This window comes from Populus alba, chromosome 15 (assembly GCF_005239225.2).
Source record: "Populus alba chromosome 15, ASM523922v2, whole genome shotgun sequence".
In the NCBI taxonomy this organism is placed as follows: domain Eukaryota; kingdom Viridiplantae; phylum Streptophyta; class Magnoliopsida; order Malpighiales; family Salicaceae; genus Populus; species Populus alba.
Window position 1 is genome coordinate 11,631,448 of NC_133298.1, and position 144,179 is coordinate 11,775,626.

The 144,179-nt window shown below is 33.5% G+C and overlaps 3 protein-coding genes, 2 non-coding genes and 2 pseudogenes across 5 annotated transcripts; 4 read left to right on the forward strand and 3 right to left on the reverse strand.

Annotated features, from left to right (window-relative positions):
* The first annotated feature begins 15,525 nt into the window (after window positions 1-15,525).
* LOC118032773 (uncharacterized) lies at window positions 15,526-16,606 on the forward strand. The gene has a single exon (XM_035037558.2). The coding sequence runs from the start codon at window positions 15,795-15,797 to the stop codon at window positions 16,422-16,424; it is 630 nt and encodes a 209-aa protein (XP_034893449.1). The 5' UTR covers window positions 15,526-15,794; the 3' UTR covers window positions 16,425-16,606.
* Window positions 16,607-54,624: 38,018 nt separating this feature from the next.
* Window positions 54,625-73,317, reverse strand: LOC140954613 (uncharacterized; annotated as a pseudogene).
* A 27,381-nt stretch (window positions 73,318-100,698) lies between these two features.
* On the reverse strand, window positions 100,699-102,928 carry LOC118032761 (uncharacterized). The gene is made up of 5 exons (XM_035037544.1): window positions 102,294-102,928; window positions 101,832-102,122; window positions 101,485-101,714; window positions 100,949-101,035; window positions 100,699-100,826 (listed from the first exon to the last, which is right to left on the reverse strand). Exons 1-5 carry the CDS (start codon window positions 102,926-102,928, stop codon window positions 100,699-100,701), a joined length of 1,371 nt encoding a protein of 456 aa, XP_034893435.1.
* A 741-nt stretch (window positions 102,929-103,669) lies between these two features.
* On the forward strand, window positions 103,670-103,756 carry LOC118032784 (small nucleolar RNA Z195/SNORD33/SNORD32 family). The gene has a single exon (XR_004684714.1). It is a non-coding gene; the product is annotated as a small nucleolar RNA Z195/SNORD33/SNORD32 family (small nucleolar RNA).
* An 84-nt stretch (window positions 103,757-103,840) lies between these two features.
* LOC118032785 (small nucleolar RNA Z196/R39/R59 family) lies at window positions 103,841-103,928 on the forward strand. Its single transcript, XR_004684715.1, has one exon. It is a non-coding gene; the product is annotated as a small nucleolar RNA Z196/R39/R59 family (small nucleolar RNA).
* Window positions 103,929-123,215: 19,287 nt separating this feature from the next.
* Window positions 123,216-125,275, forward strand: LOC118032771 (ethylene-responsive transcription factor ERF073). Its single transcript, XM_035037554.2, has 3 exons — window positions 123,216-123,511; window positions 123,706-123,898; window positions 124,038-125,275. Exon 3 carries the CDS (start codon window positions 124,224-124,226, stop codon window positions 125,190-125,192), a length of 969 nt encoding a protein of 322 aa, XP_034893445.1. The 5' UTR covers window positions 123,216-123,511; window positions 123,706-123,898; window positions 124,038-124,223; the 3' UTR covers window positions 125,193-125,275.
* Window positions 125,276-131,662: 6,387 nt separating this feature from the next.
* Window positions 131,663-138,206, reverse strand: LOC140954614 (uncharacterized; annotated as a pseudogene).
* Window positions 138,207-144,179: the final 5,973 nt, after the last annotated feature.

A 144,179-nucleotide genomic window follows, 5' to 3' on the forward strand; every position in this document is an offset into this window, starting at 1 on the left:
GTTTTGCGAGACAGAAAAACTTATTTAAAAATTGTTGTTGCATTTCATCCCAAGCACGAATAGATCCTAGTTTCAAATTTTATAGCCATGTTTTAGCTTTATCTTTTAATGAAAAAGAAAAAAGCTTTAATCTAATGGTGTTTATGCTATAATTTGAGTCATTATAAGTGTTACAGACCTCCTCAAATTCCCTTAAATGCAAGTATGAATTTTCTAGGTTTAAGCCATAAAAAGAAGGTAAGAGTTGAATAATGTCTGACTTAAAATTAAAATGAGATGCATCAGGAGGGAAAACTATGCATGAGGGTGCACTTGTTCTTGTGGGATTCATGTGATCTCTAAGTGCTCTCACACGGTTATTCTCATTATTCTCATTATGAAGCGATTGGTTATCTTCTTCGGCCATATTTTCTGAAAATGATGAGGATACCCTAAAAATTCTATCATTTAATATATGTGACCAAACTCTCATGCACGTGTAAGAAGAGAATAAAAGGAAGAAAAGAAAAGAGAAGAAAAAAAAATAAAACAAAGGAAACAAAAGTTAGATAAAATGAAAAGTGAAAAGAGAAAATAAAATAAATATTATAATTTATACAAGAATTTGCCTCCCCAGCAACAACGCCAAAAACTTGACACGACCAAAAGATTGATGTCTTCTCCCAAGTGTAGGAGTGTCGAAGTAATAAATAACCCGGCAAGACCGGAGTCAAACCACAGGGAGGTTAACTATATAAATTATAAATAACAACACAATAACAATAATAAACAACAACAACAACAACAACAACAACAACAATAATAATAGTAATACTAATACTAATAATAAAAATAATAATATTAATACTAATAATAACAATAATAGTAATAGTAGTAGTAATGATATTAATAATAGTAGTAGTAGTAATAAAAGAGGACTTTGAGATATAAAATTAATGTGAGGATTAAACAATAATAAAAATAATGTCAAGGTTAGAGGATCCACTAATGGTACTTCAAACAAGTATAGTATAAACTCTTATTGCTCAACTGGAAACCACACACAAAGGAGGTTCCAATCAGATTATAATTGTTAACATGATTACATTAATTATCTTATTCGAGTAATGTCAATACCTATAAATATTATCAGGTATTTATGGTGATAACTTATGTTAACAACAAATCAAGTTCCTTTCATAGCACAGATGTAGGTTATACCATACGGTTGGGCTATGAAAGTGTCAAGCATTTGTTGTACCAAGGATTGTTCAACACAAATCTAGATTAACCATTTAACAAGCAATGTATTAAGAGTGATCAAAATAATAAATATAAAACATGTTAGTATCAAGCATTAAAGTCCATGTTGAGTTTATACTATACTTATTCTTACACCATTAGTTTAACCTTTTCACCTTGACATAATAGATTTAGCTAAACATAATGAAAGAAAGAAACATAAATAAACAAGATAAGAACATAATTATATAAATAAAGGAAAGGAAATCAAAAGCATAAACAAGAGATTAATATAACATAAAATAAAACTTAAACATTACAAAATACAAAGAAAGAGAGCAAGAGCATGATCTTGATCTGAGCACCAAGATGTCTAAATGTATGGCAAATGCCTCCTTTTATAGGTTAAAATTTGGAACTATTGATTTGATGAATAATTGTTGAGTGGGTGGTCATATATTTACTTGGTAACAATCCTTATCTTCTTGCCTAATCAAAATGTCATTGCTAACGTCAAAATTGGAACCACCTTTACTCATGAAAGTTCTAGGAAATTGTCTCAGCTCTTCAGGCAAAAAAAATTAAGGTCATTTGAACTTCTAGAACTCGAGATATGGGTTGATTACTTAACAGTGTCCAGGCTGCAGAACAGATTTAGACTTCACCGTTGTTGCTATAATTTGGACTTGAAAATGGTCTTTTTAAATCTTGGACTCCATATGAAAGTTGTAGGCCTATGTCTTACTAAATCTATCTAAAACATTAAGGTCATTTGGACATCTAGAACTCGAGATATGACCCAATTACCGAACAGTGTTCCAGTTTGGACTGTACCAACATCTCTTTTCTAAGCTTCACCCTCTCTTTATCTTCACAATTTCAATAGTTGAATTCATCAATCAATCCTTTGATTTATGTGATAGGCCTACATTTAAGATGAACATTTACTATATATTAAGGTATCTTATAGTATCAGACTTGTTATTATAAAACATGTTTTAGTTAAGGAGTTATTGATACTTCAAGTGCAAAATGATGATATAAAACCTTGATAAACATACACTTTTAAGTACTAATCAGAGGGCAAGTATGAAAGTCATTGTGGGAAAACAAAGTGGTAAATTTAATGTTTAAACTCATACTAATCGATCCAAGAGAATCTTTTAAACCTAGGTTAATATTCTAAATTCATAACCCGTGAAATTAAAAAACTTGGGTTCAATTAAATTTTTTATTTGTCAACCAGTTCAATGCTAAATGATAAAATTTAAAACAAATCTTGAATTAAAAAACTAACAAAAAAAAAATGAGCATCAAATATGAGAGGAGAAAAAAAATGAAGGGGTGAAATTGAAAAGGAATAAAAACTTCTAAAATTATCTTGAATAAAAAGCAAAATCAAAAGAATAAGAACCAAATCTAATAGACAATAAATTAGAGGATGTAATTGAAAACAAAAGAAAATTTGAGAAATGAATTAAAACAAAATAAATAGGTATCATGAAATTAAAGACAAAATCAAAAGAAAATGAACTTGAACTTGAACTTGAAAGGCTAATATAAAAATATAGAGGTCCAATCACAAATTTATAGGAGGAGATAGAGAAAGAAATGGAAAAAAAAAATTTTAAAAAGAAGAAGAAGAAAAAGAAGAATGAGGCTAGGTCATGCGCCTAACCTATAGAGAAAGGGCTTGCATGTGGGCCTACAAATCCAGACCCCTGCACACAACCTTTAATTTTTATTTAAATGAATGGGCTGGACAACATGTCATTAGCCCTAATACTTTGAATTGTCTACAAGTCTCTAGATTTCGGCTACTGATGTGACTAGAATAACGGGGTTAGTTTTTTTATCCGAAAACTCATTTTTAACCAAAAACATTTAGGAAACACCCTAGAAACCTTGCATCAAAACATAAATCAAAACAATCTCAAATGTGTTTTTTATGCGTTTTCAAGGGGGAAAAAACACATAATATTAACTACACTCATCATATGGAACCATTTGACACAAATATAGACCGTTTTGGTGGCCAAAACCTTCATCAATAACAACTTTCTTTCTCTAAAAATCTAGTGACCCCGTCTCTCTTCTCCACTGAAAAAGGACTTAAAAATTAGGAAAATAAAATTTGGTACTGAAATATATATATTTTAAATTATAAGGACCGGTTACCTGATAACTTAAAAAGATGGTGTGTGAAAATAAACTTTTTAAATAAATTGCAGAGATACCACCTATTTTACCTATAATTTCAACTTTAGTTTCCTCTCTTTAAATTCAATTGTCGCCCCCAAAAAAGATACAATTAAATTCTAATTTTGGCTCAAAATGACTCAATTGTAAAAAATATATAGTTTGAGGATTAAATTAATTTTTTTAAAAAAAATATACTATTTCAATCTACAATTATTTGTGAGATGATATATAATAAAAATATTTACATTGAAAATACTATACCTTTTAGCTTTATACTTAATAAATTGTAATCGTATGGATGTATTTCTTTAACCATAGAGAAAGTGAGATTTTTCATATTTATCTGATGACTCACTTTAACCATCGCAAAAACATGGGGCGGTGGTGTGTGTTCATTTCTCGAGACAGGACATAAGTTTTTTAATAAATTCATCCGCTTCATAGGTTCTGTGTCTGGCTATGGTGGCGGAAATAACACGTGGCTGCATCTACGGTAGACTTGGAGCTTTGCATGAACAAGAGCCGCAGTGATTGACTTTAGCTGGCTTCTCGAGGTTAGTGAATAGCCAGACTTCACTGTCGGCGCCGCTTTGAAATGCAGTCGTATAATTGGCAAAGCTCGGCTTCTAGATTCGGCTCACAACACGAAAGTAGTTGTAGCGTTTACACGTGACTTAGTTGGGCTTAACTTTTTTTTTTTTTAATTGACATCGATTTATAGTTTAATAAAACTGCAGGTTTTTTTTTCGTGAAATATGTAAAATGTTATCATTGAAGATATTTTTCAATTTTTAGATGGAAAAATATTTTATATATGAATTTTTTTTTAATAATAATGAGATGATTATGATAATGATAAAAAAAAAAAAAAAAAGAGTAGTGGTTGATGAGGAAATAGTGGTAGTGATGATTTGATATAGGTGATGAAAAAGATGGTGATGAGATAATGATGATAATAATGATCATTACGATGGAGAAGATGATGAAAGAGAATGTTGTAGTGAAAAAGAGATTGTGTAATTGTGAAGAGATAAAGTTGATGATAAAGAAGATATTAAAACAAGAAATGGTAATGAAAAAGAAAATAATTATGGAGATGGTAGTGATGATAAGTAGTAGATAATAGATAAAATAATTGAATAACATTTTAAAAGTCTATTTCTTTTTATATTTTAAATGTATTTTTGAAAAAAAAATTAATTTTTTTTAATTTTTTTCTTTGCTTCAAATTAATTATTTTTTGGTGTTTTAATATTATTTTAATGTATTAATGTAAAAAAATATATTTTAAAAAATAAAATATATATATATATATATTATTTTAATATATTTTTAAATAAAAAATATTTTTAAAAACAACTATTATCATAACATTAAACTAGCTCTAAATAAATTATTATTCATAAAATACTTTTATAAGATTTTATGTGTAAATTCTTTTTACAGTAAATAAATAAAATTTAAAAATTGACTATAAAGTATTTTATAAAAAATAAACATAAAAAATTAAAACAAAATTAAAACAAACATAAAAATATATTTTTTATAAAATATCTCATAAAAAGAAGCGACCTTTTAATAGAATTTGAAAAAAGAGATGATGAGAGACAAGTTAGGTTAGGACTTGGCCACTTGGGACAGGCAATTCTTTCTTTTTCTCGAAGAAGGGACCGCGAAAATGTTGTTAACGTAAACGTGGGGCCCTCGTTCGAGCAAATCTAAAGTAGGGCCCATTAAAGAAAGGATGAAACGTTATTCCAATAATTGAAACCCGAAAGATACCTGCATCCAAGTTGTCTTGTAGTCAACCTAAGATTTTTTTTTTTTTTTTTTTTTTTTTGTCTAAGCCAATTTCACATCTTTATTTGCTAAATGCTTACTCGTCATTTTTCAGCCTTAGCTCGATTAGTATTTCTTACGTCGTAGAGGCTGAAACAAAATAGTAATTTCATTTTTTTAATAAATGTAGCAGTTGGATATTGATGGTCTATATAACATCTAATAAAAAAGGAATTTATTTGATTTAATTTTGATGTATGAAAAATGATTTTTTTATCAAAGAAATGAGCAAAATAGAGAGAATGAGAGTTTTTTTAAAATCTCGGTATAATATAGAAGAAGAAAAATTGTTGATTTCATCTATTTTTATCATGATAAATTGATGCAAATGTAGAGCACGGTTTCCAAGCAGAAACTACTCCTTGAATCATTGAGGATAGAGACTTATTTGGCTGTTACAATTCTTATTTATTGATTTCATAATTTTGTTGCTAAGTTGTTAAATTCTTTCCTAATTTATTTTTGTAAGATTTTGTTGATATGTTGGCAATTTTTTTTAGTTTATTTCCTGAATTATAGCATCATATGTAATCTTTTAAAAGTGGTAGTGATAGAAAAAAAAAGGTAGTTACCAATTTTTTCTTGAATGATGAATTTGAGAATTGAGAGATTCCATTGACAGAGAGATTATGTTTTGTATTTCTTTCCCTCTTAGCATTTGACAAGAGGTTGGATTTAGAGGTTTGCATCAATTTTGGTATCAGAGCAATATTACTTTCCTTAAGGAATTCAGTGTCTTATGCTTGTAACCCGCAGTGGTAATTCTTACAATATATCGAATAACCAAAACCCGAACATTGACATACCCAACTACAAGCATAGATCACCCAACTCACATATGTTTTGGAACAAATTAATCATATGATAGATGCAACAGATGAACGTCGAGCTCGAGATGAGTTTGGACCTCACAATAGACGGGTGCATGGGCCTCCTCTGGAAAATGAAATAGATGGCAATGAAGGGGACAAAGAGGATGAAGAATACAAGGAGAGGAACAAGGGATTTGGTGATCGTAGAGCATATTTTGAGCGAAGTGGCCATGAATTTCCCAGGGGATAGAGAGGGCATGACTTCAACCATCACCCTTTTGATGAGCTAACCAAGGGAATGAAGGTAGATGTCCCAAGTATTTTAGGAAGTGGGACTCTAATGCTTTTGAAGATTGGTTGATGGCCATTGAGGATTATTTTGATTGGTTCTCTGTGTTCGAGGATATAAAAGTTTGTTATATCCGTATGAAATTAAAAGGACATGCACGAGCTTGGTGGGGGTAGCATGGAAGAATAATTACGTCGTACTCAATGTGCGCTAGTGTCTAATTAGGAGGAAATGAAGGAGCGGTTGGAGGAGAAATAATTGCCTATTGATTATGAGCAAATGATGTTTGAAGAGATACTACAACTAAGGTAAGGGATGTTGATTGTCGACCAGTATACAGATTGTTTCCATGAATTGACTATTCGTAGCAAGGTGGTGGAAAACAAGTAACAAACCTTAGCTCGTTACTGCATGAGCTTATGTAATGAGCTACAAAAAGAGATGTTGATTACACAACACCTAAAGAGAAAAGGCCAAGCTTACAGGCAACGGACCACAATGTTATAAGTGTAAAGGGTTTAGACACTTTGTTGTAGTGTGTCCAGTGATAGAAATATTTTTGGCATTTGTGTGTGAAAAAGAAATTAGAATGCTTAATGCATTTGAGGGAGTTAAGGAAAAAAACGATGAAGAAAGTGATGGGAAAAGATGTAGAGCACTTGGGAGTTACCGACTTACCTAGCTATGTGATCTACCGAGTTTTGACTGGCATTAAAAAAAAGGTCCAAGGTGATTCTGATTGGAGGTGCACCAATATTTTTCATACTCGTATGGAGCATGGTGGTCGCACATTAAATGTCATAATTGAAAACAAGAGTGGAATGAATGTAATTTCTAGTGATTCAGTAAAGCGTTTAGGTTTGAAAGTTGAAAAACAGCGTACTCCTTATCGAGTAAGTGGGGTTAATAAAGACAACCCCATCTTAGTCAAGCATCGTTGCTTATTGAGGTTTGTGTTAGGAAAAAAAACTACTTGAACGAGGCCTGGTTTGATGTGGTTCCCATAACCATCTTCCATTTGTTATTGGGTCGACCTTGGATTTATAATAGAAAGGTGTTGTACGGTAGGTATGCCAATTCTTACTCCTTTAAATTTAACGACAAGAAATTCGTTACAAGTCCTTTGTGAATTTTTGAATTTGAAGCACAACAAAAAAGTAGAAGCTAATCTAGTGCTAACCATTCAACAGTTCACTCAAGCTCTAAAAGAAGAAAAACTAGTGATGTTGGTAATGAACCAAGAGGCTAAACAAAATGATGGTATTATCCCCAACAAGTTTACAAAGATGCTAGAGAAATTCCAAGAAATTAGGCCTGACGAGATGCTGAAGTAGCTACCACCAATGCGAAAGGTGCAACATGCCATTGATCTAATCTAAGTTTCTTCTCTGTTGAACCTACCCCATTATCGTATGAGCCCTATGAAAAATATGGAACTCGACCAACAAATTCAATAATTGCTTGACAGTGGCTTCATCTAAGAAAGTCTTAGCCTTTTATGTTGTGCTAGTTTTACTTACACCTAAGAAGAATAATACTTGGAGGATGTGTGTCAATAGCCGAGCAATTAATAAAATGGTGAAGTACAAATCTCTTATCCCTTGGCTTGACGACATGCTAGATTTATTAAGTGGCGCATCCATCTTTACAAAAATTGTTCTTCATAGCGGGTATCATCAAATCTGAATCCATCTAGGGGATGAGTGGAAGATGGCATTCAAGCCCAAGTTGTTATTGCCTCTACATATGCTACTAAGGCTGCTGAATGTTTCAAGCCCAATAAGGATCTCTTTTATTTGCATGGATCACATTAATTAAAGTTTGTTCATCTTGCATTGAAGTCTTGAAACTTGCCTTCACCCAAATATCCTGAATAAATTCATTAATTGTCTCTTTATTTTTTTTTTTCCCTTGACCATGTAATTGGTCCAATCGGCACCTCTAATGAATCATTTGATGATGCTTGTTGATTCTCATCGAAACCCTGGTGAATTTCCTAAACTTGGGTTACTTGCTTAAATTGGAAACCTTTTAAATCCTAGGCTCAAACTCAATGAAGAAACTTAATTTCCCAACCAATTTAATATTGAAGGATGAAACTAGAAAAAAAAAAATTATCAATCAATAGAATGGGGATCAAATCTGATAAGAAAAAAAACACTAGAGGATGAGATCGCAAAAAAATTAATTTTAAAAATCATTTCAAATAAAATAAGTAACAATTAAAATAACAAGGATCAAATTTAACATATAAAAAAATTAGAGGATAAAATTAAAGAAAATCAATTTATTAATTATTCCATATAAAACAAATTGTAAAGAAAATAGGGACCAAATATAAAGAAAAAAAATTGAAGGACTTCTTTTAAAATTTGGAGAGTCATACACGTAAACAGAAGAGGAGAGAAAAAAGATTAAAAAAAAAGGTCATCGACACCAAAATAAAGGTTTGATGATCACACATATCGCCAAAGGATAGAGGAGTCTTCAAGGCAATTGGAACGCCACCCTAAAAGTTGGGGTTTTGGTTGTCAAGGCAATATTGCATGCACGTCTAAAAAGTACAACCATAACACATGCATCAAAAACTTTTTCAAATAATATATATTTATTAAATTGCCAAATCTCCCCTTAGTAAACATAATCATAAAAAAAAAAACTATATTACCAAAACAAAAATGCTCCTAAATGTAAGTTAAAGAAACTTTGGTTTTAAGAGTAATTTAGTCATTTGATTGTATTTTAAAAAACAAAAAGATGAAAATGCCATTAGATGTCAGTTTTGAATTTGTTTTTACTTTTAAAGGTAATTTAGTTATTTCACTATGCTTTTGAAATGTTAAAAGATTGATTTATCCCCGGTTAATATGACAATGACTGATAAATCTATGCAAAAAGATTCTTTTACCCTCATTAGCTAGTTATATGGGTTTTTTTTTCCTTTCTAAAAGGATAAAATAATCATTTCACCATTTTAATCTCGCAAACCCCCAGCCTAAACTTTTCAGTATTAATAAAAACTTATTAACCCGGGAATAAAATGAGTTAATTAGAAAATAAATATGGAGATATCGAATAGATTGAAATGAGTTCTTAAAGATTTAAAACTTCGTGTATGTTATTTTAAAAGTAGACCGAGATGGGATGTAAACCTTGGAGAAATTCTATAAGAATAGTGAAGCAAAAATTATGTTAAATAAATTGAATATTCACACTAGAAGGATGATAATAGATTTTGGAAAATTGAAATAAAATGGTTATATGCTAATTTTAAAAATAATAATACAAAAAATGGCCAAAAATACAAAAACACTAATTAAAATTAAATGGAAGTGATCCATGAGGAATGAAAGGTATTATGATATAATTCAATGAAATTAAAAATAACCCAGCTTAAATTCAGTATAAACAGGTGATGAAATCTAAGAAATATTATCCATGAAACATAAAATGGTGTAAAGGAGGGACATAGTGGAAATTAACAAAATCCATATATAAATACAGGTGTGTGTCTGGCCATTACAAAGAAAAACAAAAGGTGAGGGAGATAGTTTTTCATTTATCTTAAGCTTAATCATTTCAAAACCTACGGAAAACTAAAGATTAGAGGGAAAAGTATGAGATTGTGTTAGTATAAACACTTAATCACTTAAAATTAGAAAGATTTAGTGAAGAGAAAGTAAGGATTTAAAGAGAGGAAGTTAGGGTGGTGAAGGGAAAAAAGGACAAAGTTTGGAGAAATCTTGACTAGTTAGCTTTTGAATTGTGTATTTTTGCTTGATAAAATGTTTTAAGCTTATTTGAACAAGTTATTAAGAAGTTTAATTGATTTTTAAATTCTTGGATTTAGTGTTCTTAAGTGAAATTGGAGGTTTCATGAAATGGTTATGGGGTGATGTTGTTAAAATGAAATAGTATTGAAATGGCCTAAAATAAAAATAACTAAAATAAAAAGAGAAAAGGAGGGTGAAAGAAACTTGATTCATCTTGGGATTTATCCTTTAATTTCTTCTTTTTAGGATGTAATAAATTCTCTTAATAAGTTGTTTTAATTTGTTTTGTGTTTTTTCTTGAATGGTTGAGCTACTAGAGTATTTGGTAGAGGTTTATGGTTTATGAAGTTGAATATGAAATTATGTTTTGATGATGAAATGATGATATTTAATATAGGTGATGAATGGAAGCTAGGTTAGTAGAGAGATTCTTTATTTTAGAGAATGAATTTGATGAGGTTAATGGTTGTGATGTTGTGGTTGCACAAATCAATTACCCTAGATTAAATAAACAAGATAGTATAGAGCAAACAAGGGGTTCATCCTATAAGAAAGGTTTAGTTCAGATTTTTATGCTATATGATATTCAACTGAGGAGTTTTGAAGTTATCTATGATATGCTATAGTATACAAAAAGAAACGATCAATGCTATATCAAAGAAAACCAAAATTTATCAAGAAAACAAACCTTGATAACAAGTAAATGTCCACCTACAGAAATCAAAACTGATTATGAAAATGAAACGTCAATTTATACTCTAAATATTTATCTTTTGTTATGTTGATTAGTCAATAGATTTGTTGTATAACTAATCCTAACCATCAAACAACCATAGTGTTCGCCACACTAGTAATTTAATTCAATGGCAGCCTTAAAAACTAGATAAATTGATTAATCTAGACAACATAATTGTTCGTTGTTCATGTTTAATTTGTTCGAATGTTCTTCCTAAGATTAATAACGTAGATCTGCCATAATTATTAAACTTAGTTGTTTCACAAGTTTATATACCACACCTCTGGTTTTGATAGCAAATTTAACAATAGATTTTTCACAATAATAACTTAGAGCTCATTCTAGCAATTAAAATAAACAATCATAGGCAATAAACATAGGAGAACAAACATATTCATTCATAATATATACTAAAAAAAAAAAGGTAAAATAAATCTCACAGTTCTTAAAAATTGAAGGTTTCTATGTTCTTGCAACCAAGAAAAAGAGTTTAGTCTTGCATGTCTATTGAACAACTAATCAAAAAGAAAGAAGAATGCATGATTTTGAGTTTTTTAGAGGAAGGTGCATTTTTTCCCTCTTAGCTGGCTGCCCCCTTTTCCTTTCTCTCTTTCTTTTTATATCCTAGGAAACCCTAATATCTTTTCTACAAAAAGAGTCCTTTCCTAAATAAACAATTTACGTTTATATAGTTCAATAACTATTTTTCTAAAAAAAAAAATAGCCTTGCATAAAATCTTCAAGCTTTGACTTTTGACTTAGAGGAGTTAAATTGCCAAAATAAAGACTTGGATGTTGGTTTGGATGCTTTAAGATGTAATTTGGACTTATTTCTTTACAAAATCTATCTGCTGGCAGAATTTATATGTCATCTTAGAAAAATCATATCTCTCTTATATGAGCTTTGTTTCTACTAAATTTAGGTAGGCTGATGAGTTTTCGAGTCAAGAATCCAACAAAATTAAGTTTGCATAAATGGATTTATGGAGCTCAAAATATTTAAGTCGGAATGACTGAAAGTCAACATTAGCATAATACGAGATTTGACTTTGAATGCTGCGATTTCTATGCTTTTTTTAATTATTTTTCTTGCCATATATGTATATAAAGGTATGGATGTTAACTTTTTAATTCCACTGGAATCACTTCATTTCGACTTCTAAAGCTTAAGCTCTGCACAAAACATCGATCGAAGGTCAAATCCGTCAATTATTTTTAATTTACTTCTTTTTGAATCTTACATCCAAAAATGCCTTCAAAATATATTTATATATAAAAAAAAAATATCAAGGCATTTTATAAATAAAACATAGACAAAATACGAGGTAAATGTGGGTAAAACTATCAAATAATATGGTTGCATTATTAATGAGTTTAAGATTTATGTTAAATGATGACATATGAATGTATTATATGTATATGGTTGCTGAAAATGATAGAAAAATGCAGGGGAAACAAGTAGATGTTAAACTTAGAAATAAAAAACTAGATAGCTTGTCTCTTAGTTTCTCCACTAATATTAGGACCCTAAGATGATAAAATTTAAGATAATTTCAATTATAAAAGTTATAAACATGGATGTTACCTTTTGAACGTAACTTACCTTGCTTAAATTGGAGTGACAAAACACTAGATATGGGATATACACCAAAGAAGGGTCTAAACTGAAATCAGTAGTGTAATTTTTTATGCTATTGTAATTTGTGAATTTTGGCATGTAGATGGCAAAACTAGGTTTAGTCATTTTCATAAAAGTTGTAGACTTATATTTAAACTTTTCAAAGAAAAAAAACCATGTATAAGACCGAGTTCTATAAATTTAGTTATAATTAAAATGCTGAACAATGTTATGAGTTAATTATGTTGAACCATCTGAAATTTTTAAATTGTTAAATCTTGTTTGTTTGGAGTTGTTCCTGGTTAAAAATGTTGAATTATTGAGGGAATGAAAAATGGAAAGTGTGTGTATGTATGGATAAAACTTGAAATTAATAAATTGTACTTGTTAGTATAAGTAAGACCGTGAGCACCAAACAGTAGCAGGGGACGACTAGTAGAGCACAAATTTCAGGTAAATGCTTGGTACCTTAGACAATTATTTTAAAATCTCTTATAAATTCTTGATTGAGGTTCTTGTAAAATGCATATCAAAATTTTTATTATTCATGTTTGTTATATGAATATTGGTTGAACTAGTTCCTTAGTTTGGAACGAGTGCCTTGTGAATGAGCTATTGGTTGGACCAACTTCCTAATGCTAAGACTAGCACCTCGAGAATGGGCGATTTGCACAACCAGTTTTCTAGTTTGGGATTGGTACCCTGCTAGATGGGCAATTATAGAAATTTGGTTAACGAAATTAGAACCCTAGATATTTGCCTATTTAAAAAAAATTGATAATGTGTTGTATAATTTCTTAAATTGTTTAATTAATGATGCTTTTATAAATTAATGTACAGGTTTATCTCAGCATCGTATCTCCTAATTGATGAATTAGTCTTTTTTGTATGTCTACTTAGTGTGTAATAAATTAATAGAGAAATTCCCTTTTGAATTGTATTTACCATTAATTTTGATTTGTATGTATAAATTTATGTAGCACTTTATTTTATTATGTAATAGATTTATGTTATTATCTAAGTTATATGATGCATGAACCCAATTGTTGCAAGTAACTAATTATTTGTTTCTTTAATTAAATTGTATGAACTTTTCTTAGATTTTATTAAATTAAAGTGTGTAAAAGCATTGGTTAAATGATGATTGTTTAAGTCCAGGATGTTGGACTATGGATTGAATATATTATTAATGAGAAACGAAACAACATTGGCGATATCTTAGTACCACTCATATAAAAAAAAAATCCTAGGATTTTCTTATTATTATTTTAGAATCCATGTTAAAGTTATTTTAAAAGTTAGGGTTGTTACATATGTGTTTTGAGAAATTAAGTTAGTAGACTACATGAAGAATAACATAAGTTGTGGCTATAAAAAAATAAAAGATGTTTAGTTTATGACGTGGAATGTACTATGATGAAAATTGTTATAATGGAACTTAGTTATAGTTCCCGAGTTTATAAGAATAGATATTGATGAATTGATCATGTTTTGATAGGGGACACCTAAGCGGCAAGACTATAAAGTGAAGTAGATGCTAGGACATCACTAGGACATCACATATAGTAGGTAAGTGTCCTAAACCTCAATATTTTATTTGAATCGCTTAAAACATTTTATTTGCAATTATCTTTAATGTACAAATCATGAGTGAAGTATAAAACGATAAAAAAAGGTGAAAGAATAGGAAACAAATATGAATTTGATTAGCTGTCTAAGGTGATTTAGGAGCTAATGATATCAATATGATTTATTGATACCAATATCAATGTTGATATTTACTTAAATTTAATTAGTTGTTCCAAGTTATGAAGTTAATGACATCAACGAGTACATTGACATTGGCATTAACAAAGTGGACAAAAAACAATAATGATGAACTTGATTAGCTAAAGATACCAATAAGTTATATTGGTATCGGCATTTCTTAAACTTGATTAATTATTCCCGGTTTGGAAGATTAATGGTACCAATGAGTTACATTATTATTAATATTTTTTGAATTTGATTAGTCGTTCCTAGTTTTGGAGACTAACAGTACCAATAAGTTATATTAATATTGACATTTCTAAAACATGATTTGTCATTCCTGGTTTGGAAAACTAATAATATTAATAGGTTATATTAATATAGATATTTTTTAAATTTAATTAGTTATTTTTAATTTGAGAGACTAATGATGTCAATAAAATTTATTGGTATCGATATTTATATAAAAAATCAAAACGTTGTTGTTTTGATAAACAAAAATATTGAATTTTTTTCATTGACTCAAACTAGGTTATAAATTAAGGGGTGACTTAGTTAACTCATCAAGCTAAAACAATTATATAACATTACGTTTAAGTGTAATATGCTTTGTTTCCTTGGTATCATTTGCCAATGAGGCCAACAACCTTCTTCCATCCAAAAATGGCAAATTAGAATTTGGTCCAAAAACACCAAATATCGAAACTGCTTGAAGAATATCTACCCACTATCTCCACAGGATATGGTCAGCCAAAAACATGAAACCATGGATTGGTAGTCTTGACCTAAAAGAACGTAAAAACTCTAATTAAAGAAAACCTTCAAAAATTCAAAAAAGGCAGCAAAACAAAATCCCAAGTCCACAAGATCCCACGAATCCCACACGCACATGGTCCCCTTGGTGGGCCCGGAACCATCGGACTTGAAAGCCATAGTTTAAATATAGTTAATTGTTAGAAATGCAGAGAAAAAGCAAATCCACAAAATTCCACCACATAAAAGAAGAAAAAAAAAGAGGACAGAGGCCCCATGATGTGAATTTCATTAAAAAATATTTAAAAACATGTATTTTTCAAAAGTTAAATTTTTTATTAAAAATTAATATCTTTTTTTTATATTTTTAATATTTTCATTTTAAAAATAATTTTTTAAAAAATAAAATAATATTATTTTAAAATATTTTAATATAAAAAACACTTTAAAAAACGACGATTGGTAATAAAACCAAACTTCCCCCGTCCTACACGCTGCCCTTTAACTATCTTCTCCTAACAATAATAGTTTTAATCGAATTTCTTTCTTCTACTGCTATATATACCCTTCTCATTTCTCTTAACCTCTCGTCCCGCTCCCCGTATATTCTCTCTCTAGAAACCTTCTTGCCGGCTAAACACTCACGCATTCTCTCTCTTAGACACGTCTCTTCTGTCCTGTTCTCTTCAGATTTTTATTGCAATAACCAAGCTCTACGTTGTCCTACTTGTGACATAATTCTTCCTCTTCTAGATTTTCGATTTCTTTGTCTGCCTTCCTATACATAGTTTAACACCTTATTATGGATCAAGAAAACAGAAAGAAACGAACCCGGGATGAGTTGGGCGTCCTGAGTTCCGATTCTCCCGAGGTTAAACTAGCTCGGGTTGACTCGGAGGCTAACTCGCCTCTTCTGAAACCTGACCGAGATGAACTGGTCGAGGTCCGTGAAGATTTTCTCAGCATCTTTGATGAATCGGATGAGCCAGTCGTTCAGGGGCTGGAGTCGGTTATAAAAAGTTTTGAAGAGGAGATCCACGTAGGGGTTTCGGTTCCGGATATGTCGTCAGATTCTGGTGGTTCGCAAACGGACCTTGGTTACCTCCTAGAGGCCTCGGATGACGAGCTTGGCTTGCCGCCGACGTTTGCTGTTGGCGAGGAGAAAGACGCCGCTGCGGTCGCCGTTTTGTCAGCGGAGGAGGAGGGACCTGGAACTGTTGGTTTTGTTGAGATGCTAGGGTTTGAGGATGAGATACCGAATTATGACTCATTTGAGTTTGGCCTCGTTGGTAACACGGAAGGAAATCATAATTATTGTGATAATAACGGTGATTTTGTGGCGTTAGGTGGGTTGTTTGATTATTCGGACGAGAACTCGGTACCGGCCGATATTTCTGGATTCCTGTGGCAGCCCGAGTTATCGGCTTTGTGAAAATATCTCAAAAGAAAGGAGAATAAAACGTTTCGGGCAACCCGGAGTTTGTAGGGTTAACCGCACGTTTCAGTAGGAAAAAAGTGTGTTCATATTATGAATGATGTTTAGGCTGTAAATTTTGGAAAGAAAGAAGTAATCAAGGAAGAAAAATAGGTGTTGATTATGAATTATGTTTTTCAGATTTTTTGTATTTTTAATATTAATATATTAAAAGTAATTTAAAAAATATTAAATAAAGTAAAGCCGATTGATTGGATCGCGAATCTGATGGCTGCTCGTAACAAATGGTTTCAAACGACACCTGAAAACATTAGCGCCTCGTAAAGAGGGATGCGAAAAACAATGGGTTCATATGGCTGCCCGAATCAATGGACTAACAAATTGAACCGTTGAACTATAATTCTTTTAAGATGCGAAATAGTATTTAATTAATACAAATAAAGTTATAAGTATAATAGTATTTTAACAATAGTACTAATTGAATATCAAAACAAGAATCCAAGTTATAAAGGTTGAATAGTTCAATAAAAAAGCAAGAAGTCCTCCCTAATGTTTTATTAATGAAATCAATGGTTTTTTTTTTTTTTTTAACTTACAAATAAAAAAAATTTATACTTCAACAAAATAAATCTTACTGGAATATTAAGATCAAATTAAACCCCAAATATAAATTAGTTTAAAATTACTTTTAAAATAAGATAATAAAATTCAAGTCTTAATAAATAAAGCTCAATTTGTACAATAACTTCTAGGCCATATCAAAAGGCCTTTTCAAAGTTTGATCGTTATGAAATTTTAACCATGTAAAAAACATGATCTTTAAAATCTTCTAATTTTTTTTTTTTGTATAATTCAATAATTGGATTTAAAGTTATAACCATTAAACATAAATCTATGTAACCAAGCTCTAGTACATGTTAATCGACCCTATATTTGCTTGGATTGCATTGATCAAGGTGATTAGTACTTAAAAATGTATTTTTATTAAGATTTTATATCATTATTTTGCACTTGAAGTATCAATAACTCCTTAACTAAAACATGTTTTATAATAACATGTCTGATACTATAAGATACCTTAATATATGGTAAATGTTCATCTTAAATGTAGGCCTATCACATAAATCAAAGGATTGATTGATGAATTCAACTATTAAAATTGAGAAGATAAAGAGAGGGTGAAACTTAGAAAAGTGATGCTGGTTTAGTCCAAACTGAAACACTACTTGGTAATTGGGTCATATATGGAGCTGTAGATCTCAGATTTAGGTCTGCTTTATATGGATGGAAAGATAAGACATAGACCTAAAACTTTCATGTGAAGTCTAAGATTTAAAAAGGCCGTTTTCAAGTCCAAATTATAGCAACAACGGAGAAGTCCGAATCTATCTTGCAGCTTAGACACTGTTTAGTGTTTAACCAATATCTCAAGTTCTAGAAGTCCAAATGACCTCAATTTTTTTTTTCCAGAAAAGCTGAGACAATTTCCTAGAACTTTCATGAGTAAAGTTGGTTCAAATTTCGATGTTAGCAATGACATTTTGTTTAGACAAGAAGATAAGGATTATCACCAAGTCAAGATGTGGCCACCCACTCAACAATTATTCATCAAATCAATAGTTTCAAATTTTGGTTTATAAAAGGAGGCATTTTCCATACATTTAGGCATCTTGGTGTTCAGATCAAGATCATGCTATTGCTCTCTTTCTTTGTATTTTGTAATGTTCAAGTTTTATGTTATTAATATCTTGTTATACTTTTCATTTCCTTTCCTTTACTTATATAATTATGTTTTTATCTTGTTTATTTATGTTTCTTTCTTTCATTATGTTTAGCTAAATTTATTATGTCAAGATGAAAGGGTTACACTAATGGTGTAAGAATAAGTATAGTATAAACTCAACATGAACTTTAATGCTTGATACTAACATGTTTTATATTTGTTAATAATTTATAATCCGATTAGAACCTTATTTGTGTGTGGTTTCTAGTTGAGTAATAAGAGTTTATACTATACTTGTTTAAAGTACCATTAGTGGATCCTCTAACCTTGACATTTGTTTTTATCATTGTTTAATCCTCACATTAATCTTACATCTCAAAGTCCTCCTCCTACTATTATTATTACTACTAGTATTATTATTAATACTACTACTACTACTACTACTACTACTACTACTACTACTACTACTACTACTATTATTTTATTATTGTTATTGTTGTTGTTATTATTATTGTTGTTGTTGTGTTGTTGTTTATAATTTATATAGTTAACCTCCTTGTGGTTCGACCTCGGTCTTGCTGGGTTATTTATTATTTTGACACTCCTGCACTTGGGAAAAGACATCAATCTTTTGGTTGTGTCAAGTTTTTGGTGGCGTTGCTGGGAGGTAAATTCAATTATAATATTTTTATTTTGTCTTTTCACTTTTTATTTTATCTAACTTTTGTTTTTTTTTGTTTCCTTTTCTTCCTTTTATTCTCTTCCTACACATGCATGAGAGTTTGGTCACATACCTTAAGTGGTAGAATTTGTAAGGTATCCTCATTATTTTCATAAAATATGCTCGAAGAAGATAACCAGTCGCTTCATAATGAGAATAATGAGAATAATCGTGTTAGAACACTTAGAGGCCACATGAATCCCACAAGAACAAGTGCCCCCTTATGCATAGTTTTCCCTCCTGATGCATCTCATTTTAATTTTAAGCTAGACATTATTCAACTTTTACCTTCTTTTTATGGCTTAGATATAGAAAATCCATACTTACATTTGAGAGAATTTGAAGAAGTTTGTAACACTTATAATGACTCAAATTGTAGCATGAACACCATCATATTAAAGCTTTTTCCTTTTTCTTTAAAAGATAAAGCTAGAACATGGCTACAAAATTTGAGACCAGGATCCATTCGTGCTTGGGATGAAATGCAACAATAATTTATAAAGAAGTTTTTTCCGTCTCACTGAATAAACTTTTTCAAAGGACAAATAATCACTTTCACTAAAAAAACCAAAAGAAACATTTTACCAATATTAAGATAGGTATCGAGACTTACTTAATACTTTCCCTTATCATGGTTTTGAAACATGGAGATTGGTTTCATAATTTTATGAAGGGTTAACACCTAAAGATAGGCAAATGGTTGAATTGATGTGTAGTGAAACTTTTGAAGATAAAGACCCTAATGAAGCAATAGAGTACCTAGACTTGCTAGTTGAAAATGCGCAAAATTAAGACACTACGGGCACTTATGAGGCACCAAGTAAAACCCAACCTCATACATTTAGTGGAGATATGTATAACCTTAGGGAAGATCATGACCTCCAAGCCAAGTTTGCATCTTTAGCTAAAAAAGTTGAGGCACTAGAATTGAAAAAGAGTGGTCAATTAAAATCTGGTTAAGACATTGTGTGTCAAATCTGTGAAACAAATGAACATGCAACCAATGACTGTCCAACTTTTCCTTCTTTCAAGAAATACTTCTATGAACAAGCCCATGCTTTAAACAGTTTTCAAAGCCCCAATCATAACCTATACTTGCAAACATACAACCCTGGTTGGAGAAATCACCTAAATTTCAGTTGGAAGAGTGATAACAATAATGCACAAACTTCACAGCCACCATTTCAAGCACACCACAATTACCAAAATTCTCATGGATATGCACCTCATTATGCTCCACCTTCTAGAAGAAATGTTAAGGAAACATTGCATGCATTCATTGAAAAGTAAAAGACAATCAACACTCAACTTGCTTAAAGCATGACAGATTTTAAAGATGCTCTTGCAAAATTCACATATGCTCTCAGTTTTCAAGAGAACAATAAGTTTCCATCTCAACCATAACAAAATCCAAAGGGGCAATACAATGCAAATGCAAGTAGTTCTGGAAGCCAACAAATGGATCAAGTCAAATCAGTCATCACTCATCACAGTGGTAAGGTTATTAAAAAACCCATTCTTGAACCTTGTAAGAAAGATGATGAGTCAATCTCTGAGGGTAAGGAAGGGGTTGAATCTGAACATTGCAAAGAAAAGACTAATTCCTCACCAGCACTTCTATTTCCTCATACCATGACCAAACAAGAAGAAATCAAGGATGAAAAAGGCACCGAAAATGTTGTCGCGGATCATTTGTCAAAATTGACAATAGATTCGACATCCGACATCACACCAATTGATTATTACTTTCTTGATAAATCTTTACTTTCTTTTAGTTCAATGCCTTGGTTTGCTAAAATATTAATTTTCTTACTTTAGGATTTTTGCCAGCTCATTTGGATAACCAAGACAAAAGAAAGTGTTTGAGCGAAGTGCAAAACTTTTATTAGGATGACCCTTACTTATTCAAATATTGTCCTGATCAAGTATTTCAAAGATGCATTCCCGACAATGAGGTAAGTAGTGTCATTAAATTTTGTCACTCTAAGGCATGTGAAAATCATTTCTCATAAAAAAAGACAACTGCAAAAATCTTACAAAGTGAATTTTACTAGCCCACCATGTTCAATGACTCATATGCATTCTACAAAACCTGTGAAAATTATTAAAAGGTGGGATTTATTTCAAAACATAGAGTCTTTAGATAATCTTCTATTGACTCTTAGGTCTCATTATAGTGGAGATGTGCATCGTGCAATTCATGATTTATGGTCCTATTTTCATAAAGAACATGATCATCATAGTCTTGGGAATCTGACTAAAAAAAGATCCTGTTTGCCAATTTTTAAAAAAAATTGGATGGGAAGCCTATCCCCAACCCATAGAGGGTGTTTAAGCCGTTCTTGGAAGTAAAACCAAGGGAAAATGTGAGCCATAATCACAACTACCTGTACATACACATGCTTTTTTAAAAAATAAAAAATAAAAAAAAGGGGGAAGAAAGAGAGAGAGAGTAATAGACCTTCTTCTTCGTCTCGATTTCTACTCAACCTATCATTCTACAAGTATAAGACCGGTCTTGAAATGGTAGGATCCTCAGTTCTTAAAATAAAAAAATATTTATGTTTTTTGTGGATCTAGTCCTGGGAAAGAAAAAGAGTTTATAGAATCCGCAAATCCTCTTAGTCAGATACTAGCTGAGAGAAAGATTCATTTAGTATATGGGGGAGATAGCCTTGAGTTAATGGGGAGTGTGTCAATAGCTGCATTCTTAGGAGACAGTCAAGTTGTGGGTATCATCCCCAAAGCTTTAGTGAATGAGGACATCATTGGAAAAATAATTGGAGAGGAACTATAAGTATCCACAATGTCTGATCGAATGAATACAATGTTTAAACACGCTGATGCCTTCATTGCCTTACCAGGTGGTCTGGGCACATTGGAAGAGATCTTTCATATTTTCTCTTAGGCCCATCTGCACATTCACTATAAACCTATAGGTTTGTTAAATGTTAATGGTTTGTATGATAATTTGTTGTCTTTTCTTGATCAAGCTATGGAACATGAACTTCTAACATGCGACACGACAAATCATAATCTTTGCTGCTACTACTGAATAATTGATTGACTAACTACAATCTTTCATCTCTATAATTGATCCCTCCATGAATCACATAAATTGGTTAACTAAGGAAAGCAACAAAAAACTTAGATTGGATTTGAGCCTTCATTTGTGAACCTTGTGTCTTTTGGTTTTATTAATAGCTTATTATTTTCTTTTGTTATTTCTTATATTTGTTTAAGTGTGTTTCAGGTTTGTTAGTGTTCATTGTTTCAGGTGATGTCTTCTATACTCTATCTTTCTATCTTAGGAGATTGAGGACAATATCTCGTTTTGGTTGGGGGGAGAGGGTACTAGTTGACGTTAAAAAAAACAAAAAAAAAAACTTACTAACTATTTTTGCTATTATTAAAATCATTTGACAAAATTGTTATTACTAGGATGATAGAGTAAGGGATAATTTTATTGACTCTTGAGACGCATCTTAGTAAACATTTTGCAATGGTTATTTGCAATATTCATAACAAGGTCTATCATATACTTCTCTTGGAATATTCAGGTTTATAAACTCTCGCATTATTATCACTTGATTCTACTCATATACTTATTTAACAAGTATCTTTAAACCTTCATTTTCACACACACTTTAACATATGATTGTGGGTTGCACATTGGATTATTATATTATTTATGTTCTTTTGTTAAAGGTAACAACTAAGGGAAATGGATAGTATATAATTTGTAAAAAAATTAAAAAACAAAAATAAACAAAAATAAAAATTGATGATAATAAAAACGTAGATAAGTTTGGTTTCGTTGCCTTCCTAACCTAAGCAATTAAGTCTGAAGGGGTGTTTTAACACATAATACCCTAAAGTCAACTGACTTGGGAGCTATTGATCCAACGCTTGTTACATGGGTTGAGGAGAAAAGCTTAAGAGAATAAAAAATTGCATTATCTATGTATCAGTATCTGCAACTTGAGTTATTAAGCTCGTAGGGATGTCTCAACACCTAATGCTCTAAGACTAACTAGTCTAGGAGTCATTAGCCTAAAGCTCGTTACATGGGTTAAAGATGCATTGTGTTTTAAGTTGTATGTGTATATATATATAAAGAAATAATAATAATAATAATCCCAACCCAAGAAAATTACCCTTAAACATTAGAACATAATATTTTTTTCTTCCAACAAAAGCCCCATCATCTACGTTTTCATACATTGAGCACATAAAAAGAAAGTTTATTAATATCTTGTTTAAGAAATATGAAGCAAAAATATAAATTTAATGAGAGTTTGTTTATTTGGATAGATTAATGGAAGTTGAATGATGAATGCCTTGCTTTGTGGAACTTGCAAATTATTTTTCAAATTTAATGCTTTGATTACTAGGGACTAGTAATAAGCTGGTTGGGGGGGTGTGATTAGTACTTAAAAGTGTATTTTTATCAAAGTTTTATATCATCATTTTGCACTTGAAGTATCAATAACTCTTTTATAATAATAAGTCTGATATTATAAGATACCTTAATTTATGCTAAATATTCATCTTAATTGCAGACCTATCATATAAATGAAAGGATTGATTGATAAGTTTAAGTACTGAAATTGAAAGGACAAAGAGAGGACCAAACTTAGAAAAGAGATGCTGGTTTAGTCCAAACTTGAACTCTATTCAGTAATTGGGTCATATCTGGAGTTGTAGATCTTGGATATAGGTCTGCTTTATATGGATGGAAAGATAAGATGTAGGCCTAAAACTTTCATATGGAATCCAAGATTTAAAAAGGCTGTTTTCAGGTCCAAATTCTAGCAACAACGGAGAAGTCCGAATCTGTTCTGCAGCCCAGACACTATTTAGTGTTCAACTCATATCTCAAGTTCTAGAAGTCCAAATGACCTTAATTTTTTTTTCCTGAAAAGCTGAGACAATTTGCTAGAACTTTCATGAGTGAAGTTGGTTCAAATTCCGACGTTAACAATGATGTTTTGTTCAGACAAGAAGATAAGGGTTGTCACCAAGTTAAGATGTGGCCACCCACTTAACAATTATTCATCAAATCAATAGTTCCAAAATTTGGCCTATAAAAGGAGGTATTTGCCATGCATTTAGGCATCTTGGTGTTCAAATCAATATCATGCTCTTGCACTCTTTCTTTGTATTTTGTAATGTTCAAGTTTTATTTTATGTTATATTAATCTCTTGTTTATGCTTTTCATTTCCTTTCCTTTACTTATATAATTATTTTTTTATCTTGTTTATTTATGTTTCTTTCTTTCATTATGTTTAGCTAAATTTATTGTGTCAAGGTGAAAGGATTACACTAATGGTGTAAGAATAAGTATAGTATAAACTCAACATGGACTTTAATACTTGATACTAACATGTTTTATATTTATTATCTTGCTCACTCATAATACCTTGCTTGTTAAATGGTTAATCTAGATTTGTGTTGAACAACCCTTGGTAGTATAACAAATACTTGGTACTTTCATAGCCCAACTGTATGGTATAACCGACACCTATGCTATGAAAGGAACTTGATTTGTTGTTAACATAAGTTATCACCATGAATACCTGATAATATTTACAGGTATTGGCATTACTCGAATAAGATAATTAATATAACCATGTTAACAATTATAATCTGATTGGAACCTCCTTTGTGTGTGGTTTCCAGTTGAGTAATAAGAGTTTATACTATACTTGTTTGAAGTACCATTAGTGGATCCTATAACTTTTAACATTTGTTTTTATCATTGTTTAATTCTTACATTAATCTTACATCTCAAAGTCCTCTTTACTATTACTATTACTATTACTATTATTACTATTAATAATATTAGTATTACTACTACTACTAGAATTACTACTACTACTACTACTACTACTATTATTCTTATTGTTGTTGTTGTTGTTGTTATTGTTGGTGTTGGTGTTGGTGTTGTTATTGTTGTTGTTATTTATTATTTATATAGTTAATCTCCTTGTGGTTCGACCTCGGTCTTGGCGGGTTATTTATTACTTTGACACTCCTACATTTGGGAGAAGACATCAATCTTCTGGTCGTGTCATTAGCAAATCAATATTCATTCTAATTTTGTGTCACCATCAAACCAACTTTCAATAATGATTTTCTACGACAGACTTCCATATTAGAAATGACTTAAATGCTTGTAATAATTTCTTTGTATGATTGTGTCATATGTGAAACACTCAAATGTGAATATGTGTATTCTTGAGATATATATGGTGACGAGTTATGTGATTTTCGAATACAAATGTGGTGATTTGTGATTATTGGTGTGTTAGGTGGTGTGACCACGATTGAACCTTTGACTAGACAAGGACAACCCACTTGGGGAACAAGTAGGTGGTTTCCATCTTTTTCTTGTATCATGTTAATGTTCTAAAATGATTTACTTACGGATGATATATTATTGCGTTGTGGTGAATGTTAAACCGATTATGAAATGTTGATTGAGTTGATGAATGTTACTATGAAATGTTGATTGAGTTATTGATGAATGTTGAAATGATTATGAAATGTTGATTGAGTTGTTGATTAGCTTTACCTAACATCATCCAAGATGGATGGCTGGGTTGTAATGATGATTAACTTCGGCTAATGGCATCCTAGATGGATGGTCGAGATGAATTAATGATTAGTTTCAGCTAATGACATCCTAAAGGGATGGCTAGGATGAACTGATGATTAATTTCAGCTAATGACATCCATGATGGATAACGGGGTTGTGTTAGATGATTAGCTTAAGCTAATGACATCCTAAAAGGATGGCCAGGATGGATTAATCATTAGCTTCGGCTAATGACATCCTAAATGGATGGCTGGGTTAAATATGACATTTAGCTTTGGCTAATGGCATTCTAAATGGATGATCAAGTTGATTATGATGATTGGCTTTGGCTAATAATATGTGTAAGAGATGACAAGTTTGATTTTATGGTTAGTTTTAGTTAATGACATCCGAGACGGATGAACGAGTTTGGATGTTACGGTTAGCTACGGCTAAAAGTATCTATGGTGAATGACCAGGTTAAAGTGAAATAATTAACCCCACAACTCCTATGAAGAGGTTGGGACGTATAAGTGAGAATAATACACTTAACAAAATAATAAGGAATGTACCTGTTTTAAGTTGATAACAAAAACTAATTATAATGTTCTTATAGTTGTTTATTATCATGTTTAGATTATTTACAATTCTTGTATCCATGTTGTTTTTCTAACAGGGACATCACACAATCAAGCTGCGTAGGAAAGCCCATTGCATGGGTTCATATATTTTGGAAGGTGTTATGTAATAGTACGTTTTAGGTGTTATGTATTTGATAAGAACAAACAAACGAGTTGAATATTTGCCATTCGAAACTTTTGTAAAGATTTGTATCGAAAATTATAATGGAATATGAATAAGGAAAGTATGATTTTGTAAACATGATGTGGTGAATATATGTATGTGTTATTCTCTTTTATGAGAATGTTGTGTTGTGAAATCACATGAGTATTACACTACACTAAGAAATAAATTTTGTTACGATAAACCCTAAATACCGTTGCGAGAATGTGTATTGTCATTTTTAAGGAATGTTGGTTTACATTACCCTATGTGGGTTATGCCTTGCTAATGAATGTAATGCACTTATAAATTTACAGAGAAATATTGCAAAAACCATCAAGAACCTAACGAGTTACAAAAAAACCTACCGATTGTTAGCTATGAAAAGCCGGGTTATTATAGTTGGTATCAAAGCGCCTGGTTAGGATCTTGAGGATTGGTGATAATAAAGTTGTTGTGATCTATTTCAGGATGTTGCGCACTTATTAAGGGGCACGAATCGAGCCACCCTCTATAGAAAGGAAGAGTAGAGGCTAAAATGCCCAAGATTGGCGGGATCAGGATCCATTGGATGATAATGCTTCCCACATTCCAGTAAAAGCATCTGAGTCCTTGTGGGGAAGAACTTCAGAAGCTGAAGAAGAGCAAGTACCAAATCAAATGAAAGAAGTAACCCAAATAAGGGTGGGACAACAAGAAAGAACAGAGGCACTGACACGACCAAAAGCTTGGTGTCTTTTCCCAAGTGCAGGAGTGTCGAAGTAATAAATAACCCGGCAAGACCGGGGTCGAACCACAGAGAGGTTAATTGTATAAATTGTAAATAACAACACAACAATAACAACAATAACAATAATAATAACAATAGTAGTACTAGTACTAGTAATAATAATAATAATAATACTTAGTACATGGCGTTGTTATACCTGAGAATGATCTAAAAGATCGGGTTACAGGTTTCCAGCCTATATACTGAGTTTATGAACAGATAATAATAATAATAACAACAACAACAACAACAACAACAACAACAACAACAATAAAGAGGAGAAGGAAGAAATTAATGAGAACTTTGAGTTGAAAGATTAATGTAAAGATTAAACAACGATAAAAATAAATGTCAAGGTTAGAGGATCCACTAATGGTACTTCAAACAAGTATAGTATAAACTCTTATTACTCAATTGGAAACCACACATAAAAGAGGTTCCAATCAGATTATAAATTGTTAACATGATTACATTAGTTATCTTATTCGAATAAAGCTAATACTTGTAAATGTTGGCAGGCATTCATGATTATAACTTATGTTAACAATAAATCAAGTTCCTTTCATAGCTCAGGTGTCGGTTATACCATACAGTATGGGCTATGAAAGTACCAAGTATTTGTTGTACCAAGTGTTATACAACATAAATCTAGACTAACCATTTAACAAGCAAAGTATTAAAAGTGAACAAGATAACAAATATAAAACATGTTAGTATCCAACGTTAAGGTCCATGTTAAGTTTATATTATACTTATTCTTACACCATTAGTGTACCCTTTTCACCTTGACATAATTAACTTAGCTAAACATAATGAAAGAAAGAAACATAGATGAACAAGATAAGAACATAAATGAGAAAGAAGTTAACTAAGTAAAGGAAATGAAATGAAGTGCATAAACTTGATATTAATGAAAGCAAAACATAAGCAATACAAAGAGAGAAAGCAAGAGCATGATCTTGATCTGGAAACCAAGATGCCTCAATACATGGTAAGTGCCTCCTTTTATAGGCCAAAATTTGGAACTATTGATTTGTTAATTAATTGATGAGTGGGTGGCCACATCTTGACTTGGTGACAATCCTTATCTTCTTGTCTGAACAAGACGTCATTGCTAACATCATAATTTTCCCAGAATCCTCAGGATTGTTCTAGGAAATTGTCTCAGCTTTCCAAAAAAAAAAAGATGAGGTCATTTGGACTTCTAGAACTCAAGATATGGGCTGAACACTAAATAGTGTTTGGGCTGCAGGACAGCTTCGGACTTCTTCGTTGTTCATTCAATTTTGACTTCAAAACGGCCTTTTTAAATCTTGGGCTCCCATGAAAGTTGTAGGCCTTTGTCTTAACTTTCCATCCATATAAAATGAACCTAAATCCGAGATCTAGAGCTCCAGATATGATCCAATTACCGAGCAATGTTCCGGTTTGGACTGCACCGGCATCTCTTTTCTAAGTTTGGCCATCTCTTTGTCCTTTCAATTTCAATACTTAAACTTATCAATCAATCCTTTTATTTATGTAATAGGCCTGCATTTAAGATGAGCATTTACCATAAATTAAGGTATCTTATAGTATCAAACTTGTTATTATAAAACATGCTTTAGTTAAGGAGTTATTGATACTTCAAGTGCAAAATGATGATATAAAACCTTGATAAACATGCACTTTTAAGTACTAATCACACCCCCCAACCAGCTTATTACTAGTCCCTAGTAATCTAAAGCGTTAAAATAGAGAAACAATTTGCAAGTATCACAAAGCAAGGCATTCATCAATCAACTTCTATTAATCTATCCAGATAAACAAACTCTCATTAAATTTATATTACTGCTTCATACTTCTTAAAGAAGATATTAATAAACCTTCTTTTTATGTGCTCAATATATGAAAACATAGATGATGGGGCTTTTGTTGGAAGAAAACAATATTATGTTCAAATGTTTAAGGTGAACTTCCTTGGGTTGGGATTATTATTATTATTATTACTTTTTTTTTTTCTCTTTTTTTTTTCTTTCTTCTTCTCTTTTTTTTTTTAATTTTATTTATATACACATACAACTTAAAACATAATGTATCTTTAACCCATGTAACGAGTTTTAGGCTAATGACTCCCAGACCAGTTGGTCTTAGGGCATTAGGTGTTGAGACACCCCTACGAGCTTAACAACTCGGGTTGCAGATACTGATACGTAGATAGTGCAATGTTTGATTCCCTTAAGCTTTTCTCCTTAACCCATGTAACAAGCTTTGGGCCAATAGCTCCCAAGTCAGTTGACTTTAGGGTATTAGGTGTTAAAACACCCCTTCAGGCTTAATTGCTTAGGTTAGGGAGGCTACAAAACCAAACTTATCTGCGTTTTTATTATCATCAATATTATCATCATTTTTTTTTTTTGCAAATTATATACTAACCCTTACCCTTAGTTGTTACCTTCAACAAAAGAACATAAATAATGTAATAATCCAATGTGCAACCCACAATCATATGTTAAAGTGTGTGTGTGAAAATGAAGGTTTAATAATACTTGTTAAATGAGTATATGAGCAGAATCAAGTGATAACAATGCGAGAGTTTGTAAACCTGAATATTTCAAGAAGTATTATGATAGACCTTGTTATGAATATTGCAAATAACCATTAGAAAATTTTTACTAAGATGCGTCTCAAGAATAATTCCTCTTTACTCTACCATCCTAGTAATAACAGTTTTGCCAAATGGTTTTTTTAAAAACAAAAACAGTTAGTTGGTTAGTTTTTTTTTTAACTACTACCCTCTCCCCCCAACCAAAATGAGACATTGTCCTCAATGTCCTAAGGTAGAAAGATAGAGTATAGAAGACATCACCTGAAACAACGAACAATGATAAACCTGAAACACACTTAAAAAAATATAAGAAGTAACAAAACAAAATAATATGCTATTAATAAAACCAAAAGACACAAGGTTTCACAAATGAAGGCTCAAATCTAATCTAAGCTTTTTACGGCTTTCCTTAGCTGACCAATATAGGCGGCTCATGCAAGGATCAATGACAGGGATGAAAGATTGTAGTTGATCAATCAATTGTTCAGCAGTAGCAGCAGAGATTATGATTTGTCGTGCTGAATATGTTAGAAATTCATGTTCCACAGCGTGATCAAGGAAAGATAGCAACTTATCATAAAAACCATTAACATTTAACAAACCTATAGGTTTATGGTGAATGTGCAGTTGGGCCCAAGATGAAATATGAAAGATCTCTTCTAATGTGCCCAGACCACCTGGTAAGGCAATGAAGGCATCAGCATGGTTAAAAATGGTATTCAGTCGGTCAGACATTGTTGGGACCTGTAGTTCCTCTCTAATTGTTTTTCCAATGATGTCCCCATTTGCTAAAGCTTTGGGGACAACCCCCAAAACTTGACTACCTCCTAAAAATGCAGCCATTGAAACACCTCCCATTAACCCAAGGCTGCCTCCCCCATACACTAAATGAATCTTTCTCTCAGCTAGTACTTGACCAAGATGATTTGCTGATTCTAAAAACTCTTTTTCTTTCCCAGGGTTGGATCCACCGAAAACACAAATATTTCTTATGTGATGACTTGAGGAACCTGCCATTTCTACACACTTCTATATTTGATGAATGTATGGGATGAATAGAAATGAAGGGAAGGAAGAGAAGAATTTATAAATGAAAAAGTGAAAATGCAATCATACCACCTACATGTAGGCCAGCTATAGTCTCACACTCTCTCTCTTTATTTATTTATTTTGACAAAGCATGTATGTACAGGTAGTTGTGATTGTGGCTCACATCTTCCCTTGGTTTTACGTCCAAGAACGGCTTAAACGCCCTCTATGGGTCGGGGATAGGCTTCCCATCCAGTTTTCTTAAAAACTGGCAAACAGGGTTTTTTTAGTCAGATTCCTAAGACTAAGTCGATCGTGTTCTTTATGGAATTGTGGCCATAAATCATGAATTACACGATGCACATCTCCACTAGGATGTGTCTCAAGGGTCAACAAAAAATTATCTAAAGACCCCTTACTCAGGCCATCCTTAATGAATTGTATCTTATCTTCACGGTTTACAGATACCATTCCTAAAGAACGACATGTCGCATTACAAGTTCATCTGGCACATCTGTGACAGACTTTCAGTCGTTTTGCACGACGTTTCTTTGCAAAAGTGCTTTTACCTGTTCCAGGCATGCGTGAAATGAAAGAATTGGAGGACTCACCTGATAATCGGACCTTTGCTTCAATCAGCCAACGAATATCTTCAGGAATTCCATGGTTCATTAACAACCTCAATCTTTCACACCTAGCATGGTAAATTTTTGTAATCGCATTCTGAGGCAGAGCGGGAAAATACTTTTTTAATTTTTCAAGAGTGGTGTCCATTTTCAAAAGAGAATTGGAGACGAGATTCAAAGAAGAGAGAAAAAGCTAAGAATTGTACAAATATATACAGATATCAGTTATTTGGGAAACTGAAAGAACCGACTTAAGTCACGGAGTACCGTTATCCGCCATTTGACCGGGGTGAGAGACTAGCAAAACAAAAGTCACACTAAAAAGCAACAAAAAAATGTGAGAAAAACAAAATAATCAACCTTTATCAATAAGATTATTCAAACCAATGGATTCATTTTCACTAGGAAACTCATCAAAGTAAGCTTTTAAACGATGTTCATTTACCTTCAAAACATTGTCATTCTTTGGATTCTCAATATCAAGGGCCCCATAAGGATACACATGTTTCAAAATAAATGGACCGCTCCATCTTGATCTTAGTTTTTCAGGAAATAAATGGAGTTGAGAATTATAAAGCAAAACTTTTTGACCAGTATCAACTTTTTGACAATTTTCACAAGTTTTGCAGAATGCATGTGTGTCCTTGAACATGGTGGGCCAATAAAATCCATTTTGTAAGATTTTTGCAGTCGTCTCTCTTGATGAGAATTGACTCCCACATGCTTCAGAATGACAAAGTTTAATGTCATTACTTACCTCATTATCGGGAATGCATTTTTGAAATATTTGATCAGGACAATTTTTGAATAAGTAAGGGTCATCTAAGTAAAAGTTCTTCACTTCGTTCAAGAACTTTCCTTTGTCTTCGGTACTCCAGTGAGCTGGCAAATGTCCTGTTGCAAGAAAATTGATATTTTTAGCAAACCAAGGCATTAAACTGAGAGAAAGTAAGGATTCTTTAGGAAAGTAATCATCGATTGGTGGGATGTCAAATGTCAAATCTGTTGTCACTTTTGACACAAGATCAACATCAATATTTTTGGTGCCTTTTTCATCCGTGATTTCTTCCTGAGAATAAATCATTTGCAAATCTTCATATTCATCCAACTCAATTTTACTCAAAGTAGATTCAAGTTGATCATGAACTAATTCTTCAATAAGATCTACTTCTTGTAAATCATTATCATCTCCAGGTTGCTTGCAAATGTTGAAAATATTCATCTCCAATGTCATGTTTCCAAAAGATAACTTCATGAGTCCATTCCTACAATTAATCAATGCATTAGAAGTTGCAAGAAATGGACGTTCTAAAATAATAGGAAATGAATTACATGCTTCAACAGGTTGCGTGTCGAAGACAATAAAATCCACAGGATAAATGAATTTATCGACTTGTACTAACACATCTTCGATTATTCCTCTAGGCACTTTTACAGATCTATCGGCGAGTAAAAGAGTTACAGAAGTTGGTTTTAACTCACCTAGATTGAGACTTTGAAAAACTGAATATGGAAGTAAATTCACACTAGCTCCAAGATCAAGTAAGGCTCTTTCAATTTTATGTTCTTCAATAAAGCAAGAAATTGTAGGACAACCAGGGTCTTTATATTTCAAAGCATTATTGTTCTGAAGAATGGCACTTACTTGTTCGGCTAAAAAGGCTTTCTTTTTCACATTTAGTTTTCTCTTCACAGTGCATAGATCTTTCAAAAATTTAGCATAGGAAGGAACCTGTTTAATAACATCCAACAAAGGTATATTGATCCTTACCTGTTTGAAAGTTTCAAAGATTTCAGAGTTGTGATTGACTTTCCTTTGTTTGGTCATGGCATGAGGAAATGGAAGTGCTGGCGGGGAATCAGCCTTGTCTTTGCAATGTTCAGGTTCAACCCCTTCCTTACCCTCAAAGATAGACTCATCATCTTTCTCACAAGGTTCAAGAATGGGTTTTTCAATAACCTTACCACTACGAAGAGTGATGACTGATTTGACTTGATCCATGTGTTGGCTTCCAGAACCACTTGCATTTGCATTGTATTGCCCCTTTGGATTTTGCTGTGGTTGAGAAGGAAACTTACCTTTCTCTTGGAAACTGAGAGCAGATGTTAATTTTGCAAAAGCATCTTTAAAATCGGTCATGCTTTGAGCAAGTTGAGTGTTGATTGTCTCCTGCTTTTCAATGAATGCATGCAATGTTTCCTCAAAATTTTTTCTAGGAGGTGGAGCATAAGGAGGTGCATATCCATGAGAATTTTGGAAATTATGGTGTGCTTGAAACGGTGGCTGTGAAGTTTGTGCATTGTTGCTATCACTCTTTCAACTAAAATTTGGGTGATTTCTCCAACCAGGGTTATACGTTTGTGAGTATGGGTTATGGTTGGGTCTTTGGAAACTGTTTAAAGCATGGGCTTGTTCATGGAGGCATTCCCTAAAAGAAGGCAAAGTTGGACAATCATTTGTTAAGTGTTCCTTAGTTTCACAGATTTGACACACAATGTCATGAACAGATTTTAATTGACCACTCCTTTTCAATTCAAGTGCTTCGACTTTTCTAGCTAAAGATGCAAACTTGGCTTGGAGGTCATGATCTTCCCTAAGGTTGTGCATACCTCCACTAGATGTATGAGGTTGGGTTTTACTTGGTGCCTCATAAGTACCTGTGGTGTCCCAATTTTGAGCATTTTTCGGCTAGTAAGTCTAGGTACTCCATTGCTTCATTAGGGTCTTTATCTTTGAAAGTTCCATTGCACATCAATTCAACCATTTGCCTATCTATAGGTGTTAAACTTTCATAAAAATGTGAAACCAATCTCCATGTTTCAAAACCATGATGTGGGCAAGTATTAAGCAGATCTCGATACCTATCCCAACATTGGTAAAATGTTTCTCCTGGCTTTTGAGTGAAAGTGATGATTTGTCTTTTGAAAGAGTTTGTTCTGTGAGACGGAAAAAACTTCTTTAAAAATTGTTGTTGCATTTCATCCCAAGCACGAATAGATCCTGGTCTCAAATTTTGTAGCCATGTTTTAGCTTTATCTTTTAATGAAAAAGGAAAAAGCTTTAATCGAATGGTGTTCATGCTACAATTTGAGTCATTATATGTATTACAGACCTCCTCAAATTCCCTTAAATGCAAGTATGGATTTTCTAAGTCTAAGCCATGAAAAGATGGTAAAAGTTGAATAATGCCTGGCTTAAAATTAAAATGAGATGCATCAGGAGGGAAAACTATGCATGAGGGTGCACTTGTTCTTGTGGGATTCATGTGGTCTCTAAGTGTTCTTCTACGGTTATTCTCATTATTCTCATTATGAAGTGATTGATTATCTTCTTCAACCATATTTTCTGAAAATGATGAGGATACCCTACAAAGTCGACCACTTAATGTACGTGACCAAACTCTCATGCACGTGTAAGAAGAGAATAAAAGGAAGAAAAGAAAAGAGAAGAAAAAGAAACAAAAGAAAACAAAAGAAACAAAAGTTAAATAAAATGAAAAGTGAAAAGAGAAAATAAAATAAATATTATAATTTATACAAGAATTTACCTCCCCGGCAACGGCGCCAAAAACTTGACACGACCAAAAGCTTGATGTCTTTTCCCAAGTGCAGGAGTGTCGAAGTAATAAATAACCCGGCAAGACCGGGGTCGAACCACAGAGAGGTTAATTGTATAAATTGTAAATAACAACACAACAATAACAACAATAACAATAATAATAACAATAGTAGTACTAGTAATAGTAATAATAATAATAATAATACTTAGTACAGTGCGTTGTTATACTTGAGAATGATCTAAAAGATCGGGTCACAGGTTTCCAGCCTATATACTGAGTTTGTGAACAGATAACAACAACAACAACAACAACAACAACAACAACAACAATAATAATAATCTGGCTGGGTCACTTGCCTAAGCAAGGGACCCAACTACACACAAAACTCAACTATTGTTTAAGTGACTTATAATTCACTTTAACAGTAACCACAAAAAGCATGCGCAGTAACAATGTAATTTAAATGCAAAGTGAAGAGAATGCATGGAAACTTACCTGGCACTAAAACAGGTGAAGGAGATGGCACTGCAGCTTCTGCACACGGCCAGTGGTTACTGGTTCTGGCGAAAAACAACAATGGCCACGCTGGCTTTGGCCTCTTTTTTCTTGTTTCTTCCTATCTTATTCTCTTCTCTTTCCCTCCTTCTTTGTTATGCTTTCTTTTCCCTTTTTCTCTTTTCACAGTAACGAACATAAACTCCTTCTGTTCTCTGCATTTTATCTCTACTCCCTCTGTTCTCTTTTTGTTTTTCTACTGCTCCCTCTTTTCCTTCTCCTATTGCCTGCCTCTTTGCGGAGATGATGAGGGAGATAGCGATGAAAATGTATTTTGCTGGTTGAGTTCATGCCCCTGCCTCTGTGTTTTTCTGCTTTTGATAGTGTCATTGTCGGCTCTCTCTCGTTACTCTTCCTTCCTTTCTCCTCTTTTCTGTCCTCTTTCTCTTGTTTTTTTTTTCTTTTCCACTATGGTAGTAGAGGGTTTATATAGCCTAATCATAGCTCTTTATTAGGAAAGATTCAATGCACTAATTCTAGGATGCAAATCCCTGCTAATTTGCAATAAAAAAAATGCAAAAAGGAAACTAAAATATTTTGATTCCTATTTTGATTTCAACAATTAGTTTCCAGTGATAAAGGGTGGTATAACTCTTTTCTTTCCTTCCATAACTGGGACTATGAGGCACCAGTTGTTTCCTTTGAACTGAGGCAAAAAAATGTGGTCTGCAGCTATCTAATCAAGCGAGAGAAACATGGAAACTAGCAAGAAATTGCAGATAAAAGGAAAGAAATCAACTGGGAGAGCTGTGCAGAGAAAAGGAAAGAATTGTAGACGGGGAGGCACTGTTTTCACAATGCAAAGGGACAATGTTATGTTAATTATATTTTCATTAAGGGGTTGTGCGGTTTGTGTCAAAACAAAGGGTAGTACGGCATCATCTTGTTTAAAAATGAGAGCAAAACGTGATCAAGTCCCTTATTTTCCTTTTTTGATCTAATCCCCGTTCTTTAATTTCTTCATTTGGCAAAATTTCTTCTAATTTTATCTTCAATTAACTCCCGTATTTTAGCACCTTTTCCATTTTGTCCTTGGTCCAAAAAAGGGGCTTCAAATTGGCCAACAATTTATCTTCAAACTTTAAGCATCTTGCAATTGTGTCCTTGTAAACTCGGGCAAAAATCCTTCTCATGGCAGGATTCCTTACTTTCACACTAAATATTCAAAAGTGAATATCTTAAGCTTCTAATGTTGAAATTAGGCGATTCAAAAGCTAAAATTCATCTATACGTATAAGACTACAACTTTCATGAAGGATCAAAAGTGAGATAAAATCGTTTCGAAGAATAGAATTGCAAACAAACTCTTGTTGGAACCCTTATCATGACAGGATTCTCTACTTTTACACTAGATATTCAAACAAGAATATCTTGAGCTTTTGATATCAAAATCAAGTGATTCAAAAGCCCAAATTCATCTACGTGTTCAGGACTACAAATTTGATGAAGGATTTGAAGTGAGAAAAAGTCATTTTAAAGAATATAATCCGACAGCAATCTGGTTGTTCAAAAAGGGTCTCTTGATCTAATTCAAAAACTGACAATGCTGAGTATCCCGATATGACTGAGAATATGATCTAAGAACAATGACCAATAAAATTGTGATGGAAGCAGAGTCTTTAGTGCAAAACTCAGCTCATAATTCTTCTCACGGTAGAATTCTTTACTTTCATGTTAGATATTCAAATAGGAATATCATGAACTTTTGATATTGAAATCAAGCAATTCAAAACCCCAAATTCATCTATGCATACAAGACTACAAATTTGATGAAGGATCCAAAATGAGATAAAATCATTTTGTAGAACAGAATCTGGCCACAATCTGGTTGGTCAAAAAGATTTCCTGATCTAATTCAGGAAACTGACAATGTCGAGCATCCCAATTTGACTCAGAGTCTGCCATAAGAATAATGAGCCCTAACACCCAATACAGGTGTAGGTCAATTCTTCAACATGTCATGAATGACATATTATAGTTGGGATGGTCAGATATTGTATGAAACCAAGTCAGAAGCAGAGCCTAAGTTGGAACAAAAAATTGTGACAATAGTAGAATCATTTTTTTTAGTGCAAATTCTAAGGGACTTATCCAACCTTAAAGACCAAATAAAGAAGGAACGGATTTAGCATTATGAAGACTCTTTATCAGCCTAAGAAACTTGATGATTTTGGCAGCAAAGGGGAAGGATAAAGCGAGTAGAAAATAGTTCAAATAGGGTTTGAAAAAACATTTCTTTCTTCTCCACTTTTGTCAATTTTCCAGCAAACATGAGCTACAATCCTGCACTTGGCTCAAAAGAGGTATACATCGTCTCCAACATATGGGGTCCAAAAATAAGTAACAACAGATGCCCCTTCTTTACAATACTTATGAAGCAAAAGTCCTTAATGTTTTGCATAGTAAGCTTGTAAAGAAAGAAAAGGTCTTATTGGCTTGCTGAGTGATTTACTCATCGAAGGACTTCATTTTTTTGTGAAGAAAATTGGTTTATTTTCACGGGCGACCTGCCCACACACACTTATTTTGGTCTTATTATGATGGGTGACCTACCTAAGTAAGAAAAAGGAAGAGTGGTCTCATTGTGATGGGTGACCTACATGGGGGAAGAATGACCTCATTGTGATGGGTGACCTACCCAAGTAAAAAAAAATGGAGAATCTTTTCATTCTAATGGGTGACCTACCTAGAAATAAATGATGGTCTCATTGTGATGGGTGACTTACCCTAGTGGAAAAAAGGGAGTGGTTTCATTGTGATGGGTGACCTACCCAAGTAAAAAGAAATGGAGAATAGTCTCATTCTAATAGATGACCTTCCCAGAAAAACTGATGGTCTCATTGTGATGGGTGTGACTTACCCAAGGGGGAAGAATGGTCTTATTATGATGGGTGACCTACCTATTTTAATTTTGTTTAGAAAAACTTAACTCTTTTTCTAAATAATGGTCTCAATATCAGGGGATCTGCCCATCTTAAGATTTTTAGAAATACTCCATGCTTTTTTTTTCAAACAAAATTGTCTCAATATCTTAAGTTTTTTTTTTTTAGAAAAACTCCATATTTTTTTTAAAAAAATTAATCTCAATATCAGGTGACCTGCTCATTTTGAACTTCAAAATAAATCATCTTACCTTGAGGAATGAAGTAGTGTTGGTTCATAATTCCTATCCTTTTTTGTAGTTCCGTTAACCTGAGATTTTGTACCTTAGCAGTTCCCAAACACTTGGAACTAATTTGGTTTTCGTCACAACTTTCCTATTAGGTTAGTGTTATGACAGTATAACATTCATGTTTTTGTTGCTTGTTTTGGAAACATAGGTCCCCATTTTCGTTGTAGATTTTTTCGAGCTCCTGTTTCCATTTATTTGCCCAACCTGTTCTTTTGAACCGGAGTACGCTTCACGCACTATATTTCCTATCCTTTTTGTGCTTGGTGAAGAGATCTCCAGTTCCTTATGAGGCCCTTCTTGCTCCATTGAATATTATTATACTTTTGCTGATGTTTTAATTATCTTTTCCATTTTCAAGCAATTATTTTATTTTAAAAAGAAAACTCAAAGGATATGGTTTTGTTCATGAAAACTGAAAATTTTAATGCAATCATCATATTTTGTTTTAAGCAATTCTCATAAAGGTGTTTCAGAGGTTTTCATGATGATACCCCTTAATGTTGGGCTTTAGTTCATTATGTACCCCTATGTGCACTTCTTGCCTCCAGTGTAGTGTGCAAATATATGTCAAGTTTAGATTTGATTTGGATCCCTCCAATTTGGGAATTGATGGAGTCATCTCCTTAGTCATGTGTTAAAAAAAAAGTTCTTTGAAGTAAAAGATTTAAAATGCTATGAGATCATGCGTTTTATGAAGAAAATGTTCCTTACATAGAGAATTCATGGCCGAACTTTATTTTATTGATTGGAAAATTACAGAATACATCAAGCATGATATTTGTTTACAGAGTCAGAATTCACTGGCTTAACTAGATCTTCTCCATCAGTTCTAGATAACAACAAAGCTCCTCCCGAGAATGCTTTAGTCACCATGTAAGGGCGCTCATAATTTGGCGCCCATTTACTCTGTCTTCTCTTGGTAAAGGCAATATTTTCTTTAGTATAAGATCTCCTTCATGGAATTCTCGAGGTTGGACCTTTTTTTCATATGATCTGGCCATCCTTCTTTAGTATAGTTGATGATGACAGATTGCAGCTATCTTGTTTTCACTAATTAGATTCAGCTATTCATATCGAACTTTGACCCATTCTACCTCTTCTAGCTCATAGTTTATCAATACTCTCAATGAGGGGATTTCCACTTCTAAAGGCACCACCACCTCCATTCCATATGCCAATGTGTACAGGGTGGCTCCTGTTGAGGTTTAGACTGCGGTGTGATACACATGAAGATCTGGGCATTATCAGTTATAATCTTTTCTGGTGAACCATATTGACAGATCAAATCTCTTTCAATAAATCTCTTCACCACTTTTTGTGTCACATGAGCAAATGAACTGGCTTCTACCCATTTTGTAAAGTAGTTGATAGCCATGAGCATAAACCTATGCCCATTGCTAGCTTTTGGGTTGATAGGCCCAATTACATCAATCCCTCACATTGTGAAGGGCTAAGAAGATGTCAAGTTAAACAGAGGAGCTGGATGGGCATTGATTTTGTCGATGCAATCCTTCTCTAATGTCATCCAGAAATAACCGACTCTTTGTATCTTTCTAGCCATCATATGTCCATTAGCATGGGTTGAGCAAATCCCTTCATGGACTTCCCGTAACATGTTTTTTGCCTCAACTTCATCTAAACATCTCAATAAAGTCCCATCGGATGATTTCTTATACAAAATCTCCCCATTAAGATAAAAATCCATTGCCAATCTCCTCAAGTTCTTCTTGTTGATTTTCATGCCCTTATGGGATATGCCTAGTTTTGGATGAAATTCTTGATATCATAGTACCAAAGGTTTTCATCTACTTCTCTTTTGACTGAGCAATAATAAGTTGGGTTATTTTTGATATCAATGTGTACCGACTGTATCTTATTAGCCCAAAGTTTGTTCTGGCCATAGAAGCTAGTGTGGCCAAAGCATTCACAAACTGGTTTCCTTTCCTTTCTAGATGGGTGAACTTTATTTTCTCAAATTCTCTAACTAGTTTAGACATATATTCTTGGTACGACCTTAACTTCTCTTCCTTGGTTTGCCATTCTCCTTTTACTTGGTAGATGATCAACATTGAGTCTCCGTACACATCTATCTTTTTGATGTTCAGCTCTAATGCAACCTCTAAACCGAGAATGCAAGCTTCATACTCAGCTGTGTTGTTGGTGCACCCGAACTGCAACTTAATTGAAACCGGATATTGTTTCTTATCAGGAGAGATTATCATTGCCCCCATTCCATTACCACATACATTTATAACACCATCAAAGTACATAACCCAACAATCTAATTTCCCTTCCTCGACTAAAAGAACATCTTCATCAGGAAAGTCAAAGTTTAATGACTTATAATCTTCCATAACACGGTCGGCCAGGTCATTGGCAATAACACTCCCTTTCACGGCTTTACTTGTCATATATACTATGTCATATTCAGCCAATAGAACTTGCCATCTTGCAATTCGGCTTGATATATAGGGTTTTTCACAAATGTACCTTAACGATCTAATTTGGAAATTAATCACGTAGTATGATACACATATATTGACGTAATCTCTTTACAGCCCATGCTAGTGCGCAACATAGCTTCTCAATCACAGTATACCTAGACTCACATTCCGTGAACTTCTTGCTTAGGTAATGAATGGCCTTTTCCTTCCTTATGGTTTCATCGTGTTGTCCCAGCACATAACCCATTGCTGTTTCAGTTACTATTAAGTACAATATCAATGGCCTTTCTAGTACAAAAGGAACAAGCAAGGGTGGATTCAGTAAGTACTGGTTGATTTTCTCAAAAGCCTCTTCACACTCTTCATTCCAAATTCCTGGATTCTTCTTCCTTAACAAATGAAAGATTGAGTCACAAGTCATGGTTAATTGGGATATAAACTGAGAAATGTAATTCAACCTTCTTAAGAAACCTCTCACATCCTTCTCAGTCTTACGAGGTGGCATTTATTGAATAGTCTTTACTTTATTGGATCCATTTCTATCCCTTTGTTACTCACCATAAATCCCAACAACTTCCCAGATTTCACCTCGAATGAACACTTTGCTGGGTTAAGCCTCAACTTATATTTCCTTAGTCTTCCAAATAATTTCTTCAATATTTGGACATGATTCTCTCCCTTTCTAGATTTATCAATCATGTCATCCACGTATACTTCAATCTCTTTATGCATCATGTCATGAAATAAAGTCACTATGGCCCTTTGGTATGTGGCCCCAACGTTCTTTAAACCAAATGGCATGACTTTGTAGCAAAAGGTTCCCTATGGTGTTACAAAGGTTGTCTTCTCCTTATCCTCTTGCACCATTTTTATCTTATTGTAACCCGAAAACCCATCCATAAAGTAATATGTGGAGCTGCGTGCTGTATTGTCAACTAACACATCTATATTTGGTAGAGGAAAATTATCTTTAGGGCTAGCCCGGTTTAAGTCCTAAAATCAACACAAACTCTGATTTTACGTTCCTTTTTGGGTACCACCACTATGTTTGACACCCATTGTGAATACTTGACTACTTCCAAAAAAACCAGTGTTATATTATTTTTCAATTTTTTGCCTTTACTTTGATTAAGACATCTGAATAAGTTCTTCTCAACTTCTGCTTAATCAGCTTGTATCCTTCCACCAACGGTATCCTATATACTATGATATCATTATCCAAACCAAGCATATCCTTATAGGACCAGGCAAAAACATCTATGTAATCTTGGAGTAGTGTAGTTAACTCTTCTTTTTCTTCAGGGGTAATCAAAGTCCCTATCTTCAGCTCTCTTTTGATTTATTCATTACCCATATTTATGGTTTCGAGTTCCTCTTTAGCGGGCCTCCAAGCTTGTTCTTGCTGTTCTATTAATTTTGTGAATTTATTTTCCTCCCATTCTTCCTCTTCTACAACTACTACGTATTCTTTAAAGTTTGGCCATTCATTCTTAATGTAAAGTGCAGGAGTTGTTGTGGAAGATCCACTTTCAAGGTTCCTGAAAGCGGGAAGTGATGTAAATGCATAGCAAGACATCAAAATGAATTTTGAAAATGCATGATCTCATTAAAAGGAAAAGATTGGTTTAGAAACAAAGATAAATCCAGTTGACATCTTGAGCCTCGATTGTCAATAAAAACAAAAAAAAAATGGAAAAAAGCAAACAACATAGATAATATGATAATCCAACAATCATTGTTGATTACATTTTTAACACCAATGGAGCTTCTTGGGTCTCCCAATTCTAGAACTTCTCTCCTTCAGCTAGCTTCCGAATGAAAGTCTTGACGACAACTTTTACTAGAGTGTAGATGGTTAACATCCCTTCTTGTGGATTCAATCTTCCCAACCATCCCCTAGACTTAATCTTCCTCTAGAGTGTTTATGTTCATTGAAGAAAGCTTCTGAAGAAGGTTTTCATGTCCCTTATCAGGTTGCATCACATACGCGGCTTTTGGGAACAAAATCTTGATTGGAGGGATGGCTAAGTTTTCTTCTTAAAGCTTCCTTCCTTTAATCCTACTGATTCTCTTTTCCCTTCTTGTACCAGCAGCTCGCTTGTAATCCTCTTTCTTAGGTTTATATCCAAGCCCAAACCTTTGTTTCGCAGCTTTCAACTTTATTATATCAATCCATTCAAGTCTTATTTTCTTGACGTCATATGGGAAAGGAATCTTATGCTTTAAAAAGCTTTTACCAGCCATTTTGGTGGCCTCCAAGATTTCTGGTTTCCTTACCACATTGTCCTCGGGCAGCCACTCGGTATTGACAACCTCAAATGCATGTAGGTTTCCATTCCTACAATTTTCAGCTTCAATGAATGGAACCACCACATTTCTTACCATTGATATAGTCTCCTCGACCTTAATAGTAACCAAAACACCATTGGCAATGTACTTCAAACATTGATGACATCATTCTATAAGAAGGGTGGATATCCATCACTTGAAGGGTTACTAGAAAGACTTGTGGACCCATAGCTAGTTTTATCCCTATCACTTGTCTTAGCGAGCCATCGTATGCTCTAACCATCATCACACTTGGCTGCATGTGTGAGGGATTTACCAGCATTTCATCCAGCATATGCCTTGGTAACACATTAAGGGCTGAGCCATTATCGATGAGAACTTTACTGATGAGACAATCTTTGCATTAGACTGTGACATATATGAGCTTGTTATGTCTTGTTCCTTCAACGTCAAGTTCATCTTTCATGAAATACAAGTAATTGGTAGCATGGATGCTCCATACTAGATGCTTCATAGTCTTTTGTTCAATATCTTGGGGTACGTAGGCCTCATTTAGTACTTTTTGCAAAGCATTGTGTTGTGGCTCGAAGCTGAATATTATGACATGATGGAGATCTTTGCAGGGGTCTTCTTTAACTGATCCATTATATAGTACTCACTATGCTTCATCAATTTTAGGAACTCATTTGTTTCTTCCTTAGTCACATGTTTATTTACCTCAATCTTTTTATCGAGGTCCAACACCTCCTTGCCCTTAGCCTTTCTTTGCTTCTCTAGTTTTTCAGGTGTGAAACAATGACCACTCCGAGTTAGTCCACTTATCTCAGTTTGGAACAATGGCAAGGAGTTTCAATATTTGAGGTATACCCATAATCTCCAGGCATCACTCCATAGTCTGCTTTATTTGCATATGAAGGCTTAGTTAATACCAATTTTGAGAGTCCATTAACTGTTGATTATACTCTACACTTCTCCAGATTCTCTATCATCTGTATCTCTTCATTGTCTCTTACGGCCTCAATCCTTAGCTCTCATAGAGTTAGCATTCTCATTACTTTTTGATGAAACTCAATGCATTCATTAATGTGATGCCTTTTTTTTTTTTTTTTTTATGGAATGGAAAAAGTCACTTTCCTTAATACAACATTCAGTCAATTTTTTCAAATGTTAGGACTGTACCAATATAAAGTATAGCTTTGTCATGGTCACTTTTAACACCCTCTCTTTGCTACCAATCTCTATGGTATTCAATACACTACTACCAGTGGCATGTTTGGGTAAAGGGTTTGAATTCACATTAGGCGAATCCTCGAAAGTGACCCATCCATCTTTGATCAGCTGCAACACCTTCTTTTTAAAAGCAAAGCAAGACTTAATGCTATGACCCGCGTGACCAACATGGTATTCACAAGTCACCTCGAGGTTGTACCAGGTAGGGAAAGGTGGTTGCATGGGTGGTACCAGTAGGGGAGCTATCTACCCAATACTCAACAGCTTGGCATACAACTCTTTTAAGGTTGTTGGTAAAGGTGGTAATTGTTCTTCCAGTGGTCGGTTGTCTCTTTTTTGGTAATTACTTTGGGTATTTGCTAGGAATTTTGTTTGATTGGGTTGGTTTGGGATGGAAGGTTTGGCAAAATTGATACTGGTGACTTGGGAGGCAAGTGTTTAATAGTTTTTGCTTCTCCCTTTGTATTTGCCTTCTAGGTTATTCACCTCATTTTCTTTCTTTTTCCCAACAAAACCTCTCTTCTCTATAGGTTCTGTAATTCTCCCACTTTGGATTCCTTGTTCAATCCTCTCAGCAATCCACACAACATCATATAAATGTTGTGCTGAGCTACCTATAAGGTGTTTGTAGTATGGAGCCCTAAATGTATTAGCAAACAGTGTCACCATCTCCGTCTCTATTAGTGGAGGTTGGACATTGATAGCTTGGTCACGCCACCTTTGAGCATAAGCCCTCACGGATTCTTGAGTTTCTTTCTCCATGGTAATCACATTGGTCCTATCAGGAGCAGTCTCAAGATTAAACTTGTATCTTTAAGAAAGCATCTGCCAGGTCCGTCCACTTTTTGATCCTAATGTTGTCCAGCCTTATATAATAGCTAAGGGCAGATTCTGTCAGGCTATTCTGGAATAAGTAAATTAACATTTTATCATCGTGGATAACTTATGTCATCTTGTTATAGTAGGAATGAAGATGGGTCTTTGGGCATTCCATCCTAGTGTACTTAACAAACTCAGGCACCTTGAACTTCTTTGGAATTACAATGTTAGGCACCAAACATACTTCATCAGCCCTAACTAGGTCAAATAAATCATTTCCTTCAACTGCCCTTAACCTCTCTTCTAGCGCAATCCACTTACCACACCTTACATGATCAGAGAATCTAACATCCTGTGGATCCTTGGTTGTTAAATCCATTGTAATATGGATTTGGATGGGCTGAGTGGGATTATAATGCTGCTTATTTAGTGTATTTTCCCCCGCGTTCTGAGGTGCAATAGGGATTTGAGCTGCTGGTGATGCTTCATCAGGTTGAGTAGACATTCCCTCTCCATCTCCATCTCTTAACATTTGTTTGAGCAAACTGGTCAGGTGCACTACATCATTCCGAACTCCTTCGAGCTCTTTTTAGTATGGAGTTTCTAGTTGTGACCTTTCTTCATTTTCCATTCTTTTCCTTTGTCGAGTGTTGTGGATTTTAGAAGGGGGATCTATGTTTCTCAGTCTGCAGATGCGTGCATAGATGTATGAGAAAATACTTGATATAATGCATGATTATGACAAGAATGCTTTGCATATTGGGTATGGATGCAACCTTCTTGTGAACAAATAATAGCCATCACCTTATAAACATAGGTTCTCTTGTCACATTGCTTTGCTGGGAGTACTGCCTTTTGAGTCGTTTGCTTGAATCATATTCACCAAGAAACAGATTTTGCATAAGAAAATGGGTCAACGCCATTTTCATCAATGCTTGATAAGTTTATTACATTTAGAAATAAAAAGGAAATACAAAATATATTAATCCATTTCCTCCACAAACTCTTTGGCTAAAGGTAAAAAGGCAAAGTAACGGTTCTCAATCTTTCCTAGAAAGGCATCGGTTTCAGCAAGGCTTCGATGATAATGAATGATGTCCCCTCCCATATTTTGCGCATTGATTCTAATAATCCGAGCATATACAACAACTTCGTCCATTTTCTCATTTGTCTTGGTCATCTTCTTTATGAGCATCATATTGGTTTTTTTCAAAGCAGTGTTGTTGGTGTCAATTTGATCCTTGTGTTTTTCCATCGCTGCTAGCTTCTCATCCAAATACTTCAACTTTTCGCGTTTCTTGTCAAGTTTTATCCTTATAACTTTTATCTTATTCTTCTTAAACGCTAACTCTGCTTTAACAGCCTCAAAACCTTTCCTTTTACTTTCTTATTTTGCAATCCTCGTCGAACAACTTTTCAACTCCATATAATTCTTGTTCAAATTCATACATCCTAATCCTATCCATCACTTCGAACTAAACTTGTGCAAATTTTTCTTGGTAATATTATGCACTTCCTTGGCAATCGTTAAAGTCGATCTCAAATGCTTCAAGTTCAGAGCAACTTTGCATCTAATCCAAACTCATCCCCCATAGCTTCTTCTCACTTTCTTTCATACCAATCTTTTCCTCACCCAGCTTTAACTCAAGCCTTGTTATTCTCGCATCTCTAGACTATATTTGCTCATCTAGAAAAGCTCTTCTCTTATCTCTTTTCAACATTATTTCTTCTATCATTGCCTTGTCTTTTCTACTTTTACTCAACTTTATCTGAAGTTTTTTCACTTGTCTTCTCAACTCCTCTTCATTGTTGACCTTTATTCTCTTAATAGGCTCTTTTACAGCTTGGGGAGATCTGACTTCTATATAAGGCATGGTTGAAGTAGCTAAGTCTCTCCATCTTGCATATCCTTCACTTGCACTTGGATCCTTCAAACCCTCTATCTCAACCAAAATAAGATGCTTCCAGTCTTGTTTGATGATCTCTAAAACTTCTTGTGCAATGGGATCTCTGAACAAACCAAAGAATTGAACAATTCTCATAGTCCTTGGAACAAACTGCATGCCCCTAAGTTGCCTAACCATAAGAGCAGGAGCATAACTCACATAACCTATAATCCTTACCAATGGCACCCAACGTCTTTGTCCACAACTCATCAGGACTTTCACTATTGTTATCCATGGGGCTCTCCACTTGAAATCACTATTATGCAAACCTTCAATTTGTCAACCCTACCTTGGTTGTCTAGATCTCTCTATTCTTCTTCTTTTACTAACTTCAGGGGTCTTTGGGTGAATCACAAAAAATTATTGAAGATAGGCTTTGTTGTTTCGATATGGCTAACCATCCATATATACAACAACTCTGTGTAGTATCTCATTGCTTCTTTTCCGGTCCTCCTACAATGGTTAAGTGTCAAGATGGTTTCAACTAAAATAGCAGCCACTGGATTGATTTGTGTATTCTCATACTCTACATTAGCAGTAGTGACCTCCAAACTCACTACACCCATTTAGCTTAGGAACAACACAAGGCCAAATATGCCCAAAGTAATCAATCTCTCTTTTTCTGATTCTAACTTCCTTTTCAATTCAATTTCTAGTATCCTCCATTTCAGACCCATAGCATTCTTTTCTAAAAACTTTTCCAAGTTGGAGATTCTGAGCAATTTTGACAATTCGGGGCTGACCTTGTCAGATCTCAAAGGAAAACAAATCCTATACAGATTGTTTGGAAACTCAGTCAACCTCCTATATTCCTCCATAGTGGGACATAAGTCTATGCTTCCAAAAGAAAAAAACTGGTAGTCTTGATCCCAAAAGTGAACTAAGGCTCGCATAATTGGGCTTAAAACTTCTACCCTTGCAATTTCCACCAAACATCCATATTTTCTAAAAAAATGCATCCTTATTCACATTTTGAAAGTGAGCTATTAACTTGTTCACCTCATTCATAATGCAATTCAGGTTCTTGATTGGTGATAGCTTCTTAGCATCGCTTCCAAGGCAGTCTCCTTTAGTCAATTGTGACAGTTCAGAATTTTTCCTATATTCTATGATGGAAAATTTGGCAATGGTGGCCATTCATTCACAAGTCCTGTAATTTAAGATGCCTTGGGGTTAGACTTGTTTTGATGCAAAAGATATTATAGAGCATACACCCTAAAGATAGGTTCTAGTTCCTTTACGTGAGACATAAGGTAGGTTTACTACTGGATCTCTAAAAATGATCTCTTGTTGTCCCAATGATCACCCTCGTAAAGAAAATATAAGGGTTCAGCAGATAGTGGGATGGCACGTGTACCAATCACTATTAGTCTAAACACTTAGTAAAGAGTTGGGGATTACACAAATTTAAACCTTGACTAAAGTCATAAGGCAAGCTGTTAGTCCCCCGCTTAACTTAAAATTTAATATGTGTGCTCTAAAAAAGATAATAATAATAAAGTGATGAATAAATATATCATGTATGAAAAAATGTAAAGATGCATGCTAAAGCTTTTAAACAAAGTATCATTCATAGTAAAAAAATTAAAAAAATGGCAAGCCTAGTCCAAGGGTCCCTAGTGGAGTTGTCATCCTGTTGCATCCTTACGGTAGAGCATATAGATTGATATGGTGTTGGTATTCTCTTAATTAGTTTTCCTAGGATAGGTTTGCTATAATGAATGGATTTGGGTTCAAAGTCTAAAAGCAAGAACCCTTGGCCAATATGGATTATACCTTTAGATATGTCTACAAAGTGCCAAGGAGAACCAATGTAGATCTCTTGAAATCTATGTTTGATTCAAACTAAATTTATTATGATAGAAATCCAAGGAGATTCCATGTGCTTTAAAAGTTCATTTTCCCTTAGTATTTCAAGAGTTTGTGACTCATAAATTGCAAGGAGGAGGGATAAAAATTTAGAAATCTTAAGGAAATTCAAGGTGCTTTAAAAGCCTATTTTTATCTTAGTGCTTCATGCTCTCACGACTCGTAAACCTTGGAGTCAAATATCAAAATTTCCTCAATTATAATCAAGGCTTCTTTCAAGAATGTGTGATGACTTATTATTCCTAGAAAATTATTTTGGATATTTACCACTTAGGGTTTCTTTATCCAAATATTAACAGTGAGTAATAACAAGTTATTGCCAATAATATTTTGGATATTTATTCCTTTGGGATTTCTTTATGCAAACATTAACGGGGAATAATAGATGAATTTCCCTCAAAATAAGATTTTTGTATTTTTTGGAATATTGCCCAATACCCTTTGGAGTTTTACAAACATGTTGTAAAATCCAAAAATGCAAGAAAATATTTTTTTTGTTGTGTTTAAGAAATCCATGTGAAAATACATTTTCTAAACTTCAAATATTTGTTTTGTTTTATATATCAAAAAAATGTTCAAAACATGTTAGGGTACTGGGTATGTTTTTACAGTTATAAGCTTTATACCTTGTTGGTTTTACAATGGTGGTTTTGCAACAAACTTGGTTTTGGTGGTTTTCTAAACTTGGAGACCAAGGAGTTGTTTCTCGCCTTTTCATCTTGGGAGAAATGTGGACAACCTTTGATAAGAACCCACTAAGAAGTATTGGAGTGTGCACACATAAAAACATCAGTGGTTTTGCAAAATGGGTGTCACAATTAAGGCTGATTAAGTTGATCAATTTCGAGACTTCGCTAAAGCAACTTCACCATCTTCATCGTTGACTACCACTTAAAGTTAATAGAGGAAGTGTATACCTTTTGTTTGGGTCAAACCTCGCTTGATTTAGAGGTCTGTAGCTTCACATTCATTCGTTTGAAGGTGTCAGCTTAATTAGCCTAGAATCTATCAATGCAGTGATGGCTGTTTAGGGACAAAATGTTCTTGAGTTCATTGAAGAAAATAGGATGTAAATGTTTGATGAGAGTAATTAATCTTTGTAGAAAGGGTGTTTCTTAGTCAAATAATGGTAGTTACAACCCTTGAAATTGTCAAAGACACCATGTTTATTTGTTTGAAGATTCCTACTCGATCAGCCAAAACTTTCAAAGAAGAAGATAAACAGTAGTCGAATGATGTGTCGTCTAGGTTAGACCTAAAAAATTAGAGTTTTTAATTTTATATTTGACAAATTTCACTTTACTTCTCATTCTGCCAATTTCTTTTAATTGTTGCCTCCCAACTTTTATTTCATGCAATTCCACTCCTATCAATCTCAATTGTCAACCTCAAAGTTCAGCTCCTTTTCCAATTAGATCCGTGGTTCATGATTTAAGCAAATCAAACTTAATTGACCATCAACCTTTCAATTGTCTTTAATTTGGCCCTTGCTTTAGCCTATTTAAGTCCCTAAAGTCTCATGCCTTTTATGGTTCGGTTAATGGCTTTGAATTTCTTTAATCAAGTCCTTATTTAAACCCCTGAATTGACCAAATTAGCTCTTCATCATTGCAATTCAGCCCCCAGACTTCAATTCCTTCCAATTAAAGCCTATATTGATTTTAAAAACAAAATTTTCTTACAATTAAGCCCTCAATAAATTCAATTCAACCCTAAAAATCTCAATTGAGTTATTAAATATCTAATTTTAATTTTTCTTGTTAATAGGGCATTCATTAGTCAAAATTGAATTGTTAATTTTTAACTTTGGATATTTAGATCCTTCTTAAATAGTTTTTGGCAATTTTCTAGACATTCTTCATGTTCTTCACACCTATGAATATTTTTTTTCTTTTTCCAAATTTTTTTTGTTTGTTGTATTTTTTTATATATTTATGTGGGGTCCTAAAATCGATAACAAAAGTGCTCCCTCTTTACAATACTTACATAACAAAGACTTGTCAAGTGTTTTGATTGGTAAGTTTGTAAAGACAAACAAAGTTTTCTTCAAACCTAATCTTCTCAAAACTTTAGCTTGGTAGACCTGAAACTCTGTATTTGCAACAATCCCTTTCAACAATAATTATGATTCAACTATTGTGAGGTGAATTTTGTCATTTAGACGAGTTGTGTTTTCAGCTCAATTGACTTGAAATCTTGAATCTGGAGATCCATTTTAATCTAGAACTTTGGTTTTACATGTTGGTTAACCTGAAATCCTAATTTGGCAATCCCTTTAACAAGAACCAAAATTTATGTTTGTAGCTCGATTAACCTGAAATCTCAATCTGGCAAACTCCCATTACAATAACTAAAATCTCTATCTTTAGGTTGGTTAACTTGAAATCCTAATTTAGTGATCCTTTTTTAACTAGAACCAAAATCTTTGTCTATAGTTTGATTAACTTGAGATCCTAATCTGACGATCTTATTTAACTAGAACCAAAATGTTTGTCTACAACTCGGTTAACTTGAAATCCTTATCTAGTGATCCCCATTAACCAGAACCAACATCTTTTTCTATAGCTCCATGACACGACCAAAAGCTTGATGTCTTTTCCCAAGTGCAGGAGTGTCGAAGTAATAAATAACCCGGCAAGACCGAGGTCGAACCACAGAGAGGTTAATTGTATAAATTATAAATAACAACGCAACAATAACAATAATAACGATAATAATAACAAAAGTAGTACTATTAATAGTAATAATAATAATAATACTCAGTACGTGGCGTTGTTATACCTGAGAATGATCTAAAAGATCGGGTCACAGGTTTCCAGCCTATATACTGAGTTTATGAACAGATAATAATAATAATAATAATAATAACAACACTCATCAATCAATCCTTTTATTTATGTGATCGGCCTGCATTTAAGATGAGCATTTACCATAAATTAAGGTATCTTATAATATCAAAGTTGTTATTATAAAACATGCTTTAGTTAAGGAGTTATTGATACTTCAAGTGCAAAATGATGATATAAAACCTTGATAAACATGTACTTTTAAGTACTAATCACAATACTTTGCTTGTTAAATGGTTAATCTAGATTTATGTTGTATAACACTCCATTAATCTGAAATCCCAATTTGGTGATCCCCTTTAATGATCTGGCGAACCAAAATCTTTGTCTATAACTCGGTTAACCATTAATCCCAATCTAGAGATCCCATTTAACTATAACCAAAATCTATGTCAACAACTCGATTACTTGAAATCCCAATCTGGTGATCCCTTTTAACCAGAACCAACTTATTTGTTTATAGATCATTTAACCTGAAATCTCAATGTGATGATCCCCTTTAACAAAACTAAAATCTCTATCTATAGCTTGATTAACCTGAAATCTCAATCTGACAATCCCCTTTAACCGTTACCAAAATCTTTGTCTATAACTTGGTTAACCATAATTCCCAATCCAACGATTCCCTTTAATTATAACCAAAATCTATGTCTACAACTCGATTACCTGAAATCCCAATCTGGCGATCCCTTTTAACCAGAACCAGCATATTTGTTTATAGATTGGCTAACCTGAAATCCTAATGTGACGATCCCCTTTAACGAGAACTAAAATATCTATCTATAGATTTGGTTAGCTTGAAATCCCAATCTAGCAATCCCTTTTAACTAGAACCAAAATCTCTATCTACAACTTGATTAACTTGAAATCCCAATCTAGCTACCCTTTTTAATCTAAATCAAAATCACAATCTTTGTCTACAACTTAGTTAACCTGAAATCCCAATCCATCAATGCACTTTGACTACAACCAAAATCTTTGTTTATAATTAGGTGAACCTAAAATCTCAATATGTTGAATCCCTTTAACCAGAACCAAAATCATTGTCTACAGGTCGGTTAACCTTAAATCCCAATCTGACAATTCCTTTTAACTATAACCAAAATCTTGCTGCTACTAGGAGAGCCATATTCTCATGGTTATTCTCATGTGCAACTCTTTTCTAGTAGAGTCATGTCATCTTAGTGTCTCATGTTTTCAACCCAATTAACCTAAAATCATGAATCTCAGCAATTCCCTTCAATTAGAACCTTCCCAAGGTATCTTAACTATTCTGACTAAATCCAAAACATTATGATTGTGAGTTGAAAATTGAGATTCCTGATTATAGGGTTCCTAAAACTCAGATTTCTTGATGCTAGGATTTTTCTTGTTCTTCTTGATGACAAGGTTTGAACTTTCTTTTCATGGCTATCCTGAAGACTCTTCTTGATGATATGGTTGATCTTTTTCTTTTTTCTTTAGAATTTTCTAGTAATAGGGCTTTTTCTCACCTTTTTTTCATGATAAAAATGAAGCTCACCTTGAGAATCTGCTTATGGTTTGGCAAGAAAATGTATTTTCTCAACAACTCTCTCTCTCTCTCTCTTTTTAGCTCGGTTGACTTGAAATCTTGCATCTCAGCGATTCCCTTCAACGAAAACTAGGGTTTTATAGCTACAAGAAGAATCTTATTCTCACAACTATTCTATTGGCATTTTTCTGGTGAAGTCTTGTTATCTCAACGACATTTGTTTTCATCTCAATTAACTTGAAATCTTGATTTCAGTGATTCCCTTTAACTAGAACTATTCAAAGACATCTTAATTGTTTTGATTGAATCTAAAATATTTTGATTATAGGTTTGACATTCCTCAATGCCAAAAAACAGAGGAATTCTTGAAGGTTTCTCTCCTCCTTTTCTTGATTGCATGTTTAAAACTGAGATTTTTTTTTAATCCAATGTAAGAAATATATAGATCAAAACAAAGCTAGAAGGCCAGCGGAGTACATAATATTTACATATAATTTAAAGAAAGGGAACAAGCTCCTGAAAATATATATCATGCACCCTAAAGAAATACAAAGCAAGCTTAACTTGTAGAACAAAATTACAATCCAAAAGGTAGGCGCAGGGGAACATGCTTCCCAAGACAAGCACCTGATTAGGACAAGGGAACATACTCCTTTATATAGATGAACTAATTAGAGATCTGAGCAGCAAAACAACCCAAAACCCAATCTGCAACTAAGCCATAGTAGCAAGACCACAACACCGCTATCCATTAGCCAAAACAACAAGCCCCAAAAGACAGATCCAGCATGGAATTGATAAGAAAAGCAAAAGCCTTGAACATATCAGACAAAATTAGGAACTGCATTACCTAGAAAACTAACTTGACTACCAGGAGAAAAGAAATAAGAAAAAGTAAACTAGCAGAATAACTGCACATGAAATGAAATTCCCAATCCAACTACGTTGACAATGATGATGTTAAGTTGTCAAAATTGCAATGTACAGGAACCTTGGATGATCCCGGTTTATGCAAACTGGGACGAACATCCTTTGGTTAGCTCTGCTCCTAGTTAAATAATGTCTTTTAACCTGAAGAGTTTCCTCATAGTTTCCAGGTCCGGAAGCTTGCTTGGAGTCAACAAACTTTGATCTTTTATGGCCTGGGGGGAGAGGCTCCTAGTTTCAGAGGTGGCCACTTCAGTGGACATAGGGTCAACAAGAGTGTCAATAAGAGGCCCTTAATTGTATGGTTGTTGATTCTCAACTGCCATTGTGTCTGCTGAAGGACTGCCTGAGTCTTCATGAATGTCTTGAGGCCTTGTTTTGCGCTTGGATGAGCTTTTGCAACAAGCGGTTTCAGAGTGCCCCAGGACATGGCAGGATTTGCAGAAACGAGGTAAGGACTCATATAAAACTTATTGAGCAAGGGTTGAGCCATTGGGGAGAACAACGTTGATAGAGCTGGGCAAATCTCCCAGTAAATCAACCTCAATAAGAACTCGGGCATAAGATAGCCTTGTTATGTTAGTAGTATGATCATCACAGTGTATTGGCTTACCACTTACACTGGCCAATTTAGACAAGCAAAGGGGGTCCAGCACCGGAGTGGTAGGCTGGGGAATCTCACCCAAATGGGTAGCTTGGTGGTGTCGTATGGCTTGAAATCAAAGAAATCTGGCATGACCTGAAGAATTAACGGCCTGCTAAACACATAATATGGCCCTCCGCCCAGAATTTCCAACATTTCACGTTTAGTGGGGAATGCAAATATGAGCCACCCAGAATCATGCATTGTAAAGTTTGCATGGTGTGCCCAGTTTTTCCCAATATAGTTAGATAATGATACATAACCAGGAAATTTTCCAGCAATAAACCCAATTAAGCAATATTCCCCCAAATCAGCCGGGCTTGAAACATCTGTGTCCTTAAATTGGCATGAGACAAAGATGTAAAATTAGGGAAATGAACAAGACCAGGGGACTGAGAAGTACCTAGTTTAGGCTCCTTAGTGATTATTAGAGCTTTAGTAGGAATGCCGAGAGAGGGACTAGAGGTAATCTTGGATGGGGTTTCGGCAAACCCTAGTGATTGTGGTCCTCTATATATATGGTTTGACCGGGGAGTCCTATCTTGATTTAACTCTAGAATGGGAAGGGGAGACCTAGCCCTCTTAGTACTCGCTGATGCGCCAACCCTTAAGCCATCGAAGGAGTCGCCTTTGTCACGGTGGGGCAGAGGAGCGAGTTGTATGCATGACTCTGCTCCTGCTTTTGGAAGAACCTTTAGCTCCATTGGATGGTGTAACAAAATCAGCAAAAATTACTTGGGTACGAGGTGGAGAGGCTTTAGCTGAAGAGCCTGAGTCAGATTGAACCGAAGATTGGCTGTGAAGTTGAGCTCTAGGGTTAGTGAAATTTGACGCGAAGCTTGAAGCTTAAAATCCCCTTGAACAGACCGAAGAGTTGTGGATTTCTTCTTTGATTTGGCCATAGAATTGGAAGGAGCTGTCGTGTAGAAGTGAAGAAGATGAACGGTGTAGAGTGAGAGAATGAACGGCGCAGTGCAGCACAAAGGCATTTTTTCTCACTACACTGAGAGTGTATCTCTCTTCACTTGACTACTGAGAGCTCTTTCTTTGTTTTGTTAAAATTGAGATTTCTTACTATCATAGCTCAAGGATTAGTTTTGTCAACTCTGATTTCATTGTGAATTTTTCTTGTAAAATTTTAAAAACACTTGTGCAATGCTTAGGGGTTATATGACATGTATGTATCTTTATCTAATTTGAAATATAGCTTTCCTTTTTGATACTCTATTGTCATAGAATGCCTTTGTTTGCTTTCCAAAGTCTTCTTAATACTCTGATTCAGTACACTCTCAACTTGATTCCCTTCATTTTGCCACCCCAAATACTGCTGAAACTGTGACTAAAGCCCAATCAGCCTTTGTAGCCTAAATTCACAGCTTGTGTTGGTGACTTCTGGCCAATAGTTAGGATACTTTGGGCCAATAATTTTGTCTAATAAAAACTAGTTGTTCTTCTTTTATTTCCTATAAATAAGAGTGAATTTTTTACAAAAATAAAGGAGAAAATCAGGTTAAAAGAAAGCTAAAAATCAGCCTTAACACAACCTTTCCTTTTCATTTGCCCAACCAACCTTGTTTCCTTTTCAACCTCTTCCTCACATATGACCAACTCTTCCACGCTAGCAATCTCCTCCTTCCATCGCAACACCAACTCTCCTCTACCTCGTGACCCAACCTCTTCTCAAGAGCAACCCTAACAGCGACCGTGTTCCCTCTCCTTCAACATCACGGCAAAACCAGCATCTCCTTCCAGCAGGCTCTAACAGCGGCAACATCTAGCCATCATCACCTCCACGTACTAGCAGCGTCTCTTGACAGAAGCAGTGGAAGCTCCTCTTCTCCACACCGTGACCACGATAGAACCAGCCAAGGTAGACCAGTACATAGCCCATTTACTCCTTACAGCAACGCTTCTCCTCCCACAATAGTTTTTCAGCCAACGCCAGCTATCTCTTCAAACTAGCACCGTGAGCAGCCACAAATTAACAACAGCTCTAGTCAGCAACTCTCCCCCTAGTGCCAGGTAATCTTCCTTCCTCGGTAACTTACGTGTTGTTTTTCATTTCTTTTGATGAGCCATGCAAGACGTGAATTAATTCACGCCCCAAAAATAAGAAAATATTTAGGTGTTCAATTGACGCAAACAGCTGGGCTAAGCTTGGGCCTCAGCCCAACCAACCCCGCCCTTAGACTAGCGATGTGTTGTCTAATACACCCTAGTATCTTTCTTTTAGTTTTTAATATTTTTATTTTAATATTTAGCTAAATAAGCCTAATAAAAAGCCATAAATTCTTAAAAAAACAAGGGCCTTTTTTTAAATTATTTGTGGGTTTTTTGTGCATTTTTCCAATAATTTTATTTAATATTGGACTGTAGACTTACACTGTAAGATACAGATCTGGTATTAAAAATACATGATTTCTCTCAAAGATTTAAAAAAAAACCTATTTTTTTTTTTATAAAAAAACCTAATTGAAAAAAAAAACACAAAAAAATATGTTTTTGTTTTTATGCATATGGTCAAATCCTAAAGGTTTTTCACCTATATTTTTTTAAAAATATAAAATCATATTTTTATCATGTTTTAAAAATACAAAATGGATATCGTAACCTATTTAGGATTATTCATTAGGGTTTGGACAAAATACCAAAAAACCCACAACAATTAATTTGTTATTTGAAGTATGAGGATTTAGTTATATTCTTTAATATTTAAAGGTATAAAATTACATTGTGTAGCATACCTTCTAGTATTAAAAATACAAAACAGAAAACAAATGCTTAGGGCCATAGAATGATTAGTATTTAATCTAACAAGATAGATTTTTTTTATGATAGGAGATCTATCTTGAACTCTATATGAGACTGACACGACCAAAGATTGATGTCTTCTCCCAAGTATAGGAGTGTCGAAGTAATAAACAACCCGCCAAGACCAGGATCGAACCACAAGGAGGTTAACTATATAAATTACAAATAATAATAATAAGTTAAAGAAGACTTTGAGATTTTTGATTAATATGAGGATTAAACAATGATAAAAACAAATATCAGTATTAGAGGATCCACTAATGGTATTTCAAACAAGTATAGTATAAACTTTTTTTATTATTCAACTGGAAACCACATACAAAGGAGGCTCCAATCAGATGATTTGTCATTAATAGCTCATTATAAATTGTTAACATGATCATAATAATTATCTTATTTAAATATCACCAAACTTTTAAATATTGTCAAGAATTCATAATGCTAACTTATGTTAACAACAAATCAAGTTCCTTTCATAGCATATGTGCAGGTTATACCATATAGTTGGGCTATGAAAGTGCCAAGCATTTGTTGTACCAAGTGTTATACAACGCAAATCTAGATTAACTATTTAACAAGCAAGGTATCAAGAATTAATAAGATAAAAATGATAAGACATGTTAACAACAAGTTGTTTATGATATAAGCATTGAAGTCCATATTGAATTTATATTATACTTATTCTTATAGCATTAGTATAACCTTTTCACCTTGCCATAATAAACTTAGCTAAACATAATGAAGAGGAGAAACATAAATAAACAAGATAAGAACATGAATAAGATACAAGTTAACTAAGTAAAGGAAAGGAAATGAAAAACATAAATATGATAATAATGAAAGTAAAACTAAAGCATTACAAAATATAAAGAGAGAAATAAAGAGTATGATCTTGATCTGAACAACCAAAATGCCTAAATGCATGGAAAATGCCTCCTTTCATAGGCCAAAATTTAGAACTATTTAGTTGATGACTAATTATTGAGTGGGTGACCATATCTTGACTTGATGACAATCCTTATCTTCTTCTTTGAACAAAACGTCATTGATAACGTCCAAATTGGAACCACCTTCACTCATGAAAGTTCTAGGAAATTGTCTCATCTTTCCAGGAAAAAAAATTGAGATCATTTGGACTTCTAGAACTCGAGATATGGGCTGAACATTGATTATTGTCTAGGTTGTAAGACAAATTCAGACTTCTCCGTTGTTGCCATAATTTGAACTTGAAAACAATCTTTTTAAATCTTGGACTCCACATGAAAGTTTTAGGCCTATGTCTTATCTTTTCATCCATATAAAGCAAACCTAAATATGAGATCTATAGCTCTAGATATGACCCAATTACCGAATAGTGTTCCAGTTTGGACTGAACTAACATCTCTTTTCTAAGTTTGGCCCTCTCTTTGTCCTTTCAATTTCAGTACTTAAACTCATCAATCAATCCTTTCATTTATTTGATAGTCCTACATTTAATATGAACATTTACCATAAATTAAAGGTATCTTATATTATTAGATATGTTATTATAAAACATGCTTTAGTTAAGGAGTTATTGATACTTCAAGTGCAAAATGATAATATAAAACCTTTATAAAAATACACTTTTAAGTACTAATCAGAGACCAACAAATAGAAACAAAAACTTAGAATAACAAACAATCAACAAAGTAGTTTACCTTATGTAGGGTGTACTAGAAGTGGTGCGTCTTCCCCTTGCACAATTGATCCCCTTACCTAGACTCTTGAAGACTATAGGTTTTCTAGTGATCATGATAATAGGTAGCAGCTCCCTAAATAGTGACAATATGTGTAAACCCCCATGAAAAAAATATAGGATTGAAGTAATAAGATCTTGATGAGTAAGATTTGGTATGAAAGAAAAGAATAAATAGTAGGAATGATAATAAATATGTCATGTAAGAGAGAGAATGATCTCCATAAATAAATTTAAAGGTATTGTTTAATTTGAAAGGAGGGTTATGATTTTTAGTTTAAAACTCGACATTGGCAAAACCAGTGACGAGTTTCAATGGTTAAAAGAATAAGAAAAATAAGAAGATATGTAAACACCAGTTAAAAAACTTATTTTGACAAATTAGTGATCAATGGGGTAATATTGAATTTAATGAATATAAATTAAAGGGAAATTTCAAGATGTTCTAAGTAAATAAATTAATGTATGAAATTCGGATTTTGGCATGAAAGACACTGACTGTCTAGTTTTACGGTATCAATGATATATTTGAATTTGATCGTTGGACCAAACTAAAATTTTATAATAAATCTCCAAACTCATTGTTTTATCTTAGGTGAAAATTGAATGTCAATCGGAGTTTGGAAAGGTTTTGTGAGAGTGCTAAAAATCAAGTAAATTAAAGAAGATGACATACGAGAAATTAATAAGGACTTTTGGTAATTTTATCAAAACAAATATTCTCTTCTCCTCCTTTAAAGATATCCATGTCTTGTGTAAAATGAAAACATGAGGGAGACCATTTCTTCTCCCATTTGCTTCATCTTCTCTCCTTTTCTTCAAGATAAATAAATAAAAAAAGTGTTCTTTGGGAAGATTATATCCAAGAAAATAAATTAAGTGACTAAACTTAGAGAGTTAGAGAGTTAGAGAACAATAAAAAGAAGAAGCTGGAAATTGAAAGAGGAGGACATGATTTTTATAGATTTTTGCAATAATTCACTGAAATAAGTTAAAGTAGCAAAGTTAAGGAACATATCCATAAGTAATTTTGTTGTTCTCTCTTGTTCTTGCATGAGGAGAAGAAAACCTCCAAGTTTAAAATTATAAGGTTCATATAAATATTATATGGGAATATTTGTTCTTGTGAATTTTGAGGTTATTTGCATGATAATGGCTTGATTAGCAGCAAATAAAAGGAATAAATTAATTATAAACCATGGGTTTTGGGATGGCAACAAGGCAGGAACTTCACCAACCATATCTTGGCTTTCCACCGTTGGATTGAGATGATTTTTTGTTATATTATTATGGTCAATGTCGCTTACATCTTGATCAGAGGGATTGTCTGTCATTATCTCATCTTTCCCCTATTGGATTGGTCTAGATCTTGGATATGTTATTCATCTAGATGTTCTATAAATTCTAAATGGGTAAGATCATAAACAAACACTCCTACCAGAAATTATACTTCCTGAATAGTAGGTCTCCAATTTTTCTAGAAAAGCACCCTTCAAGCTAGTCTCGTTTGTCAATCGTTATCTCATCTTTCCTTTATTGGATTGGTCTAGATCTTGAATATGTTGTTCATCTAGATGTTCTATAAATTCTAAATGGGTAATATCAGAATCAAACACTCTTACTAGAAATTGTACTTCCCGAACAGTAGATCTCCAATTTTTCTAGAAAAGCACCCTTCAATAGAGTCTCGTTTTTCGGTCGTTATCTTATCTTTCCATAATTGGATTGGTCCAAATCTTGGATATGTTGTTCATCTAGATGTTCTATAAATTCTAAATGGGTAAGATTAGAATCAAACAATCCTACCAGAAATTATACTTCCTGAACAGTAGTTCTCCAATTTTCAGGTCAATTCGGTATTGGTTTGATATAGAGAGCTTTAACCGTTTAATTTGGGATATGTTATTCTAATGCTGATGATGTATAATGTCACCATTTGGATTTATTTAATTCTAAGTTTACATAATAATGTTTTAAGTTTGGTTTGAGAAATATTGAATGAGAATTTGATGTTTAGCATAAAAAGTATGTTTGGGTTTAATGATGAGGAAGTGTTTGAGAAATGTTTGTGTTGTGTTTGAATCATATTTGATGTGTTGATAAGTGATGGGTATAGTTAAATTCTATAAAAAAAATAGTGATTGATTAATACTTTGGTTGTGTTAGTATGGAAAACATGATATTGGAAAGTAATTTGGGATAAATTAAAACTAACTTCGGAAAAGTAAACCCCATTGTCACTGGCCATGTTAGTTAAATAGGTGCTGAAATGTTTGGAAAATTGCATGTTTTGATGAAGAAATCATGGTAAGGGATGTTGTAAATTGAATTATGATATAAGGAATCATTTTGAGTGTGCTTTGGAAAATTTTGGCATGTGTTGTCATTGCTGAAATTTAAGCTAAATTACATTGTTTGGTGATAGATTAAATGTCTTGGGACATTAGAAAATCGGTGACGAGAATTCATGTCTTTGGACACTAGAAAAAAATCGATAACGAAAAGTCATGTCTTTCTAAAATTGAAAATCATTGATGAAGAATCGAGTTAATTGGACATTTAATGTTTGTGTAAATAAATTCTAATGTAAATAAATTTTAATTACAAGTAAGAAAATGAAATATATCCATGGAAATTGTTTACGAAAATATTTGATTTTGTGAATTTATGAATAATATGAATAAATCGGGAAGATTTGAATATTGATTCATGATGTTATATTGGAATATAGGAGAAGCATTTGAAGGGGGACCCAAATTCTTAGGAGCTTAAGAAGGGACCGTGGGAGGGGTATAACAACAACAAATAAGCTCAAGCTAAACTTCTAAAATAGGTAGGTGTTCTATACCTACACTTTTTACATAACATTGTTTTTGCTAACTTGTTAAATTCTTGGTTTTTGCATATATGGGTGAAACCATAAAGAGAAAGGATTGTAAACATAAAAAAAAGTAAGTAAAGTAAAAAACAACTCCACCATCGTTGCCAATTTCTGAAATCGATAGCAGCACAGTTTTCATTGCTGATTTTAATCTATAGTGGCATAGTTTTGTTGTCCATTTTTAAATCGACAGAGACACATTTTTCATTGCTGATTTCTAAGTCAAAAGTAGTTATGTGCGCTAACGAATCCATCTGTCAGTCATGGTGTAAAACCTAACAAAAAATTTAGTCTTTGGTTGTAATACTCGACATAAATTTAAGTAAAAGGTCGGCACATACTAAGTAAAAGTTTAGGGGAGTAAACCGGCCTGCCTTAAGGAGTTGTGAAAAGAGGGGAAACTGGTTTTGAAATAACCCAAGAAGGAACAAGAACATATTTAAACCATCACTCAAACACCCCCACCTTATTAAGAGGGGGCATAAATGGAAGGAGAGAGTGAAGGTGACCCTTCCTCTTTCTAAAAACAGGTGCAATTGCTGCATGTGTTCAACTGCAAGTTTTTACTTTTCTTCCTCTTCCAAAAACCGACCAGATCACTGCAGCAACCTTCCTCCCTCTTTCCCAAAGAAAAACCCCACAACTACAATTGCATGCACCCTTCTTAAACACTAGAGAGATAGCAAAGTTAGAGAAGACATAAATAGTTGAAACCATGGAGGAAATGAGAGTGTAGGAGGTCGGTAGTGTAGTTGGAGAAAAGAGGGAAGAAACCAAACAGGAGGTGAAGAACAAACCACCAAAACCTTACTCTAGGACTACCCAAAATCATAAGGTAAGGGAGGAACATCTCCTCCTTAATTATTCCCAAGAAATCCTAGATAGAAAAACTTAAGGAAACCTAAGAGGGTAGCTAGGGTTCTTGAACTCGTAACTAAAAGGGGATAAAGGGAAAAATTAGGATGAATGGGGATTGAAGACAAGGCCTAATTCCAAAACTTTTATCAAGCAAATTAACAAATTTTGAATGCATAAACTTGGAAGGATGATCGACCATAACTGAAAGGCTGGACATAATGTGTTATATGATGAAATGAATGAAAATGACATTGTTGAACTCCTAAGATCATACTCAAACTAAAATAGAATGCATGTGTATGATTAATGCTTTGATTTTTTACATATGCTGGAAGAACTTACATGAAATGTGTAAAGAAATGATTCAATTCATAAACTGTGATTCTGTTAGATTTCTAAGAGCATTTTATGTGCTGGAATCGAAATGTATGTGGATGTTCATGCTAGAATTTGTGTGATTCTGCTAGATTTCTATGAACATTTGTGTGCTGGAATCGAAATGATATCGATTTTCTTGCTTAAATGTTGAGATGGAAATAGTTTGCAGCATGATTTTATTATTATACTTGTGATAAAAAATGAAATAGAATCTTTATGTGTTGTAGAATTATTATCACTTGTATTGATACATTGCCATGATACAAATTTTAATGTGAGAATGCATGGTAGTAGTAATGCTAAATGCCGATATTGAAAGGAATGAATTGGGAAAACCTTGCTAAATAAACATGTGTTGATATTTGGTAGAGGTTCTATGTCCTCTTAGGGTGAGAAACATTGGTATAGGGAAGCCTAGTGTAAGCCTTATGCTTGGCCAAACAAGAGAAGTGAAACCATAAATGACTTCATCACTGCTGCCAAATTCTAAATCAGCAATGATAAGGGTTGTGTTGATGATTCCTGGGTCGACAGCAACTCAGTTTCATTAATAATTTTAATGTCTGCCGTAAACCATATACACTAATGATTTTAGTGTCAGCTATGAAACTGTGTTGTGATGACAATTTCTAATTTGGCAGCGACTCAGTTTTCGTAAATGATTTTTGCATCAGCCGTAAACCATATGTGCTAGCATTTTCAGCATTAGTTGTGAAATTATGTTATGTTGATGATTTTTGAGTCTGTAGCGACTTAGTTTCATCAACCATTTCTGTGTTGGTCATAAACCATATGCATTGATGATTTTAGTGTCACGTGTGAAACTGTGTTGCATTGACGATTTCTGAGTCGACAACGACTTAGTTTCGTCAATAATTTCTATGTCTGCCATAAACCGTATACGCTAACGATTTCAACATCAACTGTGAAATTGTGTTGCGTTGATGATTTCTTAGTCGGCAACGACTTAGTTTTCATCAACAATTTCTATGTCAATAGTAGCCTATGCGCATTGGTGATTTCTACCGAAAACGGGACACCAGCGCATCAGTTTTTGTTATCGAATCCTGTGGCAGCAGCGAATCAGTTTTCACTGCCAAATTATGTACCACCAATGAACCAGCTTTCGCTGTAGATGTTTTGCAACAGACCTCCATAACAGAATTGACTTAAATGCTTGTAATGATTTCATTATATGGTTGTGCAATATATGGAACACATGATTGTGAATATAGGTATTTTTAAAATATGTATGGTGACGAGTTATGTGATTATCGATTGCAAATGTGTAATATGTGGAACACATGATTTGTGATCATTGATGTGTGTATGTGGTACGACCAGGATTGGACCTAAAACTAGGCAAGGACACCCTACAGGAGGAACAGGTAGGTGGTTTCCACCTTTTTCCTATATAATGTAAATATTCTGAAATAACTTATTTGAAGATGATATATTATTATGTTATGATGAATGTTTAACTGACTATGAAATGTTGATTGAGTTGATGATGTTGAGTTGTTGATGATATTAAATCGATTATGAAATGTTAATTGAGTTGTTGATTAATGGTAGAGTGGTTATAAATGTAGTTTGAGTTGTTGATAAATGGTAGACCGATTATGAAATAGTGTTTGAGTTGTTGCTAAAATTGAGTTATTGATGAATATTAAACCGATTATGAAATGTTCATTGAGTTGTTGATGAATGGTAGACTGATTATGAAATGGAGTTTAAGTTGTTGATGAAATTGAGTTATTAACAAATGTTAAACCGATTATGAAATGTTGATTGAGTTAATGATTAGTCGCGGCTAATGGCATTCGAAATGATTAAACCGGGTTGTGTTCAATAATTAGCTTCGTATATGGCATCCGAGATGGATGACCGGGTTGTGATTAATGATTAGCTACAACTAATGGCATCCATGATGGATGGTCAAGTTGAGTTCAATGATTAGCTTCGGCTAATGCTATCCTAAATGGATGACCGAGTTATGATTAATGATTAGCTTCGGCTAATGGCAACTAAGATGGATGACCGAGTTGTGTTTGATGATTAAGTGTTATGTATTTGATAAGTATGAATGAACTAGTTGAATATTTTCCATTCAGTATTGTTGTAAAGACTTGTATCGAAAATCATGTTGGAATACAAATATGAAAGTACGATTTTGTAAATATGGCGTGGTGAATGTATGTATGTGAATTCTCTTTTATGAGAATGTTGTAATGTAAAATCACATGAATATTACACTATACTAATAGATGAATTTTGTTACGATACACCGTAAATATCTTTGTGATAATGTGTGTTGTCAGTTTTATAGGATGTTGATTTACATTACCCTGTGTAGGTTGTGCCTTGCTAATGAATGGAATGCATTTATAAATTCACAAAATGATATTGTGAAAAGCATCAAGAACCTAACAACTTACAAAAAAAAATTCCACTAATTCTTTTTTGCTATGAAAAAGCCAGGTAGTTACAAGGATAAAGTGAAATAAATGAGAAACTAAAATGAATTTAAGTACTTGATTGATTTAAGAATATGGATTACATTAATGGACTTTGTTGATGATCATTCCTCGAACTTGATTAGATGGTCCCGAATGCGAAGGTTAATGATGTTAGTAAGGTTTACTAACATTGGCATAATCATCCTTCAAAATGAGGGATATTGAACTTGATTAACTATTCGATGAGAATAGTTAATGATATCAATTGGTGATGTCGATATCAATAATCACATGAAACTTGATTAGCTATTCCTAAAGTGAAAGCTAATGATGTCATGAATCTTGACATCAGCATTTCTAGAAATATTCCAAGGTATAATGGAAAGAAAAATCTGATTGGCTATTTCGGGTTTGAAAAACAACATCAATCAGTGGCATTGATGTTGGCTTTTAAAACAAACTTGATTAGCCAGTCCCGATATGGGCGACTAATGACACAAATGAAAATTCATTAGTGTCGACATCCCCTTCCAAGTTTTGGGGGAGAGGTGTTATAATGGTATTTGACATAATCAAAGAGTTGATGTCTTCTCCCAAGTGTAGGAGTATCGAAGTAATAAGTAACCTGACAAGAACAGGGTCAAACCACAAGAAGGTGAACTATATAAATTAAAAATAATATATATATTTAATAAAACAAAGAGTTTATGAGAATTTTATGGGATATTAATGTAAGGATTAAACAATGATAAAACAATTATCAAGGTTAGAGGATCCACTAATAGTATTATAAATAAATATAGTATAAACTCTTTTTATTAATCAACTGGAAACCACACACAAAGAAGGTTACAATCGGATGATTTATCCTTAATAATTCATTATAAATTATTAACATGATAATATTAATTATCTTATTTAAGTAACACCAAACCTTTAAATATTGTCAGGAATTCATGATGCTAACTTATGTTAACAACAAATTAAGTTCCTTTCATAGCACATGTGTAGGTTATATCCTATGGTTGGCTATGAAAGTGTCAAGCATTTGTTGTACCAAGTGTTATATAACTCAAATCTAGATTAACCATTTAACAAGTAAGGTATTAAGAATTAGTAAGATAAAAAGATAAAATATGTTAATAACAAACTTTCTTGGATATAAACATTGAAGTCCATGTTGAGTTTATATTATACATATTTTAACACCATTAGAGAAACCTTTTCACCTTGACATAATAAACTTAGCTAAACATAATGAAGAAGATAAACATAAATAAACAACATAAGAACATAAGTATTGTAAGGGAAATGAAAAGCATCAACAAGAGATTAAGGAAAATATAACATAAAATAAAACTTAAACATTACAAAAATATAAGAAAGAAATAATGAGCATGATCTTGATATGAAAACCAAGATGCCTAAACATAATTGGCCACCTCTTGATTTGGTGAAAATCCTTATCTTCTTGTCTGAATAAAACGTCATTGCTAGCATCAGAACTGGAACCACCTGTACTCATGAAAGTTATACCAAATTGTCTTATCTTTCCAAGAAAAAAATTGAGGTCATTTGGACTTCTATAACTCGAGATATGGGTTGAACACTGAATAATGTCTGGGCTACAAGACTGATTCAAACTTCTCTGTTGTTGATATAATTTGGACTTGAAAACAGCCTTTTTAAATCTTGGACTCCTATGTCTTACCGATTTTGTCCAAAAAATTGAGGTCATTTAGACATCTAGAACTCAAGATATGACCCAATTACCGAACAGTGTTCCAGTTTGGACTACACCAACATCTCTTTTCTAAGTTTGGCCCTCTCTTTGTCCTTTGAATTTCAATACTTAAACTCATCAATCAATCCTTTTATTTATGTGATAGGCCTGCATTTAAGATGAACATTTACTATAAATTAAAGGTATCTTATATTATTAGGTATGTTATTATAAAACATGCTTTAGGTAAGGAGTTATTGATACTTCAAATGCAAAATTATGATATAAAACCTTGATAAAAATGCAATTTTAAGTACTACTTACACCCCCCCAACCAGCTTATTACTAGTCCTTAGTAATCAAAGCTTTAAAATAGAAAAACAATTTGCAAATTCCACAAAGCAAGGCATTCATCATTCAACTTCCATTAATCTATCCAGATAAACAAACTCTCATTAAATTCAATATCTGCTCAATACCTCTTAAACAAGATATTAATAAACCTTTCTTTTGTGCTCAAAATATCAACATATAGTTATGGGGCTTTATTTGGAAAGAAAAAAAAATTTTGTTCTAATGTTTAAGGTTAACTTCCTTGGGTTGGGATTATTATCTTCTTCTTCTTTTTGAATATATATACATATAACTTAAAACACAGTGCATCTTTAACCCATGTAACGAGCTTTCGGCTAATGACTCCTAGACCAGTTGATTTTAGAGCATTAGGTTTTGAGACACCCCTACAAGCTTAGTAACTCAGGTTGCAGATACTGATACGTAAATAGTGCAATGTTTGATTCCCTTAAGCTTTTCTCCTCAACCCCATGTAACAAGCATTGGGCCAATAGCTCCCAAGTTAGTTGGCTTAATTTCTTAGGTTAGGAAGGCTACAAAACCAAACTTATCTACATTTTTATTATCATTATTTTGTTTTTTTTTTTTTTTTTTTTTGCAAATTATATACTATCTCTTTCCCTTAGTTGTTACCTTTAACAAAAGAACATAAATAATGTAATAATCCAATGTGCAACCCACAATCATATGTTAAAGTGTGTGTGTGTGTGTGTGTGTGTGAAAATAAAGATTTAAGAATACTTGTTAAATGAGCATATGAGCATATGAGCAGAATCAAGTGATAACAATACGAGAGTTTGTAAACCTGAATATTTCAAGAAGTACTCTAATAGACCTTGTTAAGAATGTTTAGTAAGATGCGTCTCAAAAGTCACTTTAACAAAAGAACTCATTTTACTCTGTCATCCTAGTAAAAATAGTTTTGCAAATAGTTTATGAAATAGAAAAACACAGTTAGTTTTTTTAAAAAAATAATATATTAACTACTACCCTTTCCCCCCAATCAAAATGAGACATTGTCCTCAATGTCCTAAGGTAGAAAGATAGAGTATAAAAGACATCACCTGAAATAGCAAACACTGACAAACCTGAAACACACTTAAACAAATATAAGAAACAACAAAACACAATAATAAAACCAAAAGACACAAATTTTTTACAAATGAAGGCTCAAATCTAATCTAAGCTTTTTATAGCTTTCCTTAGTTGACTCATGGAGGGATCAATTACAGGGATGAGAGATTGTAGTTGGTCAATCAATTGTTCAGTAGTAGTAGCAAAGATTATGATTTTTTGTGCCGAAGATGTTAGAAATTCCTGTTCCACAGCATGATCAAGAAAAGGCAACAACTTATCATAAAAACCATTAACTTTTAACAGACCTATAAGTTTATGGTGAATCTGTAGTTGGGCCCAAGAGAAAATATGAAAGATCTCTTCCAATGTGCCCAGACCACCTGGTAAGGCAATGAAGGCGTCAATATGGTTAAACAGTGCATTCATTCGATTAGACATTGTGGGGACCTGTAGTTCCTCTCCAATTGTTTTTCCAATGATGTCTCCTTATGCTAAAGCTTTGGGGACAATCCCCAAAACTTGACTACCACCTAAAAATACAGCTCTTGACACTCCCACCACTAACCCAAGGTTGCCTTCTCCATACACTAAATGAATCTTTCGCTCAGCTAGTACCTAACCAAAATGATTTACTGATTCTAAAAACTCTTTTTCTTTCCCAAGATTGGATCCACCGAAAACACAAATATTTCTTATGTGATGACTTGAGGAACTTGCCATTTCTACACACTTCTATATTTGATGAATGTATGGGTTAAGTAGAAATAAAGGGAAGGAAGAGAAGAATTTATAGATGAGAAATTGAAAATGCAATCATACCACCTATATGTAGGCTAGTTGTACTCTCTCTCTCTCTCTCTATTTATTTATTTTTAAAAAAAAAAAGCTTATGTATATACAGGTAGTTGTGACTGTGGCTCACATCTTTCCTTGGTTTTACGTCCAAGAAGGGCTTAACGCCTTCTATGGGTCGAGGATAGGCTTCCCATCCAGTTTTCTTAAAAACTGGCAAACATGAATTATGGCCATAAATCATGAATTGCACGATGCACATCTCCACTAGGGTGCATCTCAAGAGTTAATAGAAGATTATCTAAAGACCCTTTACTCAGGCCATCTTGAATGAATTGTATTCTATCTTTATGGTTTACAGATACCATTCCTAAAGAACAACATGTTGCATTACAAGTCCATCTGGCACATCTATGACGGACTTTCAGTCGTTTTGCACAACGTTTCTTCGCAAAAGTGCTTTTACCTATTCCAAGCATATATGAAATGAAAGAATTGGAGGACTCACCTGATAATCAAACATTTGCTTCAATTAGCCAACGAATATCTTCAGGAATTCCATGGTTCATTAACAACCTCAATCTTGCACATCTAGCATGGTAAATTTTTGTAATCACATTCTGAGGCAAAGCAGGAAAATACTTTTTCAATTTTTCAAGAGTAGTGTCCATTTTTAAATGAGAATTTGAGACAAGATGCAAAGAATTACAAAAATATATACACAAATATTAGTTATCATGGGAAATTAAAAGAACCGACTTAAGAGTCATGGAGTACCATTATCTGCCATTTGACCGGGGTGAGAGAGACTAGCAAAACAAAAGTCACATAAAAAAAAGAAACATAAAAACAACGTGAGAAAAAAAAAATCAAACTTTATATACAAGATCACCCAATTCAATAGAGTTGTTTTCAACTGAAAAATTGTCAAAATAAAATTTCAAATGATGTCCATTTACCTTGAAAACATTACCATTCTTTGGATTCTCGATATCACAGGCCCCATATGGATACACATGTTTCACAATAAAAGGACCACTCCATCTTGATCTTAGTTTTTCAGGAAATAAATGGAGTTGAGAATTATAAATAAAGACTTTTTAACCAACATTGAATGTTTTTCTTAATATTTTCTTGTCATGAAACTCTTTGATTCTTACTTTATGAATTCTTGAATTTTCATATGCATCATTTCTTATTTCCTCAAGCTCATTTATTTGTAATTTTTGCAGCTGACTAACATCATCAAGATTTGAATTGAAAACTTTAATAGCTCAATAAGCTTTATGTTCAAGTTCCACAGGCAAGTGACAAGGTTTTTCATAGACTAGTCTATAAGGTGACATGCCTAATGATGTTTTATAAGTAGTTCTATAAGCTCAAAGTTCATTATTAAGTCTTAAAGACTAGTCTTTCCGATTAGGGTTCATTTTTTTCTCCAAGATCTGTTTAATCTCCCTATTAGCAAGTTCTACCTGTCCACTTGTTTGAGGGTGATAAGGGGTGGCAACTTTGTGTTTGATTTCATATTTCTTCATTAAAGACTCAAATGGCTTGTTGCAGAAATGTGTTCCACCATCACTTATCATGACTCGAGGGATTCCAAATCGAGTTAAAATATTTTCTTTTAAAAACTTTATCATTGTTTCGACTTGTAATTGCCTTTATCCTCTACTGCGACTAATATGTACAAGAAACCAAATGATGGAGGAAATGGACCCATGGAATCTATACCCTAACAGTCAAAGATCTCAATGACAAGAATATGATTTAAAGTCATCATGTGACGTTGTGAAATAGATCCTAACTTTTGACAATTTCCACAAGTCTTGCAGAATGCATGTGAGTCTTTGAACATAGTGGGCCAGTAAAATCCACTTTGTAAGATTTTTGTAGTTGTCTTTCTTGATGAGAAATGACCTCACATGCCTCAGAATGACAAAATTTAATGACACTACCTACCTCATTGTTAGGAATACATCTTCAAATATTTGATTAGGACAATATTTAAATAAATAAGGGTCATCCCAATAAAAGTTCTTCACTTCATTCAAGAACTTTCTTTTGTCTTGGGTACGCCAATGAGCTAGAAATTGTCCTGAAACAAGAAAATTAATAATATTAGCAAACCAAGGCATTGTAAAGATAGAAAATAAAGATTCATCAGGAAAAGAGTCATCGATTGGTGTGATGTCAGATCTTGAATCGGTTGTCAATCTTGACAAAAGATCTGCATCAATATTTTCGGTGCCTTTTTCACCCATGATTTCTTCCCGAGAATAAATCATTTGCAAATCTTCAGATTCATCAAACTCAGTTTTACTCAAAGTAGATTTAGGTTGATCATGAACTAATTCTTCAATAAAATCTACTTCTTGTAAATCATTATCATCTTCAAGTTGCTCGCAAATGTTGAAAATATTCATCTCCAATGTCATGTTTCCAAATGATAGCTTCATTAGTCCATTCCTACAATTAATCAATGCATTAGAAGTTGCAAGAAATGGACGTCCTAAAATAACAGGAATTGAATTACATGCTTCAATATGTTGTGTATCCAAGACAATAAAATCTACAAGGTAAATGAATTTATCAACTTGTACTAACACATCTTCAACTATTTCTCTAGGCACTTTAACAGATCTATCAGCAAGTAAAAGAGTTACAGAAGTTGGTTTTAACTCACCTAGATTAAGAATCTGAAAGACTAAATATGGAAGTAAATTCACACTAGCTCCAAGATCAAGTAAAGCTCTTTCAATTTTATGTTCTCCAATAAAGCAAGAAATTGTAGGACAACCAGGGTCTTTATATTTCAAAGCATTGTTGTTCTAAAGAATAGCACTTACTTGTTCGACTAAAAATGCTTTCTTTTTCACATTCAGTTTTCTCTTCATAGTGCACACAGATCTTTCAAAAATTTAGCATAGGAAGGTACATGTTTAATAGCATCCAACAAAGGTATATTGATCCTTACCTTTTGAAAGTTTTAAGGATTTTAGAATTGTGATTGACTTTTCTTTGTTTGGTAATGGCATGAGGAAATGGAAGTGCTGGTGGAGAATTAGTCTTTTCTTTACAATGTTCAGATTCAACCCCTTCCTTACCCTCAGAGATTGACTCATCATCTTTCTCACAAGGTTCAAGAGTGGGTTTTTCAATAACCTTTACCACTGCGAAGAGTGATGACTGATTTGACTTGATCCATGTGTTGGCTTCCGGAACTACTTGCATTTGCATTGTATTGCCCTTTTAGATTTTGTTGTGGTTGAGAAGGAAACTTACCTTTCTCTTGGAAACTGAGAGCAGGTGTTAACTTTGCAAAAGTATCTTTAAAATATGTCATGCCTTGAGCAAGCTGAGTGTTGATTGCCTCTTGCTTTTCAATGAATGCATGCAATGTTTCCTCAAGATTTCTTCTAGGAGGTGGAGCATAAGGAGGTGCATATCCATGAGAATTTTGAAAATTATGGTGTGCTTGAAATGGTGGCTGTAAAGTTTGTGCATTATTATTATCACTCTTCCAACCTAAATTTGGGTGGTTTCTCTAACCAAGGTTGTATGTTTGCGAGTATGGGTTATGATTGGGCCTTTGGAAATTGTTTAAAGCATGGGCTTGTTCATAGAGGCATTCCTTGAAAGAAGGCAAAGTTGGATATTCATTGGTTGCATGTTCATTTGTTTCACAAATTTGACACACAATGTCTTGAACAGATTTTAATTGACCACTCTTTTTCAATTCTAGTGCCCCGACTTTTCTAGCTAAAGATGCAAACTTGGCTTGGAGGTCATGATCTTCCCTAAGGTTATACATACCTCCACTAGATGTATGAGGTTGTGTTTTACTTAGTGCCTCATAAGTGCCTGTAGTATCCCAATTTTGCGCATTTTTAGCTAGCAAGTCTAGGTACTTTATTGCTTCATTAGGGTCTTTATCTTCAAAAGTTCCATTGCACATCAATTCAACCATTTGCCTATCTTTAGGTGTTAACCCTTCATAAAATTGTGAAACCAATCTCCATGTTTCAAAACCATGATGAGGGCAAGTATTAAACAAGTCTCGATCCTAACATTGATAAAATGTTTCACCTAGTTTTTGAGTGAAAGTGATGATTTGTCTTTTGAAAGAGTTGGTTTTGTGAGATGGAAAAAACTTCTTTAAAAATTGTTGTTGCATTTCATCCCAAAAACGAATGGATCCTGACCTAAGATTTTATAGCCATGTTTTAGCTTTATCTTTTAATGAAAAGGGAAAAAGCTTTAATCTAATGGTATTCATACTAAAATTTAAGTTATTATAGGTGTTACAAACTTCTTCAAATTCTCTCAAATGCAAGTATGGATTTTCTAGATCTAAGCCATGAAAAGAAGGTAAAAGTTGAATAATACCTAGCTTAAAATTAAAATGAGATGTATCAGGAGGAAAAACTATGCATGAGGGTGCACTTGTTCTTGTGGGATTCATGTGGTCTCTAAGTGTTCTAACACGGTTATTCTCATTATTCTCATTATGAAGTTACTGGTTATCTTCTTTGGCCATATTTACTGAAAATGATGAGGATACCCTACAAAGTCTACCACTTAATGTACGTGACCAAAACACTCATACACATGTAGAAAGAGAATAAAAGGAAGAAGAAAACAAAACAAAAAGAAACAAAACAAAAAAACAAAGTTAGATACAAGAAAAGTGAAAATAAAAAATAAAATAAATACTATAATTTGTACAAGAATTTATCTCCCCAGCAACGGTGCCAAAAACTTGACACGACCAAAAGATTGATGTCTTCGCCCAAGCGCAGGAGTGTCGAAGTAATAAATAATCTTGCAAGACCGGGGTCGAACCACAGGGAGGTTAATTGTATAAATTATAGACAACAATAATACAACAACAATAATAACAATAACAATAGTAGTAGTAGTAGTAGTAGTAGTAGTAGTAGTACTAAATAAGAAGAAGTTGATGAGAACTTTGAGATGGAAGATTAATGTAAGGATTAAACAATTATAAAAACAAATGTCAAGGTTAGAGGATCCACTAATGGTATTTCAAACAAGTTAGTATAAACTCCACATACAAAGATGGTTCCAATCGGATGATTTGTCAGTAATAGATCATTATAAATTGTTAACATAATCATTTTAATTATCTTATTTAAGTAACACCAAACTTTTAAATATTGTCAGGAATTCATGATGCTAACTTATGTTAACAACAAATCAAGTTCCTTTCATAGCACAGGTGTAGGTAATACCATACGGTTGGGCTATGAGAGTGTCGAGCATTTGTTGTGCCATGTGCTATACAACACAAATCTAGATTAACCATTTAACAAGAAAGGTATTAAGAATTAGTAAGATAAAAAGATAAGACATGTTAATATTAAACATTAAGGTCCATGTTGAGTTCACACTATACTTATTCTTACACCATTAGTGTAACCTTTTCACCTTGATATAATAAACTTAGCTAAACATTATGAAGAAGAGAAACATAAATAAACAAAATAAGAACATAAATAAGATACAAGTTAACTAAGTAAAGGAAAGGAAATGAAAAGCATAAACAAGATATTAATGAAAGCAAAACTTAAGAATTACAAAAAATATATAAAGAGAGAGCAAGAGCAAGTTCTTGATCTAAACAATCAAACCCCTAAATGCATGGCAAATGCCTCTTTTTATAGGCCAAAATTTGAAACTATTGATTTGATGACTAATTGTTGAGTGGGTGTCCAACTCTTGACTTTGTGAAAATCCTTATCTTTTTGTATAAATAAAATGTCATTGCTAACATTAGAACTAGATTTACCTATACCTATGAAAGTTATAGAAAATTATCGTAGCTTTCCAATAACAAAAATTGAGGTCATTTGGACTTCTAGAACTTGAGATATGGCCTGAACACTAAACAGTGTTTGGGTTGCAGGACATATTCGGACTTCTCTGTTGTTGCTATAATTTGGACTTGAAAACGGTCTTTTTAGATCTTAGACTCCACATGAAAGTTGTAGGCCTATGTCTTACCAAATCTTTTGAAAAATTGGAGATCATTTAAACATCTAGAACTCAAGATATGACCCAATTATCAAACAGTGTTCCAGTTTGTACTGCACCAACATCTCTTTTCTAAGTTTGGCCCTCTTTTTGTCCTTTCAATTTCAATACTTAAACTCATCAATCAATCCTTTGATTTTAGTGATAGGCCTGCATTTAATATGAACATTTACCATAAATTAAAGGTATCTTATATTATTACGTATATTATTATAAAACATGCTTTAGTTAAGGAGTTATTGATACTTCAAGTACAAAATGATGATATAAAACCTTGATAAAAATGCACTTTTAAGTACTAATCACTTATATTATTAGATATGTTATTATAAATTAGTTAAGGAGTTATTGATACTTCAAGTGCAAAATGATGATATAAAACCTTGATAAAAATGCACTTTTAAGTACTAATCATTTACATTTCATGTAATAGCTTAGAACCTGCCCTTAGGATATGGACTCTCTAATAATTCATTTTGCATTAAGGTAGACTTGGTCAATAATCCTGACTCACATGATTTTTTGATCTAAAACCATGACTTTTTCAACAAAAAATTATGGATTAGCCCTTTGAATTGGTTAATACATATTAGATGTATATGTACATATAATTGCATTCATAAGCATACATGCATTCATGCTTTGAGATTTAAATGTCATGTGAGTATATCAAAAGGTTGGAATATAGGTCCTCAAAAAGCTCAAATCCATAAAGTTTACAACATCTGACTCCGAAAAAAAAAAAATAGAAGATGAAGAACACGTTCATCGTAATACCCACTTCTAAGAGGAGCTAGACTCCCTGAAGGCTAACATGACTCACATCACAAGCTCGCTTGAACAAACATCTCTCTAGTAAAGGCTCATCCAATCAGCCCATGACTTTTGTAATAATTCAACCTGAAGAAAGGATAGGAGGAGATACTCAGGACTCCTAGTGTAACACAGCCTTTGTACAATCCATAATACATGTACCGGCCCTAGCAGCCATTGACACATTCACCAGCTAGTCCTAGAAAATGAAGTATCCTGAGGACATTGACTATAATAATATAGTAGTAGTGGAAGCAAGAGTGAAGGCTATCGAGAGAGCAGACTTGTATGCCCCTGTATAAGCTGTAATAATGTGTTTAGTCCCAAATATTAATACACTTCTTTTAGGATAACTGGAGTGGGGCAGTAATAAATTAGTATATGAGGCTAGATAACATCAAGATACGAAGATGGAAAGACCTTGTGGATGCCTTCACTAAGCAATACAGATACAACATGGACATGGATCTAGACCAATCCAATCTTTTAGCATTAGAGAAAGAAAGACATGAATCAGTGCAAGAATATGATCAACGGTAGAAAGAGAAGGCTACTCAAGTTGATCCACCCCTATTGGAAAAAGAACAGTCAATCTATTCTCTAATACTTTCAAAAACCCTTATTTTGACCATCTAATTGGTGCTATAACCCAACACTTCACTAAAATAATGGTAGTGGCTAAGAAGCCATAAGCGACAGCTATAGTTAGCAATGTTCCCCCCTCAAGCTCTAGGTATTCTTTCTTCCTCGATAACTTGCGTGTTGTTTTTCTTGTCTTTTGATAAGGCATACAGGATGTGAATTAATTCTCATCTTGCTGCCTCCCTTTGATAGCAAAGAGAGGTGGTCTAGACCCTCATCCTATCCTAAAAAAAAAAAAAAGTTCAGCCTTTAGTTAGCCAAATCAGTTGAGCTGATCTTAGGCCTCGGGCCTAACCAGCCCAACTATTAGGCTAACGGTGTGTTTGCCAAACACACTTTAATGCCTTTCCCTTAGGTTTTAGTTTGTATTTATTTTAATGTTTAGCCAAACAAGCCTAATAAAAAGCTAAAAAATCTATAAAAAAAAATGTATAGATCTTTTTGAAATTTTTTGTAGGTTCCTTACGTGTTTTTCCGACAATTTTGTTGTATATTGGGTTGTAGACTTACATTCTAAAATATGGACCCAGTATTAAAAAAAACATGATTTATCTCAAAGATTTCGAAAATGTTTTGAAAAATATAAAAATTCCTCATTTCAGAAAAAACACAAAAAAAAAAATGTTTGTGTTTTTATGGATACGATCAAATCCTAAAGGTTTTTCATGCATGCTTTCTAAAAATAAATCGCAATTTATCATGTTTTAAATATACAAAATGGATATAATAACTAGTTTATAGTTATCCAATAGGGTTTGGCCAAAATACCACAAAAACCCATAAAAATTAATTTGTTATTTGGAATGTTAGGATTTAGCTTTAGACTTTATTATTTGGAGGTATAAAATCACACTATAAAGTATATCTTCAAATCGCTCCACCAAAAGAATTGATGTAGTGAGAGAAGCTCTCGGTTAGAGAGAGTAGGTTCCCCTTCATGGTGCAGCGTTTCTTTTCTCGGTGGCTACATTTCATCTCTTTCTTCTTGTCTTTCTGAAGTAATGATCCCTCTTTGCTTAATATAATACCTATGGAAAAATCTAAGAAGAAAGCTTCACTTTTTTGGTTTGCTCAGCGCGACTATCATTTACACTCTTCTCATCCTTCGGCTGGTTCCTCCTATGCAATTTGGGCTCATAATCAGTGCAAATCACCTGCCATGCAGGATCTGCCGACCCATGCCCTAGCCTCACCCCCACCAGCTCATACTAGAATTGACTCTAAAGGTGCATCTAGTTCTTATCATGGCGTTAGGGCTTGCAATAAGGGCAAATGCCTTGACATGCATGATACACAAGCTATTATTCATGCACCACCTTCTCTTGGTCCTTTTAGGCTTAATGAGGTTTGTCCTAATGGCTTCATGTATGAGAATCCCTTTGGTGCTCATCTCTTTGGGTCTCGTTCCCTCGGTCTTAACCTAGAGACTGTTAAAACCTATTCGGATGCTGATGTTGGTTCTTCCATTCCATCTGGCTTTGGGGGTGGTCACTCTCCTGGCTCAGAACTGAGTCCCTCAACCCCCCGTTCCTCTAAGGTTCCCTTTTTTCCTGGTGTTGACATTTAACTTCTCACGGTGGATGTTAGTGCTCCTCCTGTAGACCATGGTAGAGCCTCTATTGGCTTCCCATCATGTAATTCATTTGTAGACGCTTGAAGTGATTCTTCATCCTTAGTACATTATCTTGATTTTAAATGTGCTACATCCTATCACCTAATGGATGTTGATCTTGGCAATAATAAGGATTTGTGGAAACTTTGTCTAATTGGTTATGTTGCTGGGAAATTTCTGGGTTTTACTACTTTGAATAATCTCATTTCTAGCTCCTAAAAATGCAAAGCTAAGCTAACTATTCATGATTCTGGTTGGTTGATATATACCTTCTCCTCTGAAGCTGACAAGTTTGTCATCCTCAGTGGTGGCCCTTACTTTGTTTTTGGCCAACTGTTGGTCTTGAAAATTATGCCTGAAAATCTTGATTTCACTGCAACTGATATGACTAGGGTGCTGGTTTGGGTTAGATTTCCTAACCTCCCTCTTAAGTGTTGGTCCCCAACTTGTTTATCTAAAATTTTTAGTGTGATTGGCAAACCTATTTATTGTGATATGCTCACCGTTTTAATATCTCGGTTGTTGTATGCTAGAGTATTAATAGAGGTGGACTTGTTTGTGGATTTGCCAAATTCCATCAATCTTGTTTTGCCCAATGGTATACCTATATTGCAATTGGTTAAGTATGAGTCTCTCCTTCAATTCTACAAGCTTTGTCAGGTTCTTGGTCACATTGCTTCTATATGCACCAGTATTGGTAGTAACAAGCATTAAAAGTACACCCAGGAAGCTTCCACTCCTGCAAAGCCTCATCGACACGCTGGTAGTTCTAGCTCTATCCCTTCTATTGAAATTATTGTTGTAGAACAACAACAGGCATATAGTGGCACGTCCTATGGTGAGCCATGTATAGATTCGATATGTACTGAAGTGGCGGCAGTCGTGGATAGCTGGACTACATTCCCTAAGCGTAAGAAGGCTAAATATGCTAAAGTTGAGCCAGAAGACCATGCCTCCCCCCTCCTAGGTGTTGTGTCCTGTGCTTCTTCACAAATATTGCATGTTACTAATGATTATATGCAAGTTGTAGTTGTTGCTGCAGGAGGAGAGCAGGGATGTTGCTACTACAAATACTGGCTAGTATGCAAAGACTGCTGGTGAAGGCAGTGTGGTCTTGCAAAGGTTCGGCCTATGTCAGGCAAGAGGCCACTTGGTTTTGTTGTTGTTCCGTGTAGTCATGTTTTGGTTTTATAGAATTTTTGTATGTGGATTTAATACTTTGTCAATGGAGCTTATTCCTTCTTACTTGGTGTTTATCATACCCTTAAACTTGCTGGTCTCCAGCTTTGTTTCTCTTTGGTTGCTGTTACATGCAGAGTTGTGCATGTAAGTTTGTTGTGCATTGGGTTGTTCCTAGTGGATCATCCTGTTGTGGTCCTAGTGGAAGTTGGGTTGAAGTTTTTTAGTTTGTTAAAGTAGCACACGGCTTGTATTGCTCCTTTTGTTGCTTAGTCAGTTGTTATATGCTAGCTTTTGCTGGCCTATTATATGTTGTCTTGCTCCTGTCTATTACTGCTTATGCAGGTTTTGCTTCTACTGCTCCTACTGCTGGAGTGGTTGTTGTTGCTTCTATATGTAGCCTGTGCTTCTTGTATATAGTTGGTAATCTATACTACTTGCTTATGGGTTGTTTCTTGTTGCTGATGTTGGTTTACTGGAGTTGGGCTCTCATTTCTACCTTTTGTAATTTGGTCGGCTTAGTTCTTATTGTTCGTCATGGATGATTGCTTTTCAGAAGAAAAGCCTTGTTGTTGTCTATTGACATGCATCCAGTTATTACTGGCTGGTGCATGCTACTCTAGGCTATCATTGGCTGCTAGTTTGTTTTGTATGCTTTATTGCCATATGGCGTTATGCTTGTTCTAGGGAGCCTGTTTTCTTTGACTGTACATGTATGTTAGTCTCCAGCCTAGTTTCATTTTGATCTATAAAATTTCTTACATTCGATAAAAAAACATATTAAAGATATAAAAAAGAAAATAAATGTTTAGGGCTTCAGAACGATTAGAATTTAACCCAATAAGATAGAAATGTTTCTCAAAATGGCTGAACCATTTTTCATATTGCAAAATTTAACATTTTTTACCAAAAACCTTTTCTTCTTCCATCTTATTAATACTTCTTTTCACCATTTTTTTTCATACCATTACACTATAATTCCAATGATTTTATTATTTATTATTTTTATTTTATTTATCCCAGGGTTTACATATAGATAGAGGCTCATTGTTACAAGGAGAATGAGTGCATTAAAGGTGGAGTTGCTAGGCTCACAAATCTACTCGAACAAGCACTGAGATCCAAATCTGGAAGAGGGTCATCTACTCAGCCTATTATTGTAGCTCTGCTCGCACCCACACTTATAGAGGAAAATATCTCATTGTCAAAATCTCATCTTACTAATATCTCATCTGCTCAGCCTACTCTACAATCAATATGGATCCAATTGTTCAAAAATCCCTAAAAGTTAGGGCATTTGGTGGAGAAGTTGAGTATGATAAGTTCACATTTTTTCCATGGAATTTCAGGGTGAGTGGTTCAATGATAGAGCCTCAGCATACTCCCCTAACACAAGCTCCAATCTTTATTGACTTAATTGCTAATGAGTCTCTGAAAGTGAAAGTGTTGGAAAATGCTGAATTTGATAAAATAGCTACTTGAAAAAAAGGTTGAGAACAATTGAAAGGGTGGGTCTCTACTATGTAGCAAAATATGATGAAATGTACCTAGTCTCTAATGTGGTTATCCTAAAAATATTCAGAGTACCATTAAGAACACTGGAACCCAATGTCTAGTGACTTGTCTCAAGATGTATTACAGTAAAATGGTTAAGGTGATAAATAATGAGAAACTGTTAATTCATTTCATTCAAGGTAGTATGAGTAATGTTGCTTTAAGTTGGTACATGTGGTTGGATAACATTGAGATTATAAAGTTGAGGGACTTGACAGACTCCTTCATCAAGTAGTATAGGATAGAATGAGCCTGCAAGCCATGGGAATAGGGGATAATGAGTCTATCGAATAGTATGCTCAAAGATGGCATGAAGTAATTACTCAAGTGAATCCTCTACTACTAGAAAAGAAAAGGGTCAGTTTGTTATCTAACACTCTTTAGCCACTTTATTTTGAGTATCTTGTTGTCAATATACCCCAATGTTTTGCTAATTTATTGATTTGTGGCTGAGAAGATTGAGCTAGCCATCACAATGGGGAAAATTAGAGGTCCAACCATAGGTTCTAAAGTAATGGTGAGAGATGAATCAGAAGATGGATCTCAGGTAAGGAATCTTAGTCATTTTGTCCAGCCAGGTCTCGTTGTATCCTCAATTACTTAAATGTATTTGTCAAAGATTGACATACATATACCATTTGAGTTTGTGTACCAACATCTTCTAAACTTTAGATTTGTTACCCTAACTCCATCAAATCCCATAAAACCACCATTTTCTAAGGGTATAATCGAAATGAGAGATGTGAATAGTTACAAGAGCTTCAAGTATAAAATTTAAAGGTTGGTAAGCAAAGGGCAAATTGAGTTTGTGAAGGATAGTGTCATCTACCATATTATCACTTGATTATCATGAGTGTTGTGATGTGTACGACGTTGAATGGTGTAGCTACCTTTTGGAATTGACAGGTGTGTTGGGTTTAATCATAAAGGTATGATTCAAGGGAGTCACCACTTAATATCATGGTCACTAGGAAACCTATGGTCTATAAAAGTCTGGGTAAGAGGACTAGTTGTGTAAGGGGATAAGGCATCACCCCTAATGCACCCTACCTAAGGTAAGTTTCTTTGTTGATTGATTGTTATTATAAGTTTTATTTCTATTCATTGGTCTCATCTAAGGTTTAAGATAGATCTCTCATCATAAGAAAGTCACTATCTTATCAGGTTAAAATGGTAGATTATGTCGTTCAGCTATTAACTGATAGAGGCAATCATGGTGGGAGATAGTGCAATCAAGGAGAGCCGCGAGGTTATGAACTTAGGGAGATTTTAGAATTGAATTTGAGAATCAGTTCTACTCATAGTATCCTTGTAAAATAAAGGAATGTGAGTGTTTAGCATTGAGGCAGGGTGATATGTTTTTATTGCAATATAAAAGGAGGTTTAATGACTTATAAATGTTCACCGCACATTATATGCCTTCTGAGCAAAAGATGATTTAGAAATTCAGAGATGGACTTAGGCAAGAATTGAAACAGGGATTGATAGCCCTATAATTATAAATGATGAAGGATTTGATAGAGGCAACTCAGGCTTTGAAGGCATGTATTATTAAGGGTCGGCAGGACCAACCAAGGGGTGGAAAAAGATAGGATGTTAACTATTTCATGGGTAAACCTCCCAGGCCTTCCCATTTTAAGAAGGGAAAAAGTATACAGTACAATCAGTTTAAGAAGAGAGGAGGAGACATCAGTTAGATCAGGTCAGTTGTTGGATTTTATCAAATTATAGGTGGAGGATCAGTTGGTGGATAATCAAATGTTAAAGGTAATTATATTGGAGGAGTTTCAAAGCAGAAGACCATTACTTATCCACTCTATGTCAAATGTGAGCAACGACATCCTAGAGATTGCTCTATATCATTAGAGTAATGCTACATTTATAGGCAAGATAGGCATAAATGGCGAGATTACCCCTATTTAGGTTGGGTATGGTACTATTACAATGAGCATGGGCATTTTAAGAAGGATTGTCTTGAGAGAACTGAGTATGTTTAGGGAAAGAGACAACAAACACAAAATTATTAGCAGTCAGTCACTATCAATAGACCTACCAGACTAATGCAGTCTGGGATTAGTGGAGATCAAGGTCGACCTCGAGGACAAGGAGAGAGGACCCAGGGCATAATGTTTCACATGACCCAGGAGGATGTATGGACTTCTATAGATGTAGTAGTATGTACTTTGTTATTAGAAAATCAATACGTGCATGTTTTGATAGATCCAAGTGCTACATACTCTTTTGTGGTAAGAAAAACTGAAAATAAACTGAAAAAAGCAACTAAGTTAAAAAAAAAAGGGGTTTTTGATTAGCACATCTTTAAGGGATGCAGTGTATGTAGAAAATTTGTATAAAGAAGTTAAAATTTATATTAAGATATATTATATGGAAGTAACTGTGAGGTCGATTGAATTACATGATTTTGACTTAATTCTAGGAATGGATTTGTTAAGTAGCCATATAACATAAATAGATTGCTTTTCAAAAATAATGACTATACAAGGATCAGATGGGAAAAGGATAACTTTAGGGGTGAGAGAAATGTCATGCCAAATTGTGTGATTTTGGCCATGACAACTAGTAAGCTTATGAGAAAAGGGTGTGTGGCTTATTTAGCTCGCATAATAGATTCTACAAAAAATAGGGTAAAGTTGAATAATATTCTTATCATGAGAGAGTTTTTGGATGTGTTTCTAGAAGAATTGTCAAGGCTACCCCTATAAATGGAAGTGGAAGTCTCGATTGATATATTGTCAAGTATCTCTCCTATAACTCAAACACCATTTAGAATAGCAGCAACAAAAGTGGTTAAGTTGAAAGTTCAATTGCAAGAATTACTACAAAGAGGTTCATACACTGAGTAATTCACCCTAGGAAGCTTCAGTTCTATTTGTGATAAGAGAGAGAGAGAGAGAGAGAGTGACGGGACATTTAGGATCTGCATGGACTATGGATAGTTGAATACGATAACATTGAAGAACAAGTATTCACTTCAACAGGTAGATGATTTGTTTGACTAGTTAAAAGGGGTCAGGGTGTTTTCAAAAATAGATCTGAGATCAGGGTATTACTAATTAAGGATCATGGAGCAGGATGTACCAAAAACTGACTTCAATACTTGTTATGGTCACTATGAGTTCCCAGTAATGTCCTTTAGATTGACAAATGGGTGACAATGTTTATAAACTTGATGAATTGGGTTTTTTTACCTTACTTGGATAAGTTTATGGTGGTGTTTATAGATAGAATTTTAGTCTATTTTGACTCTTATTTGAAGCATGAACAACACTTGAGATAGGTGCTGCAGACCCTTAATGATCATTAATTGTATGTCAAATTTAGTAAACGTGAATTTTGGATGAAAGAGGTGGTTTTTCTAGGGCATTTTATATTTGCAGAGGGAATATTTGTAGACCCAATGAAGGTTGAAGCAGTATTGAAATGGAAAAAGCCTATAAATGTAATAGGAATCTGTAGTTTCCTAGGATTTACAGGGTATTATAGGAGGTTTGTTGAGGGTTTTTAGACTATAGCAACTCCATTGACTTGGTTGATTAGAAAGGAGACAAAATAGGAGTAGTCAAGTGTGAAGAAAGTTTCCAGGAATTGAAGACAATATTAACTATCACCCTAATATTGATACTTTCTTTGAGAATAAAGGGATTTATGGTCTATAATGACGCATCCAAAAGGGACTTGGTTGTGTTTTAATGAAACATGGAAAAGTCATCGCTTATGCCTCAAGACAATTGGAGTCTCATAAAGTCAATTATCATGTTCATGATCTAAAGTTAGTTGTGGTGGTATATACATCATGGGTGTGAAGACATTACTTGTATGGATCTCAGGTTCAGATCTTTATGGACCATAAAATTTTAAGGTATTTAATTACACAAAAGGAGTTGAATATGCAACAAATAAGGTGCATATAATTAACTAAGGACTTTGATTGTGTAATAAATTATCACCCTTAGAAGGCTAATATGGTTACAAATACCCTTAGTTGTAATAACAAGGCAGTAATGGAGACAATGGAGGAGGGTGATGAAAGGTAATTAATAGAGTTGAAAAATATTTATGCTAAAGTTGAGGTTAGGCCTAAGGGTTCATTGTTGGCTCAATTAAGGGTGTGATCTGTGTTACGAGACAATTTTAGAGGTGCAACAAAGGACACTAAAGTGAAAAAAAATTAAGAGATAAGGTGAAACTAGGGGTTAAGACATTTTTCAAGTCTTGGATGGATAATGAGATGGTAATGATGGGTAGATGAATATATATGCCTAATGATAAAGATTTGAAAGAGGAGGTTCTAAGAGAAGCCCATTAATCAAAATTTGTGGTGCATCAAGTTATATGACCAAAAAGGAAATTTATGGTACTAAGATGTATAGGGACCTAAAGGAATTATATGTTGGCCAAGCATGAAGAAGGAAATTGTTGAATTTATGACCAAATATGGAGTTTGCCAGCAAATAAAGGTGGAGCATTAAAAACCAGATAAACCTCTCTAACACTTTTTTTGCCCATGAAAATGATAGATTCAATAGATAAGTTAGCCAAATTGTATGTGAATGAAGTGGTGAGACTACATAGGGTACAAGTATCAATTATTTCTAATCGAGACCCTAGATTCACTTCATGGTTATGGCCCAGTATTCAACATGCTCTAGGGATAAAGGTAAATTTGAGCACAACCTTTCATCCATAGTTGAATGGGAAATAAAAAAGAACGATCCAGACTCTAAAAGATTTACTAAGGACCTGTATATTGGAATTTGAGGTAATTGGGAAGAACACCTACCACTAGTGGTGTTCACCTATAACAATAGTTATCAATCTATAATAGGGATGGCCTACTATAAAGCATTGTATGTGTTTTAAAGACGGTAAATCTTAAATATTAAAAGATCAGGGGCTTGAATTCAAATTTTCAAAACTTCAAGGACCAAATTAAAAATGGCCATTATTAGTCCAAAATGGCACTGCTTCAAACATGCATTGTTCTTCTTCTTCTTCCTTGGATGCTAAAAGCTCACTTGCAAAGAAGGAAAGGAAATTGTGAAACATTGGCATCCCAGTCCAACCAAAACTCAAATAGAAAGTCTTATCTTCATGAAGATCGCAACCTCAGGGAGATAAGGTTGAATTTCTCATGCCCTCATAAAAGAGAGTCTAACATGAATTTATCATGCCCTTAACACGATCAAAAGATTGATGTCTTATCCCAAATGCAGGAGTGTCGAGGTAATAAATAACCCGGCAAGACCAGGGTCGAACCACAGGGAAGTTAACTATATAATTTACAAATAACAATAATAATAATAATAATAATAATAAGTTAAAGATGACTTTGAGATTTAAGATTAATGTGAAGATTAATCAAAGATAAAAGCAATTGTTAAGGTTATAGGATCCACTAATAGTATTAAAAATAAGTATAGTATAAACTCTTTTTATTAATCAACTGGAAACCACACACAAAGAAGGTTTCAATCAGATGAATTATCCTTTATAGTTCATTATAAAATTTTAACATGATCATATTAATTATCTTATTTTAGTAACACCATACTTTTAAATATTGTCAGGAATTCATAATGTTAACTTATATTAACAACAAATCAAGTTTCTTTCATAGCACAGGTGTAAGTTATACTATATGGTTGGCTATGAAAGTGCCAAGCATTTGCAGTACCAAGTGTTATACAACACAAATCTATATTAACCATTTAACAAGCAAGGTATTAAGAATTAGTAAGATAAAAAGATAAGACATGTTAATAACAAACTTTCTTGGATATAAACATTGAAGTCCATGTTGAGTTTATATTATACATATTCTAACACCATTAGTGAAACCTTTTCACCTTGATATAATAAACTTAGCTAAACATAATGAAGAAGATAAACATAAATAAACAACATAAGAACATAAGTATAGTAAAGAAAATGAAAAGCATAAACAAGAGATTAAGGAAAATATAGCATGAAATAAAACTTAAACATTACAAAAATATAAAGAGAGAAATAAAGAGCATGATCTTGATCTGAACAACCAAGATGCCTCAATGCATCACAAATGCCTCCTTTTATAGGCCAAAATTTGGAACTATTGATCTGATGACTAATTGTTGAGTGGGTGGCCACATCTTGACTTGGTAACAATCCTTATCTTCTTATCTGAACAAAACATCATTGATAACATCCAAATTTGAACCACCTGTACTGATGAAAGTTCTAGGAAATTATCTCATATTTCTAAGAAAAAATAATTGAGGTTATTTGGACTTCTAGAACTCGAGATATGAGTTGAATACTAAACAGTGTCTAGGCTGCAGGAAAGATTCGTACTTCTCCGTTGTTGCTATAATTTGGACTTGAAAACGGTATTTTTAAATCTTGGACTCCACATTAAAGTTTTATGTATATATCTTATCTTTACATCCATATAAAGCAGACCTAAATCCAAGATCTATAGCTCCAGATATGACCCAATTACCGAACAGTGTTCTAGTTTGGACTGAACCAGCATCTCTTTTCTAAGTTTGGCCCCCTCTTTGTCCTTTCAATTTTAGTTCTTAAACTCATCAATCAATCCTTTCATTTATGTGATAGTCCTGCATTTAAGATGAACATTTACCACAAATGAAAGGTATCTTATATTATTAGATATGTTATTATAAAACATGTTTTAGTTAAGGAGTTATTGATACTTCAAGTGTAAAATGATGATATAAAACCTTGATAAAAATGCACTTTTAAGTACTAATCAGCCCTCATAAAAGGGATTCTTATCTTCATGAAGATCACAACCCCGAGGAGATAAGGATGAATTTCCCAATTCGACTAAAACACAATGTCCCCATGCCATATCATGGTCCTCGGGAGATAAGCAACAGGGAAGCCTATAAAAGGCAAATGACGAAAAAAAAAAAAGTAGAGAAAGAACGAGAGTGAGAAAACCATAGACATGTAAACACCAAAGAGAAGGAAGAAAGAAAAAACAAAGGAAGGGTAGAAACATAGAGGGGGAAGCACCAATCGGCCAAGAGACCGTCACTTTGCATCTTCGTCTGCAGCAGCACACCCAGGTAAGAATTCTTCCTCCTACTCGTTTAATTCATTTCTAAGTTGGAAAAATAGTGTGAACATAATTATAATTACATTCACACTGTGCAGAGCACGCGTGACTTAGTTCAAACATGCTTGTTACTGGGGCTGTTTACTGGTCTAAACTAGTAACAGGGCTTGTTACTAGTCTAAACTAGTAACCGAGCCAAGCTAGCTGGGTCCAGCCCATCCTGTACAACCAGGCTATCAAGCCCAGTTAAAAATAAGAGAGTGTGCCAGGTCTAGGCCATAGGCCCAACCGACCCAAATTGTGTTTACTAAGGGTGTGTTTGGCAAAACACACCCTTATGCCTTGGCCATAATTTTTATTCCCATTATAGTTTGATATTTGGCCAAATGAGCCCCTTTTTTATATCAGAAAATTTCAAAAATATTTGGGGATTTTCATTGATTTATTTGCGGGCCCCTTGCACTTTGATTTATTTTTTTTCTTTGTGTTTTGTATTTTTTTGTTTTTAGCTATATGCTTAATCTATGAACTTTTACTATTACATGTAAATTTGTTGTGCAATATTTTTTTTTTATTTCCATCTAAAAATGGCAAATAATAATAAAGGATAAACAAAAAGAAAATTGCATAGAAAAACTCTTCTTCAAATTCAAATTTTTTTGCAAAATTATTCACTAACACTAGAGTTAGTAATATCATAACTTTTTGGATTTGTGCAATATTTACCAACACCAGAGTTGGAAATATTTGTATGAACTATTCACTGATGCTAGAGTTAGGAACATAATAGTAAGAATAAAAAAAAGGAGAAAAAGTAAAAGGAGAACATATTCTTAGCAATTTTAGACAAAACCAACAATGCAACCTGTCTCATGTAAGATGCTTAAGAGGTAATAACATCTTCCCTTTCGCGTAACCAGTCTCATACCATTATAATCTATGTTGACCGATTAGGATTCCTAGTGACCATAATACTAAGTGGTGACTCCTTGAACTAGACCTTTCCCCCAAAAAAATAAGATGCCAGATATATATTCTTTTTCCGTGAGATTTAATTTCTAATCTGTCACCGCGATGTCCGGGTGTGGCAATATGGTAGGACATGTCAAACCCTTGTTTTTTAGGAAGAAATTAGTGATAAGTGGATGGGACCAAAATTAGTGCAAATCACTTTGAAAAAAATGAAAATCATAAGAGACAGAATGAAGGCGGTCGAAGATAGATAAAAGAGTTATACAAATGTCAGAAAAAGATCTTTTGAATTTAAAGTTAGAGATATGGTGTACTTGCAGGTCGCACCTTAGAAACATATGTTGTGATTTGGCATGAAGGGAAAATTGGCACCAAGGTATATTGGGCCTTTTAAAGTGTTAGAGAAAATTGAACCGGTGGCATATAAGTTAGCTTTACCTCCACATATAGCCAAGATACATAATGTATTCCATGTTTTGTTATTATAAAAACTAACGTAGACCCTTCTAAAGTGTTGCCACAATCTTCATAAGAAGTTAAAGAAGATTTGACTATGGTGGCAAAACCAGTAAAAATTTTGGATCAAAGCAAAAAAGAGTTAAGGAATAAAAAGATTCTTATGGTAAAAGTGTTATGGAAGAGTTCTCAAGTCAAGGAAGAAACTTGGGAAATGGAATCACAAATAAAGAAAAAGTATCCAAAGTTATTCCCCGGTACACATATGAATTAAATTTTGAGGATGGTGGCAAAATTTACAGCAAGAGGCACTCCAACAGCCTTATTATAATTCTTTGCTTTCTAATCCATCCTTACACTGTGTTCAATGAGATGGTATTTGGATGCAAAGTGGACGAATCCTCTTGAGTCCCACTTCGTCCCTATTGCCTGTTGTCTTGGCCGATGGTCACTATTCTCCTTCAGGTGGACATTTTGGATACCTGAAGACTCTCTCCCGTATTTCAGCAAGTTTTGTTTGGCCTGGCATTCGCACATCTGTCAAAACTTTTATTCGGGAGTGTGAAGTGTGTCAACGTTGCAAGCATGAGACCCTTTGGCCGGCCGGTTTGCTTCAACCCCTGCCCATTCCACAGCGAATATGGACAGATATATCCATGGATTTTGCCGAAGGATTGCCGCTATCACAGGGTTACAATGTAATTATGGTTGTGGTGGATCGCCTCTCCAAATATGCCCATTTTGTGCCCCTGAAACATCCCTATACAGCAGCATCAATAGCCAAATGTTTCCTCAATAATGTGGTGAAATTACATGGGATGCCTCTTTCCATTGCTAGTGATCGTGACAAAATTTTCATTAGTTCTTTTTGGAAATCTCTATTCAAATTACACGGCACAACACTATGTTACAGTTCCAGCTATCATCCTCAATCCGACAGCCAAACTGAGGTGGTAAATCGCACCCTTGAGCAGTATTTACGTTGCTTCTCTTCTGACCATCCCAAAGGCTGGATGGAATGACTTGCTGATTAGTACATAAAAGTGCATGTTTATCAAGGTTTTATATCATCATTTTGCACTTGAAGTATCAATAACTCCTTAACTAAAGCATGTTTCATAATAACAAGTTTGATACTATAAGATACCTTAATTTATGGTAAATGTTCATCTTAAATGCAGGCCTATCACATAAATAAAAAGATTGGATGATGAGTTTAAGTATTGAAAGTGAAAGGACAAAGAGATGGCCAAACTTAGAAAAGAGATGTTGGTGCAGTCCAAACCGGAACATTGCTCGGTAATTGGATCATATCTAGAGCTCTAGATCTCGGATTTAGGTCCATTTTATATGGATGGAAAAGTAAGACAAAGGCCTACAACTTTCATGCGGAGCCCAAGATTTCAAAAGGCCGTTTTGAAGTCCAAATTGAAGGAACAACGAAGAAGTCCGAAGCTGTCCTGCAGCCCAGACACTATTTAGTGTTCAGCCCATATCTTGAGTTCTAGAAGTCCAAATGACCTCATATTTTTTTTGTTGGAAAGCTGAGATAATTTCCTAGAACATGCCTGAGGATTCTAGGAAAATTATGATGTTAGCAATGACGTTTTGTTCAGACAAGAAGATAAGAATTGTCACCAAGTCAAGATGTGGCCACCCACTCATCAATTAGTCAACAAATCAATAGTTTCAAATTTTGGCCTATAAAATGAGGCACTTACCATGTATTGAGGCATCTTGGTTTTTAGATCAAGATCATGCTCTTGCTTTCTCTCTTTGTATTGCTTATGTTTTGCTTTCATTAATATCAAGTTTATCCACTTCATTTCCTTTCCTTTACTTAGTTAACTTTTTTCTCATTTATGTTCTTATCTTGTTCATTTATGTTTCTTTCTTTCATTATGTTTAGCTAAGTTAATTATGTCAAGGTGAAAAGGGTACACTAATGGTGTAAGAACAAGTATAATATAAACTTAACATGGACCTTAACATTGGATACTAACATGTTTTATATTTGTTATCTTGTTCACTTTTAATACTTTACTTGTTAAATGGTTAATCTAGATTTATGTTGTATAACACTTGGTACAACAAATACTTGGTACTTTCATAACCCATACTGTATGGTATTACCGACACCTGAGCTATGAAAGAAACTTGATTTGTTGTTAACATAAGTTATAATCATGAATGTCTGCCAACATTTACAAGTATTAGCTTTATTCGAATAAGATAACTAATGTAATCATGTTAACAATTTATAATCTGATTGGAACCTCCTTTATGTGTGGTTTCCAATTGAATAATAAGAGTTTATACTATACTTGTTTGAAGTACCATTAGTGGATCCTCTAACCTTGACATTTATTTTTATCGTTGTTTAATCCTTACATTAATCTTTCATCTCAAAGTTCTCATTAATTTCTTCATCTTCTTCTTCTTCTTTTATTATTATTATTATTATTATTATTATTATTTGCATTCTGTTTATATTATATAATATATCTCTTTGATCTTTTCATAAACTCAGTATATAGGCTGGAAACCTGTGACCCGATCTTTTAGATCATTCTCAGGTATAACAACGCCACGTACTGAGTATTATTATTATTGTTGTTGTTGTTGTTGTTGTTGTTATTGTTGTCTTGTTATTTATAATTTATACAATTAACCTCTCTATGGTTTGACCCCGGTCTTGCCGGGTTATTTATTACTTCAACACTCCTGCACTTGGGAAAAGACATCAAGCTTTTGGTTGTGTCAAGTTTTTGGCGCCGTTGCCGGGGAGGTAAATTCTTGTATAAATTATAATATTTAATTTGTTTTCTCTTTTCACTTTTCATTTTATCTAACTTTTGTTTTCTTTGTTTTGTTTTATTTCTTTTTCTTCTATTTTCTTTTCTTCCTTTTATTGTCTTCTTACACGTGCATGAGAGTTTGGTCACATACATTAAGTGGTCGACTTTGTAGGGTATCCTCATCATTTTCAGAAAATATGGCCGAAGAAGATAATCAATCGCTTCATAATGAGAATAATGAGAATAACCGTATGAGAACACTTAGAGACCACATGAATCCCACAAGAATAAGTGCACCCTCATGCATAGTTTTCCCTCCTGATGCATCTTATTTTAATTTTAAGCCAGACATTATTCAACTTTTACCATCTTTTCATGGCTTAGACTTAGAAAATCCATACTTGCATTTAAAGGAATTTGAGGAGGTCTGTAATACCTATAATGACTCAAATTGTAGCATGAACACCATTAGATTAAAGCTTTTTCCTTTTTCATTAAAAGATAAAGCTAAAACATGGCTACAAAATTTGAGACCAGGATCTATTCGTGCTTGGGATGAAATGCAACAACAATTTTTAAAAAAGTTTTTTCCGTCTCACAGAACAAACTCTTTCAAAAGATAAATCATCACTTTCACTTAAAAACCAAGCGAAACATTTTACCAATGTTGAGATAGGTATCGAGATTTGCTTAATACTTGCCCTCATCATGGTTTTGAAACATGGAGATTGGTTTCACATTTTTAAGAAGGTTTAACACCGAGAGATAGGCAAATGGTTGAATTGATGTGCAATCGAACTTTCGAAGATAAAGACCCTAATGAAGCAATGAAGTACCTAGACTTGCTAGTCAAAAATGCTCAAAATTGGGACACCACGGGTACTTATGAGGCACCAAGTAAAACTCAACCTCATACATCTAGTGGAGGTATGCACAACCTTAGGGAAGATCATGACCTCCAAGCCAAGTTTGCATCTTTAGCTAGAAAAGTCGAAGCTCTTGAATTGAAAAAGAGTGGTCAATTAAAATATGTTCAAGACATTATGTGTCAAATCTGTGAAACCAAGGAACACTCAACAAATGATTGTCCAACTTTGCCTTCTTTTAGGGAATGCCTCCATGAACAAGCCCATGCTTTAAACAGTTTCCAAAGACCCAACCATAACCCATACTCACAAACGTATAACCCTGGTTGGAGAAATCACCCAAATTTTAGTTGGAAGAGTGATAGCAACAATGCATAAACTTCATAGCCACCGTTTCAAGCACACCATAATTTTCAAAATTCTCATGGATATGCACCTCCTTATGCTCCACCTCCTAGAAGAAATCTTGAGGAAACATTGCATGCATTCATTGAAAAGCAAGAGACAATCAACACTCAACTTGCTCAAAGCATGACAGATTTTAAAGATGCTCTTGCAAAATTAACATCTGCTCTCAGTTTCCAAGAGAAAGGTAAGTTTCCATCTCAACCACAACAAAATTCAAAGGGGCAATACAATGCAAATGCAAGTGGTTCTGGAAGCCAACATATGGATCAAGTCAAATCAGTCATCACTCTTCGTAGTGGTAAGGTTATTGAAAAACTCATTCTTGAACCTTGTGAGAAAGATGATGAGTCTATCTCTGAGGGTAAGGAATGGGTTGAACCTGAACATTGCAAAGAGAAGGCTGATTCCGCGCCAGCACTTCCATTTCCTCATGCCATGACCAAACAAAGGAAAGTCAATCACAACTCTGAAATCGTTGACACTTTCAAACAGGTAAGGATCAATATACCTTTGTTGGATTTTCAAGATTGACAACAGATTCGAAATCTGACATCACACCAATCGATGACTATTTTCTCGATGAATCTTTACTTTCCATTTCTACGATGCCTTGGTTTGCTAATATTGTTAATTTTCTTGTTTCGGGACAATTGCCAGCTCATTGGAGTACCCAATACAAAAGAAAGTTCTTGAATGAAGTGAAGAACTTTTATTGGGATGACCCTTATTTATTCAAATATTGTCTTGATCAAATATTTCGAAGATGCATTCCTGACAATGAGGTAAGTAGTGTCATTAAATTTTGTCATTCTGAGGCATGTGGGGGTCATTTCTCATCAAGAAAGACAACTGTAAAAATCTTATATAGTGAATTTTATTGGCCCACCATGTTCAAAGACTCACATGCATTCTGCAAGACTTATGAAAATTGTCAAAAGTTGGCATCTATTTCAAAACGTCACATGATGTCTTTAAATCCTATTCTTGTCATTGAGATCTTTGACTGTTGGGGTATAGATTTCATGGGTCCATTTCCTCTATCATTTGGTTCCGTGTACATATTAGTCGCAGTAGATTATGTTTCAAAATGGATAGAGGAAATTCCAAGTCGAAACAATGATCACAAAATAGTGATAAAGTTTTTGAAAGACAATATTTTGAGTCGATTTGGAATCCCTCAAGCCATAATAAGTGATGGTGGAACACATTTCTGCAACAAGCCATTTGCTTCTTTAATGAAGAAATATGGCATCACACACAAAGTTGCCACCCCTTATCACCCTCAGACAAGTGGACAAGTAGAGCTTGCTAATAGGGAGATCAAACAGATCTTGGAGAAAACGGTGAACCCTAATCGGAAAGACTGGTCTTTAAGACTTAATGATGCACTTTGGGCTTATCGAATTGCATATAAAACATCATTAGGTATGTCACCTTATAGACTAGTCTATGGAAAACCTTGTCACTTGCCTGTGGAAATTGAACATAAAGCTTATTGGGCTATTAAAGCTTTCAATTCAAACATTGATGATGCTAGTCAGCTGCGAAAATTGCAAATAAATGAGCTTGAGGAAATAAGAAATGATGCATATGACAATTCAAGAATTCATAAAGCAAGAATCAAAGAGTTTCATGACAAGAAAATACTGAGAAAAACATTCAATGTTGGTCAAAAAGTCTTGCTTTATAATTCTCGACTCCATTTATTTCCTGGAAAACTAAGATCAAGATGGAGCGGTCCTTTTATTGTGAAACATGTGTATCCATATGGGGCCTGTGATATCGAGAATCCAAAGAATGGCAATGTTTTCAAGGTAAATGGGCATCGGTTGAAAGTTTATTTTGAGAATTTTTCAGTTGAAAATGACTCTACTGAATTGAGTGATCCTATATATAAAGATTGATTCTTTTTCTCACATTGTTTTGTGTTTGTTTTGGTGTATTTTTTGTTTTGCTAGTTTCTCTCACCCCGGTCAAATGGCGGATAACGGTACTTCGTGACTCTTAAGTCGATTCTTTCAGTTTCCCATGATAACTGATATCTGTGTATATATTTATACAATTCTTAGCTTTTTCTCTCTTCTTTGAATCTCTTCTCTAATTCTCTTTTGAAAATGGACACCACTTTTAAAAAATTGAAAAGGTATTTTCTCGCTCTGCCACCAAATGCGATTACAAAAATTTACCGTGCTAGGTGTGAAAGATTGAGGTTGTTAATGAACCATGGAATTCCTGAAGATATTCGTTGGCTGATTGAAGCAAAGGTCTGATTATCAGGTGAGTCCTCCAATTCTTTCATTTCACACATGCCTGGAACAAGTAAAAGCACTTTTGTAAAGAAACGTCGTGCAAAACGACTGAAAGTCTGTCACAGATGTGCCAGATGGACTTGTAATGCGACATGTCGTTCTTTAGGAATGGTATCTGTAAACTGTGAAATAAAATACAATTCATTAAGGATGGCCTGAGTAAGGGGTCTTTAGATAATCTTTTGTTAACCCTTGAGACGCATCCTAGTGGAGATGTGCATCGTGTAATTCATGATTTATGGCCACAATTCCATAAAGAACATGATCGACTTAGTCTTGGGAATCTGACTAAAAAAGACCATGTTTGCCAGTTTTTAAGAAAACTGGATGGGAAGCCTATCCCCGACCCATAGAGGGCGTTTAAGCCGTTCTTGGACGTAAAACCAAGGGAAGATGTGAGCCACAATCACAACTACCTGTACATACATGCTTTGTCAAAATAAATAAATAAAGAGAGAGAGTGTGAGACTACAGTTGGCCTATATATAGGTGGTATGATTGCATTTTCACTTTTTCATCTATAAATTCTTCTCTTCCTTCCCTTCATTTCTACTCATCCCATACATTCATCAAATATAGAAGTGTGTAGAAATGGCAGGTTCCTCAAGTCATCACATAAGAAATATTTGTGTTTTCGGTGGATCCAGCCCTGGGAAAGAAAAAGAGTTTTTAGAATCAGCAAATCATCTTGGTCAAGTACTAGCTGAAAGAAAGATTCATTTAGTGTATGGGGAGGCAGCCTTGGGTTAATGGGAGGTGTGTCAATAGCTGCATTTTTAGGAGGCAGTCAAGTTTTGGGGGTTGTCCCCAAAGCTTTAGCAAATAGGGATATCATTGGAAAAACAATTGGAGAGGAACTACAAGTCCCAACAATGTCTGATCGATTGAACGCCATGTTTAGCCATGATGATGCCTTCATTTCCTTACCAGGTGGTCTGGGCACATTGGAAGAGATCTTTCATATTTCATCTTGGGCCCAACTGCACATTCACCTTAAACCTATAGGTTTGTTAAATGTTAATGGTTTTTATGATAAGTTGCTGTCTTTCCTTGATCAAGCTGTGGAACAGGAATTTCTAACATCTTCGGCACGACAAAACATAATCTCTGCTGCTACTGCTGAACAATTGATTGACCAACTACAATCTTTCATCCCTGTCATTGATCCTTGCATGAGTCGCCTAGATTGGTCAACTAAGGAAAGCCGTAAAAAGCTTAGATTAGATTTGAGCCTTCATCTGTGAAACCTTGTGTCTTTTGGTTTTATTAATAACATATTATTTTGTTTTGTTACTTCTTACATTTGTTTAAGTGTGTTTCAGGTTTGTCATTGTTCGTTGTTTCAAGTGATGTCTTTTATACTCTATCTTTCTACCTTAGGACATTGAGGACAATGTCTCGTTTTGGTTAGGGAGAGAGGGTAGTAGTTTTTTTTTAAAAAAAAAACTAACCAACTAACTGTTTTTGTTTTTTAAAAAAAAACCATTTGGCAAAATTGTTATTACTAGGATGGCAAAGTAAAGAGGAATTATTCTTGAGATGCATCTTAGTAAAAATTTTCTAATGGTTATTTGCAATATTCATAACAAGGCCTATTAGAATACTTCTTGAAATATTCAGGTTTACAAACTCTCGCATTGTTATCACTTGATTCTGCTTATATACTCATTTAACAAGTATTATTAAACCTTCATTTTCACACACACACTTTAACATATGATTGTGGGTTGCACATTGGATTATTACATTATTTATGTTCTTTTGTTGAAGGTAACAACTAAGGGAAAGGGATAGTATATAATATGCAAAAAAAAAAAAATATTGATAATATTGATGATAATAAAAACGTAGATAAGTTTGGTTTCGTAGCCTCCCTAACCTAAGCAATTAAGCCCAAATGGGTGTTTTAACACCTAATACCCTAAAATCAACTGACTTGGAAGCTATTGACCCAAAGCTTGTTACATGGGTTAAGGAGAAAAGCTTAAGGGAATCAAAATTGCACTATCTACGTATCAGTATCTGCAACCCGAGTTGTTAAGCTCGTAGGGGTGTCTCAACACCTAATGCCCTAAGACCAACTGGTCTAGGAGTCGTTAGCCTAAAACTCGTTACATGGGTTAAAGATACATTGTGTTTTAAGTTGTATGTGTATATAAATAAAATAAAAAGAAGAAGAAAGAAAAAAAAAGCAAAAAAGAAAAAAAGAAAGAAAAAAGAAAAAAGAAAAAAAAAAGTAATAATAATAATAATCTCAACCCAAGGAAGTTCACCCTAAACATTTGAACATAATGTTGTTTTCTTCCAAAAAAAGCCCTATCATCTATGTTTTCATATATTGAGCACATAAAAACAAGGTTTATTAATATCTTGTTTAAGAAGTATGAAACATGAATATAAATTTAATGAGAGTTTGTTTATCTGGATAGATTAATGGAAGTTGAATGATGAATGCCTTGCTTTGTGGAACTTGCAAATTGTTTCTCTATTTTAACGCTTTTGATTACTAGGGATTATTAATAAGCTGGTTGGGGGTTGTGATTAGTACTTAAAAGTGCATGTTTATCAAGGTTTTATATAATCATTTTGCACTTGAAGTATCAATAACTCCTTAACTAAAGCATGTTTCATAATAACAAGTTTGATACTATAAGATACCTTAATTTATAGTAAATGTTCATCTTAAATGCAGGCCTATCACATAAATAAAAAGATTGGATGATGAGTTTAAGTATTGAAAGTGAAAGGACAAAGAGATGGCCAAACTTAGAAAAGAGATGTTGGTGCAGTCCAAACCGGAACATTGCTCGGTAATTGGATCATATCTAGAGCTCTAGATCTCGGATTTAGGTTCATTTTATATGGATGGAAAAGTAAGACAAAGGCCTACAACTTTCATGCGGAGCCCAAGATTTTAAAAGGCTGTTTTGAAGTCCAAATTGAAGGAACAACGAAGAAGTCCGAAGCTGTCCTGCAGCCCAGACACTATTTAGTGTTCAGCCCATATCTTGAGTTCTAGAAGTCCAAATGACCTCATATTTTTTTTGTTGGAAAGCTGAGATAATTTCCTAGAACATTCCTGAGGATTCTGGGAAAATTATGATGTTAGCAATGATGTCTTGTTTAGACAAGAAGATAAGAATTGTCACCAAGTCAAGATGTGGCCACCCACTCATCAATTAGTCAACAAATCAATAGTTTCAAATTTTGGCCTATAAAAGGAGGCACTTACCATGTATTGAGGCATCTTGATTTTCAGATCAAGATCATGCTCTTGCTTTCTCTCTTTGTATTGCTTATGTTTTGCTTTCATTAATATCAAGTTTATGCACTTCATTTCCTTTCCTTTACTTAGTTAACTTTTTTCTCATTTATGTTCTTATCTTGTTCATTTATGTTTCTTTCTTTCATTATGTTTAGCTAAGTTAATTATGTCAAGGTGAAAAGGGTACACTAATGGTGTAAGAACAAGTATAATATAAACCATAATTTTCAAACCCGACCCGGTCAAGTGATCGGGTCACGGGTCAGATGGGTTGACCCGGGTTAACCCGGGTCAACCCAAAAAAACTATATATATAAAAAAAAAAACACATAACTAATTACAATGCAACACTTGCATAAGCCAAATATAAATTATAAACTAACAACATAAATTTAATTCAATAAACCAACAACATAAACCAAATATAAATTATAAAATATTTAAAACAAAACATCCAACCACATAAATTCTAAAATATTTAAAACAAAACATCCAACCAACATAAATTTTCCAACAACATAAATTCTAAAATATTTAAAACAACAACACTTTCACTTATGTTGAATTAACACATTCACTAATGATTAGGTTCTTCTGTCTCCATGGAAGAAAAAGTTGGATCAAATGTCGATGGAATGAAGCCAATCTCGTCAACACCTAATAAATCATCAGCATGCTCCTTTGAAACTTCATCGTCACAATCATCTTCAATATCATTAACATTTATGACATCTACATTTCAAACACAATTAAGAAATAAATATTATGTGTTAAACAAACCTTTATTTTAAATAATATTTATCATTAAATAATTAATCATTAATTACCATCATCTAAGGTATCTTGTAAGGTCATAGTTGATAGAGCTTGGTGAAAACTCTCTACTTCTTCCGTTGCCAAGATTGATGGGTCATCTTCGACCACCCAATTTTCAATGTCAAAAATTGTCTCAACATTAATTGGATCATAATTTCATCCTTTCCAATAATTCCTACATATTAAAAGTGAAGGTAAACACAATATAAGTATTAATAATGCTACTAAACAAGATAAAATAATATTTAAGGAATTAAAGAAAAGAAAAATACTTTTGTTTCAATCTTAGATTGCAGTGGACGTAAACAAGGTCATTAAGCCTTTGGTGCTCCAATCTATTTCTCTTCTTGGAATGAATATGTTCAAACATACTCCAATTTCTCTCACATCCCGAAGAACTACAAGTTTGACTTAACACTCGTATAGCCAATTGTTGTAGATTTGGAGCGCTGGTTCCATATGTCATTCACCATTCATCTATACAAAAAAATAATAAGTAAGAGTGTAAGACTATCAAATAATATTTTTAAATATAAAAATTATATACCTGGAGGCATAAGGGTGCGATTATTTTTTGCGGACACTCGGCCAAAGTCATATTCAGTATTCCTAAAAAACTTCATCTCACTTGTAATCTTACTTTGCAATGGTAGATTTCCATGTGCATACTTCTCAAGAACATCTAGAAGTGCAGAAATGGTGCTCATATGTTTATCCATTATATTTCCATCATATTGAAATCGAGGATTCAACCAAAATGCCGCTGCATAAAGATTTCTATAAAATTGTCAATCCCACCGAGTATTGATAATGTCTATGAAAGGTTTCACTCTAGGCTTTCTCTTTTGAAATCTCCTCATCATTTCTTCTTTTGCATGATGAATAGCATCATACAAATATCCCATCAAAGGTCTATCATCACCATCAACCAATCGTAGAACTCGAACTAAAGGTTCACTCATTCGCACAATTATTGCACATTCTTCCCAAAACAAAGAGTCTAACACACTCTCAGCAAACTTTTTTCCTTTGATATCTTTAGCATAAGCAGATGAGACCCATTCCCTAGATGTCACCATAGCTCTCAACTGATCTTTATGAGCTAAAATGCTTTGCAATGCAATGAAATTGGTGGCAAAACGAGTAGGAGCTGGACGAAGTATTTCTTTTCCTCCAGTGAACTTCCTCATCAAATACAATGGATAACAATGATTATAAATATACTTTGTGATACCAGAAGCATGCTCAACAACACAACAAACTGACTACAATTTACCGATGTCCTGGAGTATGAGGTTGATGCAATGAGCAGCACAAGGAGACCAAAATATTGAAGGAAATTCTTCCATCAATAACCTGCCAGCAGCAACATAATTTGCAGCATTATCAGTCACCATATGCACAATGTTTTCTACCCCAACATACAAAACAACCTCTCTAAACAACTGATACAGCAATCTAGCAGTCTTTGAGACATCTGATACATCCACCGTTTTCAAAAAAACTGTTCCTTTAGGACAATATACTAAGAAGTTAATTAAAGTCCTCCTCTTCTGATCTGTCCATCCATCAGCCATTAATGTGCAACCAGTCTTCTTCCAAATCTCCCGATAACTTTCAACATAAATCTTCACTTCATCAACCGCTTTTGCCAAGTAATAACCACGGATAACATGCAAGTTTGGTCCTTTATAACCAGGACCCATGGCTGTTACAGCATCTATGGCATGCTGATAATACACAGAGTTAACAGCATTAAATGGCACACATGCATCAAACATCCACTTCGTTAAAGCAAGATCACACCGTTCAACTGCTTCTTTCCTTTGCCAACAATTCTGAAGAGACTTTTGAGCACCAGGAGTTGTTCTCGGCATGAAATATGTCCCTAATGTTGCAGATTTCTTCTGCTTTCCATAGCTTGTAGTAGATTGTTTTAGAGTACCGGTGCTTTGAATCTTTTTCTTTTTTGCAACCTTCGGTGGTAACATATGTTTTTTAGTATTGACATCCTCACCATCCTCCTCCTCCTCATCATCACCATCATCATCTTCTAATTGCCTAATCATCATCTCTTCATACTCCTTTTGTTGTGCATTAAAGGGATTGAAATCTGCTTGCATTTCTCTAATTCTTTTTTTCATTTCAACATTTCCTTTAAGGTTCAAAAGCATTTGATGTCGAACATCAGGAGGACATTTGCGACATTGTTCAACTTCTCCTTTAGCTCCAGCTAAATGTTGCTTAAATCGATTAATACCACCACCCGCAAATACTTTAGCACAATATAAACAAACTAATTTAGTTTTTTTACATCCAACACTAAGTTCAGGAGCTTCTCTACAATGACCCCATGCTAAATCTGTTCTTCCTCTACTACCAATTGACATGGAAATTGAAGGTTGAGATGATTGGGCCGTTGAAGGATCACTACTTGGAGTACTACCATCATGTGAAGACATTTTCAAACCTGACATAATTTAAATCACCACCTTTCAAAAAAAAAGAAAAGAAAAGGGAATGTAACAGTTGAGTTGCTAGGCATTGAAAAGGAAAAATACAGAAGAAACGAGTGAAGCAGTAAAAGCTGAAAGGAAAAATACAGAAGAAACTCTTTGATGCTTTATGGTGTTTGACTACTCATATATCTGATTCTCTTCTTCACATAATATTTTTTTTTTTCCTTTAGCTTTTGATTTATTGATGAAGTGCTGCTTGTTGAGCATGCAAGAAAGAAATATGATGATGCTTATCATAGAAAATTCTGTCATCAAACTACCATGATGATCTCAAAAACATGCACTACCATCTGATTTCTCTTGCACCTTTGCACTGTTTTTGTTTCTTTTTTATTATATAAATCTCCTCTTGAAGATAAAAACTTGGTTTTTCAAACGTTTTTATGCAATCTGTGATGTAATTACTTACCCAGTAACTCATTTTACAGTGATTAACATATTTTACAATCACCATCTTTCGACTGAGATTGCACAATTTGCTAGAAAAACTCTACATCAATTCTAATCCTACATTTCTGCATCAATTCTAACATTTCTAATCCGAGAGCATTCTAACATTTCTGCATCAATTCTAATAGTCATTTCTTCCTTCTAATTGCCAATAATTCTCAATTCTCAGCTCAACAATTCGAGAGTGAATAATTAAAAACAGAGAGTTCATCAAACAAATGAACGAACAATAAGTCCACTGGCAGCATCAAACAAATGAACGAACAATGAATCGACAGAGAGTTCATCAAACAAAATCATGGTAACAGTTCATCATGCAAACAAAAAACACAGACAAATAGTATTGATGCAGAAATCGGGCTATAGAAACAGACATTGTAGCAGCAATCGGGTTGGAGAAACATACCTGAGGGCTGAGGTTTCTTCTTCAGCGAAATCGATGGCAGCGAGTGAAAGAAGTATGAGCTTGAATCGGGTTGAAACTTGAAACTGAAATTGATGCCAGAACCCAGAAATGATAAAACTGCCAAGAATAAACAAAACAGAGAGTGAAAGAAGGAGATTCAAACCTTCTGTTTCGTTCTTCTTCTGCTTCGTTCAATTCGGGTGAGACAGATTAGGTTATGTGCTTCGTTCTTCTTCTGTCTTCGGTGTTCAGCCGTTTCAGCGTTTTAGGATTTGAGATGTCATTAAACGGCGTCGTTTAATGACAGGGAAAATAAAAAAAAAATTGATCGGGTCTCACCCGGGTTTGACCGGGTTGACCGGGTCGACCGGGTTTGACCAGGCCAATTCCCAAGTAGGTTTTGGCCTCCACCCGGACCGGTTCCGTGCCCGGGTCGGCCGGGTCCCGGGTCGACCCTCTGGGCCGGTCCGGGTCTTAATACTATGATATAAACTTAACATGGACCTTAACATTGGATACTAACATGTTTTATATTTGTTATCTTGTTCACTTTTAATACTTTGCTTGTTAAATGGTTAATCTAGATTTATGTTGTATAACACTTGGTACAACAAATACTAGGTACTTTCATAGCCCATACTCTATGGTATTACCGACACTTAAGCTATGAAAGGAACTTGATTTGTTGTTAACATAAGTTATAATCATGAATGTCTGCCAACATTTACAAGTATTAGCTTTATTCGAATAAGATAACTAATGTAATCATGTTAACAATTTATAATCTGATTGGAACCTCCTTTATGTGTGGTTTCCAATTAAATAATAAGAGTTTATACTATACTTGTTTGAAGTACCATTAGTGGATCCTCTAACCTTGACATTTATTTTTATCGTTGTTTAATCCTTACATTAATCTTTCATCTCAAAGTTCTCATTAATTTCTTCATCTTCTTCTTCTTCTTTTATTATTATTATTATTATTATTATTATTATTATTTGCATTCTGTTTATATTATATAATATATCTCTTTGATCTTTTCATAAACTCAGTATATAGGCTGAAAACCTGTGACCCGATCTTTTAGATCATTATCAGGTATAACAACGTCACGTACTGAGTATTATTATTGTTGTTGTTGTTGTTGTTGTTGTTGTTGTCTTGTTATTTATAATTTATACAATTAACCTTTATGTGGTTCGACCCCGGTCTTGCCGGGTTATTTACAATTAACCTTTATGTGGGGGGAATTGAGTGCATAGCACAATTTACGTGGGAGAAATCTCTCCTTTTTTATCTTGCCCAAATTCTCTTCTTATCAAGAATAAAATAAAATTTTAAAGCACAATTTTATGAAATTAAAGAAAAAAAAACAAAATAAAACAAAATACAAAACACCATTCACATTGTTTTGTGCATATGGTTATAGTGATGTAGTCATGTATTTTAATGTTTTGTTAATTAATTGTTAATAAGGGCAGATAAAACTCTAACATCTAATTTAACTACCCTCGTACTATAAACATCTCCTTATGTTAATTTTTAATCCCTTTCTACTTTTTGGCACTAAACAACATCAGTAATTATTCTTGTGAACTTCAGCCCAAAACAATCATTCTAGCCAAAATTGTATCCCTTACCAAACATTTACCGTTGTAACATCCCAGACATACCCTTGAAATAACCCGCTCACATGGAATAGCCCTACTTTTCCTTCTTTTTTCTTTTTTCTTTTTCCTTTTTCCTTTTTATAAAGCTGGGGAGAAGAAGAAGATCTGCATCATTTTTACAATCATCTGTTTCAAATAGACTGCTTCAATTCTTATTTAAGATCACCGATCCCAGTTGAACTACAGTCATAAAATTTGTGATTCCCTACAGAAGGCTACACTTCTTTGAAGGAATGTTTCTTTCTGCAGTTAGTTGAGATCGTAATTGGTTATTTCTTGAAAATATTCTTCTCCAATTAAGTTTTTTGATATTTTATATGGATATCAAAAATATATATTAAAAAAATATATTACTTCCATTTATTCCCAGAAAAAAATCACTTTAAAAATACTACCATAATTATTCTCTCAAACAAATATAAAGAGTGATGAATGAACAGAAATCATCCTTTTCTTTAACAGTTTGCAGATCTAAGCACCTCATAATGACATATTTGTAGCGATTTCTCTATTGTCAGAGTAATTTTAAACACAACCATTCTCCTGATCCGAAACAGTACAGGTTTTTAAATCAATTACTGACGGAACTGTTAATGATAAATAAACAAAATAATTAAAAAGTGGGTAATTAAACAAAATGATCATAGAGGTGGTGGAAGAACCAAAAAAGCCAAGAAATGAAATGAAATGAAACCTCCTTGGTTTCATGTTCCATAGCAGCTAAATCTCTATGCGCCGTCCCTTTCCACCACCGGCGTCGCGTTCAAATCCAAAAACACCGTTTTCCTCCTCCTCCACCACAGCCGCCACCTCTTCAGCCCCGGAACTCTGGATCATATTCTCCTCCTCGTTATTTCCACCACCATCAATCACTGCCACCACTTCAGCCTCAACTGCAGCCCGCCACCCTTCTCTGCTACCCTTTCCAAAGTACTTCGCGGCTTCCTGCATCCTCCTTAGTATTGCAAAGAACTCCTCCACCTCCTCCTCGGTCGCCACCGTCACCACCTCCTCCTTTCCCTCCCCTCCTCTCACCTTCTTTTTCCTTCCTTGCTCGCTTTCTTTGTCTCCCCTCTTTCTTTTCTCTTTTCCTCTGTCCATCCCTCCTAATTCAGGAACCTTGGAACTTTTATGCAGACCTTGTGACATAGAAAGCTCAACCACAGGATGCAAAACTTGTAAAATAATAGCGGTGGAGGTAGATACATGCTTGGAACTGTTTACATGACAAAACCATATGAATTTATTTGTGGTTTAGTTTAATAACCGGTTTGAATGTATATAATGTGAATTTAAGATATAATATGTTTTAAGGAAATAACATATTTATATTCAACTAATAGTAATGAAGAGAATAATTAAATAATAAAGTTGAAGACAATTCGATTCACATAAATCCCGTCCATTTTAATAATTTTCCAAGGTCGTTGAAGACTTATGGGAAACAGCTTACAATGGTCGTTTTCCCACCGTTGATGTAGACAAGATGAGGAGGGGGTGATGTCAACTTCAATGGCAGAGATGACGTCATGGTTATGGCGTTCGATAAAATTAAGCTGACAAGAATATGGTGCATAATGATCTCACAACGCGCATGTCGAACGGTTCATGTTTTTCTTATTTATTGATTTCTTAATTTAATATATCTATCAATTAATATTAATTTTAAAAATCCTTTTTTTATTTATTTATATCAGTTTGATATTTTAAATATTAGTTTTAAAATTTAAGACAATTTCTTAAAGTTATACTATTTAACCGGCCGGGCTGGTGGATCCAAGGGAATAAGATTGCTTTGGATGCTCCAATCACTGTGTAAGACAATCAAATAATAAAGTTGAGAACTTAGAAGCCGCCTGTAGTTCATTGATGATCCCTGGTAAATTATTTGAGTTACGCATCAAATTTTATTATTTTCTATTAACGTGTTGTTTACTAGTGTAGTGGTTGTTATTTTAAAAAAAAAACTATGTATTAAAATATTTTTTTTATTTTTAAAAAATTATTTTTAATATTAATAAGTTAAAGTAATTTAAATATATAAAAAATATTAATTTCAAGTAAAAAAATTTAAAAACAAAAAACACGGTTTCAAGGAAATTGTCAAACAATGCCAAGTAAATTAACAGAAACTCCATATTGCGGTGTCATTCACTATATCAATTAATATAAATTATTATGGATTGTTAGAATAAAATAACTATTTTCTATTAAATTAAAAAAATAGAAGCCTTATTTGATTTTTTCTAGTGACTTATTAGTCATTAAAAATTATTGAAAAAACAAAAAGTGGAGTCCCTTTCTAGTTTAATAAATGTAATCAAGGGCCCCTGTATAGTAGATTGCTGGGGGTATAGTAGCTCATTAATAGGACATTACCGAACAAGTTCTGAGAAACCACGGTGGTTGGAGAAGGGCCAATAAGTGACTAGACCACCACACAAATTAGATGTCAAAGTTTTTTTTTTTTTTTTTTTTTGTATGAACGCACTGAGAAATTAAATAAAATGGGGGCATAGCAGTCCCACTCAAGTTGTGATACAAAATCAGATACAATCAGGTCTATCCATTGCAAAATTCATCATCCAATCTGCTGCAAACTTCCCTTCTCTGAATGTATGTATGTATCCAATCAGTTTATTCTGTATGGGCGAGTGAGCTTGAGCGCGTGGCATGCTTGAAAAAGTGATGACCAAAGCAGCTTCGATTCTCTAGCGATATAATTCCCGAGGAGACCAAAAGACGACCCTTTAGTTAGTCAACATTTTTTATTGCTGTAATTCAACGGGAACCTGAGCAATTAGCAGTGGTGATTTCATCATATCCTTAGATTTAAAGCTCAAGTGGGTCCATAGTATATGATTCTCAATATTAATTAGTTTCCTATAGATTTTATAGTTTATATTAACCAAAACTAAGTTATCTTTTAAATAATTTTAAAGATGCATTCTCAGTATCATACAGTCACTGAAATATTTATAAATCTTTATAATAAAATTTAAATCTAAAAAATCAAGAAATACAACAAACTTCTTTAACTATACATCTACTTTTAAAATTGTTAAATAAAAATTCTATTGGGTCTACAATTCTACATCAATGGTCATTATTTTTTTGTTCGAATAAAAAATAGTTTGATGGATGTTCCTTGGAGGCTTCATCAATGGCTTTCATTATTTATTTGTGTAGTGCCTGGTGGGGGCATCTTGGGTCTATCCCCAAAAGATGAAGGATGCGAGATGTGACCCATCACCTTCATTAAAGTTTTTTTTTATTATTTAAAAAAGTATTTTTATAAAAATTTAAATTTTATTATTATTTAAATTATTTTTTTAATATTTTAATATTATTTTTGATATGATACTATAAAAATTAAATAAAAAATATTATTTTAATAAAAAAACACTTTAAAAGATTACTCCCTAAAAATTATCAGACATGCTTTTACACGTGGCCTTGAATTTCTCAACCTAATTATAAAGCGTGCTTTTACCGAGTAGCATAGCTGCCACGTGATATGATGGCCTCTACAGTCAAAGCCCCCCCCCCCCCCTTGTTTGTCAGTGTATTATGTTCACGAGTGTTTTAAAAGTATATCTGTTTTCGATAAAATATTAAATTAGAATTTTTTAAATAATTTTAATATGTAAATATTAAAAATTAAATATATATATATAATTTATTTTAATATATTTCTAAATAAAAAATATTTTTAAAAATTACCCTACCTCGCATAAGAAAACTAAACATAAATAAATTCAAAATAATAGTAAATGGTGTCAACTCTTACCTAACAAAAAAAACAATTAACAAAAGGAAAACACTAAATTAATTTAGTAATATATATTAAACAATAATTTTGTAAATTTTTAGGGATAGTTATATTTTTTTCAATGTAAAAAATATTGAGAGGGATTATAGTTCTTTTTTTCTTAAAAGGTTTTAACTCAAGTATTTTTAAGAAATAAATAATTAATACTAATTGAAATATAATATTTTGATTGCTATATATTTTGTTTTGATTTTTTAAAATTTTTTGATTTATTTTTCTCTTAAGTTTTGATTTAATTTAATTTTTATATTAATTTTGGTTCTTGTTCTTTTGATTCCTATTTGTTTTTCTCTTATTCCTTTTTTAATTGAATTTTTTTTTTATCAGATTTAGTTCCCAATCTTTTGATTGTTATTTATTTTATTTGAAAAATTCATGAAATTAAATATTTTTTCAATTTCATTATTTTTTTTTTACGTTTTTATCTATCAAATTTGGTCTCCATTCTTTTTATTACTATTTTTTTATTGAAATATTTATGAAATTATTTTTTTCCAATTTCATCCTCCAAATTTTTTTTATTTGTTAGACTTGGTCCTCATTCTTTTAATAAACTTGAAAAAAAAATCAAAATATTAATAAGTTATTTTTCAGCTAATTTTCCATGATAGCCAAATACTGAAAAATATTTTTCAACTTATTTTTCATTATAATACTAATTATCAAAAAATAATTTACTTTCCATAAATTTACTGTAACAACCTCCACTCTTTATACTTAAACTTACAAATAAGAATATCATAATTCAATTTAAGATTGATTTGAATTATTATTTTTACCAAAATTTCAACAAAGTTTCCATTATATTTCAGTACCAAGTTATCGACATGAAACACAAAATTTTTGTCCAATCACTCTAGACACAATCGTTTCAAACTCTTATTCTATTCAACAATTTATAATTTCAAATTTATTTTCATATTTCAAAGATCTTATCAATATATTATATATTTACACAAACAATAAATTAAGTGTGTGTTTGTGTATACAGATTCAAGGATTTAATTAAATACATACATCACGGTTTAAATGAATAAAAGAGGTTAAACCACATAATATATTATAAAAGCTTTTCTAAGTTAAATTACAATACCTTAGTTTCTAAGTTTCTTAATTACAACAAAAAGTAATTTTCCAAAAGTCTACATATACTATCCAAATTATCTCATAAACAAAAGATGTCTTAAAGTTAACTAACATCCTCGTTGCTACTATGCTACTAGTGAGATGAACATGAAAATTTATTTAATACAAAACATAATAAAATCATATAATAAAATATAATCTCATGTAATTTTAGGTCCCTACCCTCTTTTTTTTTTTTTTTCAAAACACAAGATTGAATTTATGGTTACACCTTAAACCAAAATTTCCAATTCTAATTCTCACATTCACTCTACCATCTAGAACCATGCATTTATCCCATAACCGAAACCAAAACCCTCAACTGGATAATAAATTACGAAGCCCAAAACAACACTAATCTTTAAACCAGAACTACCAATTCACACTGTCCAAAAACAGGGCACTAGTTCCTACACTAGGGCAACTCGCTAACACTACCCAAAACTCGGCGCTAGTTGACAACTAGCTCACACCACCCAAAACTAGGTGCTAGTCTCTACACCACGACAATTAGCTTAGACTACCCAAAACCTAGCGCTAGTTCCTCAATCAAGACAACTAGCTCACACTTGATATCAAATTGCAAAATTCACAATTCAAAAAAATTAATAATAAATGGTTTAATTCTAATAATAAAACAATTCAACTAATGTAGGGTGCTTACGATCTACCTGGATTTTGTACTCAACTAGCGATCCCCTGCTAATGAAAAGTGTTTGTGGTCTCGCCTGTACTAACAGGTACATTATTATTATTATTATTATTATTATTATTATTATTATTATTATTAAATCATACACCTGATTTATTACTTCCATATTACTTATCAACATAATAAATCAATATATTGATAATTTTTATCAACAAAATAAATCAATTAATTCAACCCAATAATTCATCCCGATAATTCTTATCGACATAATAAATCAACATATCAATTAATTCAATTTAATAATTCATTTCGATTATCATAACCCATTTCTGGGTTATTCCCTTAAAATTTACCCTCTTTCCTTGTAACAAAAAAAAAAAAAAAAACAAAAGCAATAATAACAAGAAGACTGGTGATGTGGCAAAAGTTGGCTGAGGAAGGTTTTATATATATATATCAAGTTGGAGTTTCGGATGAAATTAGGAGCCTAATCATATCCTATCCTACCCAAGATTAAAGAAATAATGCAAATTCAAGGTCAAATTAAATGATTATGGACGAATCTACCTTAAAATTAAGTCCAAAGGCATAATTAAATTTTTAATAGGCTAATTTGATTGAATTATAGGCCAAATTAAAAGTTTAATTATGTTTGAGAATTAATTTGGATCTAATTAAAAGATTTAATTAGGAGCAAGGACTTAATTATACTTTTAATGGGTCAAAGAAATTTTATTATGGACTTAATTGGTTAAAAATTAAGTTTGGGGGTCCAATTTGAGCATAATTGAGAAAATTATAATTTTAGAATACCAAACTTAATTTTAAAAAAGTCAATTCATTGAAATCAGGTGTTAAATTGCAAGAAAATTAGAAGTTTAGGATCAATTAGGGGTTAAATTAAAAAAATTCATAGTCGATGATGTTTTTGAAAAGGGGTTAAACTTTAGGGACTTAATTCAGTTGAAGACAGGGGTAAAATTAAAGAAATTAAAAGTTTAATAATCAACTAAGGGCCAGATTACATAAATCCAAAACCAAGAACCTTTTTTAAAACGGCACTGAAATTCAGGATTGATATTGAAATTCAACGAGGGCAAAATTGTATTAAATAAAAATTTTGGGGTCAATTACGGATGCAATTAAAAGAAATTAAAAGCCAAATGACAAAACTGAATTTTGATCAAATCCCTAAATTAAAACCCTAAAGCCAAAATGACGTCATTTTGACCATTAAAAAAAAAACAGATGACAAGTTGTCATCATCTTCTTCATTTTGCCCGAAAAGGTTGCTTAGGTTGCTACCTTTCTAAAGCATTCAATGTTTCATCTCTCAACCGAACAAAACAAACCCTACACCACTATGATAACCTGACATTGTACTACACTCTAGAGTAGGTCTCGTTGGTTGGTTTCCCTTATAGCCGCAGCAATGCTACCTCAAATTGGCCAACCTGACTAGCCTTTAATAGCCCATTTTGACAGATCATGATGACATATTTGATCCAATGATTGAGATCCTTCTTGCTTGAATCAAGGGTCAAGACTTGTCTTGAATAAAGATAAAATGCCACTCTTCCACTCCTATAAATAGGGGTGGACTCCAGCCATTGAAGAACAAGAAATCAAGGATAAAGTTGAGAAAAAAATTAGCTCTTTTCCTAGTTTTTTTTATCTTCCATCCGCCAACCTTCTTCTTCCATTTCCTTCGCCATGCCTTTGTCACCATTGTGCCACTAGGAATGCCACTAGCAACTCTTCTTCTCTGGCCAAGCAAGTCTTCTTCTTCTTTTTCTCCTGGTCCCTACCAATGGCCATTTGCATGCAGAATTCATTCTGCATGCAAAATGGTAAAATATAATTAACATGGGTTGAGATGGACCTGTTTCAGCTCAGCCCATATGGATTGGTCGGGTCCAACCCCAAAAAAGAAGAAGGAAGGCTATTGGGCTGTCAGTCAGCCTAACTCAGTTGGATTGGACTTGTTTCTACCCAGCCTAATGTTTTTTTGTTTTTTTTTTTTTTAAAAAAGAAGACTATTAGGCCATCAGCTGGCCCAACCCGATCGAGCCCAATACATTTAATAATAATAAATAATATAATAATATTTGAAAAAAAAGAAAAAAAAATCATTTTTTTCAAAGGGCATTTTAAAAATATTTATGGGTCCTTCACATGTTTTTTTAATAATTTTGTATAATATGAGGCTGTAGACTTACATTGTATGATATGGATCCGATATTAAAAGTATCCGTTTTTAGTTCGAAACTTAAAAAAAAAAATCCAAAATTTTTTTTGAAAATTCAAAAATAAACTTTCATTTCAAAAAAAATATATATATATATGTGTGTGTGTGTGTGTGTGTGTGTGTTTGGTTTTTATGCATACAACCAAATCCTAAAATTTTTTCATGCATATTTTTCGAAGAGATAAAATTATTTTTATCATGTTTTAAAAAAATTGCAAAATAAATATCGTACCGGTTTATGATTATCCATTAGGATTTGACCAAAATATAAAAAACTCTCATTATTAGTTTGTCGTTCAAAATGCGAGGTGATTAGTACATAAAAGTGCATTTTTATCAAGATTTTATGTCATCATTTTGCACTTGAAGTATTAATAACTCAACTAAAGCATGCTTTACAATAACATATCTAATAATATAAGATACCTTTAATTTATGGTAAATGTCCATCTTAAATATAGGCTTATCACATAAATCAAATGATTGATTGATGAGTTTACATACTGAAATTAAAAGGACAAAAAGAGGGCCAAACTTAGAAAAGAGATGTTGGTTCAGTCCAAACTGGAACACTGTTCGGTAATTGGCTCATATCTGGAGCTGTAGATCTCGAATTTAGGTCTGCTTTATATGGATAGAAAGATAAGACATAAGCCTAAAACTTTCATGGGATTCTAAAATTTAAAAAGGCCTTTTTCAAGTCCAAATTATAGTAACAATGGAGAAGTCTGAATCTGTCTTGCAGCCCAGACACTGTTCAGTGTTCAACCCATATCTCTAGTTCTAGAAGTCCAAATGACCTCAATTTTTTTTCCTGAAAAGATGAGACAAAAATTCTAGAACTTTTGTGGGTACAGGTGGTTCAAATTCGGACATTATTAATGACTTTTTGTTCAGACAAGAAGATAAGGATGGTCACCAAGTCAAGATGTGGCCACCCACTCAATAATTAGTCATCAAATCAGTAGTTTTAAATTTTAGCCTATAAAAGGAGGTATTTTCCATGCATTTAGGCATCTTGGTTGTTCAGATCAAGATCATGCTTTTTATTTCTCTCTTTATATTTTTGTAATGCTTAAGTTTTACTTTCATTAATATCTTGTTTATGCTTTTCATTTCCTTTCCTTTACTTAGTTAACTTGTATCTTATTTATATTCTTATCTTGTTTATTTATGTTTCTCTTCTTCATTATGTTTAGTTAAGTTTATTATGTCAAGGTGAAAAGGTTACACTAATGGTGTAAGAATAAGTATAATAGAAACTCAATATAGACTTCAATGCTTATATCCTAAACAACTTGCTATTAACATGTCTTATTATTTTTATCTTATTAATTTTTAATACATTGCTTTTTAAATTATTAATCTAGATTTGTGTTGTATAACACTTGGTACAACAAAATGCTTGGTACTTTCATAACCTAACCGTATGGACCTTCACATGTACTATGAAAGGAACTTGATTTGTTGTTAACACAAGTTAGCATCATGATTTCCTAACAATATTTAAAAGTTTGGTGTTACTTAAATAAAATAATTAATATGATCATGTTAACAATTTATAATGAGCTATTAATGACAAATCATCCGATTAGAACCTCTTTTGTGTGTGGTTTCTAGTTGAGTAATAAAAATAGTTCATATTATATTTGTTTGAAATATCATTAGTGGATCCTCTAACCTTGACATTTGTTTTTATCATTGTTTAATCCTCACATTAATCAAACATCTCAAAGTCTTCTTTAACTTATTATTATTATTATTATTATTATTAATTTATATAGTTAATCTCCCTGTGGTTTAATCCTGGTCTTGTCGGGTTATTTATTACTTCGACATTCCTACACTTGAAAGAATATATTAATCTTTTGGTCGTGTCACTAGGTCTTAGCTATATTCAAGAAATAAACAAGTTTGGACCTTAGAATTGTTAAGATTTAACCCAACAAGGTAAAGACGTCCTTATAAAGGGAGATCTACCTTATACCTTAGACAAGACCAATAGATAAAAACATGACTTAGAATAATAATCAAACAACAATGCAACTTACCTTAGATAAGATGCACTGAGATGATAATCTTTCCTTGCACAATTAGTCCCTTTAAAACACTTTTGTTGACTAAAACGCATATTTGCTTTTAATTTTTGTTGACCAAAACACGTCATTTTGTTCAAAACAACATTAAAACGCTTTGTTTCATTTAAGTGAAACAATTCTGTTTTTTGGGTTTTGACCTAACTTAGCTCATTAACATTTTTTTAATTACAGCCCTTGATATTTTAATTTAGTCAATTTTGATATTTTAATTTAGTCAATTAAAATGATTCTAAGAATCAAATCAATTTTACACTTTTCAAGTTTCAAAATGATTTCCTGAGTTTAGTGTCTTTTTGATCTTGGTCCTCGGTCTTGTATTTTTTTTAATTTCATCCCTAATTAACTTTCAAACTTCTAATTTCTTCAATGTCACCATTGTCTTCAATTCAATTGGGTCCTCGAAATCACACGCCTTTTGCAAAAAAGATTATTGGTTCTAAATTTCTTCAATTTGGCCTTAACTTTGAGTTTCTTGTAATTTTATCAATAATTTCATCTAATTGAGTTTGAAAAATCTAAATTTGGTCTTCTAAAATCTCAATATTCTCAATTAAGGTCAAAATAAGCTTCTAGACTTATGTTTTCACTTATTAAGTCCCTAATAAAATTAATTTGACACATCAAAAGTCTAATTAAGTACTTGCACTAAATTAATTCTTTTAATTTGACCCAAATTAACTCTTAAAATTAATTAAATCTTTAATTAGACCCATGATTAAATTAAATTGGCCTATTAAAAGTCTAATTAAGTCCTTAGACTTAATATTTATGAAAATTTATCAAATAATTATTTAATTTAACATTATATTTGCATTTTCTTTTGAACTTGGGTATAATTAGGTTCCTAATTTTTGTCTAAAATTTCAGTTTGGTTCCTCCATGCATTTCAAAACCTTCTTAGCCTACTCTTTCTGAGTTGCTAGTCTTTTTGTTTTTTGAATTTTATAAGAAAGAGATAATTTTGGTAGAAACTCAAATTTGGGTTTCGACAAGCATGAATCTAAATACTTTTAATGATGAGTATTCTCATAAATAAATGAGTAATGACATTTAAAATAAAAAATATGAATAATAAATTTTAAATTTTTAAAAAATAATATGATAAAAATGATTTATTGGTGCGAATTTATTTTAGGATGATGCATAATATTTTTTACGGATTAGAAATAATACTTTAGGCTACATCAACGTGATCTCATCAAATGTACTGAGTAAGAGTGGAAGCCTACATATCTGTTTTCAAACTAGCCAAGATAAATAGACCAAAGTCTAATTCAATGTTAATAATCCCTATGATCCAATGTCCATTTTAGAAATGGTCAATTCAACAAATTCCTTTTGTTTTAAGAGACAAATGTAAAAAATTTTATGAATAACTTAATCGATAAGTCTCTATTTTTAAGGGATCGGTGTCAAAAAATTCACAAATAACCTAAATCAATTAAGTCTCCTAATTTAGGGATTGATATTAAATTATTTGGTAAAAATAATAAAAAAATTGTAAGGAAGTTTAGGAGATAATTAGTATATATGTGGGATTAAAAAGATAGATTTATGAAAAAACATATAGTAAATGTAATATTTTATTTGAAATGATGTGGTAAGGGTGGTGTCGTTCTTCCTTTAAGCATAACTAACTCCTTACCTGAATCTTTGGAACCATTGCTAGTCTTTAGGATTTCTAGTTTCCTCTAATTACTAGGTAGAGACTTCGATTTTTCTTATATAATTTTGTTTTGGAGAGTCCCATTTATGTTTGGGTGTGACAGTGTGGCAGCTCAACTAAGGAACCTAGGTTTGAGCCTAATTACTTGTGTTTTCCTCTAATAAATTTAATTATCTTTTTTTCCCCTTTATTTATGTGTATTTTCTTATTCATATTAAATTGTACATAACCCAACATGTACATTTTGTGATTCTATAGAAAACTAGGTATACACCCTGTTAAACTACTTCCAAACTTCATCATCGGAAGGATGTACTATGACTTCATCCACCCATATCATGTGAATGATGTCATGTCACGCGCTCAATAATATTTGAAGACATGATTAACCTTTTCAATCTAGGAGTGACTGGGGGGTTTCTCAATTTTCTATATGTAACAAGAGTTATTCCCCTACTAGTTTTGGATTTATACCGAGCATGCCCTTTATTATGTGTATTTTCTTATTCATATTATTTAATTCCATATATTGTGTTTATTTTATCTTTAATATGCATACATGTTATTTTGTTTTCAAGTTTGGACACTTCACAAAAAGCTAACAAAAGTTGTGTACTTGAGCTAGTCCATTCTAGGATTAGATAGGGATATTCATATTTGGTTAATGTTGAAATACATGTTTGTGAATGTAGAACCACTAAAAGTGATGTTCCAATCATAGGTTTAGAAAAAAGCAATTGTTGGATGCGTTTTACTGAGTTGTAGTCTTAGATTTATAAAGTAGAAAAATAGCATCTATTATGATGATCGAATGACCTAGCTAGGATAAGCATTTCAAGAACATTTTAGGTCTTGAAAATTCATAATGATAATTTACAAATCAAAATGCAGTGAAGCTGTTTTTTTTTTTTTTTATGTTGAAGCGTAATTGTTCAATAGAGTTCTATCTAAGTTGACATTATATTATGTTGACAAACTAACTAAAATTGAATGATATATATATTAATGTTATCAAATTATTTTCCTTTTAGCATATGAAATATTTCATTTAAGCTCAAGCAATGAGATGGCAGTGTAGTGTTGGGATTTTGATCTTGTAAAAAGCAAAGCATATGTTTAATTAATGTTTGTGGATTTAGGCCCGATTATTTCACTTAGCTCATATGGTTTCAAGGCAAGGCATGTATTCTAAGCCCTTTTTTCCCCCATTCTTCGGCCTGCCTATGGTGTTGCAAATGGGCTGCTGACATAATGTAACATGAATTTTGGGCTTCCCGCCTATGGGTCATATACAATAAATGTTGGGCTGTTTGCTATTGGTTTTCCTTGAGGCTTTGTTTGGCTAGTCCTTTTTATTAGACTCTTTTTATGAGCTTTGGTATTACGCCTAGGGTTGTAGACTTATGTGTAAGATGCAATTTCATATTAAAAAATTTCATTTGATTTTAAAAAAGAAAAAAATAATAAATTTTAATTGTATATGGCCAAGTTCCTATAAAAACCATGTTTGCACTTTTAATCAAAAAACAAAAGAAACAAAAATATTTTGCATGATTTATCATCTCTTAAAAATACTAAGAAATTTAAGAAAAAAAAATATTTTCTTATATTTTGCATGTATTATGGATTTAATAACAAGTTTACTAAAGTTATGGGGATTTGACTTAAATTTAAAAATAAAAATAAAAAATCAAATTGTTTATTTTTATTCTCAAAGATTATGAACTTATTAAATGTAAGATATATTTATGGTATTAAAAGAAATAAATGCATAAAATATGTCTTAGCTCTGGATTGACTAAACTTAACCCGTAAAGTTATGATTCACTTTACAAAAATGGACTTACTTTAACCAAAAAACAAATCAACAATTAAAAAAACACAATAGCATTTTAGTAATAGTTAGACTAATAAACAATATAGTTTACCTTAAGTAAGGTGTATTAAGAGTGATATTATAACACCCTCAATAATTTCATGTATTTTAAGCTTTATTTCTTGTAAATAATTTGTATTTTTAGGGTGATATATATATATATATATATATATATATATATGTTAAAAAACTTAGCTTTATGAGAATTTACTAAAATTTTGGTAGAGTGTTTCTTATACTTGAATATCCTAAGTTATTGATAAATACTTATAATACCTCAATATATTTATCACACACAACCCAATTATTATTCAACCATCCTAAAATCATAATTTCACAGCACAACTCATCACAATAATTTTAATTCATTTTAAATTCACATCATACATTTAATTATAATATTCAAAATTTGAATCAAAGATATATAACCATAAATCATCTAATACTATTATTCTAAGCTATGACAAAAAGAAAAATTACATCATCATACACTAGCATCATACATTCTCTTTTCTAAATAGTAATCTTCATATTAAGCTCTTTTTAGCTAATACCCAACACCGGGTAATTCTTTGTTCACCTAAGTCCATGTGTTATTTCCACCTACAAATAATCTAAATTATCTAGCCATTACCGGGTAAAACTCTCACATTCAGGGATTCAATTTTCATTCTTTCGTACTGCACATTAATTTCAATATCAGGAAAAATTAATTCCTTATATATGTTATAAGACTTTATTCCCATCGTCAGAACTAATTTTTTCTGCCCTATACCAAACATTAATACTTTCATTGGAGCTAATTTCATTGCCCTTTACCGGGCATTAAACCCATCACTAGGATTAATTTTACTGCCCCTTATAGGGCATTAATTCCATCACCAGAATTAATCTCATTGCTCTTTTTCAAGCATTAAGCCCATAATTGGGACTAATTTCACTGTCACTTACCGCACATTAATTTCATCACTAGAATTAACTTCATTGCCCTTTACCAGACATTAATTTCATCACTGGAAAATTAATTTTTTTTCCCACTATATGTTTTAAAAAATAAATATAAAATAACATAATATATCCAAAATATTATAAAAACAAATTACAAAAAAACATAAAAATGTTATGGTGTTGAACACTTGCCTGCAGTTAAAGATTTCAAAGTGTCTCGCTGCTACAACACAGCTCCCTAAGTCTCTCTTCTATCAACAAGCATATCAAATTTTCTTCTTATACTTGTTACCAAATAAATTCTCATTTGCAAACATTTATCTAACAATTTAAACTAGCCAATGTCAATCAATTTGACTTATTTAATCAAAACTATAATCTTTCATTTAGTTTATTTCAAATTAATTTTTTCATACAATTCCACATTTCCCTAATACTACTAACAAAGAAAATCCCACATAATCTCGCACTTGTAACCATTTCTTACACTCCTTTTCATTTCCATTACTTCAAAAAAGTATAGAATTTTAAATCAAGAGCAATTCTAAAAACTATGATTAAATTCCAGAATTTCAATTTATTCTTAATTTTCCTTGCTGCAAAAGAATATGTAGTATCAACATCTCTTAAAACTTACATTGACTGATTTTCTAATAACAAAGTACTTGTTACTACATCTATGGTAATTTGTGCAACTTTATTGTCATATGAAACACCTTACCTAGGGTGCTCTCATCCTGACCTCAAGATCAATTATGATTCCCACTAGTTCTCGACTGCAATGGCCTAATAAGTTTATCGATAGTGACTGACTGCTAGTAGCTTTATGTATGTTGTCTTTGTCCTTGTATATACTCAACTCTCCTATGACAGTCTTTCTTGAAATATCCTTGACTACCACAATAATAGTATCCCCAACCTAAATAAGGACATTCCTACAATTTATGTCTATTCCGGATATTAGTACATCAAAACAATATGAAAACACCAAAAAAATTAATTTGAAGTAAAAAAAATAAAAATAAAAAATGTTAATTTTTTCAAAAATATTTTTAAAATAAAAAAACAAACAGTTATTAGTCACTATCGTGAATTGAAAGATAATTTGTCTATCTATATATAACAGGAAAAGTCTTCCAATTAATAAGGAAAGCTTGGAAGCTATGATATTATACCATACAAATATAGCCACATGAGTAGACGACTCAATTATTACCTTATCATATTATATCACATGAAAAAATTATAAAATAATATGAGTTTTATATGTCATCCGTTAAACAAGATAAAAAACATTAATGAAGCTTCGAAGACAGAGATAATTTTTAAATAGAAAAATTTATATCCAAATTTCTTACAACATACTCATGAGTATATTTATAATTGTTTTACTTAAACCAAATAAAAACTCATGTTGTAAGCTGAATATTTTTTTATTATTATTAAAGAGTAGAACCGGGAAAAAGAAAAAAAAAACAAGAATGTTGTCTCCATAGATTAATCCTTATCATTTTATTATTGATATATGCGATATTTTGTTCAATTTGGAGGTCATTTTAACTCATTTTATAAAAAAAAATCATGTATTTTGGATCAAATAGATTTACATTTCCATATTACATTTTAAATTATAAAATATACTAAAAACACTTAGTTAAATTACCGTGGCAATTCATAACAGCCCAAATTTTAGTTTTATTTTTATCTTCAAACTTTTTTTGAGTTATTTTGCATAAATAACAGTTTTTTTATTTGAAGACTTGTTTTTTTAAAAGCTAAAGCTACTGTGTAATGTCAAGCACACTAAACTCATGATGTTTTAATGTCTTGGGATAGAAGAGATGAAAATGTACTCTTATGTCTTTAGATTCATTTTAAAATTGTTTTAAAGACTGATTTATTCTTTCGTTATTTCCATTTTTTCAACTAATTCTTATCGTGAGACGATAATTTCATGAGCAAAACGCCTGTGCCCATTAAAGGCTCACGAAATATGAGTCATAACTCATAACGAAGTCAGCCCATCATCTCTGCTTGAAAAAACGATAAAAAGTTTACTGATTTGATTTTGTATTTTGAAATATTTTTGGGATTAATAAATAGGTCTTGTTTATGTTATTGCTAGGTTACCTAATATCATACGCACAATAAAAATAAAAGAATAAAATTATTCGAGAGTTCCTAGATTTTATTTAAACAGATCTATAGTTGTTTTAACATAGATATTAATAGGATCTATAAACAATAAATTGAGTTTTATTAGTTATTAAATATTTATTTTGATAGGTTTTAAAAACAGAAGCAATTATAGAAACAAACATGCTCTTAGTGATCGGGCAGAACTCAAATTTGGAATTCAAATTTTGTATTTCTTATTCCTAATAAGAAAAGGATTTGTTTGATATAAATTCAATTCATTTATTCATCCTAACATTGTCTTTTTAAAAAAGAAACTCCAATCTAATTTTTCCTTTTCAGTTGCAATAATATTTTATTATTTCAAATTTAATTCATCCTCAATTCTTAATATTTTAAAAATCGTTTGTAATATTTTATTATTTTAATAATTATTAACAATAACGACTACGTCACAATATAAATAAATTTAAAAAAAAAAACCTTAAAACATGTTTTAAACTCTTAAGTAATTAAAAATTATAGTAACCGGTTACGTTGCCTGAAAGTGTTTATTTCAAAATACATTTAAGTTGAGATTTTTCTAGTATAATTATATTTTTATAAGAACAGATGCTTTGCGTTATCAAAAATACATACCTAATAAAACAACATTATGGGTCTCTCTGTTCTTAGTTTTGTTTTTCTCTTAGTTTGGGAGGAACCACTAACAAGCCGGCTAGCAAAAGTTGAGAAAAAGAAAACAGAGTGGAGTCCTCTGCTTTGGGTGCATGCTGGGCTTATTAAAAGTTTGCAACTCTCACTCTCCCCGTCTATAATCATAGAACAAAGAGTCTCATACAGACTTCAGTTCTAGAGAGCGTGTATGATCTTGTAGAAGCTAGCATTATGAGGTAGCTTTTGTGCTGGGAGAGAGCTCGAAAAGGGACAAATTCTGCAACTTTGAGTAAGAAACAATTTAGCCTTCTTTTCTTTCTTACGAGTCTCATTATGATCACTAGTTACCATTTTTAATTTGATTTTATGTAATTTCCCTCCTTGATTATAGCAAAAAAGCATCCCTTTTCTGTATTCATTGATTCCTAATCTATAATATTATTTTTTTATTCTTAATCCCAATTTTGTTTATTCTGGTCTCAGATTCTCTCTCTAAAAACAGAGGATTTATGTCGTCTGGGTTTGATCTATTGACTGGAGCTCCAAAAAAGCTCTGCCTCTGGCTTTCATTACACACACTCTGCATCAGTAGCTGCCTTTTCAATTCTTTTTACATGAAAACTTGGTCTCTTCAACAGAGCTTTTTGATCATTTCTATACGATTAAGATCAAAACGGTATGTGTTTTTTTTTTTTTTAAAGTGATGATATAACATTGATTGTGTTTGTTTTTGTGACTGATGATGATGTATGTTTCGATGTGTTGGTTTTGGTTTTTGATTTGTTGTGGTCTGTTTGTATGTTTTTGTTATGCAGGAATTACAGTTGGGTTCATTGCTTTAAGGACTCCTTAGGAAAACGTTTCTTGTTTCCAATTTTGGGTTTTAGGGGTTTTTGGGTTTTAGTTTTTTCTTGATACTCAAGTTTTTTAGATTTGCTTTCTTTCTTTCAATTGTTCTTTTCCATTTCTCTCTTATATCTACCAATTTTAAATTTCACAAAATGCCAGGCCTTCAAAGGCCAATTTTGGATCAAGATAGGGTTTTTGATCAAGAGAAGCAAAAGAAACCAGCCATGGAAAGCAACTTGACAGCTTCTAGGAAAGTTCGTATAATATGTCATGATCCTGAGGCCACAGACTCTTCAAGTGATGAAGATGAAGAATACTTTGATCGATGTAATCGTTGGAAGCAATTCATTAGGGAGATCACCCTCCCAGTTTTCCCATCCAGGTCCATTCTTGAGGGTCCTTCACAAGACAAAACTGGTGTATGCAAAAGCAATATCAGCACTTCTAATTCTCTTGATAATATTAGACCTCGAAGATCATCAACAATCTATAAGGGTGTTCGAAGAAGACCATGGGGGAAATATTCAGCCGAGATTAGGGATCCATTTCTAAAGATTCGTTTATGGCTCGGGACTTATACAACTGCAGAAGAAGCTGCTGCTGCTTACAAGAAAAAGAAGGAAGAGTTCGACAGCAAAATGGCATTGGAGAGAGCTAATAATTTGCATGTTGATACAAAGGTAGTATCTGAAGAATTCGATGGCTTCTGCTCTCATCCATCTCCATTGTCTGTGCTTGATGTCTCTACCATGACCTCACTTGGTCATGGGCTTGAAAGCAATGTGGAAATGTTGGCCAAAGAGTGTAATAATATGGAAAGTTCAATCAAAGAAGAAAGCTGTGTAGAAATGATTGAAGACGGCTCCGAAGAAGTGCAATGCATTTCGGATTTATGGGAAGAGCGAACGTTATCGCCATCAGTTAGTCAAGAGTTGCTTGGTTTTGATCAACACTCTCAAACTGGGCAGTTCTTTGATGGTTTCATTAATGGAGAAGGTTTTTCTATGTGCGATAACACTGAGCCAGCCAGTTCTCCTATGGATGGGGTGATGGATCTTCCGGACATTGAACTTGAGACGCTTGCTTTTGTTGAGGAAACTCTCAATTTTGCTCACCAATAATGTTTGTAGTTGTTCCTCATTTCAGGTGCATTTTTAGCGTATATCATAAAATAAAATAGTGAGGAAGGGAGTTCTTGGGTTTTTGCTTGAGAGCCTTTCGCAACTCTCTGAGAGAGATGCTCCATTTACGAGTAGCTACTGCTATCTTCTTGTTGAGAATCTGAATATTCAAAAAAAAAAAAAAAAAAATTCTTCCAAGTCCAAGTTTGTTTCTTGTGCTGCTTTTGATGTAAATGTTTAGATTCTCCAGAAAGGTCTCGGAAGGTGGCATCTTTTGTCTTCTCTACTTTACCTATTTACTTATTTTAATCTCGGCTTCCCACCATGATTTGTCGTTGGAGATGGATGGAGGTCTCATTTGTACTTTGTTAAGAGAAGAAAGTTTCAAGGGGGGCATCCTTCCGCTTGGAAGAATTCCAAGAGATTGTTCTATCGCACCATGCCATGATGGATTCCAACCACTTTTTACTAAAGTACTTGTCTCGGCGTTTCAATTTTTACATCAGAAAAGTTGGGTTTGTGGTCTCCAATTCGTAGAAAAATATTATGATGTAAATGGAGTTTAATAGAATGTTTTGATTTGTTTCTATATTAAATAGCTTGATATAATGATAAAGGTTGTGAGTTTTGATATATTTAACTATGATTAAGTTATGTTATTTTTCTTTTTTTTCTTAGAAATTATCTTGATCTTATGACCCGTATCATAAGTCATTCAATAATAGATTTTCTTTTTATTTTTTTTTATGAAGTTTTCTTAGTTTGATGACTCGGGCCATGAGTTCAATGGATTGACTCAGGTTATTAATTTATTTTTTTTATATGTTTTAATCTTATCTTTTAATATTGAACTGATTGAGAATTGAAATTCATAATTTGCTTCAATTTTTTTTTTTATGGGATTATCTCGGTCTTGTGACCTAGATTGCAAGTTTGATAGATTAACTCAGATTATTTTTTTAAATGTTTTTTTTTTAATTTCATCATTCAAGTTGATTGGAATTAAGTTTCATAATTTTATTTTATTTTGCTTTTCATGAGAGTTATCACAATCTCATAACCTGGGTTACAAATTTGACATGTTAACCTGAGTTAATCCCAATCAATCCAATATATTTTTTATCTTTTTTTTTAAAAAAGATATCATACTATATTTTTACGGGTTGAATGGATTGTTTTTGGACCCGCAAAGTCAATAGAATTACTTCAAGTAAACCTTCACATAAGTTTTTTCATTAAAAAAAACTTTAACAATATTTAAATATTATTTTTTACGTTTAAAATAAATGTAACTCAATTCAGAAATTAACGTGAATCAATTATATAGTATGGTCATACTTTTTTGGGTAGCAATTATATAATAGAAAGAAGTTGCGTGGCAAATCATGAGTAATGAATAGATAATGATTCGGCGGCTGAGCAGGTGAAAAAGCTCACTTGTATTGCAAGCAAATGCGTGGACTTTGGAGATAGTTGTTAAACATGCTTTTCATGTCCCAACACTACCACTTTATTTTCCATTTCTTATAAGCACTCTTGGATTTCATTGCAAATGACGTGGCCCATGACGTCATCCTTGCCAGAAGTTTATATTATGAACACAACTCCATGCTCGTTTATTTCTAAACAGACAAGAGCTTGTCTGTGAGCCTCATTTGAAGTTTCTGGTAACTTGAAAAGCCGCCCTGCCATAACAGGGGTTGGGTCACCACAATTTTCTAAAGTCTCTGCTTTATTATTATTATTATTAGCTATTATATACATCAATTCAACTCAAGAATCAATGAACAAGCAATCATTTTCAACAGTAAATACCGGACAAGCCAAGAATTGTGATTCTCTATCTTCTTGCTACCATTGTTTGAAAACATAATTGGCAAAACAACACATGCATTAAAATTTAGGTTAAATGATACATTTTAAGACATTGTAGATCAGTATTTCACTAGCAACTTATAAAAATATCAAAGGTAGAAAACATGGCTTTTTAAAACTTTGTGATTCTAACCTATAATATTTTATCATTTATATACCTCATTTCTTTCTTCTTCTTCTTCTCCAACACATAAGGGTTCTCTGTGCCTTTCCATATATTATTGATCTCAAATTTAATGATCACTTATACAACTATTATTTGAGCTTTTCCATAAATATAGGCGATCTCTCCATATAAAATTCTCTTACGAGTCAATTCAATGTACATGTCATTTAACAAGCACTTGCATATTAGTTTCAAGTATCTCATATATCACAATTTATGAGATTAACCAAAGTTGTTAAAATCACGATTTAACTTTTAAAATCGTACGATTTTACGAATCAATATATACTTCACGTGCTAAAAACTCAAAACTGGATAAAATTAGGTTGAAATTGTGTTAAATCGCTAAAATCAGGTGAAATCATGTAAAAGCATGATTTCACCACCGATTTAACGATTTCATCATATAACATAAATTGTCATTACTGTTTCCTCCATCTTCAGGTGTCCAGCAACTATTAGCCTATTGCTTTTATAAAACAAAAGCAAAATCATGTTATTTCTTTCATCGACTCACACATACAAAGAACAAAATCGAAATACCTAAGTTTCTAAATCCTTAGTCTCTTTCTCTTAGCCGTTCAACAATCAACCACCACCAACAACCCTTTTTTTTTTTTTTTTTTTCTTCCCATCATTGATGACGTCCTTTTCACCAGCCACTGTGATATCCAGAGTTAACACCACCAACGCCTTCCACTCTCTTTCTTTCTCTCAAAACCCATCAAGGTGATTCTTTGTTTTGGCTGTGGAGCAACGACTGAACTATATATCAAGGGTTCCATGATTCAATTTTTCTGAGATTCAGTTGGCAACATATGATTTTTTTGAAGGATAACTTGCTAGGAGAAGGAGGTTATGGCCATGTATATAAAGGTAAACTACAAGATGGCAGCTAATTGCAGTAAAGGTACGCAAAGAAGCAAGCACGCAAGTATTTACAGAATTTCAATATGAGGTATATGTGTTCAATTTCGCCTGTCACAAGAACATTGTAATGCTATTGAGTTTTCCTGTTCTTACGAATTGCAGTTTCTAATTATGGGTTGGGTCAAATTTCTTAGGTTTATCCCTCCTGAAGATTTTAACCTTGCATTGTTAACACTTGAGTTGGAATTTGTGAATAAAAAGGACTAGAAATGAACATGCAAGTAGATTGGAAATCATGATCTTTTGATTATGGCGGCATTAAACTTTATGTTGTTTGAGGGAGGGTGGCAGGATTAAGGGGTTCTGGTGTTTTTTTTTTGTAGATTGATGTGTTATTCTGGCCACCTATCTGTGGATTTTAATCATTTTAAAAAATTGTTCTTGATGATGTGAATAGATGATGACCTGTTTCTTTTCAACTTTTGAATTGTTGTTCAGTATAATTAAGATGCATATGCCATTTTAAACTGTATTTTCTTTTCTTTTATAAATAAATCTAACTAGAGGTAAATTGTAATGGTTTTTGACATGGATACTTCCATGGTTGTGTCAGTCGAATCTAAGAAATAGTATCATCCTAAATTGCACAGGATTTGCCAAACTTGGTGGTGAATGTGTGTTTGATGCCATGTTATTGCAAACATTTGTGACAATTGAATCTATTTCCTTTGGCTGTCCTTATTGCTCGATCGGTCCTCTTTAGGAAAGTATTCCTCTAATTGAAACTTTATGGATTTTATTAACATGTATTGTCATCAGCGTGAAGCTGCCAATAGCAACATCTTTAGGCAAAAAGAGTTTAATCTTCAGTCAATAGGTATAGGTGGTTTAGGCGCAGAATTTGTAGATATATTTCGAAGAGCTTTGCAACAATGGAGAAAACCATATACAAAACCAGATGATGGTGAAAGTAATACAGCTGGACAATGATATTCTGAGGAGAATTCAATGGAGAAACAAACTGGCACTATCAGAAATTCACTTAATAGCAACGAAATCACTGACGGAATATTTTTATCGGTAATTTAAGATCGAAATTCCCGACGGAATTTTTCCGTCCGTAATTCGGTTGGTAATTACCGACGGTTGTAGACCGTCGGTAATTACCAACTGAATTACAGACGAAAAGTTTGGAATTAAGAAAAAAAGGGTGGGTCGCTGACGTGGAGGTTTTGGCGGGTGATTTTTTCGATAGAATCATCGACGGATTCAAAACAGGTGATCTGTACGGGTGATGAGATCAGTTCACCGTCAAAAAATACCGACGGATTCGAAATGGGTGACCCGTATGGGTGACGGGATCAGTTCACCGTCAAAAATACCGATGGAATCACCGAGGGATTTAAAATGGCAGATCCGTACGGGTGACGTGATCGGTTCACCGTCAACAATATCGACAGAATCACCGATGGATTTGAAAAGCAAGTCCGTGCGGTGACGTGTCTATTTTCCCGTCAGAATAGTCGACGGAGTCACCAACGGGTTTATTCCGTCGGTGAATCCATCGGAAAAAGTTAATATATGGCCTCTCTGCCGACCCTCCCCCCATTTCTCCTTCTTCTTCCTAATCCTAACTCTCCCCATCTGTAAATAACCAGCCGCCCCTTGCACCTAAACAAAATTCTTCCTCATCTCAGCACAATAAGCTGTATTTCTTGAAGTTTTGTGGTCACAGCATCCGTGTTCTGATTTACCGACGGATTTTTGTAAGTAATTCTATCTTTTTAAATTTTAACATTTAAATGTCAATTTTATTGTTTTTTTAGTATATGTATTTTTGTTAGTAGATGTACATGTTTTATTGTTATTTCTCAAACAAACTTGTAGTATATGAATGTATAATTTTATACCTGTTATGGCTTGTTTTAGATTTTGTAAGATTGTATTTGTTTGTAAATTGTTAAAATTTTGTGGAATTACTGAATTACATGTTCTGTTTTGAAATAATTAATAGCTTGCTTAATGGGTACTTTTTAAGTTTTATCAATGGTATTACAGAGTGATAATTTCTGTTAATTTATATATATTAATTTGTATGGACGTTGATAAATGATAATGAATATTTAATATTTATGAGAAGTTGTGATTGATTTGTTGGATAATCTCGAGGTAAAGTAATATTTTTGCAAGTTTATTTACCTAACTTAGTTAATTAATACATGATGTCATTATAATTTTATAGAGGTTCGATAGAAGTCATGGATGATTATTCATGGATGTATCTAGATTCACCCCAAGGATTGTGGAGGATGGATTATTGTAATGGGGTTCAGGGTTTTATTAATTTCACAACATCTATTCCCAGAAATTTTACTGGAGGCGGTATTAGGTGTCCATGCAGGAAGTGTCAAAATAAAAAGTATTTGCATCCAGATGTTGTAATGATGCATCTTCTACACAAAGGGTTTATAGAGGATTACCAGTGTTGGTATGCACATGGAGAGGTATTTGTTAGTAATAGGAGAATGGAAGAAATGATGGTTGGGTCAACTTTTAATGCTAGCAACGTGCATGAAGCGGCAAATGATAACACTAATCCTTACAGAAATATGGTTATGGATGCAATGAGAATGAATCAAGATAATATCAGTCAATGTCCAATCATAGAAGAAGAACCTAATGCAGAAGCAGCTAGGTTTTTTGATTTGTTGAAAGATTCTGACGAACCATTATGGGATGGCTGCACAAACCACAGTAAATTGTCAGCCGTGGCACAAGTGTTCACCATCAAGTCAGATCATGGGTTGAGTGAGGCCGGGTATGATAAAATTATTGATTGGGCAAGAAGCATTTTACCTGAAGGGAACAGGCTGAAAGAGAACTTCTATGTTGCGAAGTCTATGATGAAACCTCTCGGTTTAGGATACCAGAAAACTGACATGTGTCCTAACTTCTGCATGTTATACTACCTTGAAAATGCTAAGATGACCGAGTGCATGACATGCGGGCATTCCCGTTACAAACCCAGAACTGGCAGGGGAAAGACTCTAGTGGCATATAAAAAACTTAGATATTTCCCGATCACACCTAGACTGCAGAGGTTATTCATGTCACGAAGGACTGCTGAGCACATGACATGGCACCAAACTCATGATGCGGTTGATGGTGTGATGGTGCATCCTTTTGACGGCGAAGCGTGGAAACGCTTTAACAGTGTGCATCCTGACTTTTCAGCTAAATCAAGGAATGTCCGTCTTGGGTTGTGTACAGACGGATTCAACCCATTTGGGTCATTTGTTGCTCCCTATTCTTGTTGGCCGGTCATACTTACAGTTTATAACTTGCCACCGAGAATGTGTATGAGGCCGGAGTTCATGTTTTTATCTACTGTCATACCCGGTCCAAGCAGCCTGGGGTGGAATATAGATGTTTGTCTTTGACCATTGATTAATAAGTTGGCACAGTTGTGGTCCTCCAGAGCTCTGACTTATGATATATCGAGGAAACAAAATTTCCTTATAAGGGCGGCTTTGATGTAGACTATCAATGATTTTCCAGCTTATGGAATGCTTTCTTGTTGGAGCATGTATGGGTAACTCGTATGTCCATACTGCATGGAAAACAACAAGGCATTCACGCTAGCAAACAGAGGTAAAGCTTCTTTTTTTGACTGTCACCGTCGCTTCTTGCCACTTAATCACAGGTTCAGAAAGAACATAAAAGATTTCTTTGTTGGTAGAGTTGAAAAAGATGTTGCATCCCCGCGTCTTTCTGGTGAAGAATTGCATCATGTTATATCAGAGTATGGTGACATTGTGTTTGGCCTTCAATCAGGTAAGCAAAAGTTTCATGGTTTTGGTTTGACCTATAATTGGGTAAAGCGAAGTATCTTTTGGGAGCTTCCTTATTGGGTAAATTTGCTGCGATGTCGCGGTCGCATAAATTATTTACCCTAGCTTCAAACACAACACACAAGATAGTATAGAGCAAGCAAGGGTCGATCCCACGAGGAAGATTTAGTTCAGATTTTTTATTGCTATACATTATGCAATTTAGGGGGGTTGGATGTTATATAGGCTAAAGAAAAAATAAAACAAAAAAACTATCCAAACAAAATTTAATAAGATCAGAAAAATTATCAAGAGAACAAAACCTTGGTCGCAATCACACATCCACCTATAGAAATCAGAACTGATCCTTGAAACGAAATTCCAGTTTATATTCTGAATTTTTTATCTTTTCTTAACATTGGTTAATTAACGGATCCGCCGTATAACTAACCCTAACCAAACAAATAATCACAGTGTCCGCACTAATGATTTAATCCAATGGCAGCCTTAAGATCTAGATAAAATTCATTATCTTAACAACTAAGTTGTCTGCTTATGTTGCTTTGATCGAATGTTCTCCCTAAGATTAATAACGTAGATCCGCTACAATTATTAAACTCAGTTGCTTCACAAGTTCATATACCACAACTCCGGTTTTGATATCAAAACTTAGCAATAAATTGTCTATAATAATAACTTAGAGTCCGCTCTAGCAATTAAAATAAACAATCATAGGAAAAATAAGCATAGGAGAACAAACATATTCATCATATAAACTGAAAAGAAAAGGTAGAATAGATCTCACACAGTTCTTGAAATCCGAAGGTTTCCGTGTCCTTGCAACCAAGAAAATGAGTTTAGCCTTGCATGTTTATTGAACAACTAATCAAAAAGATGGAAGAATACATGATTTAGGGTTTCTTAGAGTAGGGGGGCGTTTTTTTCCTCTTGGGTGGCTGCCCCCCTTCTCTTCTCTCATTCTTTTTATACGCTAGGAAACCCTAATCTCTATTTTACAAAATAGTCCTCCCTTAAGTAGATAATTTACATTTAAGTAGTTCAATAACTATTTTCCTAAAAAAGGAGAAATAACTTTGCATGAAATCTTCAAGCTTTGACTTAGAGGAGCTACATTGCTGAAATAAAAACTTGGATGTCGGTTTAGATGCTTCGGAACGTAATCTACACTCGTTTCTTCACGAAACCTGTTTGCTGGCAGAATTCAGTTGTCATCTTTGAAAAATAATATCTCCCTCATATGACATCGTTTTTGGCTGAAATTTGGAGCGTTTATATAACTTTGAGTCAGGAATCCAAAACAATTGACTTTGCATCAATTGGACTTTTTTAGCTCTAGATATTCAAGTCGGACTGACCGAAGGTCAACACTGGCAGATTGCGAGATTTGACTTTGAAAGCTGTGATTTCCGTGCTCTTCCTTATTTTATTATCTTGCCTTATATTTCCAGAAAGGTATGGATGTTAGCTTTTTAATGCCACTTGAATCACTTCATTTCGACCTTTAGAGCTCACGTTCTGCACAAAACATCGACTGAACGTCAAATCTGCCAATTACCTTCAATTTACTCCTTTTTGCATCTTTCATCCAAAAGTGCCTTCAAAACATAAAACAAAGAATATCAAGGCATTTTATATATAAAACATAGGCAAAACACTAGTTAAATGTGGGTGAAACTATCGAATAATATGGTTGCATCAAATACCCCCACACTTAGCTCTTGCTCGTCCTCGAGAAAGGATAGGTAAAATCAAAATCAAAGTTAAATTAAATCAAATCATTATGACCAATCTCCTAATCTCCCATCAATATCCAAGAAATATATGCATTATAAACAAGAACACAATTAAGAAGGATAAAGAGTATAAATTTTCATGAATTTATTTACATGCAAACTTCAAAACTCAATTAATTGCGGGATTTAAATGAAATCTATGCCATGCCAAAGTGATAGGTCCTCTCATTGATATACACTCCAACACTCACGTGTTTAGGGCTTATGTGTTTAAATCTCTCAAATTCAATCAATGAATATGTTTCTACCATAAGCTTGCTCTTCAATCTCATCTCCATTACTAACATATTACAAGCAATGCATGAAATCAAAAGGTCTTATTTCCGGTTGTAATGGGGCTAAGGTTAAGGTGAGGTAAAAGAGAGTAAAAGAGAAGGTTCAAACCAAAGAAAGTAGAGCATTCTAAAAAATGATATTTCAAACAAGATATTCCATCAAAGCACATAAATTTTCCATCTTTAATCACCAATGCTTAACTTTTTTTTTTTTTCAAGCTCTTTCAACATAAAATCTTAAGAACATAAAGGAACATTTCTTTCTTTTCTTTCTTTCTTTCTCTCTTTTTTTTTTTGTATTTTTTTTTTGTTTTTTCACCTTTGGCAACTTGCCCATATTTTCATCAAGCATCACTTCTTCTTTCTTTTCACATAATTTCCAACCATAATTCCATAAGATATCACAAGTATATGCTCTACTAATCCTTGGCCAGGGGAAAGGAAAACATATATAAAGTTAAGGCTTATACATGGATAAAGCAAAGTAAAAGATAAACAAGCTCAAAAGGGGCTTACTAAGGATAATATGCTTTATGTTGGCTTTTTTTTTTTTTTGGCTCTCAAGTGATTAAAATTCCTATTGCCTTTATCATCTCCATGTATATGTGTAATGCGAATGTAATCTCAACAAGATATGAAGCAAGTTCTAGAGATGCATATCATTGAAAGAATGCACAATCAAAGAATATAATGTTCAAGGCTCAAAAGTTTGCATTGGTATTACACTATAAAGTCAACATGGCATATTCTCAAAGTCAATCCCTAAACCAATTAAACCTTAAAATTTGCATGCATACTCCTTCATTTGATTTATATCTTCATCTATCTCAATTAATTCTCATAAATAATACTCATATTCTCAAAAACCAATGGGAGTTAAAAAGATCAAACATAATTTTTTTTTTTTTAAGAACAACAAAGAAAACTAAAATAAGAAAACCAAAATTCTCTCAATACCCCCACACTTAAAACACAACATTGTCCTCAATGTTGAAATAAAAGCAAAGGAACATAAGAGAATGACATAAAATAAATTAAAATGCAAAAAAATAAAAGATAACGAAAAAGAAAGCAAATCTGATTTTTTTTTCTTTTTGTGCTGGGTTGCCTCCCAATAAGCGCTTTTGTTTTATGTCATTGGCTTGACATTTGGCATGCTCATTCTTCATAGATTGGTTCAGCTAACTCTACAGAAACGGTGAGTTCTGTCTTCCAACCTTCATAGAAAGGTTTCAAATGATGCCCATTTACCTTGAGTACTTTGTTGGTTTCTAAACTTGTAATTTCAACTGCACCATAAGGAAAAACATTAGAAACAACAAAGGGTCCAATCCAACGGGAGCGCAACTTTCCAGGAAAAAGTTTCAAACGCGAATGATAAAGAAGGACTTTGTCCCCAACATTAAATTCTTTTCTTATAATCATTCGGTCATGGAGACTCTTAGTCTTTTCTTTGTAAATCCTTGCATTCTCATAAGCATCATTTCGAATCTCTTCCAGCTCTTGCAATTGCAACTTTCTTGCAATCCCGGCAGCATCATAATCCATGTTACATTTTTTAATGGCCCAAAAAGCTCTGTGTTCAAGCTCCACCGGTAGATGACATACTTTTCCATAAATCATCCTATAAGGTGACATTCCTATAGGTGATTTGTAAGCAGTCCTATAAGCCCAAAGTGCATCACCAAGTCGTAGACTCTAATCTCGCCGGTTGGGTTGCACTGTCTTCTCCAAAATGGACTTGATTTCTCGATTTGAAATTTCAGCTTGGCCATTTGTTTGAGGATGGTATGCTGTGGAAGTCCGATGAGTCACATGATATTTGCGTAACAATGCTTCCATTGAACGATTGCAAAAATGAGTACCACGATCACTAATGATAGCTTTAGGGATTCCAAACCTGTCAAATATATGAGTCCTGATAAAATCTAAAACAACCTTAGCATCGTTAGTTCGTGTGGCTTTTGCCTCAATCCATTTGGACACATAATCAACAGCAAGAAGGATATAAAGATTGCCAAAAGAAGAAGGAAATGGACCCATAAAATCAATACCCCAAACATCAAAAATTTCACTTACAATAATATTCATTAAAGGCATTTGATTCTTATGAGTGATATTACCTGTTTTTTGGCATTTTTCACATGATTTGCAAAAATGATATGCATCCTTAAAAATAGAAGGCCAATAAAAACCACTTTCAAGTACCTTGTGGGCCATTCTTTTTGCTCCAAAATGCCCACCACAAGAATGAGAATGACAAAAGGTAAGAATGGAATGAAATTCATCTTGTAGTACACATCTCCTAACTACTTGATCCACACAAAATTTCCACAGATAAGGAGTATCCCAAAAATAATATTTAGCATTAGCTCGTAACTTGTCTTTTTGGGATGTAGACAAACCTGGAGGGAATTCTTTGGTGACTAAATAGTTCACCAAATCAGCATACCATGGTCTTGTAGAGGAATGTAACACATACAACTGCTCATCAGGGAATGTCTCTCGTATTGTTTCGGTTTGTATATCCTTAGTCCTTAGTCGGCTCAAGTGATCAGCCACATGGTTTTCGGCACCTTTTTTGTCTTTAATCTCAAGATCAAATTCTTGTAAAAGCAAGATCCACCTAATCAATCTTGGTTTGGACTCCTTTTTCTTCAAAAGATACCTTAAAGCTGCATGGTCAGTAAAAACAATGACTTTTGTACCAAGTAGATATGACCTGAATTTTTCAAGAGCAAACACTACTGCAAAAAGTTCCTTTTCAGTTGTATGGTAATTGCATTGTGCTCCGTCCAACATGCGGGAAGCATAAGCGATAACATGCAAATTCTTCCCTATTCTTTGCCCAAGGACAGCCCTTATCGCATAGTCACTCGCATCACACATTATCTCAAAAGGCTCATCCCAATTTGGTGGTTGGATGATAGGTGCAGATGTGACACGCTTTTTAAGCTCATCATGGGCATCTTTCCATGCTTGATCAAACACAAAATCCACTTCTTTAGCTAATAGTTTGCACAAGGGTGATGTAATCTTCGAGAAATCTTTGATAAAACGTCGATAGAAACCTGCATGGCCAAGAAAAGAACGAATTTCCCTCACGCAAGAGGGGTAAGGCAATGATTAAATAACGTCTATTTTAGCTTTATCAACCTCTAATCCACGTGAAGACACAACATGCCCAAGAACTATTCCTTGTTCTACCATAAAATAACACTTTTCATAGTTTAAGACAAGGTTGGTTTCAATGCACCTTTTCAAGATCAAAGATAAATTTTCTAGACATTTATCAAAAGAATCACCATACACTGTGAAATCATCCATGAAAACCTCAATTATTCTTTCAACATAATCAGAAAAAATACTCATCATGCATCTTTGAAAAGTTGCAGGTGCATTACAGAGACCAAAGGGCATTCTCCTATATGCATATGTACCAAATGGACATGTAAATGTAGTCTTTTCTTGATCCTCAGGATTAATAACAATCTGATTGTATCCACTATATCCATCAAGAAAGCAATAAAAACACTTACCTGCTAGACGTTCAAGCATTTGATCCATGAATGGTAATGGGAAATGATCTTTGCGTGTAGCAAGATTTAGCTTTCTATAATCAACACACATTCTCCATCCACTCGAGATGCGAGCAGGAATGAGCTCATCCTTTTTGTTTTTCACCAGCATGATTCCGGTCTTTTTGGGCACCACATGGATTGGCGCTACCCATTTACTATCCGTGATGGGATAAATGACTGTTGTATCTAACAGTTTCAAAATTTCAGCTTTCACTACCTCCATCATAGGCGGGTTCAACCTCCTTTGCATTTCCCTTCTTGGTTTCGCATTGTCCTCCAATAGTATGTGATGCATACACATTGAGGGACTAATGCCCTTGATGTCAGCTAAAGTCCATCCAATGGTCGTCTTGTGATCACACAACAACTTCACAAGTTTTTCCTCTTGCGTATTTGTCAAACCTGTTGCTATAATAACGGGAAGTGTGTTGTTTTCACCAATGAATACATACTTCAAATTATCGGGCAAAGGTTTCAATTCTAACTCGGGGGCCTGTAAAATAGATGGCAAAAGCTTTTTATGTGAAAGTATTAAATCAACAAAGACATTACCATGGGGAACAGTTTGCAAAGATTGCAAAGCCAATGCTGATTCGTGCACATTTTGGGGAACACATACGTGCCTCTCCATCTTTTCTATATCGGTAAAATCATAGCCATAGCTCAAGGCTACACTTAATCCATCCTCACACTCAAAATCAAAAACTTGTTGCACAAAATTATCAACTTAGTCATAGCATGTGATAGAATAAACATTGCTATAAGGATATTTCATTGCATCATGAAAATTAAATTCAATCTTTTCATCTCCTACTTCCATAAACAAAGTATCCTTACCACAATCAATCTTTGTATTGGCAGTTTTCAAGAATGGTCTCCCAAACAATATAGGAGTGCTGTTTGATGAATCACAAGAGTCATGTTCCATATCAAGAATATAAAAATCACATGGAATGATCAAACTATCAATCTTGACTAGGACATCTTCTATCACACCAAGTGGGTAAACAAAACTCCGATCCGCAAGTTGTATTACAATGCTAGTTTTATTCAAAGGCTCAAGACTAAGAGAATCATAAACATGTTTGGGCATAACACTAATGGATGCACCTAAATCACACAAGGCCCTTTTAAAACTAGCATTACCAATAACACATGGGATAGTAAACGCACCTGGGTCCTTTTGCTTCAAAGGCATATTCTTTTGAACAACAGCAGATACAACTTCACCCATACTTACCATTTCATGACCTTTCAGTTTGAAAGCTCTCTTGGTAGTACACAACTCTTTTAAAAATTTGGCATACTTAGGAATTTGTTTGATAGCATCAAGTAAAGGAATGTTGAGTTCTACTTTCTTGAAGACCTCTAAAATCTCTTTTTCTTTGTCCTCTTTCTTTGACCTAGAAGAACTCACAGGAAAGGGTGGAATTGTTTTAAAAATGGAATTCATTAAGTGAGGACTTACCTTTGGAGTGTTGGTCGATGTTTCAGTTTGTGGAGGAGGAGGATGTTCCTTCTTTGTACTCAATTCAGTTTCTATCTCTTCTTTTTCTTCCATCTCAATTTGTTTCAACCTTTTCTCTTCAAGTTCATTCCCACTCCGCAGCATGATCGCACTAACATTCTCTATTGGATTCAATGCTTGGGAGGGAAATTTTCCATTCATTTGTGCTTCCAATTTCCCTACACTTGAAGCTGCTTGCCCCATTTGCTTCTCCAAGTTGTGAATACTTGACCTTGTTTCCTGTTGAAAAGACATGACATTTTGTTGTAAAGTCACAATGTTAGAAGCCAAAGTTTTCATCATCTCACGAAGATCATCATTAGATGACGACCCCATAACATTGGAGTTTGTGAATGGAGGGGGTTGTCTTGCTTGATAATTCTGTTGGGATTGAAATCCATTGGGATGGAATTGTCGGCCTTGATTGCCTTGTTGAGGTTGGTTCCCATACCGTAAGTTAGGATGATCTCTCCATCCAGGATTGTACATGTGGGAAAAAGGATCATACTTACGCTGAGGTTGTCCATTAAATGCTCCATCAACTGCATTAGCTTGTTCAAATCTTCTTGCATTGTTGGGCACATATTTGAAGTATGTCCTTGTAAGGAGCATATGCTACAAGCTTTCACCTGTTGTACATTGCCACAAGCCAAAGAACGCACAAGAGAAGTAAGATCATTAACTTTATTCTCAAGGTTAGAAATACTTACCTCATTTACTCGTTTGTTTGCGAAGTCTCCACGAGTGCCAAACTGTTTTGAGTTGGCTGCCATGTTTGAGATTAATTGGCGTGCAGCCTCGGGTGTCTTATCTACCAATGCCCCTCCACTTGCAGCATCAATGATACTACGGTCAGTAGGTATCAATCCTTCATAGAAATATTGAATGAGCAGCTGATCGGGTATTTGATGATGAGGGCACTGAATACATAGTTGCTCAAATCTTTCCCAATACTCGGAAAGTGTCTCTCCATGAGATTGTCGAATCCCACATATTTCTTTTCTTATGTTGGCAACTCGAGATGCTGGGAAATACTTCTCAAGGAAGATCTTTTTCATGCCATTCCAAGTTCCAATTGAACCTGGGAGAATGGAGAAAAGCCATGCTTTTGCTGCCCCTTTTAAAGAGAAAGGGAAAGCTTTCAACTTAACTTGTTCTTCGTCAACTCCATTCGGTTTCATGCCAACACAAACCATATGGAACTCCTTGAGATGCGTATGAGGATCTTCTCCTGCAAGACCATTAAATGTTGGTAGCAAATGTATAAAACCAGATTTGAGCTCAAAGTTTACACTATTGTCGATGTTTATGCACAATGGCTGATTTTCCACGTTAGGAGCAGCAAGCTCCTTGAGTGTTTGTTGTCGTGCATTAGCCATGGTGTTGAGGCGAGTTTCCTTTCGTAACCTGCGTAAAGTTTTTTCTATTTCGAGATCTAACTGCACTTGACTTTGATTAGTAGAACGGGTTATTGGCATAAAGCATCAAGAAAACTCAAAAGAAACCAACCACGCAAGAGATCGAAAACAATGCAAATTGTACGAAAATCTTACGTTAGAAAACTAAAACTGCATAAAAACCCTAGAAAACAGCGGAATTTGGCCTTGATAGAGCAGGGCTAGTGGTGTACCACTAGTTCTGTTTAGAACGTCGTTTTCCTTTAAGAAACAAAAGACCGAAACCTAATTCCACCAAAAAATCTGTTTTGAACAGTACCGTTCCCGCAAGTGAACAGTACCGCCGCAAGCAAAAATTCTGTTTCTCTTTTTTTTTTTTCAGAAATATAAATAATAATCACAGCAACTAAAAATAACAGTAAAAACACAAGAATCAACTAAAATTACATTCCCCGGCAACGACGCCAAAATTTGCTGCGATGTCGCGGCCGCACAAATTATTTACCCTAGCTTCAAACACAACACACAAGATAGTATAGAGCAAGCAAGGGGTCGATCCCACGAGGAAGATTTAGTTCAGATTTTTATGCTATACGTTATGCAATTTAGGGGGGTTGGATGTTATATAGGCTAAAGAAAAAATAAAACAAAAAAACTATCAAACAAAATTTAATAAGATCATAAAATTATCAAGAGAACAAACCTTGGTCACAATCACACATCCACCTATAGAAATCAGAACTGATCCTTGAAATGAAATTCCAGTTTATATTCTGAATTTTTATCTTTTCTTAACGTTGGTTAATTAACGGATCCGCCGTATAACTAACCCTAACCAACAAATAATCACAGTGTCCGCACTAATGATTTAATCCAATGGCAGCCTTAAGATCTAGATAAATTCATTATCTTAACAACTAAGTTGTCTGCTTATGTTGCTTTGATCGAATGTTCTCCCTAAGATTAATAACGTAGATCCGCTACAATTATTAAACTCAGTTGCTTCACAAGTTCATATACCACAACTCCGGTTTTGATATCAAACTTAGCAATAAATTGTCTATAATAATAACTTAGAGTCCGCTCTAGCAATTAAAATAAACAATCATAGGAAAAATAAGCATAGGAGAACAAACATATTCATCATATAAACTGAAAAGAAAAGGTAGAATAGATCTCACAGTTCTTGAAATCCGAAGGTTTCCGTGTCCTTGCAACCAAGAAAATGAGTTTAGCCTTGCATGTTTATTGAACAACTAATCAAAAAGATGGAAGAATACATGATTTAGGGTTTCTTAGAGTAGGGGGGCGTTTTTTTCCTCTTGGGTGGCTGCCCCCCTTCTCTTCTCTCATTCTTTTTATACGCTAGGAAACCCTAATCTCTATTTTACAAAATAGTCCTCCCTTAAGTAGATAATTTACATTTAAGTAGTTCAATAACTATTTTCCTAAAAAAGGAGAAATAACTTTGCATGAAATCTTCAAGCTTTGACTTAGAGGAGCTACATTGCTGAAATAAAAACTTGGATGTCGGTTTAGATGCTTCGGAACGTAATCTACACTCGTTTCTTCACGAAACCTGTTTGCTGGCAGAATTCAGTTGTCATCTTTGAAAAATCATATCTCCCTCATATGACATCGTTTTTGGCTAAAATTTGGAGCGTTTACAGAACTTTGAGTCAGGAATCCAAACCAATTGACTTTGCATCAATTGGACTTTTGTATCTCTAGATATTCAAGTCGGACTGACCGAAGGTCAACATTGGCAGATTGCGAGATTTGACTTTGAAAGCTGTGATTTCCATGCTCTTCCTTATTTTATTGTCTTGCCTTATATTTCCAGAAAGGTATGGATGTTAGCTTTTTAATGCCACTGGAATCACTTCATTTCGACCTTTAGAGCTCACGTTCTGCACAAAACATCGACTGAACATCAAATCTGCCAATTACCTTCAATTTACTCCTTTTTGCATCTTTCATCCAAAAGTGCCTTCAAAACATAAAACAAAGAATATCAAGCCATTTTATATATAAAACATAGGCAAAACACTAGTTAAATGTGGGTGAAACTATCGAATAATATGGTTGCATCAATCCCCGCGTCTTTCTGGTGAAGAATTGCATCATGTTATATCAGAGTATGGTGACATTGTGTTTGGCCTTCAATCAGGTAAGCAAAAGTTTCATGGTTTTGGTTTGACCCATAATTGGGTAAAGCGAAGTATCTTTTGGGAGCTTCCTTATTGGAAAACCAATCTTCTCCGCCATAACCTTGACGTCATGCATATCGAAAAGAACGTGTTTGAGAATATTTTCAACACCGTCATAGATGTGAAGGGGAAGACAAAGGACAACTTCAAGGCTAGATTGGATATAGCTTTATACTGTAACCATAAAAATATAGAGTTGGTTTATAAGGAGTCATGAGTTGCAAAACCGAGGGCAAGCTTCATGTTAGAGAAAAACGAACAATTACTAGTCTACAAATGGCTTAAGAGTCTGTGTTTTCCAGATGGACATGCATCGAACATATCAAGGCTTATTAACATAGAGGACTGCAGATTGTATGGAATGAAGAGTCATGACTGCCATGTGTTTATGCAAACACTCATCCCATTAGCTTTTCGTGATTTGTTGCCAAAGGGAATATAAAATGCACTAACGGAGATCAGTCATTTCTTCATAGTATATGCTCTAGCAAGTTGAATGTTAAGCACATTGAGAGGCTTCAAACGAATATCATCGAGACACTATGCAAACTTGAGATGATATTCCCTCCTTCATTTTTTGACTCAATGGAGCGTCTCCCTATACATCTACCATTTGAGGCAAAAGCTAGAGGACCGGTCTAGTATAGATGGAAGTACCCATTCGAACGGTTAGATATTACAGTTGCAATGGAATTCATATCTAAAAGTATTTTATATGTTTTTCTTAATTGGAAATACTTGAATTGTAATTCAATACAGGTACTTGTTTAGTCTCAAGAAAAAGGTTAAGAACAAGGCGCATGTTGAGGCTTCGATATCTGAGGCCTATATTGTTGAAGAGATCTCAATATTTATCTCGTACTATTTCGAACCTCATTTGAGAACAAGAATCAATCGCGTTCCATGGCATGATGATGGCGGTGAAGTGCCTTCCAGTGGGAACTCCAGTATTGTCAATATTCTCCAATACTGGACGACTCACACCTAAAAATGCCGTAAGAGGAAGATATTTGTCGGAAATAGAATTCAAACAAGCACACAACTATGTTTTATTTAACTATGATGAGCTGAGACCATTTATTCAATAAGTTTATATATGTGTAATACTAATTAAAGTTTTTCAGTAATATACTGCTAATTATATATTGTGATATCATACACTCATTATCACTTGCAGGCAACATCAACAATATTTTCTCTCCAATAATTCGCAGCTGGCCGAATCCCAGATCTTTCAATTACAAGATGAACAATTTGCCACATGGTTCAGAACACATGTAAGCACTATCATAAACTCATTCTAACTTGCAAAATTAGTGTACGTATGCATGTCATTACGAGATTCTCGTTCATTTATCATTTATTGATGTACATTACATATATACAAGGTTTATCAAATGGGAAGGAGTACGTCTAAGTCATTGTCTTCATTAAGCCTCGGGCCTTAAAGAAAAGTTAAGTG

Coding starts and splice junctions, on each gene's coding strand:
- LOC118032761 (XM_035037544.1), bottom strand. CDS start 102,928: ATGTTACCACCGAAGGTTGCAAAAAAGAAAAAGATTCAAAGCACCGGT. Junction 102,123..102,293: donor AATTATGTTGCTGCTGGCAG/GTTATTGATGGA, acceptor GTATTTGATGAG/GAAGTTCACTGGAGGAAAAG. Junction 100,827..100,948: donor ACAAGATACCTTAGATGATG/GTAATTAATGAT, acceptor ATGATATTGAAG/ATGATTGTGACGATGAAGTT.
- LOC118032771 (XM_035037554.2), top strand. CDS start 124,224: ATGCCAGGCCTTCAAAGGCCAATTTTGGATCAAGATAGGGTTTTTGAT.
- LOC118032773 (XM_035037558.2), top strand. CDS start 15,795: ATGGATCAAGAAAACAGAAAGAAACGAACCCGGGATGAGTTGGGCGTC.